Source organism: Carcharhinus amblyrhynchos, chromosome 4 (genome assembly GCF_965287045.1).
Source record: "Carcharhinus amblyrhynchos chromosome 4, sCarAmb.v2.hapA, whole genome shotgun sequence".
In the NCBI taxonomy this organism is placed as follows: domain Eukaryota; kingdom Metazoa; phylum Chordata; class Chondrichthyes; order Carcharhiniformes; family Carcharhinidae; genus Carcharhinus; species Carcharhinus amblyrhynchos.
This window is the reverse complement of record NC_137327.1, coordinates 36,820,103-36,964,281: the sequence shown is the minus strand read 5'-3', so window position 1 is coordinate 36,964,281 and position 144,179 is coordinate 36,820,103. Positions and strand designations below refer to the sequence as shown.

General features: G+C 40.9%; 1 protein-coding gene across 4 annotated transcripts; it reads right to left on the bottom strand.

Moving 5' to 3' along the window:
- Nucleotides 1–82,478: 82,478 nt before the first annotated feature.
- Nucleotides 82,479–143,944, bottom strand: cyld (cylindromatosis (turban tumor syndrome)). Of its 4 annotated transcripts, none has more exons than XM_080186984.1 (18): nt 143,934–143,944; nt 133,211–133,302; nt 132,408–133,055; nt 127,546–127,845; nt 121,069–121,171; nt 117,854–117,949; nt 117,113–117,238; nt 111,788–112,161; nt 110,270–110,435; nt 103,736–103,877; nt 100,911–101,033; nt 100,382–100,473; nt 94,485–94,551; nt 91,970–92,102; nt 90,671–90,779; nt 87,644–87,762; nt 85,624–85,840; nt 82,479–84,105 (listed from the first exon to the last, which is right to left on the bottom strand). In XM_080186984.1, the coding sequence occupies exons 3-18, from the start codon at nt 132,876–132,878 to the stop codon at nt 83,921–83,923; spliced, it is 2,823 nt and encodes a 940-aa protein (XP_080043110.1). In that variant the 5' UTR covers nt 132,879–133,055; nt 133,211–133,302; nt 143,934–143,944; the 3' UTR covers nt 82,479–83,920. The 4 variants fall into 4 exon arrangements, with proteins under 4 accessions (XP_080043110.1, XP_080043109.1, XP_080043111.1 ...); XM_080186983.1 differs by lacking the exon at nt 143,934–143,944 and adding an exon at nt 143,753–143,919; XM_080186985.1 differs by lacking the exons at nt 133,211–133,302; nt 143,934–143,944 and adding an exon at nt 143,753–143,919.
- Nucleotides 143,945–144,179: the final 235 nt, after the last annotated feature.

Genomic DNA, 144,179 nt, shown 5'->3' with positions numbered 1-144,179 from the left:
TCCAGCGTTCAGACGGTTGCTGGAGACTAGCCATCTGCTCAGTCCCAGTCAGATGATGAGTCTCTGCATGCAGTCACCAACTTAGTGCTGGAGATGCGGCAGAAGACGAGGCAGAGATTTGACAGCGACTTAGCAGACCAGAGTGAATGATGGAGGAGTCCATCCACATTCTATCCAAAGTCATGGCTCTGATATGCAAGCACGTCATGGTCACCATGGGAAGCTTGGCGATCACCATGGGGACCTTGGTCCAGCAGGCCTTGCCAGATTTGTGCTTGGCCCTGCATCCTATGGCCACACATCTTGGTGGGCACCATCAAGATATAGACGTGGGGATGAGGCATCATGACCTCTATCCAGGTGCACTATCTCCTGCAGGAGTCGGATCGAGTGCCCTCAGTCACCCACAGGGAGGATGAACATCATCCTGACAGTCTGTGGGGCATCCACAAAGGACATTCCAAAGATGTGAAGATGCTCGTAGTCCCCACAGCCTGTCACCCCATCCAGCTGCTCTGGCCCCCCAAGGGAGCTCTGCCAGGATTTGGGCCTTGGGCACCTGAGGACATCTGCCAAGGTCATCAAAGACATCAGGACATAGCAGTCAGCAATTTGCCTCCTCCTCTGCTGCACATGTCAGGGCTGCACCCAGGCATTGTGGTAGGGTTAGGAAAGTTAAGACTTTCTGATGTCACTTCTGGTTCATGGGTGTGCAATCACTGTAAAGAAGTTGCACTTTTGTGAATACCTGTGCTGATTAGATAAGTATTTTGGCCAACTGGAGACATCATGATTTTGTACATTGGAATCCTCTAGTGTCAAGAGTCAGCCATCCTCCCACTCAATGATATTTTTGACACTAAGCTGGGTGTGTGCTATGAGGAGGATGCTAACAGGCTGCAGGGTGACGTAGACAGACCGGCTGAGTGGGCAAATGCAAAATAATGTGGATAAATGTGAGGTTATCCACTTTGGTGGCAAAAACAGGAAGGAAGATTATTATCTGAAGGGTGGCAGTTTAGGAAAAGGGGAAGTGCAACGTGACCTGGTGTCACGGTGGAACAGTCGCTGAAGGTTGGAATGCAAGTATACCAGGCAGTGAGGAAAGCTAATGGGACGCTGGCCTTCATAACAAGAGGATTTGAGTAGAGGAGTAAGGATATCTTGTTGCAGTTATACAGGGCCTTGATGAGGCCACACCCTTGAGTATTGTGTGCAGTTTTGGTCTCCAAGTCCAGTCTTGCTATTGAGAGAGTCCAGTGAAGGTTCACCAAACTGATTCCTGGAATGGCAGCACTGACACATGTTGAGAGACTGGATTGATTGGGCTTGTACTCCTGGAATTTAGAAGAATGAGAGGGGGTCTCATAGAAACATATAAAATCCTGATGGGACTGGACAGACTAGATGTGGGAAGAACGTTCCCAAAGTTGGGGAAGTGCAGAATAAAAGTGGGGTTATAGTCTAGAATTAAGGAGTAAGCCATTCAGGACTGAGATGAGGAAGAACTTCTTCATTCAGAGAGTTATGAGCTTGTGGAATTCTGTCCCACAGAAAGCTGTGGGGGCCAGTTCATTAAATATGTTCAAGAGGGAGCTGGGCGTGGCCCTTGTAGCTAAAGGGATCAAGGGGTATGGAGAAAAAGTGGGAGGAGGATAGTGAAAGTGCATGATCAGCCATGATCATATTGAATGGTACAGGCTCAAAGGGCCAAATAGCCTAGTCCTGTACTTATTTTCTACGTTTCTAATCCCACTGTGAGATTAATATTCATGTGATGTCAGCCTCTGTTGAAATAGTCTCTGCACCCTTGTGTGATGTGAAGGTAATGGGATGAATGGGTAAGTGTTTCTAACCCTTCTTATTTGAGGAGCACCATTGAGTAAAGGCAGCTCATCACTGATCTTCCAGCAGCATTTGTATTGCCACCAATTTCCTGAACTCATTTGCAGCAGTGTTTGCATCATTAAAAGGAAGAGAAAACATTTTGTCACCTCACAAGTTTAGTTCAGAGAAGAATTCAATTGCTGTTATTCCTCAGTGTACTCTCAGTTCCTGGAGTGAGTGCATTCACAGGGCACGACGGAATGAAGAGATCATGGCGTGGGGATTCATGAGGCCAGAATGCACAAGCAGGAATGCTGGACTCATTCTCACGGTCAATGATTGGATATTTCCTGAGATGGAAGGGAATGACATTGAGGCCTAGGACAGATGTGGCCATAGGCCCTCATTTAACTTTACTCTTCCTTCCTCCATGGTGTCATCACTTTCAGCAGCCTCCTTTTCTTCCTGGGCTTCCAGATCTTTATCTTCTGAATACCTCTCATCCACCCCCAGTTCGGCCTCTGGCAAGAGATCACCTCTTTGCAATGCCAGAGTATGAAAGGCACAACACACTGCAATGATGCAAAAATCCTATCCGGAATGTATTGCAGAGAGCCACCAGAGTGAGCCAAGTATCCAAAGCACATCTTAGAAGCCCAATGGACTGCTGTGTAAAAGAGTGTGTAAATTTGTGAGCAGTGTTGTACCTCTCCTTGGAAAGACTCTGAGAACTATGCACCAGTGTCATTAGCCAGTGTTTCAGTGAATAGCCCTTATACCCAAGCAGCCATTCCTGCAGATGTACTAGCCCCTCAGATATCTCAGGAACCTGGGAGGGACTCAGGATGTAGAAGTCATGGCAGCTCCCAGGATACAGTGCACAAACATTCAGGATGTGCTTCCGATGATTGCACACCAATGGTACATTGATGGAATGGTAGCCCTTGTGGTTTATAAACATTAGTGGCTGCTGGCAGGGAGCCTATATAACCACTTGGGTGCAGTTTATTACATTCTACACTCTGGTGAAAGCCTGACATAGTGGTGAAGCTGGTGAACCTCGCAACCTGGTTATCCTCATCCAGAGCAAAGCTGACATAATGATGTGCCTTCCTGTAAGAGGCATTTGCGACCTCCTTTGTGCACCAATGTGTTGTGGCTGAGAGATGCCACTCAGGTCCCCTGTTAATGCCTGGAAAGACCCAGACAAGTAGGCTGCCTATGTTGCACTCGCTTCAACATCTGAGTGAACTAAGTTCTGTTTTGTGCACACCATTCATTTTGAAATGAGGCCAACATTCTTCCTCACTGGCAGAACGCAAAATTGGAAGGTGTGAGGACATTTCAGTGAGCAGCTGTTTTAATTAGCATTCATGAGATTTAAATGAATGCAAATGGCTATTAACCCACCATTGGGAGAATTGTAAACTGTTTTAACACCAGTGGGTTTCTGACCTTTTGTCTATAGTTAGATTCACTGTTCCTGCCTGTGATGAATCCTGCCGCACAGCAGGATGGGACATTCTGCCCTAAAAATTAGAACCAGTCCTTTTAGGAGTGCAGGCCTACCCTTCCTCCTAATTCACATGTTCATAAATTAGGAAACACTTAAAGTTTAGTTATTAACTGCAAGTCGGCTTACATTAACACTGCAATGAAATTATTGTGAAAATCCCCAAATCACCACACTCCAGCACCTATTTGGGTACACTGAGGGAGAATCTAGTGTGACCAATGCACCTAACTGGCTCATCTTTGGACTGTGGGAGGAAACCGGAGCACCCGGGGGAATCCCATGCAGACACGGGGAGAATGTGCAAACTCCACACAGGCAGTGACCCAAACCAGGAATTGAACCCAGGTCGCTGGCATTGTCAGGCAGCAGTGCTAACCACCGTGCCACCCTTCTACATTCAAAGGGTGATAGAAATTTGGACCTCACTTCTGTAAAGAGTAATTGATGCTAGATCAATTGTAAATTTTAAAACTGAGATTTATTGATTTTTTGTTAGTCAAAGATACAAAATGATATGGAGCAAAGACTGGCACATGGAGTGAGATTGCAGATCAGCTAGGATCTGACTGAATGGTGCAGAATAGTCTTGAGGGGCTGAATAACTTATGCCAGTTCCTATGGGTTGAACTTTACAGGCCCCTGGTGGCAGGTGGATTAGCAGGTGGGGAAATAGTAAGATGCCATGGCCACCATCTAAGTACCCAGCCCCACCCCTGCTGCATTTGTACCAGTAGTAGGGGAGCAGTCAGTCCACCCTAACACCCTTGGGCCAACTGAAGCCCTTAAATGTCTAATAAATAATGCCAAGCACCTATCCTGGCAGCTTTTCACTACATGGGATGGTGGTGGGCAAAATGTGAGTTCCTTCTTAATGAGCCTGTGAGACCAATGAAATGTCTTCCCTGCAAGGGTCATGGGTGGAGGGGGGGACTGGTAATGTTAAAATGGTGGCACAGGCTCGTTGGGCCAAAGGGCCTATTTCCCGGGCTGTTTTTGTTCTTTGTTCAACCTCCCCCCCACCCTGACCAGTATACCCCAGTAGCTTCACCCCCTGGCTGGCCGCGGCAGAATCCCCAGACCTAACTTTGGTTTTAGCTTCTATGGAGCACGTCTTTTTGCAGGCTACCGTACTGCTTCGAATGGTACTGCTGTGACTAGAGAGGCCGGCAACATTTTGAGTTGTGTCTCGCTGTTACTGAGGGGAAGAAATCCCAGCTTAATGGCTGGTCAGCCGTGGAATGGTTGTGGAGTGAGCCTGTAATCCAGTGGCAGGAGGCTTGTCCCAGATTTTCAATCCCACGTTCCTACATTTCTTCAATTCACTTTTGCAAATGTTCATCTTTCCACTCACCAGACAGAAAAACTGAGGTAGTGACTGTTGTGATTATCAATCTCTGTTACACTGGGCTCAGTTTTAACTCTGTGTAAGTGAATGTGAATCTTCTCCTATACACCAACTCTGACAGTATTAGAGTAGTGAGTTCTCTGAGGTTTCACCTGAAATCCTTTGCTCGAAAGGAGATCTGCTTCATGTCTGCTTTTACTTTAAGGAGCAGTTTTTTTCTGTATAAATGTTTCAGCTGTGAACCAAGGATCTTAACACTTTAAGTAAGCTGTGTGGAAAATTAATTGGTTTGCCATGGGTGTGTATTAATATTTGCGTGAATTTAAATTCACCATGTGGTGAGAAGAATTTGTGGCATTGCTCACAATGTTGAAATATAATTTGAACAGTATTGTAAATAAATGCTGCTTTAAATGTTGAATTAATACTGAATAAATCTGTAGTCCTGATTAAAACTGTATACATTAAACCAACATAACAGATTGAAGGCACTCACCCTCAGACACGTGCATACACGCCAGCTGTATCCTGTTTCTGCTAATATGTTAATATGCTGAGGACTGAATTTCGATAAAAAACATTATTCCAAAACTAAGCTACGTTGTTTACATTTGAAGTAAATCTACCATTTTGACTTGAAGATGCTAAGAAGATACTCAAGCACAGCCTACATAACAGAATGGTTAAACAGTCCACGAGAATTGACAATCAAATTCAACAGAAAATGCCACTGAAAACCAAGCACTTACGAACTTTTTTCCTTTTCTTTAATTGTGAAAAACTGCCACACAAAATGAGAACATTGATAACCCAAGACTTTGGTCATGACATAGATTTATACTTAGACATTTTAAATTTCATTACCAGAGACTCATCCTTAAACTTTGAATTCTGTCTTACTCTGTTGTAAATGTATAAATACATTTAAATCTGTAGCCACCTCTTATTTCTACAGACGTTAACACATGGTACCTCGTCGACAATTCAATTGACCATATCTTTCTGATTCATAATTAATTTTTTTACACACAGAAAGAGCATTGTTTCCAGAAAATAAAGAGAACTTTAAAGCCATGTCCCCCTCTTGACCTCAGAATTTCATACAAGACAGTAACTATTGACTAATTATCTTTGTTTTTATGCAGCATTATACCTCGTGCCCCCTGAGTAGATTGAGGGATTATTTATGGTTGATAATTTTTCACCCGGAAATGATTCTTGTACTGTCATATGACCTGGGGGGGGTCATTCAATGTCATGAGAGTTTCCAATGCTTTACAGAGGCAAAGACGCAAAAGATGAATAACTGACTTTTTAACCTGTTTTCACTAAAACGAAAAGAGACCTCTGTTATAAAATGTGATTGTATGGAGTTGACATTACTTGGGTTAATCATTTTAATAAGCAATCTTGCTCAGTTTCCTCAACAGAGATTATGGAGGAGTGAACATTCTTTACCACTTGTGAAATATCTCAATATTGTACATCTTAGTAGCAATGCAATTTTAAATGTTGCAAGCAAAGGAAACAAATATTCATAATTTTATTCCAAGAGTGTTTTGATGCTTAGTAACATGACAAGTAACTTGTTAAACTCAATAATTAATTCCAGCACACCGTAACTTATAAGGTGGGGTATCTACCCATTCCAGGAAACGTTTACAAAACTTCCCTGTAACAATGGAATAACTGCATAAGAGCCATTAGCTTTTCATTTGTAGGAAACATTATCCTAACTTACCACTGAGCAGATGTCCTTTTATACTCAGCCCCAAAACAACAGCAACTTGCATTTTACATTGCACCTTTAATGCAAGAAAATCTTCTAGAGGCAGAATCAAACAAAAATTGGCACAAATCAACAAAGGAGATATTGGTAGGGGAGGCAAAGAACCTAGCCAAAGAGCTCAATATTAACAATATCCTAAAGGAGGAGGGTGACAGACGGAGAGAAGTTTAGGGAGACAATTCCAGAGTTTGCGAGCTACATAGCTGAAAGTAGGGCTGCCAGCTGTGGGAGGTGGGATGATAGTGGGAGTACAGGAAAGGCATTACGTTGTACAGAAGGCCAGGGTTAGAGGAGTGCAGAGTTCCCTGATGTTGTAGAATTGAGAGAGAATACAAAGATAGGGAGGAATCAGATTGTGAACAGGTTTAAACACAAGGAAGAGAATCTTAAATTTGAGATATTTTGAGCTGGAGTCAGTGTAGGTCAACAAGAACAAAGGTCAGTGTCTTAATGGGATTAATGTTGGTAATAGGTAACGGAATTTTGGATGAGCTCAAAGTTTGAGGGAAAAGGAAGATTGGAGCATTGGAATAGTTGGTCTGGAAGTGACAAGAGCGAGGACAAAGTTTTCAAAAACTAATTGACTGAGGCAGGGTGAATGGAAGCAATGTTACTTAGGTAGAAATAGACAGTCATTGTGATGGAGAGGATATGAGGGTGGGGGTGGGGGGGTGCGCAGTGACGGGATCGGTGCAGAGAAGCTTAGATCAGAATGAAAGAGAACATCAATGTTTTGTATATTTAGATTCAGCCAGAGATAGTCATTGGGGAAATGATAGCAATTCTGGCAGGGGCCATTAAACCAATATCTTTGTTCCTCAATTGGGGGACATTATCGCCCTACCAGATCTAGATACTGGATGAGTAAACTAACAGCATAAAAACAAGTAAACAGCTGAAGAAAGGTGGTATGGAAGTAAAGCTAGGTATCATCAGCCAAGATGTGGAGCCTATGTCATTATCTGATGTTTTTGCGATCCAATTTGCCAGTTTTCATAGTTATTTTTCTGGCGTCAGCTTGCAAATGACCTGATTTATTGAATTCCATTTCACAATTTGCCTTGGTGAGTTTTGAACTCGTAACCTCTGAGTAGTACCACAGTACACATCCTAATTGAATAAACGCATTTTATTATACTGCAGTTACTGTTCTCACAACTGTTTCTGTGAAGTACATTGGGCACTGTTAGGCTGGAGTTATGCTGTTACACGTATTCTGGGAAGCTTAACCACAAAGAAACTTCACAAAGGACTGCTTGATTGCTTCGGGAGAGCTCTCTTCCTCCTCAGAGCAATAACTTCCTATTGTTAGGGAGAACAATCCAATCTCTCGCAACATTGTAAACATTCCATGTAAAGCTAATTGAACTCTGAGGCATTTTTAAAATCCAGCTTTAAACAAAGTTGAACATATACTGCAGTCACAGTGAAATCAAAAGAGGTGTGAGATGTCCTCTTGGGAGAGGTTTCATGTCACTGGTTTTTATGCCCCTTTCATGTCCAAATTATATTGCCACTTTTGTGGTGATGTGAACCCAAGACCACTTAGCTACAGCAATCATCAAAGAGTTAAATGTCATTAAATGCAGTCAGTTTTACAACATTATTCAGCATCTATTCAAATCTCAAACTGTGAGTTAACAAGTCCAAAACCACTTTACTGCAGAACGCAAATAGTCCAAAACATTTAGCTAAATCGTGTTTCCAGAAAATAGTGTGGAAGATCATGCTTTTTCAATTATTTTACTTAACAATAAGATCAACAAAGCAGATTATTCCAAGCATGTCCTTTAGGGAAAAAAAATCACATAGATTTATTCTTGCACATCTGGCATGGGCATATTCAATGTGGGAAATGCAGTTGGAAAACCCTTTGGGCTATAATATATTCACACCAATGTATCACATATTTATAACTGCTGTCATATTTAGTTCATATCCATATGTAATTGCCTTATGCTGTTAGGCTGTTAACAATCTAATATGGTGCACAGATGCACTGCTTTGATGTTGTGGTTTGAGTCTATGTCTGACAAGGCTGAGTATTGACCAGGCTGTGAAGCAGAACAGCTGCCATTAAAACTGTGACTGTAGAACTGTATTTTATTGATTGTCTCTGCAGTGCCTCTTAATATTATTTATTGGAGCAAGCTATCAATGGGAAATGCTTACTACCTCCTCTTATATGTGGTAATTGATGGGAAGTGAGGCATTGTGGCCCCTGCTGACCCCAATGTACTGAAAGTCAGATGGATTGCATGTAACTCAATTATGATTGATATTATCAAATTACACGATGCACAACATATTATATTGGCTCTTTCCAAGGAGATTTATTGACTTTTTTCTCCCATTGATGTCTTTTTTTACAAAAAAAATTACTGTTTAAATGAACCTGTAAATACAAACAATATTGCATGGAACAACAGTTACATGCTTGTTATTAAAATTGTTAGCTGGTAAATTTAATAAACGGATGGTGTAAATGCTTAGTCAACAAATACTGAAGCCATTGATTGCTGATCAAGCTGTTAGAAAGTTAACTTTTTGAAGTAATAATACAATAAAAGCGCCACACAGCACAGGATGGTATAAGTTTATCTAAGATTGTTTTATTTCTTCACAAAATGAAAGTCATCACAGCCAAAATCTGAAAATGAACAGGACAGTATTTCATTGTTAGTATAAGCTGTTATTAAAAATGTCACCTATTCACAGGCCAATGAAGAGTGAGACTTGTAATGAAATTTGGATGAGATCGTTTCCTGCAGTCTTGGCGATAGTTGACAAAGCAAATGTACTTTCTATTTCCAACCAATTAGAATTTTAAAGGAGCTACTGATTAAATATTTTATTTCTAATTGTTCTCAATACATGGGTGACGGTGGCAAAGGAATATTTATTACCCATTCCTGAGCAGTGAAATTTTTTTCTTTGAATTGCTGCAGTCCTTGGGCTGATTGTACTCCCATCGTGGAAGTTGTAGGATTCTGACCCAGCAATAATAAAGGAATAATGTTTATTTGTTAGTGTCACAAGTAGGCTTACATTAACACTGCCATAAAGTTACTGTGAAAATCTCCTAGTCACCACGCTCCAGCACCTGTTTGGATACACTCAGGGAGTATTTAGCATGGCCAGTGCATCTAACCAGCACGTCTTAAGGACTGTGGGAGGAAACTGAGCACTCTGAGGAAACCCACACAGACATGGGGAGCATGTGCAGATTCCACACAGACAGCCATCCAAGCTGGGAATTGAACGTAGGGCCCTGGTGCTGTGAGGCAGCAGTGATAACCACTGTGCCACTGTGATATGTTCAAATCAGGATAGTGTCCAATGTACAGACAGTGGTGTTCCCTTGACATTGTTGATCTTGTTGTTCTTTGTACTAAAGATTATAGATGGAAGAGGAGCTGCTGAATTAAGCTTGGTGAATTGCCACACTGCAGTCTATAAAATAGCATATATGGCAGCCATAGCTAGTACTAGTGGATTGGGTGAATATTAAGCCCAGTGGTAGGGGCATTGATCAAATGAACTGCTCTGTTCAGAATGGTGCTGCATCTCTTAGGTGCTGTGGTGACTGCATCCAACTGGACAAATGGTGATTATGCTATCACACTCTAAGCTTGAACCATTAAATTCTGACAGGCTTTAAGGGATCAGAAAATGAGCCAACTTAGCAAAGTGCCCAGCCTCTGCCCAGCTCTTTTTCCCACATCTTTAGATAAGGCTGGTCCACTTACACTTGAATTAAGTTTGAGGTGAGACAAAGAGCTCATTTGATAACTACTTCCAATAATTTCCTGAAGAAGCCAATGGAGCCATAATTGGAAAGTGAAACTCACCCTGCTTGTTATAGGTAAGACAGATCTGTGCAATTTTCCACATTATCTTGTAGATTCCAATGCTGCACTGGCATAACTGGAAGGGGCATCTAATCCTGGTAGACAGATCTTCAGAACTTAAATAGGATGCTGCCAGAGATGTTGCTCAATCCAATACACTCAACTGCTTCTTAATCTCACATTGAATTAAACAAATTAGTTGGATATTAATCTCTATAATGGTGGGATTGTGCTCAAATGGTGCTATTGCAAAAAACTTGCCATCGGGCATCTATTTCATAGCCAATTAAGTACTTTTTGAAATGTAGTCATTGTTGCAATGAAGGAAACACGTTAGCCAGTATGAACTCAGCATAGTCTCCTACAAAGAGCAATGTGATACTAATCAGATAATCTGTAATGTTGGTTGAAGGATAAATATTGGTTAGGACATGGGGGAAAGATCCCCTGGTCTTTTTTGAAATAGTATTGTTGGACCTTTTACATCCAGTCAGATGGAGCCTCTGTTTAATGTATTTTCTGAAAGGTAAAGGTCGGAATTCTCCAACCTTGCCTGTGGCTGGGATTCTTTGGTTCTGTTGATATGAATGGAGATTTGGCAGTGGGGGCACGGATGACATAATCAGAGAATTCTGGCCAACATCTTTGACAGGACAGCACTCCCTCAGTACTGCACTGGGGTGTCAGCCTTTAATTTTGTACTCAATCAAGGAAGTGGGAGTTGAACCCAGAACCTTGTACACAGTTGAGCCACGCTGTCACTTGCCCAACGCTGCTTTGTCTTATGCTGAGTTCTGCCATTGCTAAGGGAGGGGGTAATCATTCATCCTTCTTTGCTAACTGGATGTGGCAGAGCTATAGATTTACACTCTAATCTGTTGAATGTAAGGACTCTTAGTTCTATGTAAAGCTTAATGTTTTTGCTGTGGCGCATGCAGTCAAACTATGCACAGTGGCAGCAATATGTTGATGTCTCATTCTAAGAATTTGTTGCTATTGCATGCAGTAAAAGAAGAGGCTGGCTAGGGTGAACATTGGACCCTTAGAGGATGAGAAGGGGGACTTAGTGATAGGGGATGGGGATATGGCTGAGGTCTTGAATACCTTTTTTGTTTCGGTCTTCACGGAGGAGGATGTGAATAATTTGCCGGGTGTTAGAGATGGAAAGGTGGTAGGACTGGAGGGTCTCAATGACATTACTGTTACTAGAGAGGCGGTCCTCGACAGACTGGAGGGGGCTGATTGTGGACAAGTCCCCAGGACCGGATGGAATGCATCCGAGGGTTCTGAAAGAAATGGCGGAGGTGATAGTGGATGCCTTGGTGGTTATTTTCCAGACGTCGCTGGATTCCGGGGAAGTGCCGGAAGATTGGAAAACGGCTAATGTTACGCCGTTGTTTAAGAAGGGTGCCAGGCAAAAGGCAGGGAATTATAGGCCGGTTAATTTAACGTCTGTTGTAGGTAAAATGTTAGAATCCGTCATCAAGGAGGAAATAGCAAGGCATCTTGAGGGGAATTGCTTGATAGAGCAGACGCAGCACGGTTTCGTTAAAGGGAAGTCGTGTCTGACAAATTTACTGGAGTTCTATGAGGATGTGTCTAGGGCGGTGGATAGAGGAGAGCCAGTGGATGTGGTCTTTCTTGATTTTCAGAAGGCATTTGACAAGGTACCTCACAAGAGGTTATTGCAGAAGGTCAGGGGACATGGAGTTGGGGGTAGGGTGTTAGCGTGGATAGAGGATTGGTTGTCAAATCGGAGGCAGAGAGTGGGGGTCAATGGGTGCTATGCGGATTGGCGGTTGGTGACTAGTGGAGTGCCCCAGGGGTCGGTGCTGGGGCCTCAGCTATTTAGCATTCACATAGATGATCTGGAGGAGGGAACCGAGTGTATGGTGTCGAAATTTGCTGATGACAACAAGATTGGTGGAACGGCAAATTGTGCAGAGGGTGTGGAGAGTCTACAGAAGGATCTAGATAGGCTGGGCGAATGGGCCAGGAAATGGCAAATGGAATTTAATGTTGGCAAGTGCGAGGTGGTCCACTTTGGTAGGAATAATGGTAGGAAGGATTATTACTTACGTGGCGAAAATCTGCAGCAGGCGATGGTGCAGAGGGACCTCGGGGTCCTTGTGCATGAGTCACAAAAACCCAGCTTGCAGGTGCAGCAGGTGGTCAGGAAGGCGAATGGGATGCTGGCCTTCATAGCGAGGGGGATTGAATATAAAAGTAGGGAGGTCTTGCTGCGGCTATATAGGGCATTGGTGAGGCCGCAGCTGGAGTACTGTGTGCAGTTTTGGGCGCTGTACTTACGCAAGGATATTTTGGCCTTGGAGGGAGTGCAGAGGAGGTTTACTAGGCTGATGCCGGAGTTGAGGGGGTTGAGCTATGAGGAGAGGCTGAATAAACTAGGCTTGTACTCGTTAGAGTTTAGAAGAATGAGGGGAGATCTCATTGAGACGTATAAGATGATGAATGGGATGGATAGGATAGAGGTGGAGAGACTCTTCCTGCTCAGAAAGGACAGTAGGACTAGGGGGCACAGCCTCAAGATAAAGGGGGGGCAGTTTAGAACGGAGTTGAGGAAGAATTTCTTCACTCAAAGGGTGGTGAATCTCTGGAATTCTCTGCCCGTTGAAGTGGTGGAGGCTACCTCGCTAAATATTTTTAAGACGCGGGTTGATGGATTTTTGATAAGAGAGGGGATTAAGGGTTATGGGGAGAGGGCGGGAATGTGGAACTGAGCCACGACAGATCAGCCATGATCTTATTGAATGGCGGGGCAGGCTCGAAGGGCTAGATGGCCTACTCCTGCTCCTATTTCTTATGTTCTTATGTTCTTATGTACACACCTACAGTTTCTATTAAATTACGATAGATCTTCTGGCTTGATTGTGAAGGAGTAATGAAGATCTGACAATCCATGAGCTTAGAGATGTGGTGATATAGAATTCTGCTGCAGCTGATGGTCTGTAATGTCTTATGCATCTCCAGTCTTGCACTGCAAGTCTTGTCCTTAGATTGCATCGTAGCAGTGCCAGACTGTAAAACAGAGGACGTTGTCATTGTGAGGATAATAGTCACTCTTATCAACTCTATTCTGAGCGGATATTTGTGCAACAAATAGGATGGTGAGGATGCAGTCAAGTAGGTTGTACCCTTGTGTTAGTTCCAGCGCCAGAAGATGCAGGCAGAAATGCCCCTCAGGACTTGACAGTTTGATCAGTGATGGTATAACCAAGCCACTTCATGTGGTGAACATTGAAGTTTCCCAAACAAGGCACATTCTGGGTACATTCGTGGTACTTTTTTTTGTGACTTCATATTTTATTGAATTTTCTGCAAACGAGCAATACGACATCCAATTAATTCCACTCATTATACAAAGAAACATCCGATAAGAAATGCATCATCGCATATCACCATTCTTAAGCCAAGGAAATCCCAATGTTTCATAGAATCCCTACAGAAGGAGGCCAATCGGTCCATTGCATTTGCACTGACGACAACCCCAATATAGGCCCTATCCCCGTAACTTCACATAATTACCCCGTTAATCCTTCTAATGTATGCATCCCAGGACATTAAGGGGCAATTTAGCATGGTCAATGCACCTAACTTGAACATCTTTGGACTTTGAGAGAAAACCCACACAGACATGGGGAGAATGTGCAAACTCCATACAGACAGTGATCCAAGCCAGGGACTGAACCCAGGTCACTGGAGCTGTGAGACAGCAACGCTAACCACTATGCCACCATGCCATCCAACACTTCAGAGTGAGTGAAGCACTTTTGTTTAAAGTTTATTTTATTAGTGTCACAAATAGGCTTACATTAACATTACAATGAAGTTACTGTGAAAATCCCCTAGTCGACAAACTTTTGCAACTGTTCGAATACACCGAGGGAGAATTTAACATAGCTAATGCAACTAACCAGCACATTTTTCGAAGGAAACCCACGCAGACATAGGGAGAACTTGCAGACTCCACTCAGCTGGGAATCGGACCCCTGTCCCTGGCACCATTAGGCAACAGTGCTAACCATAGTGCCACCATGCTGCCCATAAGTTCTGTTGTTGCAGTTATGTAAGAAATGAATCAGCCAAGTAACATACAGCAATGTCTCACAAATAGTAATGCAACAATGCCCTGATGACCAGTTTTAGTGATGTTAGGTGAAGAACAAATATTGGTCACACATCTGGGAGAAGTTCCATTCTCTTCTGCTATTCGGAACATGGGAGATTTTACATTTACCTGCGAGGGCAGACAAGGCATCACTTTAACATCTTGTCGGAAAGACATCACTTCAAACAGTGCAACACTCTCTTCGTACAGCACTAATGTGTCAGCCTAGATTATGTGCTCAAGTCCTTGGAACAGAACAACTCCTTTCCTGTGCAAAAATATTTGATATAGTGTAGATTTAAGTGTTATCTGTGTTAATAAAAAAAAACACAGAACATGTGCCATACATTTCCTGTCAATCAGGTTTCTCCATCACACTTTGTGGAGAATTATGTTTAAAAGAAGTATAAAGGAACAAAACCAGTCATTTGGAATGTACAAAGTTACCTACCGATAGAAAATAATAGAAATGACACATAAACCAGAAAATCTATAATTGCTGGCATTACTAATCAAATGTTTTTTTAAAAAGACAGGAGAAATGCAGACTTCTGATGCTCACCCTCCAGGGTGGCACGGTGGCACAGTGGTGAGCACTGCTGCCTCACAGTGCCAGGGACCCAGGTTCAATTCTGGCCCGGGTGACTGTGTAGAGTTTGCACATTCTCCCTGTGTCTGCGTGGGTTTCCTCTGGGTGCTCTGGTTTCCTCTCACAGTCCAAAGGTGTTTAGGTTAGTGTATTGGCCGTGCTAAATTGCCCTTTAATGTTAATGGGGTAAATACATGGGATTATAGAGAAAGGGCGTGGGTGGGATTGTTATTGGTACAGGCTCGATGGGCCAAATAGCCTCCTTCTGCACTGTAGGAATTCTATGAACAGCAGTTAAACTCTAACCTTAGTAAGACTTTGTACTTTTAAAGGGATGTTACTTCATTTTAGGAGAACAATGCTATGCATTATATTGTACACAGTTTCTGTCTTTATAAAACTATATATCATCAAATGGGCTGGCGTAATGGTAACACCAGTGGGCTAGTAATCCAGAGGCCCAGTTCTGGGGACAAGGCACGGGTAGTTTATGCACTTAAAATCCAATTAATAAAATCCAGAATTCAGAGCTAATCTACACAATGGTGACGATGAAACCATCAATGATTGTCATTAGAAACCTATCATGTTCATGAATGTCCTTTAGGGAAGATAATCTGAAATCCTCACCTGATCTGACCTATAATGTGACTCGAGGACTACAACAACGCAGCTGACTCTTAACTGCCCTCTGAAATGCCTAGCAAGACACTCAGTTTAAGGACAAGTTGGAATGAACAACAAATGCTGGACTTGCCATTGACGCCCACATCTGATCAAAGAATTTTTAAAACCCTGTTGTGAACAACACCACATCTGATTATTTTTGATGATTAGATTATTAACACTTCAAATATGCCAAGTATTAGCCAAAGAATTTTACTACAATATTAATGTTTATTTATTAGTGTCACAAGTAGGCTTACGTTAACACTGCAATGAAGTTACAGTGGAAGACTCCAAGTCACCACACTCCAGCGCCTGTTCGGGTACACTGAGAAAGAATTTAGCATGACCAATGCACATAACTAGCACATCTTTTGGATTGTGGGAAGAAACCAGAGCACCCAAAGATATGCAGACATGGGGAGAACATGCAGGCTCCACACAGACAATGACCCAAGGCTGGAATTGAATCTGGTCTTTGGCGCTGTGATGCAGCTGTGCTAACCACTGTGCCACCATTATGATCATGCTTAAATGTTTAACTAACCTGGTCAATGATTGTGTTTCAAACATCTCGTGCTCTGATTTCTGTGGTTTCTCATGCTGTCTTTGTGCGAATGGGTTTTGTGGCAAAAAGAACGACTCTGCCACACTCAACAAAGGGTAGATCTTCTTAAAAGCCATAAAAATCTGTTGCTAATGAGAGAAAAATAAACTCTTTATTCATCAAATTGATCTCAGTTAAGAAGGTTGAAACATGCTCCGCCTCTCAGTTTTAAGCCAATTGTGTGGATTTGTTGTCACCCGTTGAATGTTATCAACTAACTTTTCAGAGAGTTCACACCATTTGCAGCTCATCAGGAAACCACTGCCAAAGATTTCCGTTGATGGAATTCTGATGAGCTGCCTGCCACATTCATGACATGGCTGGTGATATTCAGGAAATTTCACCCTTTCTATCTATGTTGCACAACTAGTCAAATAGACAAAAGTTAAACCGAAGTCTATTGAGGGGGTCACTAATGTTATGGACGAGGGAGGGATGGTAGGTTGGTTTACCTCTTTTTTTCCACCTTTCAACTAACCACAGCAAGATGTGCTTTAAGTTAGAAATATTTTAACCCCTTGAGTGCTGTCACTCTAAAGAATGCACAGGAAAAGTCTTTGTAAGTTTAAAAAAATAACTGTTTATTTCTTAACACCTGAAAATACAAGAAGGGATTAGAAAACATGGAACATGGACTTAGACATTTAAAGCGTCCAGAAAGTGATTTTTACTTTTGTTCTTCAGGATGGAAGTTGGACACTTTGCAGGCCGAAGAATTTCCTTTTGGTTCACTGAAGAAAATGGAGGTTGGAAGTTTTGGGTGACGAATCAGTGGTTTACTCCTTGCACAGCAGGATATAGGTTTTGCTCCAGTTGAGATGAAGTTGAATAGTTGGAGTGAGGACATGCCTGGTTCTGTAAATTAGTAGGTAAAAGGACCTCTGGCTGTTAGTGAATTTGTAGGCAGTGTTCTTTTGCTGGGCAAGCTCTCTTCCCATTGAGACTCTTTGTCTGCCAGACTGACTGACTGACCTCTTGCTCTGAAGATGTGTGTTAAGAAAGGACTTCTTTTCCACAAGCCGGTTTCTGTCAGGTGACCACAGTATCGGTTTTCCCATTGTCCATGAAATGCTCCCTTACAAAGTTAGGGTCGACACACGGTTAGGTTTGAATCTTGGCTATTTACATCTCCTCGTGATAGAAGATTGTGATTGGGTCAAAAATCCTAGAACTCCTTTAACTGCACTGTGGGTTTTGCTATATCACATGGACACCAGTGGTAAAGCTGGTCTAGTCAGTCAACCACATTGTCACAAACAATATACTAAAATGCTTTTACTTCATACCAATTTTGAGGAATTTCATTCTGTTGCCGTTGTGAGTCCATGTGGTCATTGTGCATAAATCTCTGTAGGCATTTAAATAATTATAGCTTTTAAACCCACAAGAGAGAACTGTTGCATTTTTAATGTCTTCTCAGAAGTGTTCCAAAAAGGTCGTTTACAATTTAATGTCCTGTCCAATCTCACATGCTACTTCCAGCCTTGGGCAGTTTCATGATTATTTGCAGACAAGAAGGGAGATCACTTGACTTCCTGGACTCCATCTTGTTATAATATAAATTGTCCATTTTCCATGTTGTTTCTCTAAAAGAAAAGTGTCAAGTTTTCCATAAATTCACAAGCATAACTATGTGGGAGTGACAGGGATAAGTCTATTGAAACATAAGGTGGTCAAAACTGTACCATATATCAGCACATATCTTTCAGAAGAGGAACATAATAACCATTCTTGGCTACGATTTAGAAGGTGGAATATTTTGAGTATAAAATAATCCTCCAGCCAAGACTGAAGAAAATAGACTTCATACAATTCTCCCTAACCAAATATATCTGCAACTTACAGCACCATTTGGACAAGGCAGCATGAACCATTCTGCATAGGAATTTGTTCTATATTTACAGTGAGGAAAGCGCTCAGTTAAACAAAAACATTACAACCACTTAATTATCCTCCTTTACTCAACTTCTTCAGCTGGAAGAGAATGAAACTGCATAAATAGCAGCAACAAATGAAAACGAATTGTACAAGAATATCATCAGAAAAATATAGACTTTCTTTTATATAAGGGGCCCTAATGCATCTTTGAGAAAAGTGTCAAAGTAGTATATGTATAATTATCTACTTTGAAATACAATAACTAATATTTTGTATGCTAATTATTTTCATTTTTTTCAAGGTCTGTGGGCATCACTCCAGGGCCAGCAATTTAATTGTCCATAAAAATTGCTCCTAAGAAGGTGGTGCCGAGCTGCCTCCTTGGTGTAGGTACACCCACAGTGCAGTCAGGGAGGGAGTTCTAGAATTTTGACTCAGCGACAGTGAGGAAATGGCGATATATTTCAAAGTCAGGGTGGTGTGTGGCTTGGAGGGGAACTTGCAGGCAGTGGTGTTCCCATGTATTGTTTGTCCTTCTAATTGGTAAAGGTCACAGGTTTAGAAGATGCTGTCAAAGGAACCTTGAGTTGTTGCAGTACACGTTGTAGATGGTACACACTGCTGCCACTGTGCACCAATGGGAGAGTAAGTGGATGGTGAAGGTGGTGGAGGGGGAGCCAAACAAGCAAACTGTTTTGTCCTGGATTGTGTTGACTTTCTTCATTGTTAGACCTACATTTATCCAAACAAGTGACTTGTGACTTGTAGGTGGTGGGCAGACTTTTGGAAATCAAAAGATGACTTAATCTGCACAAAATTTGCAGCCTCTAATCTGCTGTTGTAATCACAGTATTTATATAGCTAGTCCAATTTAGATTCTGATCAATGGAAGCCCCCAGGATACTGATCGTAAAGGATTCAGTGATGGAAATGCCATTGAATGTCAAGGGATGATGGTTGGATTCTCTCTTATTGGAGATGATCATTATCTGGCACTTGTGTGGCATGAATGTTATTTATCATTTATCAGCCTAAGTCTGAATATTGTTGAAGTCTTGCTGCACGTGGGCACAGGCTGCTTTAGTATCTGAGGAGTAACAAATCATGCTTACCATTGTGCAATCAGCAGCCAACATCCCTACTTCTGACCTTATGATGGAAGGTCATTGATGAAGCAGATGAAGATGGCTGGGCCTCGGACACTAGCCGGAGGAACTGTTACAGTGATGTTTTAAGACTGAGATGATTGACTCCAAAAATCACAATCAACTTCCTTTGTGCCAGGTATGACTCCAACTAGTGAAGAGTTTTCCTCTGACTCCAACTGCGTACAGTTTTGCCAGGGCTCTTTGATGCATCACTCGGTCAAATGCTGCCTTGATGCTGAGGGCAGTCATTCTCACCTCACCTCTGGAGTTCATGTTTCCTCTGAGGCTGGAATGAGGTCAGAAGATGAGTGGCTCTGGCAGAACCCAAACTGAGCATCAGTGAGCAGGTTATTGCTGAGTAAATACCATCTGATAGCATTGTCGACCACCCTATCCATCAACTGATAGGTCTCAGTTTAACTTGTCATTTGAAGGACAGCAGGGACACTTCTCCCAGTCTGTTGCACTGCTCTCATAGTGCAATGGGCCAGGAGACGTCAGCGGAGAGCCTGTAGTGGGACTTGCGACTGGCTTCCAGTTGATTGTGAGTCTCTCAGCAATGTTTTTCAACAAAATTAGCCTCATGTCAGAAATCTGGTCGAGAAGCTGGCCTTCTGAAGTGGCTTAGCAAGCCCTTCAATTGTACCAAACGGCTAGAAAGCACAGATTGCAGTGATTCAAGTAGAAGGCTCAATGTCATCTTCCAGGGACTGATAATTGCCAACCTTGCCAGCTGTACCCATATTCCAAGAATGATCACAAAATAAAATCATTTTCCTTTCCTTCGGATTACTTGTTAATATACTTATGGCTACTGATTTTTGACTTACTGCTTGAGAGTAGAATTATAAAACGTGGTTAGTAATTTGAGAATCAGGAGCTCTGTTTAGTTTAATTTAGCCAGATGATTTATATATGAGTGTATTTGGGCTTATTACAGCTCTATTTACCAAACAGCATTTCGTTTTAGCAGCATTTAGCATTTTGCATTTTTAGAACTTCAAAGCTTATTGTGTCATTGCATGGATATGTTTCTCAGCCCTCTCTGCCAAGTTCAGTGGAATAGTAGTACATCTTAGTGATACAGCTGGTTAGTCAAGATCTCCTTACATGTTAACAGCTGAGTCAGTCATTTCTCCTCTCTCCTCCCTCACCCCACCTCATGCCAACATATATTTTGCTTAATCACTAAATACTTGTTGTGTAGTTGCTTAAGCTACACTTTATGAAAATTCATATCTGAAAGTTATTTTTTTCAAGCCTCAAAAGAAAAAACTGGAATCTCTGAAACTTTGCAATGGACATAAATAATTGAGAGAATCCCTACAGAGCAGAAAGAGACCATTCGGCCATCAAGCCTGCTCTGACGACAATCCCACTCAGGTCCTATCCCCGCAACTCCACGTATTTGTCCTGCTAGTCCCCCTGACTAAGGGGCAATTTAGCATGACCAATTACCTAAAAGAACATAAGGACATAACCTGCACATCTTTGGACTGTGGGAGAAAACCGAAGCACCCGGAGGAAACCACGCAGACATGTTGGGAACATGCAAACCCCACACAGTCACCCAAGGCCAGAATTGAACCTGGGTCCCTGGCATTGTTAGAACAAAGAACAAAGAACAACACAGCACGGGAAACAGGCCCTTCAGCCCAACGAGCCCGCGCCGCCATTTTAACATTGTGAGTCCCCTCTTCCACCCGTGACCATTGTCTACACTTATGGCACTCCACATTGGAAAGCAGATTGAGGGGAGACTAATTTAGGGACAATTTGTTACACCAATCAGCCTAAGAGCACATCTTTGGGTTGTGGGAGGAAACTGGAGCACCCGGAGAAAACCCACGCAAGCATGGGGAGAATGTGCAAACTCCCACAGACACTGGCCCAAATCCATGTATCTGCGCAGCAAACAGTGATAGTCACTGAACTGTCGTGTTGCCCATCAGCTGGTCCAGTTTAAGCATACACTAACGACATAAAGCACTAGGCTACCCTCGAAACATCCAAGAGCAGCCCTCGCACGACTGTGGCAGCGGTGTTAACCACTGTGCCACTGTATTGCTCTATGATAGCGATAGTTTAGTGAAATCCACTTAAAAACCAGTTTCAATAATTTATAATCCAGAGTAGATTCATGACAGAACCACGTGAGATGCTACTCTGCAAAAACTACAATATGGAGGAGAAAATGCAGAGTTTAGAGATGGTGGGATCTTACATTGGCTAGGCTCCACTTGAAAGAGATTAATGAAAGGGCTTTAGACACATTTAGATGAATAAGTTCCAGGTAGGCACAACAACAGCTCTCTCATCCTTACCCAGGTAACTCTGAGGCAGTAGCATGATAAGACAAAATAAATATGAGGACATGAGAAAGATAAGCAGAGGGCAATGTTCACCAGCAAGTCGAAAATATCACTGACTAGTTAGAAGAAATTTGGATTCGAGTCTAATTAGCATTCAACTACCTTTTTCATTGACGTCTTTTAGACAGTTTGGACAGAAAACACCAACCTCAAACAGCTGCATGCTGATTAGGCAAGGGCTTGTGGTTTTTGGAGGTAATGCTTTCCATTAGCACCCAAAGAACGACAAGTTGCATTGAATCACACCTTGAAATTGTGATAAACCATCCCTTTATCCAGACTGTAATCGGCACTCATTTGGGTGGCAATGAAAGTTTGCCTGTCACAATATTACCTAACTTTAAATCAATTAAAGTATCAGTCAGCTGCCCCCATGAATTATGCAATTGGTTATTCAAATTACCAGTGTTGTTACCCAGAAGGCAAGTAAAGGCAGTCGGTTAGAAGAGGTGTGGTATTTCTCAGGAACAGGCCAATCTTAGCCTTTTCTGAAATTTGGTTATTTGCATAGAAGTGAATAATTTGAATAAACGACAGCATCAACCCAATAATTGTCTTTAAAGAAAGGAACATAATTAAAAACAAGCCAGAGCGACACAATCTACAAATGATCTACACTATTCAAAAATATTGACTGCATAAAAATGCATGCATGGCATAAGAAAGTCAGAGATAGATTCTACACAATTATAACTTTGCTGCTACTATCACACAGCACAAATCTTCGCCATAGTGCTGTTATACATCGCTAAATACCTTTTCTATTAATGCACTGTAAGACATTTGTTCATGAATGTTATCCTACCTGAATGTGCAAGATATTCTACAGGACATTAAAAGCAACATGTGATCTGGTGGAGAAAAGTATTTCTCACAGTTTCTGGATCACATGATCAAATGCTACCAAGAGTCCATTAGAGGGGCAATTATTTTTCTCAAATTGCATCACAATATTAAAAGCACTCTGTGCTCATTGGGATCTCTGAAATTTTGTGCATTGATGCCCGTGGCAGACAGCTTGAATGGCTCCTGTACCTGAAAATACCATAACAGGAGGAGGATTTTGTCTTGAGTTGCTCCTTATTGTTTTATACACAAAAAATAAATTTGTAACTGGTCTTTTTAGTTATTTCATCAAACATCAGTGAAACCACATCATCCCAGCCCATATAAAAAGATGAAAAATGATTCCTTCTTTAGTATTCAGTGACTTCATTTGAGTTGTGTCTTTTAACAGGAGGGTAGTAGAGCACTTGTCCATGGAAGGTAATGAGGTCTAGCTCTGAAGTACTACTAGATTAGAATGAAATACGAACCCTATTACACTATGTTGCAGCAATTATTATCAGTAAGCTGCAATATAAATATGCAAATTATTTTGCCTGAACTTTAACATTTTCTGTAGAGGCTATTCATCTCTTTAAAGTATTACTTAAATCAGTCAAGAGGATTCATACATCATTGCCTGCCATTTTGGGAACAAATATTAATCAATTTTCACATTGCATTGGTGCTGAGGAGCTGTAATCTGCTCCGTGCTATAGTGACACAGCTAAAACTATGGTAGTGAGCCAGTCCCAGAAATCATGCAGTATTACAGGGGGACATATTTAATGGAGTTCCCAACACATCAGGGAAGCTCAAGATAACAATCATGCAGGCAGCATTATTATTCATCATACAGTATCACAATAAAATTATTGTAAGAATAATATAATGACCTAAGTAAAATTGATAAGTAATCATTATAAATGAAGGTTGCTTCTGCGGGCATAATGTAATATTTTCCCGGGTTCATCAGTTGTAAAGAAGATTAATGCCTTTAGACTTTCATTTAATCTAAACAAGAAGTATGAGATCTCCAGGTTACCCTGCCAGTAAAGAAGTTTACTTCCAAATCCAAATTAAAGCCACATTCCTGATCAACATGAAAATTGAGTGGCATTAACCACCAGGTGGATCAAGTGCCAGAAATTAGCTTCTGTGGGGAAACCAAAAGAGAGGATAAAATGAAAATGAAAGATGATTCACTGTAATACACAAAATGTACTTGGGGTGGGAGGTGAGCAATGAGACTAGATTCAGCCTTATAGGTTTACAAAGGGGAGTTTTACTCTTCAGCTTCTCTTGTCAGTATGGTTATATTCTTTGTCCATGAAACTGTTCCAATGTGCTGAGTTTTAGCTATGTGTTTGTTGAAGTGCAAATTACATGGCTCAATTAGCCTCCAATATTCAAAACCATGAAGCTAACACATCACATCCTCTTCAATTTCAATCATGAAGCCTTTATTAGGCCCCAAAACACTGATGCATTTTCCTCATGCATTTTAATGAAAATAATAGGCTGAATTTTGTGGTCAGTGTTGAAGTGACAACCCTTGTTACTGACCTTGAAGAAAGCTGGCCAGAAAGATTGTGTAATCTGACCCTGTTTCCCAATTTCCATCTGAATCTGCCGCCGAGTCAAAAGGATCTACATGCATCCAGTAAGATGGGTATCATAAGAACATAAGAAATAGGAGCAGGAGTAGGCCATCTAGCCCTTCGAGCCTGCCCCGCCATTCAATAAGATCATGGCTGATCTGTCGTGGCTCAGTTCCACTTTCCCGCCCTCTCCCCATAACTCTTAATCCCCTCTCTTATCAAAAACCCATCAACCCGCGTCTTAAAAATATTTAGCGAGGCAGCCTCCACCACTTCAACGGGCAGAGAATTCCAGAGATTCACCACCCTTTAAGTGAAGAAGTTCCTCCTCAACTCCGTTCTAAACCGCCCCCCCCCTTTATCTTGAGGCTGTGCCCCCTAGTCTTACTGTCTTTTTTGAGCGGGAAGAGTCTCTCCACCTCTATCCTATCCATCCCATTCATCATCTTATACGTCTCAATGAGATCTCCCCTCATTCTTCTAAACTCTAACGAGTACAAGCCTAGTTTATTCAGCCTCTCCTCATAGCTCAACCCCCTCAACTCCGGTATCAGCCTAGTAAACCTCCTCTGCACTCCCTCCAAGGCCAAAATATCTTTGCGCAGGTGCGGCGCCCAAAACTGCACACAGTACTCCAGCTGCGGCCTCACCAATGCCCTATACAGCTGCAGCAAGACCTCCCTACTTTTATATTCAATCCCCCTCGCTATGAAGGCCAGCATCCCATTCGCCTTCCTGACCACCTGCTGCACCTGCAAGCTGGGTTTTTGCGACTCATGCACAAGGACCCCGAGGTCCCTCTGCACCGTCGCCTGCTGCAGTTTTTCACGACGTAAAGATATCGTCACACAGAATGTACAGAAAAACACTTTGAGGTGTTCTCATACTCAGTAAACCAGAAGCTAAATAATACTGAATCCCTTCACCTTTAAGTCCGATTCTACAGGTAGCTAAATAAACCCATGGAGTCTCTACAGTGCAGAAAGAGACCATTTGGCTCATCAAGTCTGCTCTGACTCTCGAAAAGAGCATTCCACTCAGGCCTAAAGTCCCCCCAATCCCATCCCTGTCACCCCAGCATTTACCATGACTAATCCACTTTGGGGTGACACAGTGGTTAGCACTGCTGCTTCACAGCACCATGAACCCGGGTTCAGTTTCCAGCTTGGGTGACTATCTATACGAAGGCTGCATGTCCTCCCCATGTCTGCGTGGATTTCCTCCCATAGTCCGAAAGACGTGCTGGTTAGGTGTATTGGCCACGCTAAATTCTTCCTCAATGTACCCGAACAGGCACCAGAGTGTGGCGACTGGCGGATTTTCACAGTAAATTCATTGCAGTGTTAATGAAGTGCAAATTACATGGCCCAATTACCCATGTGATACTAATAAATAAACTTAAAAAACTTAAACATAGGATTAAAGTAGAAGCTAACAAAAGATTATTTAATCAATTCTTTGAAAGTTATTTTTAAAATTTGGATTTTTTAACGATAATGGAGAAATTTTACACGCCAGAAATAATGCTTTTTTTTGGGCTAATGGAATTGGTTAGCAGTAATTATGACCTTATTAGGCTGCGAGAAAAAGAGCTACACCTCATTCAACAATGTAATCTTTTCAAGGGTTTTTATGGAGTGGAAGTTCTAATTTGTTCAGTGATTCCTACTTGATTACAGTCTGACAGAACTTCAACAATGCATCCCAGAATCACTGATAATAACCTATAGATTTCCATATTTAGCTGCACATGTCCAGACTCCAGGATTCACCGCCAGTTTCAGAGGAGCAATGATGGCAAAAGTTTTTTTGTCACTGCCCCTGCAAAATTGGGCCCAAAGTTGTTTTCACTGTCCCATTCATTAAGATCATTCAACCCGCAGTGCGACAAAGATGACATGAATTAGAATTGCCACCTTTTGTAACTAGAGAGGGACATTTTGGGATCGGGGAAGCAGATGGGAACTGACTTGAGTTTTAAGGATTTCTTTGTTGCTGATCAAAATTCATCAAAACTTTAACAGATTCAAACAAATACCCCCACACCATCAGGCACTGAATTGAGTAAGAAAAATGAGATTTTAGTTTGTCTGGTTTAAATTTTAGAAACTTCTGCACAATCTACTCAACGAAAAGAAAAACAGACCAACGAGACACAATTTAAGATAGATTTATATCCCAGAAGAACTGACAGCATTGAAAGGTGCTTAAAAAGACTTCAGACTATCTAAATAGTGCTGGATGGAGTTGAGTAGGCTCCAGGGCAGCTGAACACATAATCCCATTTATTACGAGCAGTCTGGTAATAATTATTACATCAGGCATATCCCAGTCATACCTTCCTTTGGCAGTAAACCTTGCCATGTTTAGACAGATGCAGCTTATGGAGTTTTGATTATCAGAGCCACATCATCCAGATGCAGCCAATTGATCATTTTATAACAGTAATGCTACTCACTCTGTCAAAGGGAGGACACTTTCATGTTTATGCCACCATTTATTTCACAAAGTCAAGAACATTTTGTTGAAAGAAAGTCAGGAATATTTCAAGAGTAGGTTTTGAATAATCTCATTTAGAGTGAAGATAGCTATAACGTCACAATTCTTGATGAATTACATGCACATCTGACACTCGGAAACAATTATCTGCAAGCTATGTTCCAAAAAGCAGATTCCAAACATTGTCACGGCAAAGACATTTCATACCTCAATTTCTGAACTGGGCACCTTGTATTGGAAGAAATATTGGAGAAACACTGGGGTGAATTTAATGCACCCCCCAGCTCCATGGTGGTGTACTTACAGGCAGAGGCCACATAAAATGAAACAGGTGGTTAGCCCACCGCCTTCCCGCCCACCCCACGCTGTTTCCCATGTTATGGTGGGTAGGTAAGACATCAGCCTGTCCACCCACTCTTAGGCTTATTTTGAGGCCCTTAATTTTCCGACTCAGTTAAGCCAGTCAATCATGCAGCTGAGGAAGGCGGAATGAAGGAGGCCAGCCAGCCTTCAAACTTTGCAACTTGTAGAGTACATGGCTGGTAAGGAAAGTGTTATCTTATTTTGAGAGTTCCCCATTCCAATCAGGAGTACTCCCTCTCAAGATCATACTCCCCTTTCGTGCCTCTTTGTAGCCTCTAAAACTCTTCTCCTGCCCACTCCACTCCCAAGGGACTCTAGCCCTCCCTGAGCAAAAATTCCAAATGTACCTAAATCTGTATCTGTAATAAATCTTCGGAGGCAGAAGTCACTTCACAAAAATCCCTTTATTTACAATTCTAACAGCTGTACACAGAGTACTATCAGTCAGTTTGGGAGTGCCAGAGGAACTGACACTCCTGGTTAAATACAAGGCAAAGACTCCCTGATTGCCCCATCAATTAATCCTTAATCAGGGCGTTCATATTCCAATAGGCCACTCAATGGCCTGATTGAAGTCATTACAGTATCTATGTTCTAGAACATAGAACATAGAAAAACTACTGTACAAACAGGCCCTTTGGCCCACAAGTTGCACTGAACATGTCCCTACCTACTAGACTTACCTATAACCCTCTATCTTACTAAGTCCCATGTACTTATCCAGAAGTCTCTTAAAAGACCCTATCGAATCCGCCTCTACCACCACTTTCAGCAGCCAATTCCATGCACCCACCACCATCTGAGTGAAAAACTTATCCCTGACATCTCCTCTGTACCTACTCCCCAGCACCCTAAACCTGTGTCCTCTTGTGGCAGCCATTCCAGCCCTGGGAAAAAGCCTCTGAGAATCCACTCGATCAATACCTCTCAACATCTTATACACCTTTATCAGGTCATCTCTCATCCTTCGTCTCTCTAAGGAGAAAAGACCAAGCTCTCTCAACCTATCCTCATAAGGCACGCCACCTAATCCAGGCAACGCCCTTGTAAATCTCCTCTGCACCCTTTCTATGGCTTCCACATCCTTCCTGTAATGAGGCAACCAGAACTGAGCACAGTACGCCAAGTGGGGTCTGACCAGGGTCCTATATAGCTGCAACATTATCTCCCGACTCCTAAACTCAATTCCTCAATTGATGAAGGCCAGTACACCATATGCCTTCTTAACCACATCCTCTACCTGCGAAGCTGATTTGAGCATTCGATGAACCCGGACCCCAAGATCCTTCTGATTTTCCACACTGCCAAGAGTCTTACCATTGATATTGTATTCTGTCATCCTATTTGACCTGCCAAAATGAATCACCACACACTTACCAGTGTTGAAGTCCATGTGCCACTTCTTTGCCCAGTCTTGCATCCTATCAATGTCTCACTGCAACTTTTGACATCCCTCCACACTATCCACAACACCTCCAACCTTTGTGTCATCAGCAAACTTACCAACCCACCCCTCCACTTCCTCATCCAGAGATGGTGGGCCCCTTCCTATAAACCTCTCCTCACTATTGAACTTTAAGGAGGAATTTGCTCATGAAAATAGAAATCTTGGGTAATTTTGACTTTATAGTGTAAATGGGTGACAGAAAATCAGCAGCTCATTTTACATCTCTCCTCATTATAATTTCCAATTCATAGAATCCCTACAGTGCAGAAGGAGGCCATTCAGCCCATCATGTCTGCAACACCTCTACAAAAGAGCATCTTATGTGCTGCAGCCCTCACCTAGAGTTTCAACCCAGGAATTTCCGACATGGACGTAAATGCCACCAGCGGACCAAACTGACATGACAAAATGACTTAAGTAAAGGTAGTAAGTAGTCAGTTATAGTGTAACAATGCAAGATTCAGAGACAGCCTTTCATACATATAATGAGAGTAGTGTCACAATGTTTCAACTTTAAAGTTGTAAATTTCCCCTGGATGCTCTTTAAATTCATACAACTCTCACCAACTTTTACAGTTACATTATAGAAAGCATCTTATCCAAATGTATCACAGCTTGGTATGGCTCCTGTTCTGACCAAGACTACAAGGAACTGCAAAATGTTGTGAATATAGCCCAGTCCATCACCACAAACCAGCCTCCCATCCATTGACTCTGCCTACACTTCCCGCTGCCTTGGAAAAGCAGCCAGCATAATTAAGGACCCCACACATCCCGGACATATTCCCTTCCGCCTTCTTCCGTTGAGAAAAAGATACAAAAGTCTGAGGTCACGTACAAACAGACTCAAGAACAACTTCTTCCCTGCTGCCATCAGACTTTTGAATGGACTTACCTTGCATTAAGTTGATCTTTCTCTACTCCCTAGCTATGACTGTAACACTACATTCTGCACTCTCTCCTTTCTTTTTCTATGGATGGTATGCTTTGACTGCATAGCGTGCTAGAAATAATACTTTTCACTGTATACTAATATGTGCGACAATAATATATCAAATCAGTTTGTAAGTGTTGCCGGGATAGTCAGTTCTGATCAAGGATTGGAAATTGTAGGCTGGCAACTTCCTATATGTGGCACGAGTAGAACAGATCATTGCTTGCTGCTTGCACTGCTCCAAGATAAAGAAACAATTTGAAATGATACGTTTAATATAACTGTGACTACAGAAAGGAAAAGCATACAATTGTATTTTGATGTTGAGCATTTGATATTTATTTCCCTGATGGTCTATTGAAAAACTGAAAAGATGGTATCTGAATAATTTCTGTACATCTTCATGTGGAAACTCATCCCTTCACACTGTTTCCATTGCCCCTCCACCCCTTCCCAACCTCCACCCCACCATCAAGAAAAAAATCAAAGGTATTTTTGGGAATCAGGATTAGAATAATACTCAAAGCACCTTAGTATTGGATGATATTTGGGTGTAAAAACTGGAATCGTAGATCAGCCCCACTGGTGAAATATATTTATTGTTGTACATAACTAACAATCAGAGATAGATACATTGCCGCTCTCCAAAAATCCATCCATCGGCCATCTTGATGTTAAAAAATGCTAACAGAATAAAGGAGAATGGGTAGTCAAACTAAATGGATCCTCTGCTGGGCCACTGAAACAACTGATAAAGGAGGTATTTTTGTCCTTGATGGATGCCCTTTACAGAGAGTTTGAGGGAGAGGATTCTGCCTCAAACCCATTTTAGTGTGTGTCCTTCTTTGATTCCTTTTCCTCCTCAATGGCAGGCTGCTTATAAGCAACATGATAATGGCGATAGCTCACTTCCTGTCCCAACCATCAGCTTCCTGCTCACTGCATAATGCCCCACCCAGATCCTTCCTCAATGTATGACAGAAGTAAAGACTGACTCCAGAATGTACTTCATGGATACAGCCCAATCAGCCCATCACCCAATGCTTCTCGTCATACAAGTGACCAATTCTCATCCTAGTCCCTTACATTCTGCCATCATCCCACTTATCAATTATAAAAGAACTTATGCATTATTTCAATAGTAGCTTGTGACAAAGAATTTCACATTCTAACCATCCACGGCATACAGAATTTTGTTCTAAAAAATTCAGGGCTGCATTTCCCATTTCTGAAACTAAATTCCCCACTGATCAGTAGCAGGAAATCACGCCCAATTTTGTGCTCAGAAACTCTTTAATAATTCATAGCTGAGTATTTTTCTGAATGACATGGCAGATTGGGGGCTAATTTGTCCACCCTCCGCTACCTAATGGGGTTGAAGGCCTGGATACTGTATTTAAATACCACCTCAGCTCAAACATCTGACTTCCTCCAACCCAGCTGTCTTCATGAGACAAGATTCAATATGGCTGCACACAAGAAGATGAAGAAAGCTGCACGCAGGTTTTGCCATGACTCCCTTGAGGCTTTAATCAAACCACACCTGATGAAGGAGCAGCGCTCCGAATGTTTGTGATTCCAAATAAACCTGTTGGATTTAACCTGGTGTTGAGAGACTTCTTACTGCGCCCACCCCAGTCCTACGCCGGCATCTCCACATCATAATCAAAGGAGTGTGCAAACCCCAGGTATGGATCCAGGAACACATCAGCCCAGGAGGCAATAGCAGAGTGGCACAACATGGCTGGTAACTGCCCTACAACTGCAATCCTGTGGATAAATTATCTCAACGGCTCCACCAGCTTAAGTTAGTCTTCAGCCTCCTCCAACATCAAACTCCTGTCATGGCATCATGCACTGCACTCAAAGGGCTCCGCGGTTCAGGGATCTCACACAGTATTAGCAGGGCCCATGTTAATGCTGATTGTATTACAAATTCTTCCACATCACCACCATCTCATCTAACATGCTGCACAAACTCCATCCTCTGCATTTTCTGGGAGAGATTCAGCGCACACAGGAGGTGTGCATAATTACCTCTGCTCCATCAATTCTCATCACATCCCATAACTTTGTCTTCATGCAGGCCAAGCCTGCCCACAACAGGAGGGAGAGATCTCATTTGGAGGGAAGATTGGCCAACATCACAGAGCTCACCAAATCTGAGGAGGAATGGCAAGGGAGGATGGACATTGCTCCTGTGGTGAAGGCAAGATTGGTCTCTCCTAATAATCTAGGACGGATGAGCTGTCCATAAGTTGATCACATCTTAATATTCACAGTGAGTGACATGCAATGTTGTATTCTGCATGCTCTTGAACTAAATCTGTCTTCTCTTTCTTACAGGCACCAATAGGTCTATGCATGTTCAGAAGTGCATGTTCTGAGGGCCAATATAAGCCCCAACTCACTTCAGATGAGGAGCAAAGCTGAGAAAATCCATCACTGCGTTCACCCACACCCTCCACCAGCAGAAAGGCGTACACTTCGGTAAGACATAGCTCTAGTCTAAGTCACAGTCACAGCCTGAGGCAGTGGCAGTCCAGGTCTTTTGGAGCTCAGAGCACTGCGAGAAATCAGGCACCCACTCAATCTGAATCAGATGACAAGCTTCTGTGAGTGAGCACTGACACAATGCTAGGGATGCAACAACAGGTGACGGAACATCAGGCCGAGACGTGACAGTCACTCAGAGGATTAGAGTGAATGATGGAGGAGTCTGTCTGTATTTTGTCTGATGTCATGCCTCTAACATGCAAGTGCCTTGGGGTGAGTGACCATGGAAAGGGCCTTGGACAGTTTAGTCCACCAGACTTCCGGATTTGCACCAAGATGAGTAAATCATAGCTATGGGCATCAGTGGGATGCATCAGTGGCTAGGCTAGAGGTAGTGAGGCACCTTGACTTCTCTCCAGGTGTTTCTCCTCCTCAAGAAGTAAGGGAGGGGCCCTCAGGAAGGAGGAGAATCAGGTCCTAGAGCCTCCACACAGTACATCCGGTTGCTTGAATCCCCTGTGACCCCATTGACTCCAGCTGGTCAAGCCGGGGCCCTCCTGAGCCACCAGGGAACACCCTCCCAAGGTCACAGCAAGATCCACACTTAGGATGTCAGCAATTGAGTGTGAACCCTATTGTAAGGGCCTTTGTCACCTCCTTGATGCATTTATGTATGGTGGCCTGATGGATGTTGCAAATTACCTCTGTGGATTCCTGGAATAATCCAAAGACAAGGAAATTGAGTGTGATGGTGACCTTTAGGGATACTAGCAAGGAATGTCCTCCCCGTTCATGGGGTGTTAGATCCTCCTGCAGAGCGTGACAGATGCAATCCACCAGATCTCTGAACAAGTACTGACATACATGGCATTGTCTCTCATTCATATGAGATTCTCCATTGGTAGACTCTTGATAAAGTGAGTCACCTCTGTGGTATGCGTTTAACCTCTTCATCCTCTGCTTCTTGCTGGGACTCCCCTGGTTCTTGGACCTCAGGCGAGATCTCCTCTCGAATATCCGCTTAGCAGCGTCTGTCCTTTCTTCTCCTCCATTCGATGAGTACCCTCAAGAAGGCAGCATTGAGTCCAGGCTCCATTATTGCTTCCTCCTCTCTGTGGACTGACGGATATAAAAGGTTAATGGGGAAAAATAGTGAAGCATCCCCTTGCAAACAAAAAGCCGCTGTCATAGCCTTGAACTGTGTCTTCGCTAATGGCCTGATCCCTGACACAGTCTTGGAGCTGAGGTACAAATTCAGGGTTGGGTAACCAAGATACCAAAGTTGAAACTTAACATTTCAATCCCACAGAGGTTGGAAAAGGTTTGGATACATTAATAAGATGTGCCATCTTACCAAACTCCCTCTCTCCCTCTTCCCCCACCCCCCCCAACCCCTCAACTCCCCCAACCCCAACTTTGCCCATTGTACTCTGTGTCTCCATCTCTTTTCCCCCCACCTCCTCCCCAGTGGAATGTTCCTCTTTTGAGGTAGGATGTTGCAGTGGGTGTGAAAAGCAGCGATGAAGCTGCCGATGGAAAATTATTAGCAACTTAGAAAAAAATGCCAAGGGTTGGGTACCACCACATCATGCTGGCAGAACCTGGTCTACCAGCAATGTAGGGGGCTGAATTGGTGAGAAAACTGGTCTAGATCATGATTGTTTTTTCAGTGCAACTTCAGACTCGAATCTCCCCACTCTGTGCAATGCAGAGGTCTCAATCGTGAATATCATTAAAGGACTTGGTGCGGGGGCTCCTATTCATGCCGGAGTCTGACAGTTCTGGAACTCTGTGCACAAGCAATGATCCCGAGCTGGCAGTCTCCCCTTTTGCTGGTCAGCTCGATCGCTGGCCAGCCTGGGACCCCTACACTGCTGCCCTTCCTGACACCACCTTGGCCCGATTGTGGCCCCCACGACAATTCCCAGGCCAGCCCCGACCCCCCCCCCCGCCCCATCACAGAGCACCCCTATCTCCAAGCCCCACCATTTCCCCAGTGCTGTTGATCTCCCCACCCTTCCATGACAGCAGGCATCCCCTGCCCCCGCTGAAACACCAGCAGACCAACCCTCCCGGAAGTAGACCTCCCCCTCAGCAGAACATCCCCACTCTGCCCTGATTGCCGGCCTCTTTCCAGCCCAGACCGATCCCCAAGCAGAGTGGCAGTGGGCTTCCCCCATCCTCACCAATTGCCCCAAGCCCCACCCCTTGGCACTGCCCAATGCCTGCTGGGCAGTAACAAGGTGCCCCCGGCCATGAGCTCTTTGCTCCTTGGGTAGTGTGAGGGGGCACAGGCTGGCACTGCCAGGGTGCCCATGCCCGGGGGCACCACTCCCCCTGCTGACTGCAACCTGCAGGCTCAAGGGAGTCTCCCACTAGTTCCCCAAATGTGGGGAGCTATTCCGAACCCCGTCGGAGGGAAATACTCCTGGTGGGGTGGAAGATGTTATCGGGCCTGGCAAGTTCCGTGCCTGGCCTGACAATGACATTTAAAATAGACTAAAAGTATATTTAAAACAGATTAAAATCACTTACCTTTCTTCCTGCTGGCTTCCATCGCAGGCTCGACTGCACCTGTTCTCTGGCTCTGGGAGACACACATGCATTCTGAATCCCGCAAAATAGCCAACGTGCGCATTTCCCAACCCAGCTCGCCAAAAATTTGTGGGTTGTAATGGGAAAATCTCCCTCTGTAAATTTTTAAAGATCGAGGCGTCATTTTTAAAGGCTGCCTGGCACACAATGTAAAGATAGAATACCCCCTGCACTCATGGCATGGTATTGTATGCAAATTGGGTTCCTGCCATTGATCAGCAGAAACCCAGCGCTCCAGCCAGCAGGTTTCTGATCTTTGGCCTCTCTCTGAATTTTCTGGCCTATCCAACATGCAACAGGCTGCAGGCTGCCAGGCAAAATTCTCTTTATCTGATTATCTTAAACGTGTGTTCCATTATTACTGCCTCTCCGATCTGGGGAAGCAATCACCACCACGTAACTTCAGAACTTTTCATGAGCATGAAGGCCTCCATTAGATCTTCCTTTAAACATCACAGCTGTACTGAGGGAGATAAAAGATAAATGTTCTAATTCCTCATTATTTAAAACCACTGAAATTATTCTTAAGTCAAAGTGAGTCTAACCTGATTTTTTTTCTATAACACCTACATCTTCCAATAAATGCACAAATTTAACTTTATCTCTTTATATTTGTATTCTATGTTGCCGGTTTCAAAATCAAGGACTCAGATTGCCTTTCAAAATTTAAAGTTTAAAGTTTATTTATTAGGCTGTCACAAGTAGGCATACATTAGCATTACAATGAAGTTACTGTGAAAATCCCCCAGTTGCACACTCCAGCACCTGTTTGGGTACACTGAGGGAGAATTTAGCATGGCCAATGCACCTAACCAGCAGGTCTTTCAGATTCTGGGAGAAACCAGAGCACTCAGAGAGAACCCATGCACACAGCCTGCAGACTCCGCAAACTCAGTGACCTAAGCTGGGAATCGACTCAGGACCGTGGCACTGTGAGGCAGCAATACTAACCACTGTGCCACCATGCCACCCAAGGACAGTGTGGTTAAAAACAAAAATAGAATTTAGAAAATTAATTAAGTCAAAGTGTATAGAGCGCTGTGTATATTTGTAGAAAGCACATATTTATAAGGCACAGTAAATTGTACAGATGCGAGCTGGGGAGGAAACCAGAGCGCCTGGAGGAAACCCATGCACATAACATGCAGACTCCATCCAAGCCGGGAGTGGAACATGGATCCCTGGTGCTGTGAGGCAGCAGTGCTAACCACTGGCATGGCCTTATTCATACTGCCACATCTCATGACCTATCTATCTAACTTAGCTTCTCTTGCCTTTATACTTCATTTAAAAGAACAAAGAACAAAAAACAAAAATCAGCCCTTCGGCCCAACGAGCCCGCGCCACCATCTCAACACCACCAGTCCACCTCTCTACCCACGACCCCTGTCTAATGTTTTATGGCCATCCAGATTGAGGGAAACTGATTTAGGGACAATTTATTCCTGCCAATCAGCCTAACAGCACATCTTTGGGGTGTGGGAGGAAACCGGAGCACCCGGAGAAAACCCACACAAGCACGGAGAGAATGCGTAAACTCCCACAGACACCGGCCCAAATGCATGTGTCTGCACAGCAATCAGCGATAGTCACTGAGCTGTCGTCTTGCCCAGTATCTTGTCCAGTTTAGGCACACACTAACGACATGAAGCACTAGGCCAATCTCGAACAACCAAGAGCAGCCCCAGTACAACCCATCGCGTGTATGCCCCTCGTCGGACACAAGGTGGACCGACTTAAAACCTGTGAATGAAAAGAGGAAAAACATTATTATCATACTATACCCATTTACATCACCAGGGATGCCCCAATGCTAATGACCCTTATTTAAAAGGATCTCCTATATCCACCCATCTCCAGCTCAGTCATGTGCCTGTCTAAGTTACTCTTAAAGGACCCTAGTGTGTTTGCCTCCACCACCTTACTTGACAGAGCATTCCATACCCCCACTACCCTCTGTGTGAAAAACCTCCCTCTAATATCTGTGTTGTACCTCTCCCCCCTCACCTTAAGTCCATGGCCCCTTGTCCTACGTGTCTCTATCATAGGAAATAGCTTACCTCTGTTTACTCTATCCATACCCGTCATAATCTTATATACCTCTATTAGATCCCCCCTCAGTCGGCGTTTTCCAAGGGAAAAGAGCCCCAATTTCTTCAATCTTTCCTCATACCCCAGTCCTTCCATACCAGGCAACATCCTGGTAAACCTCCTCTGCACTCTCTCCAGAGTTTCCACGTCCTTCCGGTAGTAAGGCGACCAGAACTGGACGCAGTACTCCAAGTGCGGCCTAACCAACGTTCTGTACAACTGCAACATTAGACTCCAGCTCTTATATTCTATACCCCTTCCTATAAAGGCTAACATACCATAGGCTTTCTTCACCACACTCTCCACTTGCACTGCCACCTTCAAAGACTTGTGCACTTGCACCCCCAGGTCTCGCTGCGATTCTATACTCCTTACGGGCTTACCCTTTATCATATAACTTCCCCCTACATTATTCCGGCCAAAATGCATCACCTCACATTTATCCGGATTAAACTCCATTTGCCATGTATCTGCCCAATCAACCAGCCTATCAATATCCCGCTGTATTGCCAGACACTGCTCCTCACTGCCTGCCAATCTAGCCATCTTGGTGTCATCAGCAAATTTGCTGATCACACCACCTACTCCCTCTTCCAAATCATTTATATACACTACGAAGAGAAGAGGTCCCAGTGCTGAGCCCTGCGGCACACCACTAGTGACAGACCTCCAGCTAGAAAAAGACCCCTCCACTACTACTCTCTGACTCCTCTTTGCAAGCCAGTTCTCTACCCATCTAGATACCTGACCACATATCCCATGAGCTTTAATCTTCTGTACCAACCTACCATGAGGGACTTTGTCAAACGCCTTACTGAAATCCATATAGACGACATCAACGGCTCGTCTTTCATCAACCGTTTTTGTCACCTCCTCAAAGAATTCTACCAGATTCGCACTTGTGCAAAAGAAGCCATGTATACTTATGATGGACGAGTGGACAACTTTTGTTTTGAGTTCATCCAGTTTTACCACAGCAATTAAATCTAGAATGATCACGGATGTTAATTGTTCCCAATGAGGGAACTTCTTTGGGTCTGGCGTTAATACAGAAAAAAGTGCATATTATTTTTTAAGAACCGCACAATTAACATAAATCCCTGAAGATCAGATTAAATGACCAGAGGGTCAATATCAACTTTGGTACTAAATGTCAGATTATTTTGACCAGCAACACAGTGAATGATTTTCTTCCTGCCATTTTGGTTCTGCCTAGCTTGAATGTGCCATAAAAAACATACTCAATGCTAAATATTGATTTTTAATCTACCAGTTTAAAACCAAACAAAGTTTTTTTTAAATTAGGGACTTTTTAGAAGCATAGATCTTGTGACTTAGGCTCACAACAAAGATTTGCAACCCAATTTGCTCCATTTTACTCTCTGCATTGAAATCTACTGAGATGGAGATACCACATCTGCGAGGACAGTGGCCTCAAGGGATATGAGTGAGTCACATATCCTGGCCCCATTAGCTAGATGTCAGGGCAATCACCTGGGATTCCCAGACATGAACTCATCAAACCACAATTGGAATATGCTAAACCCAATCACTGGAACAATGAGACGTTGGCTGAGAGAGAGGATTCCCAGACATGAACTGATTATGTTACAAGAGGGAATGTTCTAGTCATGACCAAGTTTGAATCACTGGTTGATGGTCAACTGACAGTCCACCCTTTGTATGATTAAACTTCTGATTTCTCTGTGGTGGGAGAGCAAGCAGCTGGAACACTGAAAGAGAAAACCTGAGTGGGTCCCTTCATCCTCTCTCTCTCTGGCTCACCTTGCAAATGTTGAATTCTGGTTGCTGACTGTGACCACCCAGGGATGCCCCTGCTGCAGATGGAGACTTCTTAAAAGAATACAACCCAGCACTATGGTCTCCAGAAGAACAGACAAATCAGCCATTAACTCCTTTTAATCAGAAGCATTGGGATCACCAAAGGAAAGCCACAAGACCCACCGATTTCAGCCTGAAGCCAGCCAAATCGCCAAACTACAGACCATATACCCTTTTATTCCTCTTGACTCCAGATTGACAAATTTATCCCTCTCTCTGTAATCTGTTGGTCTGCATGGATGCACAAACATTGAACTCAGAATAGAGTGTAAGTGTATGTGAAAGTCAAAATGTGTTTTAGTTCACTTAGATAGATTTAAGTATAATAAATCAGACAGCACAGTGGTTAGCATTGATGCCTCACAGTGCCAGATACCCGGGTTCAATTCCAGTCTTGAGTGACTGTGTGGAGTTTGCACATTCTCTCCATGTCTACATGGGATTCCTCTGGGTGCTCTGATTTCGTCCCACTGTTATACAGGTTAGGTTGATTAGCAATGTTAAGTTGCCTCTTAGTGTCCCAAGATGTAGCAAAATTAGTGGGGTAAATATGTGGGGTTACAGGGATAGGGTCTGGGTGGGTTGATCTGTCAGAGAGCCAGTGCAGACACAATGGGCTGAATGGCCTCCTTCTGCACTGCAGGGATTCTATGAAAGCTAACCTCTTTCTTTGTTAAATTCAAGATAACCTGTTCAAATGGTTCTTTTATGTGGTGGAGCAAACCCTCATATTGCCAATGGTGCCACCGTCTCTCACCTTCCCCATTGCCCCTCCATGCCACCCTGTTTTCTGTCCCGGTCATGGGACTCCTGCCACTTGCATTAAATCCAGCCCAATGACAGTGCTCAAATTTATCAGATTGCAAAAGCTGCCATCAATATTGCCAATAAATATAATCTATATTGTTGTGTGAAGAAATGATAATAATGACCCGTGTCATGTATAGGGTCAATAATGATGGCATCTTTGAACAATATGAAGCTTTAATTTATGCTTTAAAATCACAGAATTCCCTTCATGGGGCTTCATCTCACCTCAGCTCAAGTCAGTGCAACATATTACAACAAACCACTGGCTGCTAACAATACAATAAAATATTTCAGTGGGAAAATAATACATGCACAAATTTATAATTCACAAGAAAAGATACACATTTTATTCTATGTATAAGATGGCATGCAGTTTTATGCTAACATTTGAGAGGGCAGAAATGCAAAATATAGACATATTTAAATCCATTTTCAAAACTGTTATCACCAATACCAGGAGATTTCTGTACACATTCTTATCACTAACTGGTTGCTCGCCTTTTGGTTCTGCCCAACTGTCTCAGCAATTCATGCAATCTTAGTTGATCAACTGCTCACCTCGATAATCACTGACCAGAATCCAACATCAAATATCAGATCAGCCCCTGATTTTCCAAAATGTCAGCATCAGTGTTCCTCCACAGCTGGTTCCCAATTTTAATTGCTTAACTGAACAAGCAGTGAAGACAACTATTCTAAGCTGGCAGAGACTTTTTTGTTTACACCACAGTTTAACTTGGCTGTCTGACTGGCCAAGAACCACGCAACTTCCCAATCTGTAGTTGTCCTTGTGGAGCCTGGATGAACAGGCCCAAGAACAGCCTGACAGTCGATCTCTTTTTCCGCTAGTCTCAGGCAGTGGTCTCCAAACCTTGTGATTTTTTTATCACTCCTGGTCACAATGGCTAAGAGTCAGAAGGGGAAAGAAACAGGGAAATAAGAATACTAACCTGAATGGGTCTTGTATACTTTAAAATGGGACACCAGTAAAACAGGGAAATTAGAATACTGGTCTGAACTGATCTTGTATACTTTAAAATGGAACACCAGTAAAACATACAAATGAGAATACTAGCCTGAATGGGTCTTGTATACTTTAAATTAGAACACCAGTAAAAAAGGAGATTAGAATACTAGCCTGAAATTCTTGTCTACTTTAAAATAGAACACCAATAAACAGGGAAATAAGAATACTGGTCCTAACTGTTTCCTGTCATCTGGCTAGCCTAAAAATTATATTGTATTATAATCCTGAAGATCTGGCAGTGACAAAATCTGTGACCTTACTTCTGGAACAGCAAATGAGTCCATAACTCCCACAGCTACTCACCTGTCAAGGACAGGCCCAGAGTTAAAAATCAGGTGGGTTTGTTTCCAAAACAAAGGCTTATCTCTGCTGGATCCTAAGTGCAGTTCAATCCTACAGTCTTAGTGTAATCTAGAGACTTGATCACACTTCACAAGTGTAGTGTGGTGGTATCCACAGTTGACATCACACACAGTAGTGCAAAAGATCCTACTGTCATCTATGAAGAGTGAAACAACAAGAAAACTGCCTGAATCATTAAATGGAAGATAAGTTTCTTGGACAACATCTTTTTGACTGTCAGGAAACTGCACCACACAGAAATATTGCACCTTTAAAATATTGCTCCTTATGTAAATCCCTTATACAATGGAAAGACTGTAACATTTTCAATCATTTACAGCACATCCTTTTCAGTTTGATGACACACGTTGCTAATAATACTGATCTCTAATTTCTCACAGTATGCACTACGTCTGTGTTCACGCCATGCGAGGAGCTCTGTAACAAGTTTCAATGCTATTAAGCTGAATGAGTTATGACAGCTGTAACCCAAGAGGGATCAGAGACAGAATAAAAACAGTCTGCATCACAGACAAATGATGATAAAGTGATCCGTTTAATCAACCGTCAAAGAAAATTGACAAAGGGCAAAATCCTTTGGAACGAACAATATGGTCTGATCTAATGAGACGGATTGAAAATGAACATCTCAATGAAAATCATTTTTTTTAAATGTAAAGGTCTATGTTTCAGCTGTGAGTCATGCAGGGGTGGTTCAAGATGCACCTTTTTTTATTTGAACGTCCCAATTAATTAGATCTGATATAAGATCTTATTTTCATCTTGAAATAGAGATTGAAATGATACCTAGTTGCCCTGAAAGAGCTATAGCAGAAATACTTCATACAAAATGCACTCTATCGAGGTAAATTCATAGAATACTCACAGTGCAGAAGGAGGCCATTTAGACCATTCAGTCTGCACCAACAGCAATCCTACCTCGGCCCTATCCCCTTAACTCCACAAATTTACCCCGCTAATCCCTCTAACCTATGCATCCCCGGACATTAAGGGGCAATTTAGATGGCCAATGCACCTAATCCTAATCTTTGAACTGTGGGAGGAAATCAGAGCACTTGGAGGAAACCTACACAGACACAGGGAGAATGTGCAAACTCCACACAGACAGTGACCCAGGTTGGGAATTGAACCCAGGTCCCTGGAGCTGTGAGGCAGCAGTGCTAACCACTGTGCTACCGTGCTGCCCCAAATTATAGCCATTTCTGTTTTCAGTGGTAGATCTAGGGCAGTACTAATAAGTTAACTTTCATGAACAAGTCACTGTCTCTGACAACATCCCATGTACTAACACAAGAAACTGGTTATCGCTGCATAGGTTTTCCAGGTGGGAAAGGGAAGCAAATCTCCCCAGTCGTGGGATGTGTGGTTTTCAACACAGGTAGAAAGCAGGGGGCAGGAAGAAGGTACATGCAGCCGAACAGCAGAAGATCAGATGGATTTACTTTTTAATGGTCTATGATGCAAAAAGATGCAGACAGATTTGAAATACAGAAAAACAAAAGTTAGGAGAATAAAACAGTTGCAATTGCTGTAAGTCTTAAATGAAGGCAGAAAATGTTAAAAACATGCAGTTGGTCTAGCAGCATCTGGAAGACTTAAGACAAGTTAAAGATTTGGTTCATGACCTTTCAACAGAACTGAATTCAATATATGGATTCAAATCGAGTCCACGATAAATATAAGGATATGGCTGCTGAGTGAAATCGTTCAGTTAGGCGACACTGAGCCTGCCGATACTTCAGTAAAACATCCTTTCAGTTCACAGCCATATTCAACTGTACAATGTCTCCTAAACTGCTTTGCATAAATTTCTAACATTTAAATTATAAAATAAATGTTGGGCAGAATTTTAGAGAATTTGGCAGAGTGTCAGTTCTGGTTAGAAAATGGACATGGAACTGATCCACGGATCAGTTTCCTCTCCAGATCCACTGGCCAGTTTCCTCTCAGATCCACTGGCCAGTTTCCCCTCAGATCCACTAGCCAGTTTCCGCTCAGATCCAGTGGCCAGTTTCCTCTTCAGCTGCACTGGTCAGTTTCCCCACCACAGGAAACTTTAGCTGTCCAATAAATAGTTAGCTTACACGAACATTAGCTTCCAAATGAAAGAGTCAGCATGGTCTGCCCTGACAGTCTGGTGAGGCAGAGAGTCTTAGAGCTGGGATCCAGCTCCACTGAGATTGGGGTGTGCATTTAGAGGGCACTGGTTAAAAAATTAATCTCCCCACCACAGAGATATCAGTGGCCTTCCCCTGCTGCACCACCATACCTGCAGCGTACCAGGTAGACAACCTTGGCGTACACAGTACATAAACTTGCAACTCGGCAACGTTGCCTACCTGATACACTGCAGGAAAGGATGTCCTAAGGCTTGGCACATTGAGGAGACCATGTAGACGTTATGACAACGGATAAATGAACACTGCTCGACAATCACCAGGCAATCCTGGGCACATGGATTTGTGACCTGCCTGTAACTGTTCTGATCGAGGGAAGCAGCATGAAAATTGGGAATATCCACCTCATCCCAGTGATTGGAATATGGGGCTAGCAGATTCCATACTACTCTCCTCAATGCTGCCTGTGGCCTCCATGCTCAGTAGGGCTGCCCAGCAGAGTTATTCAGAATCCAAATGGTCCAGCCAGCTTTCCCTTCGTAAAGGTAGAGTTCTTAAAGGGAACTGCATTGAAAAAAGTTGCTGCACTTTAAAACATCAGAAAGTTCAACAAGAAGACAGAGAGAGAGTCCCAAAGTGACAAAGTGATAGAGGTGGACATGAGACAGATGTCACAGTACTGGGTAGAGAGGGCTGGGAGACCCTTCAGGGTCACACTGGTGAAGTGGGAACAGATAGTCAGGGAAGTCAATTCCTGATTGTGTAACTGGCCTGCTGAAGATATGCATTAGGGGCATGGGCTAATCTGGAGGTTCTCTTCAGTATGCAGTAGAAATGGTCTGAAATGGTTATGGTGTGCTGAGCTCTGCACAGCAGAGAAGTTTGAACCTGCAGGAAGACCAAAGCACCGAGTGCACATTGTCTGTAAACCTGTTCAATGAAAAGGAGGAAGAAATGAAAGTGATAAAGCTTGGAGCGGGACTTCCCACACCAGTCCCTGCCACCACTGTCTGCCCATGCTCCATTATAAACTGTCTGCATAAAATCCCTGGAATAGAGAAAAGATCAAGTCCCTGCGACGGAGAGTGAAGATGTGAACTTGCATCAATAGTGTAAAAACAAAGAATGCTGCAAGTCAGCCTTATGTAGCTGATCATATTCCATTCACTGCTGGAAGCAAGTCAATGTGACTGAGTGTTATATATCATGTGGGTGCGATGTGATATTTAATCATATTACCAGTTACCTGGGAAATCCTCATCTCCAAAGGCCAGAGATAATGAAATGCCATGGGTGCCCAGCATGGTAGCACTGTGGTTAGCACTACTGCCTTACAGTGCCAGGGACTTGGGTTCGATTCTGGCCTTGGGTGACTATCTGTGCGAAGTTTGCACATTCTCCGAGTCTGTGTGCGTTTCTTCCGGGTTCTCCAGTTTCCTCCCCACAATGCAAAGATGTGTGGGTTAGGTTGATTGGCCATGCTAAATTACCCTATAGGGATTCTATGATTTTACTTCCTTATTCTCTGCAGTTGTGGAGGACCGTCTATGGTTTAAGCTCTCTTCACAAAGGTGAATTTATGTATCATTCCTGACTTGCTAATGCCATTTACTTGCACTATGTTTAGAGGTAACAAAGGTTTCACCAGCAATGAGACTGATACAGGGATCATGGTAGACAGTGCTGTACAGGGGAAAATAGGATATGCGGTCGGAAACTCATTCTCAAGATCAGATATGGTCATCCAGATTGCGGACAGTCTACTTCAGCATCAAGTAGTTGTCATGGAGATGGACAGAGTCAGCATCGAGTCAACAGAGGTTATAATATAATGTGGATTTTGCACCCACTCCTCTCAGAACACATCTTAGATTTAATTATTGGGACCATTGCCTTCATGTCACTCCCACAATGCCTCACAGTCAGTTGATTTGATTTGATTGATTTATTATTGTCACATGTATTAACATACAATGAAAAGTATCGTTTCTGGTGTGCTATACAGACAAAGCGTGCTGCTCATAGAGAAGTAAATGAGAGAATGCAGAATGTAGTGTTACAATTATAGCTAGGGTGTAGAGAAAGATCAACTTAGTGCAAGATAAGTCCATTCAAAAGTCTGACAGCAGCAGGGAAGAAGCTGTTCATGAGTTGGTTGGTATATGACTCAGACTTTTGTATCTTTTTCCCGACGGAAGGGGATGTTAGAAAGAATGTCAGGCGTGCGTGGGGTCTTTAATTATCCTGGCTGCTTAGCCGAGGCAGGGGGAAGTGTAGACAGAGTCAATGGATGGGAAGCTGGTTTGTGTGATGGTTTGGGCTACATTCATGACCTTTTGTAGTTTCTTGTGGTCTTGGGCAGAGCAGGAGCCATACCAAGCTGTGATACAACCAGAAACATTGCTTTGCATGGTGTACATGTAAAAGTTGGTGAGAGTCGTAGCTGACATGCCAAATTTACTTAGTCTTCTGAGGAAGTAGAGGCGTTGGTGGGCTTTCTTAACTATAGTGTCAGCATGGGGGGACCAGGACAGGTAGCTGGTGATCTGGACACTAAAAACTTAAAGCTCTCGACTCTTTCTGCATCATCCCAATTGATGTAGACCGGAGCATGTTCTCCTTTACGCTTCCTGAAGTCGATGACAGTCTCCTTCGTTTCGTAGACATTGAGGGAGAGATTATTGTTGCTGCACCAGTTCACCAGATTCTCTATCTCATTTCTGTACTCTGTCTCGTCATTGTTTGAGATTCAACTCACTACGGTGGTGTTGTCAGCAAACTTGAAAATCGAATTGGAGGGGAATTTGGCTGCACAGTCATAGGTTTATAAGGAGTATAGTAGGGGGCAGAGAACACAGCCTTGTGGGACAGCGGTGTTGAGGATGATCGTGGAGGAGGTGTTGTTGCCTATCCTTACTGACTGTGGTCTGTGAATTAGGATGTTCAGGATCCAGTCGCAGAGGGAGGAGCCAAGGCCAAGGCCCGGAGTTTGGAATTAGTTTCATGGGAATAATGGTGTTGAAGGCTGAACTGCAGTAAATAAATAGGAGTCTGACATAGGTGTCCTTGTTACATAGATGTTCCAGGGTTGAGTGCAGGGGCAGGGAGATGGTGTCTGATTTTTCACATTACTTTAGTCTTTTTTCTCTTCATTTGGCACAGAAAGAGATGGGATGCACTTGGTCCTCCTGTCTTTACCATTTCAGTCATGATGATGTGTGACATTGAGAAATGGATAGAGATAAGGGAGGGAGGATAGAAAAGAACAGGAAAAAATAAAGCAGGAAGATTTCTTACAAACTTAAAACAAAACATTTGAATTTATCTTTTATCCAAAACCTTATTTATCTTTAAACTCATAGAAGTAATAATCAACAGAACAATGATAACTATTATTCTCCAAAACATCAATCATAAATTAAAACCCAATGAGTTAGTGTTGCAGGTTGCATGCTTTGAGAGGTATTTTTTCTGCCATGGTCTAACTTTGCAATTATATTGGATGAAGAAATCAGTAATCCATCTTGTCTGACCTTAAGTTCTTCAATACCCCTCCTCTAGTGATACCACTAAGACCAAACATTCTGAGGAGTCTCAACAGAGAAATTCAGTCATTCTTTTGAAAATGAATTCTTTTTCTTAATTATGATCATATTGTAAGTTAATGTAAAATGTATTTTTCATGTAGCTTTAGTCTTTCTTTTCTTCATTTCAAGCAGTGTGCTGTCAGGAAGACCTTTAATTTGCTGGCTTTGTGTTGTGTTGATCAAAGTGACCTTTGCTTAAGAGCAGACACAAATCAATTTACTCTTGCACAACATTTGACAGATAGCAGTGCAACATCTAATAAATGACAAGCAAGCACCAGCTATGAGAGAATATAACTGCCAGCTGTTTTTCACACCAGCAATTTTCAGACAATGTGGTGGTGTTCCAACTAGGATGTATTTGCTCAACTAATAATGCAGTCAGTAATAGTAAGTTTTTTGCACAAAAAAAGACATCTCATTTCACAGTCAATAATATTTGAGAATCTCTCCCTGTTGATGGAAGAAGAATCCGACAGAGTATTACAGGCAAAAAAATCCTCCAAAATTGCCATCTCTTTTGAGACAAAGGAAAGAAATTTGGTCAAGGGAATTCAGCTTTTAAAAAATTTCCTTTCCAATGATGTTATTCACAGTGATTGTGTAGCTACTGGAGTGATATGGTGAGAGTTCTGATGAGGTGTTCTTTTGATGGGTTCATGATAAGTTAAAGCTGATCAGAAAGTTGTGTGGTAGCGCACTGGTTGGCACTGCTGTTTCACAGCACCAGGGACCTGAGTTCAATTTCTGACTTGGGTCACTGTCTGTGTGGAGTCTGCACATTCTCCCCATGTCTGCGCGAGCTTCCTTCAGGTGCTCTGGTCTCCTCCCACAGTCCAAAAGACATGCTGGTTAGGTGCATTGAACTATGTTAAACTCTCCCTCAGTGCACCCGGACAGGTGCCAGAGTGTGGCAACTAGGGGATTTCCACAGTAACTTCATTGCAGTGTTAATGTAAACCTACTTGTGACACTAATAAATGATTTTATTTAGTTCAATGGACATTGTAAAAATGCTGTAGTTCTTGGTTTGATTTGACTTGATTTATTATTGTCACATTTATTGGGATATAGTGATAAGTATAGTTTCTAGCATGCTATACAGACAAAAACAAACCAAGAACATAGGGGAGAATGAAAGGACAGGGTGCAGAATATAATATTGCAGTTACAAATAGGGTGAAAAGAAAGATCAACTTAATATATGGTAGGTCCATTCAAAGGTCTGATAGCAGCAGGGAAGAAGTTGATCTTGAGTCGGTCGGTTTGTGACCTCAGACTTTTGTATCTCTTTCCCGAGTGAAAAAGGCTAAAGAGAATATGCCAGATGTGCCTGGGGTCGATGATTATGTTGGCTGCTTTTCCATGGCAATGGGAAGTGTAGACGGAGTGGTGGGAGGTTGATTTGCGTGATGGACTGGATTACGTTCACAACGCTTTGTAGTTTCTTGCTGTCTTGGTCACAGCAGGAGTCATACTAAGCTGTGGTACATCCAGAAAGTATACTTTCTATGGTGCATCTTAAAAGTTGGTGAGAGTCATAGCAGACATGCCGAATTTGTACCTGTATACATGTGTATATATATTACTTACATATTTACATATTATTTACATAGATTTTAATATATGTAGCTTTTAACTCCCATACTTAAGAATACTTGTGGAAGGGAAAGTAATCATGTAGGCTGCTTTGTCCTGGATGATGTCGAGTTTCTTACAAATTATTAGAGTGGCACTCATCTAAGCAAGTAGAGAGTATTCTATCACACTCCTGACTTGTGCCTTGTGGATTTGTGGACAGGCTTTAGGGAGTCATGAGTTGAGTTATTTGCTGTAGGATTCCTAGTCTTTGATCTGCTCTTGTAGCCACAGTATTTATATGGTCAGTCCAGTTCAGTTTCTAGTCAGTGGTAACCTCCAGATTGTTCTTGTAGAGGATTTAGTGATGCTAATGCCATTGAATGTCAAAGGGCAATGCCTAGATCCTCTCTTGTTGGAGATGGTGTTTGCCTGGCACTTGTGTGGAGCAAATGTTACTTACCATTTGTCAGTCTAAGCTTGGATATTCTTCTGGTCTTGCTGCATTTGAACGTGGACTTCTTTGGTGTTTTAGGAATTCTAAATGGTGCAGAATATTGTGCACATCCCCACTTCTGACTTTTTGATGGAAGGAAGATTGCTGATGAAGTAGCTGAAGAAGGTTAGGCCGAGGATACTACTGTGAGGAACTCCTGCAATGATGCCTTGGAGCTGAGATGATTGATTTCCAATCACTATAACCATCTTTCTTTGTGCTGGGTATGACTTCTTTGTGCTGGTATGGGACAAGGACAAATGGATGAATTCCTGCTCTTTGTAATCCATCTCTCCCCCATCCCCACATCAGTTATCAGTTGGTAATTGCTGCTCTGCACTTTTTGAGCACGTTAAACATTGAACCTGCTAAGATCAGAAGCTGGTCATGAAAAAATGTCTAAGAATTGTTCACTGCAATTTAAATGCTAGTATTGATTAATATTAAAAATACTCGCATTGTAATTTTTAAATATATTGAATCGCTCATTATCAGCTTCTTTCACTTTCTAATTGGATATTAATTTTCAATCCCACCAGTTTGCCTGAAACAGGGGGAAGGGGCTGGGAAATACTTCAATAACTGCCAGCTTGTGACTGTCATTGCGGATCTCCTACTGTTACAGCTGAATGGCCAGTGGTACCCGGAGTTGGCTGGTAGGCCCATTTGTAATGGAGCCTGACATCAAAGAACAAAGAACAAAGAACAACCCAGCACGGGAAACAGGCCCTTTGGCCCAACGAGCCTGCGCCGCCGCATCATCCTACACCTATTCTACCCTGTGTGTCTACGAATGGAACCCCTAACTTAGCCAGATTCAGGGAAGAATAGTGTCAATTTGGTAAACCAATCAGCCTAAGAGCACATCTTTGGGGTGTGGGAGGAAACCGGAGCGCCCGGAGGAAACCCACGCAACCACAGGGAGAATGCGCAAACTCCCACAGACACAGGCCCAAATCCATGTATCTGCACAGCTAGCAGTGCTAGTCACCGAGCTGTTGCGGCGCCCGTCTACCAGTCCAGGATCAAGCACACACACCGACACGAAGTACTAGGCCACTCCCGGAACCTCCAAGAGCAGCCCACGCACGACCCACCGTGTGCATACCCCTCGTTTGACAACAAGGTGGACCTCCACCTGCGGAATAAAAAGACAAAAACGTTAACATACAAGTCTGCATTTCCGGTGTCTCCCGAGGCTCTGACCTTATTTAATACCCCCTACTATAACCCTCCATCCTCGTTTCGCTCATGTGTCTATCTATCTGCGCAAGGATATTTTGGCCCTGGAGGGAGTGCAGAGGAGGTTTACTAGGCTGATACCGGAGTTGAGGGGATTGAGCTATGAGGAGAGGCTGAATAAACTAGGCTTGTACTCGTTAGAGTTTAGAAGAATGAGGGGAGATCTCATTGAGACGTATAAAATGATGAATGGGATGGATAGGATAGAGGTGGAGAGACTCTTCCCGCTCAAAAAAGACAGTAGGACTAGGGGGCACAGCCTCAAGATAAAGGGGAGGCGGTTTAGAACGGAGTTGAGGAGGAACTTCTTCACTCAAAGGGTGGTGAATCTCTGGAATTCTCTGCCCGTTGAAGTGGTGGAGGCTGCCTCGCTAAATATTTTTAAGAAGCGGGTTGATGGGTTCTTGATAAGAGAGGGGATTAAGGGTTATGGGGAGAGGGCGGGAAAGTGGAACTGAGCCACGACAGATCAGCCATGATTTTATTGAATGGCGGGGCAGGCTCGAAGGGCGAGATGGCCTACTCCTGCTCCTATTTCTTATGTTCTTATGTTCTTAAGTAAACCTTAAACGAGTCCAACGTTCCTGCCTCCACCACCCTACTCGGTAGCGCGTTCCATACCCCCACGACCCTCTGCGTGAAGAACCTTCCTCTCACATCCTAATTATACCTCTCCCCCCTCACCCTTAGATCATGACCTCTCGTAATTGTACCCAGTCTAGGGAGCAGTGTCTCACTGTTGACTCTATCTATTCCCTTCAGTATCTTATATACCTCTATCATGTCCCCCCTCAATCTCCGTCTTTCCAAGGAGAAAAGTCCCAGTTTCTCCAACCTTTCCTCATAACTCAGTCCCTCCATGCCAGGCAACATCCTGGTAAACCTCCTCTGCACCCTCTCCAGAGTCTCTACGTCCTTCCGGTAGTAAGGTGACCAGAACTGGACGCAGTATTCCAAATGCGGTCTAACCAACATTCTGTACAACTGAAGCATTAGACGGCAGCTCTTATACTCTATACCCCTTCCTATAAAGGCTAGCATTCCATAAGCTTTCCTCACAACCTTCTCCACTTGTGTCGCAACCTTTATGGACTTGTGAACCTGCACTCCCAGGTCCCTCTGTATTTCTATACTCCTAATCGGTCTACCTTTTATCACGTAGCTCCTCTCTGCATTATTCCTTCCAAAATGCATCACCTCGCATTTGTCAGGATTAAATTCCATCTGCCACCTATCTGCCCAATGTACCAACCTATCTATATCCTGATGTATCACCTGACATTCCACTTCAGTATCCGCCAACCCTGCCATCTTGGTGTCATCCGCAAACTTGCTGGTCACACCACGTACGCTCTCCTCCAAGTCGTTTATGTATACTACAAAGAGGAGAGGTCCCAGTACTGAGCCCTGCGGCACACCACTGGTCACTGGCCTCCAGCTCGAAAAGGTCCCCTCAACAGCTACCCTCTGTCTCCTATTGCCCAGCCAGTTCTCAATCCACCTAGCTACCTGACCTCGTATCCCATGCGCCTTAACCTTTTCTATCCTTTAATATCAGATGGATCCCAATTGCCAGTTTGGGCGTGATCTGCCCATTATGTGTGCACTGCACACTCCCTATAACAACCAGGTGACTAACAGCCGCAGGAAACCAGGGCGATGACTTCCTCTTTCGTTTAATGGGTGGCGGTGGGACGATCATGTGTGGGAGGGAGGGGGGATTAGAAAGAGCAGGAATGCATCCATCTGGCCCCAGAAAACCATTTGGATTCCTGCCCTACCCAGAAATAACATCATCTTATCCTTCCAATTTTGCAGTCAACTAGAATTTCTGAACACAGTCTTTTGTTCTGATAAATGAGACCTAGTCCTCAAAATCGACAGGGTTCCACCAGTACCAACAGTCATCCACTTCTCATAATCTGCCAGCTCACCACCTCGGAACAAACCACCCCTGGAATCAGTTACAAATGAATATGTGGTACTGCAGACAGTTGCAATGGATTCTCCTCAAGCTACACTGGTCAGATGAAAATAAATGCTCGCTTGAATAACCCAAAGGGTCTTGATTTAACTTTATTTCTCTGACAGCTGGTGATCTGGCTCAGATTAACACCCCATGTGAAAGAACCCTGAGCTGAGTGAAAGACACATTTTAAGATTAATTTTCCTATTGTAGAACATGGGATTATCCATTGACCTCTTTCCAACCAAAGGGAACTCATTTGGACACTCAGTTTCGCCAAGTTTCACTAGCACCCTACGGAGCCCAGCATTCATTTGACTCAAATGTAAACTGTTGGGTTCCCTCAGTATGGGTCACCAGTTTTAACTTGACACTCCATGCATCCAGGGATTTTTAAGATTTACAAGCATCCTCCTATGGTGATAGAGTCTTGCATTTTTGACATTTCCATTTGCATGTTGAACTAGGTCAATTAATTTGATTTTTTAAAATATAGTCGCGATGAAGATTGTTGAAGCAAAAACTTTTGCATCCAACTTGCAGATATCATATACCATTCTATCTGTGCAAAAGGAAAATTAAATCATCAAAGTTTTTTTTCTCTCACCAATGTAGGTCAGCAGCCCGTCTTCAACCATCTGTAATTTAAAAAAAACTATTGAATAATTTCCCAATACAAAGTTTAAACCGATTGTTATGGCACAATGTCTTGTTGCCTCCTTTTAAGTCTGTAAACCTATAACTTGTTTAAAATACCCTGCTCAGCAAGGTTATTTTATCATATACTAGTAGGCATATTAAGTAAAAATAATTACTCAGTGATATCTGATATTGCAGCAGACAATGATGAATTACTTATGCAGCTACTGGTCTTCTCATTCGCTATAATCAGTTGATAAATATGTTTATTCAGGGTTGCTCCGGCCTCATCCATTAGAAATATTGTTTTTCTAAACATTACATTGATTTAATTTAACACTAATCAATTTAAAATGGTTCTGACAATTAACAAAGCTTCAAATATGACCTTAAAGCAATAAGATTCATTAACTATGATTAGGATTAAACTTTTCCTAATGGGACCATTTTTCTTCTGAGGGCATTTTTTGCAGGGCTACTGTTGGTCAGTCAAAACCTAATCAATTATCATAAATTATACATGCTCAACTTGATTACCCAGTACTCACTAATTTGTGTAATTAATAGCCTTTTTACAACAGAAACAATTTATTCATAACTCTCTGGAACTCCAGCCTGCATACATATCTTCTGTCTTTGTATTGCGGGAGCAGGGTCATCTGTTTGGTATGTAATATCATAATCAATGGTGCCAAACATGCATGCTAATGAATCCCTGAATTAAATGAACCAGTTATAATTAAAATCAACATTCTGTCAACCCCCCTTGTCCTATTATTCATGACAATCCACAGGTTCAAAAGGCAGCGCTAATTAACAATTCATATGTTAGCTTATGGCTGATAATGTAGCACAGTGACTGTTAACAGCTGCTATGCAGGGCCATTCTGGTACAGGAGGAAGTCCACTTTTAACCTCTTTGGTCTAATTGAGGTGCCTCTGTTTATGATTAGAATATGATAAACTATTCAATAAAGATTTCATTTGCCTCTAGGATACAGTTGAAAAATTTCTGATGACAGTTCTTTTTTCCAGCTTTGGAATCCTGAAAATTCTACACAAAATATTAATTAACTGTCTAAATATAAGAATTCCTATTGTCAGTATTAGCAGACAGGCACTCAATGTGTCTGAATGACCTTTCAATCGCTATTTTGATATAAACAGTAACTAATTTACTTCAAATGGATTCAAGAGTTGACTTGAACACAGGAATCCCATGCAAACACCTTAGGTATTTACCTGCTAGCCAATTGCCAATGGTAGTTTTTAGGTTTAGAATCTTCATAAATGGTTAACCAAAATACCAATTAAGGTTGATTTAGGCAATAGCCAATTAATTCCAGCCACTGCCTGCATTAAGTTAATTAGAACATAAAACTTCTGTTTGCTTATTTGAAATCAATGTTGCTTTAAAAATAGAGTTATAACTTAATGGCACAGTCATATGATACTCAAAACAAACAGTGGTTTGGAGTTTTAAATTAAAATGCCTTAATGGAGGAAAGGTTAGGAAAGCTTATCAAACTTTAAATATTCTGATCATTGTCAGGTAAAGGAGGCTCATTTTTCATGCACCCTAAGCAACTTTTTCAAAAAAAAAGCAGATGATTTTGCAATCTATGGAAACGATGATAAGAAGGAAAAGTGAGTAAGTATCTATACTACACTCTCATTGTTGTGTGCAATTATCATTTACTTGCAAAATGCAAACTGAAGCCAAATCTGCAACACAAACAAAGCGACAACTTTGTCTGCTTTGGGTAGGATTACTTTTCAAAATAAAACAATGCTAAAACTTTTGCCGAGCTTTGTGTTGTTTTCAAGTTGAATGTTCACCCTTTCCATCTTGTTAGTGATCAGTAAAGATCTCCAAAATACATTGATGATGGCAACGTACCTGAGTTTTCAATCCCATTCCATAAAAAAAATAAATTGTCAATGTTGTATCTCAACAAGAAGCATATATGGACACACTCTCTTCCAGGACATACTCTCTTCCCAGATATACTCTCTTCCATCTTCTTCCTTCAGGAAAAAGGCTGAGGACATGTATTTTTTCTCTCTGTCTCAGAAGCAATGACTTTAACAGAATATTTTGATGTCAAGGTTTTCTGAAAGTGTGGAGTTTTGCAGAATTTCCCGATCTGCAGATCTTGCACTCACTCTTACCAAACTTTACAGATGCACCATAGAAAGCAATCTTTCTGGTTGTATCACAGCTTGGTATAGCTCCGGCTCTGCCCAAGACCGCAAGAAACTACAAAAGCTCATGAATGTAGTCCAATCCATCACACAACCCAACCTCCCATCCATTGACTCTGCCTAAACTTCCCGTTGCCTCGGCAAAACAGCCAGCATAATTAAGGATCCCAAGCACCCCAGACATTCTCTCTTCCACCTTCTTTCAACAGGAAAAAGATACAAAAATTGAGGACACGTACCAACCGACTCAAGAACAGCTTCTTTCCTGCTGCCGTCAGACTTGAATGGACCTACTTCGCATTAAGTTGATCTTTCTCTACACCCTAGCTATGACTGTAACACTACATTCTGCGCTCTCTCCTTTTCTTCTCTATGACTGGTATGCTTTGTCTGTAAGAAGTTTCACAATACCAGGTCTTTAACCTGGTGTTGTGAGACTTCTTACAGTGTTTACCCCAGTCCAACGTTGGCATCTCCACATCATGCTTTGTCTGTACAGTGCTTAAGAAACAATATTTTTCATTGTACACCAATACATGTGACAATAATAAATCAAATAAAATATGGGCTAAATTATAAATTAAACAGGAAGGTATTGATCAGGAGCAGTATGAGCTCACAGAAATATCTTCAGTATCAAATCCATTCATTCCTACATGTTAGAAAAGATACGCACATCTGTACAGCGGCATGTCATCTTGATAAGAGTAGATCTTTGAGGAAATTCAAAAGAGATCTGGTTTATCCCAAAATCCTGACATTAATTTGTACTTTTGATATATGTTAAGTTTGACCTTTAAAAAAATTCAAGCCTCGAGTTATATTGGTATCAGTTAAAACATAAACAGGGCATCTGTCCAAGCTGAATCTAAGGGCAGAGTGTGCATCCTGACAATGCAAACCCATAGATTTTTCCTTATTTGGTAGGCCAATTTACCATGTTAAAATGCCAATTTATGGTGACTCGGTACAAATCATTTTTAAAGCAGTGTCATTTCTAATTCACCAAACCATTGCACATATTTCTCATAAAATGGACCATATTAAAACAAGGCACAATCTGCAACCTGTCAATGAGATATTTCAAGGACACATTCTATTGCAAAGTGTGTCAAATTGGGTACAATGTTTTACCATGCTGTAAATAGTGCAGTGTGAATCTTTCCGCTATTTAAAATTGATCATTTATTGAGTTATTTATCTAACCAGCAATTTTCACAATCATGGTCAATTTGACACAAATCATTCTTTGTGCAGAAGAAAATTAATCCACTTATTTATTGAATTCTGTCCCTGCAGAAAGTTGTGAAGAGTTTGGGACACAATGGTCGAGTAAACTGTTACCTGCTGGGTGCATTAATAGTTTCACCAACACTTGTTTACTTTAACTTGTTCGCACTAAATTAAGATCTTACCTAAAAAGAGAATTCCCAGCCTAAGAAATCTACCATTTCACACAAAGCCACATATTGCAGTAATAACATTAACAAACTGTGAGTCCCATGTGAGGCAAGTGCGTTTAGATGTCTTACATGTATCTTACTCCTACTGTTTTCAAATGTTTATTTTAAAAAGGATGCATCTGGATACTTGTGTGGATGTTTTTCAGCTGTGCTGGTTAACTAAGAATTAAATTCTGATTTAACATGTTTATAGTTATGGTCTTTGGCTTTGTCACAAATAATATTTTGGTTTGGAACTTTTCAATTCCTCACTTGCAAACCTCCAAATCATATCTCCTTCAGCACTTTCCCTTCCTGCCTGCTAAATTACCCTTGATCTTGAGTCCCAGTTGTCTTAGCATTACAATACTTGAGAGGATGGAGTGAACAGTCTGGCCCTACATGGCTTTTAATTCTTCTTTGTTCCCAGTCTTCAGGAAGCATGTTGGAGCATCCAGACGCAACAATTGCCCCCTGCTCCTGTGAAGGTATTCTGCTGTATCTGCTGCCACCTCTCCAACGAGCGTAGATCAGATCAACAACAGAGCATGACAAGAAGTCAGTGTTTGTGCACTCAGTCCAAACAGTATACCTATCACCACTTCATTTTTCTTGCAATGAGAATTGAGGACATCCATAACTTGTTAACAGATCAAAAAGTGATTCCTAGCACCATGTTTATCACTCTTTCCAAGCCTACAATTTGGTGCTGAGGATTTGATTTCAAAAATTCAATGCTGCATTCCAAGAGTGGTGTCAATAGCACTTTCCAGTTCATCACTAGCACTTGTCTAGACTTGGGACCTTACACCTGCTTATTCAACATGTGCATGAATGTAATTTGAAGCACATGCATACAAACTTTTATGGAAGGATGTATGCATCTTCTCATATATCCTTTGTAATCCAAATGCCTTTTGTTCACTATATTTTTCACAATTATTTTGTCTTTTGCCACTCACATTGAATGGTGTACGTAAAAGAAAATTAGCTGTTGGGTTAACTAAATTAAAGTTTAAAGTGACCCATTAGGTTAGTTACACTGCCAGCTTTGAGCCAGTGATAAAGCAGTTTTGGATAAAATAAGTTAGGGATTGGGTTGAGGGATCAAGCTTTAGGCCACATTATGGCAAGAGTGTGAGTTCACTTCCTGCACACTCACATCGCTCCAATTTCCGAACATCTGGAAAATTTTTATGCTGACATTTTTTAATGTATCTAGTGTTAACAGAGCCAACCATATCTCTTTTTTAGAACTGAAACCTAACCAGCAGTCCAAGTCTGCTGAATTGAGCTCGATGCAAGTTTCCATAATTTGCAATATTGTTACCCTGGGACAAAAGCAATGCAAAATGTGTGGGTGTTAATGTGTGGGTGAAAACCCTGTGTTGTACTTTGCAAGTACTGGCCCTAAATCTTTGATAAATCTCCTCGCACTTCTATCTTTCATTTACATCATTGTGTTAATAATAATCTGGTCTTCAAGTCATGTGTTCATCTGGGTACAACCTTACAAAATATGTCAACATGCAGTCTATATCTTACATTTTCTACCCATGTAACATAATTGAAAAATTCTTTAGAATTCAACAAACATTATAAAACAATCAAAATAATTTCTGCAGAGTACACGGATTGGTGGCATAACTGATGTACTTGAACTAATTTTCATTCTTGTTGTTACAAGACAACACATCGGGGACAGCAAACAAAGGCTCTAATTTTTCTCTCTCTATTGTGGTTTCATTCCATGTTACTGGCTCAGTGACCTAGAACAGAGACATGTGAAAATAACAGCCATAGTTTCTTATTTCATCAATAGTACTGTGCATAATAAATGTAGAAAAATGAAGGTAAAACCACTGACACATTTCCAGAAGGACAATAAAGGTAATTGTAATGCTCCAGTAATCCATTAGTGAATGATATACGGCACGACTCAGACACAATGGAACCCCCAGCAAATTGCAAGGCAGTGCACTCCACAACTATTCATATATATTTTTCTTGTGAAATAATTTATTGTAAATAATTAGAAAACACAGTCATCAAGGAATCTGTGACTTAATCCCAGTGGTTCACACAGGCTACAATAGCATGCTGGGGTTCATGACAACATCAGAATAACTCAAGGTAGCCTAACAATGCTATCAACTGTTACAGATAAAGTAAATCAAGAATAACATGTTTTTGCATCTACAAAGTGCCTTTTCACATGAGTGCAAAGCACGGATAATTTGTTTTGGAATGCAGTGACTATCGTTATGTAGGCAATTCTGTAAATCCTTCACGTTCAGCTTAGGTATGAGGCAAGAATAATGAGCCAACACTTGAAGAAATTACACCTCAACCATTTCCTCTTTGCTCACTGTTTCTGTAACCATGTTGTAAAAATGCAGGCGAACACGGCACATCTCTTCAGCATCTGAAGTAACCTTTAGATGATTACTTCTCGTTTATTCACTGTTACCTTCTTTGAATTTTTACCCTTTGCTTGGTGCGAGGAGCTCTTCAGCTCTTAGCATGCATTGAAATGGAAGAGATTTGTAAATGTTGCTGTCAGATTAAAGAAGTGTTGTGATCTGTTCTCAGGCTTGCTCCAGCCTGATAATGACTTTGGGAACAGAATGCTGAAACAGTTCCAATGAGTGCATGTGAAGACATTCCCTGAAGGAGAACAGAACTGAGAACAGAACACAACCGAAGACATTTCCTGTGAAAAATTTCAAGAAATTTCTCATGTGAGAGGGAGACCAGACACTGCCTGGTATCAAAAGTTCATCTCTCCTCCCTCCCACCTCAATGCCTCAAACTCACTCCATTATCTAGAGAAAATCCTTTTAGGTAAAGTATTCCCTGATCAGTGTGAGAAAGTTAATGACTAGCTGAAAAGTATTTGTTGACACAGCAGCTGGCTGATAACACTTTTTTTTAACATCTTTATGCCACAGCATATGCCAGCTACTCAAAGCATGTGAGAATTTAACCAGGACTGATAATGCACCAGCAGATGGGCTGAAGCATTGTTATTTGCACTCAAGCTTTAAACCCTTGAGGGATCACCCAATAAAAATCAAAGCATATGGACCATTACAGGCTCATTTATGTTTGCAGCAAGCACCTCTCTCTACAGTTTTAATAAACTGCAACACCTTTCTATCGAATGACATGCATGGTAACATGACCCCTTGAAAAATATCGTCTCCGCTATCAAGAGATCTGGCAAGTCTCAAAACATTACACTTGCAACACACATTACTTCTGGCTCCTAAAGTGATGCTGTTGGATTTTTATCACATGCACAGCAAACAGAAGCTAGTTATAGATCCTGCAGACACTGTCAGCTCTCGATAGAGTTTGTGTTGGCTTTTACATTCCAGTCTGATATTACACACATTTCGTACAGAGCAGTGAAGCCACGATTTTAGTTAGCAGGATCACTTTTTAAGTGACAGGTATTGGATGTGTTGAAATCTGCATTAAAATAAGCAGCGGCTTGCTACTGAGATACAACTCATTAGCTGGAATTAGAAAGATTATGTGGTGATCGAGTGTCTGCTGCAGTTTCACCGCAGTCTAGCAGAATTAGCTTCCACTGAATCCTGTTACAGATAGCCGGCAAATGAGAACATTTTTAATATGTTACAAACAACAAAATTAAAAATGCTGGAGGATACGGAGATACCACATAAATCAAGTGACAGCTGAGAAGTGTTTTAAAATAAACTTAAGCATGCACAGAAACAGCTTTCATTTTGGCAAACATTATTTATTCATGGGGTCGTTATAATAAGACTCATTTCGCAAATGTACTATGATGTTTCACAGACCTAAACTATTCATTTAACGTGAAGTTTGAAACTACAACAATAACTGCAGACATGTTATAGGTGTTGATTTTCAGTCCAAAATGGGCGGCACGGTGGCACAGTGGTTAGCAATGCTACCTCACAGCCCCAGGGACCTGGGTTCAATTCCCAGCTTGGGTCACTGTCTGTGTGGAGTTTCCACATTCTCCCCGTGTCTGCAAGGATCTCCACTGGGTTCTCCGGTTTCCTCCCACAGTCTGAAAGACGTGCTGGTTAGGTGCGTTGACCCGAACAGGTGCCCGAGTGTGGCGACTGGGGGAGTCTCACAGTAACTTCATTGCAGTGTAAATGTAAACCTACTTGTGACGAATAAATAAACTTTAAATGCATGTTGTCGCTGGGTCAAAATCCCAGAACTCCCTCCCTAACAGCACTGTGGGTGTACCTACACCACATCAACTGGTGAGTGGTTCAAAAGGCAGCTCACCACTTCCTTCAAAAATGTTGGTCTTGCTAGCAACACCCACATCTCCATATCAGTAACAAAACAAGAATCAACGTCCTGCATGTTACCATTGACCAGAAACTGAACTGGCATAGTTATATGAATACTATGGCTACAAGAGTAAGTCAGAGGTTGGGAGTTATAGAACATAGAACCCTACAGTGCAGAAACAGGCCCTTCGGCCCATCGAGTCTGCACCAATCACAATTCCACCCAGGCCCTATCCCCATATCCCTACACATTTATCCACTAATCCCTCTAACCTACACATCCCAGGATACTAAGGGACAATTTTAGCATGGCCAATCAACCTAACCAGCACATCTTTGGACTGTGGGAGGAAACCGGAGCACCGGAAGGAAACCCACACAGACACGAGGAGAATGTGCAAACTCCACACAGACAGTAACCCTAGCCAGGAATTGAGCCAGGTCCACGGAGCTGTGAAGCAGCAGTGTTAACCACTGTGCTACCGTGCTGCCCATGTTGTGCACAAAGTAGCTCACTTTCTGACTCCCCAAAGCTTTCCACCATCTATAAGGCACAAGTCAGGAGTATAATGGAATGCACTCCGCTTGCCTGGATGAGTGTAGCTCCAACAACACTCTAGAAACCATTCAGGCAAACCAGCCCACCTGATTGGCACACCATCCAAAACCTTCAACATCCATCCACTTCACCACTGTCGCCCAATTGTAGCAGTGTGGACCATCTCCAAGATGCATTGCAATAACTCACTAAAGGTTCCTATTGACAGCACCTTTCAAACTCTTGACAAACTGACAGAGGCAGCAGATACCCCTGCAGGTTCCCCTCCACGTCATTTGCCGTCCTAGCTTGATGACTTGAAACTATAATCGTTATTCCTTCATGGTCACTGGGTCAAAATCTGGAACTTTCTCCTTAACAGTACTGTAGATGCATCGACACTACATGGAGTACAGTAGTTCAAGAAGGTGGCTCCTCACCATCTCCTCAGGGGCAATTAGGGATGGGCAATATAAAAGCTGGCCTAGCCAGTGATGCTCACATCCCATGAAAGACTTTTTTTAATGTGGCATAGTGAACAGCCTATGAGGGCAAAGCAACTAGGGAGGTCAAGCCAAGTTGAATGGCTAGGCTTATAAATATGCACTGGCCTAAGGCTCCATCAAAACAGCCCAACCAGAGTCAGCAGAAAGCAGTTGGAACTGTTAAAATTTGGTGGCAAGAGGCTGCAAGGGAACGGGGGGCAGGAGGTGAGGGGTGGGATACAGATGGCGCTTCTCCTTACCCACAATAAATAAAATTATTTACCTATCTGGATCACATCCAATACAGGAACCACATCCCAACAGATTTATCTTCGTAAAATGCGCAGTGGATTTCCTGATGAGGTACAACCTAATGGCTGGAGGTTGAAAGATTATTTTGTTGGGGGGGTGGTGAACATGGGTACAGGTGTGCGTGTTACATGTCGGGAGAACATCATTCCCAGAATGTGAAGCAATTTTCCCAGGGAGGGCCTGCTGGGTGAGATGGAGGAAACCTGCACATTGCCCAGTTTACTGGTGGTTGAGATCACTACTGAGGCCTGAGGGGAGCAGCTTTAAATTTTGAATTGAGAGGCACAGAGAACACAGACCGTCTGGGACATGTCAGGGTGAGTGGCTGTGAATGCAGTGGGGAGCTGTGAGTGCTAATAGATGCATTGAACGGATCAGCCAGTCAGATTCTTGAACAGAAAAGGCTGTCATTCTATGCCCAACTGCTCTGTGGCTTTAGGAAATGTGTTTTGCAAGTTCCTGGACTGCAGCTGCCATGATTTCTACATCCTGCAGGAGTCACAGGTGCTGCAGGATGTATGAATAGTTGCTGGGTGATATCGGTGGAGGTGGCTCCTGGATTACACATAGCTGCATTGAACTGCCCAGCTGCAGGGATGGTTCCTGAGCTATAAGGACCAAGGAGGCAAGGACTGATATCAGTCATCCTTCATCAGCCTCCTTGTCGTGGTGGCACAGTGGTTAGCACTGCTGCCTCAGTGCCAGGGATCCGGTTTGATTCCTGGCTTGGGTCACTGCCCATGGGGAGTCTGCACGTTCTCCCCTTGTTTCTGTGGGTTTCTTCCAGGTGCTCTGGTTTCTTCCTACAGCCTGAAAGATGTGCTAGTTAGGTGCACTGGCCATGCTAAGTTCTCTCTCGGTGTACCTAAACAGGAGCCGGAGTGTGGTGATTTGCAGATTTTCACAGTAACTTCATTGCAATGTTAATGTAAGCCTACTTGTGACACTAATAAATAAACTTCAAAACTGACTACCCCAGCCTTTTCACGGTACACTTGCATTCTAGATAAGGAAACTAGCTGAGATACAGCTGACATCCTGTACCATCAGCGACAGAGCGGTGCTATGCTGCAGAGAGATCATACTCACAAAATCGTACCGTAAAGATGATATACCAACATCAGTGTCTCATTGGTAGAACAAATCCAGCAGAGTAGTGACAGAGTGGAGCACAGTCCAAAGATGTGCAAGTTATGCTATGCTAAGATGCCACTTGGTATCCAGAGATGTGTAGATTGAGTGGATTAGCCACAGTAAATGTGTGGAGTTGCGTGGATAGGGCGGAGTGGCATAGGTAAGATACTCATTTGGAGAGTTGGTGCAGACACAATGGGCTGAATGGCCTCCTTCTGCACCGTAAGGATTCTATGCGAGGGAATTGCCCTGGGAGTCCTCAACATCAACATCGTTCACCACAGGTCAAGCATGGACAAGGAAACCTCCTGCTGAGTATCACGTCCTGTCTCCCCTTAGCTGATGAAGCAGTGCTCCTCCCTGTTGAACACCGCGTGGAGGAAGCACTGAAGGTGGAAAGGGCGCAGAACATAGCCTGAGTGGGGACTCTGATGTCCATCATCAAGAGTGGCTCAGTTACACGAGTACTGACTGAGCTAGTCAAGTCCTAAAGGACATAATTGCTAGACTGGGTCTACGACTCTATGATTGGGTCTATGATAGGTAGTGAAGGAACCAACAAGAGGAAAAAAACATACTTAACCTCATCCTCACCAATCTACTGATGGCAGATACATCTTATCGGTGGGAGTGATTACTCGATAGTCCTTATGGAGACAAAAGGCGGGATTGTTCGGTTGCGCCTAGGCCAAGACTGGAAATTACTGCCAAAGGTCAAGCGACCTTTAAATGGTCCATCAAATTTTCCATCCCATATGATAGTACTGACATTTGTAGTCACCTCCATCTCAGCCCTCTTAGTGTCTCCAAGTCTATTTCTCCAGCCAGGTGTCAGGAACGACATCACTTGCCTCGAGCAACTACCTCAATTAATGCCTCAAGATGGGCATCTGAGAACCTATCTGCCACCCTGGGTCTTTGTTTGTGCTCATACTAGCCCACTATTGTATCCTCAGCCAATGACAAGCCTAATAATGGCTGCCCCTAAGGACTCTCGGATCCCATCTATAGGTTGCTCTCAGCACTGCTAATTTGGCCAGGAATACGTGTGGTTCCTATCAGGCCCCATTTGCATTTTAGACAGGCATCTGAAACCCAGAAACAATCTGGGTGTTGGGTTGCTGAATCAAGATGGAAAATCACAGCCCTAAGCATCTGTTCTGTTTAATAAAAGCAAAATGTTAAGGGCACTGGAATAAAAAACAATACGTGTTGGAAAAGTTCAGCAAGCTGGGCACGACATCAGTGCTAGAGAAGAGTCATACTGAATGATCAAAATGTTTCTCTGCAACTTTCTCGACAGCCTGGCAAAATTGACTGCCATTGACCTCTGTTACAGCAAACAAGCAAATGAGAGTATTTTAAATGCAGCACACAATGCTTTTGAACAGGACAAAGAACGTTGGAAGGTTTAAAGTGACCATATAAATTAGGCGGCCGCTGTAAGTTGCTTCAAAACGAATATAAGCAAGCACAGCTTTGGCTCAGGTATCAGTCACATCCCATTTACAGAAACACCTTCCTGGTTGAGTACAGGATCCAATGTGCTTCTGGAGGAAAGTTATCAGCAGAATGGGCCCCAAAATATCACTTGGCCCTTTCTAGTCCTCAGGCATAGAATTCAATCTCCACTTTGTTTTAAAAAAGGTGTGGCAGCAGGAAGGAAGTTCCTAATCTCTGAGAATAAAGTTGACCTTTTCACTCTGTGGGTTTGATTTGATTTATTATCATATGTATTAGCATAGTGTAGGAGAAAGTGCAGAATGTAGTCTTTCAGTCATGTCTAAGGTGTAAAGAAAGATCAGCTTAATGCAAGATGGGTCCATTCCAAAGTCTGATGGCAGCAGGGAAGAAGCTGTTGAGTCAGTTGGTACCTGACCTCAGACTTTTGTATCTTTTTCCTGAGGGGAGAAGGTGGGAGAGAGAATGTCTGGGGTGTGTGGGATCCTTGATTATTCTGGCTGCTTTTCCGAGACAGCAGGAAGTGTTGACAGAGTCAATGGGTGAGAGGCTGGTTTGTGTGATGGATTGGGCTACATTCATGATCTTTTATAGCTTCTTGTGGTCTTGGGCAGAGTAGGAGCCACACCAAGCTGTAATACCAACCAGAAAGAATGCTTTCTATGGTGCATCTGTAAATGTTGGTGAGAATGGGTACAAGATCCGTAGATTGGGAAACTCTGCAAAACTCCACACTTTTAGAAAACCTTGACATCAAAATATTCTATTTAAGCCCTTCTGAAACAGAGAGCAAAATTTTTATTAAAAAGGAACAAATGGCAATTTAGTTGATTAAATTTAAGTCATTTAGAATAACGTAAAAATGATTTAAATCATTATTTTGAACATCTGAAATTCAGATAAGAGGCAAAATGGTGCCTGACAACTTCTTGGAACACACTTTGGGTGATGGATGTAAACCTGATGATCAGATTGCACACCTTCCCCGCAGTGAAATAGCTCAGTGTATTACAAGGTATGACTCCTCGCACACAGAAAATGCAACACCAACTCCAAAAGTAAGAGGTAATTAAGATGAATTTCAAATGGAGTATGCACCCTATCTACTGAATGTAATGCATAGTTACAGGGAAACTCAGAAACAAAGCATACAATTAGATAATAGCTCCAATGCTCAAAAGCCTTGCTTTACTACCAATCACAGTTTAAAATTTTCAAATAACTGAACCTCACATGCTTTTTGGTGGAAGACAGTTTGATATTTCCATGATCTTTTGACTGAAGAAGTTCTTTTGACATTATTCCTGAATTTGAATTCAAAAACATGCCCCATTGTTCTGGATACATCCAGACGAAGTAGTTCTTCTCTATCTATCTTATGAGACCTTTCAATTATCTTAAAACAACTCAACTAGATCAGCCCTTAATCCTCTGTATTCAAGGGAATACAAACCTAATCTCTCCAACCCACCTTCATAATTTAAGCCTTTTAGCCCTGGTATCATTCTGGTGAATCTATGCTACACCCCTACCAAGGCTAATATGTCTTTGGTGCCCAGAACTGAATACAGTCAAACCAAAGCACTACACAATGACAACAAACTTCCATCTCTTTGTATTCCAGTATCAAAATAAAATTCAACATTTTGTTAGCTTTTTTAATTGTTACCTATCCACGAGGCAATAGTGATTTCTGGTCTTGGACCCCTTGATCTCTCTGTTCATTCATGCTTTTTGTATTCAACCAAATACTTTTTTAAAAAAAACTATGGATGAACAGCAGATGATGTTTATCAGTTAGTAGTTCTGTCCAGTTTACAGTGGTCAATTCATGCCTCAAAAATTAACCCTACTTAATATGCAAAAGCTCTGTTCGACTACCCTTCTTCCTCTCAAACCCCAAATCAAATTCTATCACAGTGCAGTCACTGTTCACTAGGTACTCTTTTACTGTTGGATCATTCAGGCTAATTGCACTTTATTGAGTCAAAGAATTCTTGTTTTATTTCAAGAGAAATTGTCCCGAATGCAAACAAGAAATGTGTTGCTTTGAAGACTTCAGACGTTCTGCTTCTCTCAATCTGTGTCAAAATTAAATTCTCCCATCATAAGCATTCTGTTTCTGTGACAAGCTTTTCTGATCTCCATGTTTTTGTACCCACTTCTTTTGTTGCTATCTGGAGTTGGTATGGCTCCTGTTCTGCCCAAGACTAAGGAACTACAAAATGTTGTGAATGTAGCCCAATCCATCATGCAAACCAGCCTCCCATCCATTGACCCTGTCTACACTTCCCACTGCAAAGCAACCAGAATAATTAAGGACCCCACACACCCCAGATATTCTCTCTTCCACTTTCTTCCGTCAGGAAATAGATACAAAAGTTTGAGGTCACGTACCGACTCAAGAACAGCTTCTTCCCTGCTGCTGTCAGACTTTTGAATGGACCTACCTCGCATTAAGTTGATTTTTCTCTACACCCTAGCTATGACTGTAACACTACATTCTGCACTGTCTCGTTTCCTTCTCTATGATCGGTATGCTTTGTCTGTATAGCCCGCAAGAAACGATACTTTTCACTGTATGTTAATACATGTGACAATAATAAATCAAATACTATAAAGAAATCCCAAAGTCTTAGTCCTTTCCATTCCTCAATCCATTCTGTTTCCACTACTTGCCCATCCTTACCAACATCCCCACTTTCTCATGTTGCAATAGTATCTTTCATCAATATTGTAATGTTCCCTTTTCCAATGTCCCTGACCCTTCTAAAGGCCTTGTGACTTGAAATATTTGTCTCCCAAACGTGCCTATCTGGCAACCAGATCTGGGTAGTGGCCAAGGTGTTTTACCCATTAACAGCTGAATTTGTATTTTTAATTCATTTATTTATTTTGTCACGTCCATAAAACTTCCAATTTGTCAATAGACTCTCTGTGGCCCTTATGCCTTGATGTTTTTAAGCCACATTTTAACTTGTTACATTCCTTGTTTTTTTAAATCTGGTATGCTGCATTTTAATATTGCCTATTCTAAACCTGAAGTATTTACATTTTAATACTGATGGCCTGGGTTTCATTCTCATTCTTTTTTTCAGTCTTTAGACTATTTTTGTTTTTCCCCTTGCCCAAGTCCTAATTTATTTCTTTATTGGTTTAATTCCTACAGACCTTTTTATCCTTTCATTGAATAGATACATTTTGAAGCTATCAAGTGGCGTATCTGGAGATGAGGGGGTTAAACTATGAAGAGAGACTAAATAGACTGGGTCTGTACTCGTTGGAGTTTAGAAGGATGAGGGGGGATCTTATAGAGACGTATAAGATAATGAACGGAATGAATAGGGTAGAGGTAGAGAGATTCTTCCCGCTCAGAAAGGACAGCAGGACTAGAGGGCACAGCCTTAAGATAAGGTGGGGGGAGCAGTTTAGAACTGAGTTGAGGAGGAACTTCTTCACTCAAAGGGTGGTGAATCTCTGGAATTCTCTGCCCGTTGAAGTGGTGGAGGCTGCCTCGCTAAATATATTTAAGTCATGGGTAGATAGGTTTTTACAGTAAAAAGTCTGACAACACCAGGTCAGACTTTTTACTGTGTTTACGCCAGTCCAACGCCGGCATACCCACATCATAGATAGGTTTTTGACAGACAAGGGAATTAAGGGTTATGGGGAGAAAGCGGGAAAATGGAACTGATCCACTTCACATCAGCCATGATCTTATTGAATGGCGGGGCAGGCTCGAAGAGCTAGATGGCCTACTCCTGCTCCTATTTCTTATGTTCTTATGTATTTATTTTGATCTTTTGGAAAGAGTCAGTTACTAGCAAACAATGATAAATGCCACCAATCTGGCATTTCTTATGCTTCCAAAAATGCGCATGTTAGGTGGATTAGCCATGCTAAATTGCCACTTAGTGTCAGGGGGACTAGCTGGGTTAAATGCATGGGGTTATGGGGATAGGGCCTGGGTGGGATTGTGGTTAGTGTGGAGTTGATGGGCCGAATGGCCTCCTTCTGCACTGTAGGATTCTATGATTCTATATTAATGGGGATAAGTGAGCGATCCAAAGGCATAATTGAAAAGACTTTCAGCTTCATTTGCTCTAAAAGATATAAGGGTCCAGCAGGGTATACAATTAATATTAATTAGTACAGTGGTTCATGGACTGGTATCACAAGTTCAAACCCAATTGAATGGTTTGAGAATTTGAATTAAGGTTGCAAAATCTGGAAACAAGCTAATGCTATTAGATTGCTGTCAAAACTCAACTGATTCATTAATGCCCCTTACAACCTATGAATGGCAGAGCAGGATCAAGAGGTTACATGGCTTACTCTGGCTACTTTTTCATGTACTGGACATGTAGGTCTTGTGACCAAGCTGCTCTATTCTAATAATATTTCTGATAAACTGCAGTTCCCAATTCAGAAACAAAAAGGTAGTTTTCATGACACACACATTTGTTTTCAAAATAAATATGTGGTTGGATTCCATCTGTACTTTTACACATTGCAAAAGTAAATACACACTTGTCTTGGAAGATTTTGATATGCTTTCTTACCCCAACAATGGTATTAAAATATCACTTTCCTATCATCACATTGTTTTAAAAATGTTTAATCCAACGCAGTTTGAACAATTTAAGGAAATTCTACCCAACCTCACAAGAGAATTTGAAGGATTAGCAGATTGCAAAAATGTTCACTCAAACATAGACACACCTGATGCTTCTGATGAATTATTTACATTCCCAAGCTTCCTTTCTTAATTCAGAAATCTGAGTGCTCTGCATTAGTAGTATGTGAATAAACTATCTCTCCAAACATCTACCACTATTCTGTTCCTTAATCAGATAAATTGCTCATATATCCATTACATAGAAAGCGAGCCACAGAAAGGAAATTAGTTTTATCTTCCTCGAGTAACTCAACTTAAGTTACCAAGTAACAATTGAATATGTTTCAGCAAAATAACTCACATCTTATCCCATTATTGCCATGTTCTAATTACTGGATTTCAGGAATATTACAAAAATATTTGGAACAATTTATTGATGGATATAGGTTGGATATATAAATCTGATCATTTAAGAATAACTTGTAAATATCTTACTTAAAAAAAAGCATCACTAGAGATACATAACAATTTTGGGCAGCATGGTGGCACAGTAGTGAGCATTGCTGTCTCACAGCGCCAGGGACCAGGGTTCAATTCCAGCTTTGGGTCACTGTCTGTGTGGAATTTGTACATTCTCCCAGTGTCTGCGTGGGTTTCTTCCAGTGCTCTGGTTTCCTCCCACAGTCCAAAGATGTGAGAGTTAGGATGAATGGCCATGTTAAATTTACCCTAGTGTCAGGGGGATTAGCAGGGTAAAAATGAGGGGCTATAGGAATAGGGCCTGGTTGGAATTGTGGTCGGTGCAGACTTGATGGGCCTAATGGCCTCCTTCTGCACTGTAGCTTTTATGATCAGAGTAAGTACAGTTATCAGCCATCACTTCAAGCAGTTCTGTTTTGGGACTTTTGAAAATTCAGTCACTTTTAAATCATAGTATCCTTTAAAGCACTTGTGGTGAAACACATGGTCTGCTCGTCTTTGCTTCTGTCAAGACGAGAATGTGCAAATTGTTGCATTTAAGTTAACTCCAATATTTTAAATCTTCATGCATAAACAATTTGGTGCATTATCTGTTGCAAGTGAACTGGAACAATGTCATTTCTTTTCTAGAAGACACAATTTGGCAAGTGTGAACAATGCATACTTAATTAACTTTTCTATTTGTGATATCAAATGGAACTAGACTTCCTTTCAGTATTGTTCAAATTAAAAACAAGTCGATTTGGGCATACTGATGTAATGCTACCTTTAACATAGTAAAAATGAATGCACTACACCGAGCCAGATAAGGAGAGATCATGGCAGATGATCAAACAAATATATCTAAAGGAGTCCTTTGAGGAAGAGGGAAAGCTAGAGAGGTGGAAAATTTAAGGGAAAGAATTCCAAAGCTTAGGGCCAAGAGTGGCTGACAGCATCATCACCAATGGTGGGTTGTTAAAACTGAAGGATGCACTAGATTAATCATCAGGGAAAACTTTGCATGTTGAAATGCATTCATTTTCCCCACCCAGTCAGCTGATGAGAACAATTCACAAATAATAATTGATACAATTATCATTTTGGATATCATTTTGATATTGTGGAAGTCTGAAATAAATTGGAAAGACTCAAAATGCCAGGCAACTTCTGTGAAGGCAGAAAAGATAGATGAAAGGTCACTAGAATGAAGCATTACCTGTTTCCCTCTCGCAAGAAAGTTGCCTGACCTGATATTTCCAGAGTTTGTATTTTGCAATAATCATTGAGCCACTGGAAAGAGATGAACATTGCTACCAGCAATAGTTTTATGTAGCAAAAAGGCATGTCAGCAAGACTCCTGAGTATTATAACAGGTCTTTCTTTGTCTCGTGAGATGTTGCCTTGTGCCCTTCTAACTTTGCCTCTGGATTTCCTGAGTATTCCATCCTTGCTCCCCTCCCACCCCCCTTCACTTCATCAACATGCCATCCCTCATGTGAAGATATTTTAATTTTCACAAGCAATTTTCACATATCCAGTTCTTCATTCCACCACTCTATTCCTCCATCACCTATACTGTGATGCTGTTTTTCTGACATTCATCCCGTCTTGCATAAATTGAAATTTCCCGTCAATTTTACATGTTTTCATTAAAATGCACAACTTTCTATATGAAGTTGAATGATTTGCAGAGAATGTTTGGAAGGCGGCCACGGGAGATTGACATTTTCACTACACGTGTTACTGACTGTACAGGACTATTATTTATGGTGCATTTTGCACTATTAATATGAACAGTGTAGAGCAGTATCACATTACAGTCCAAACAGATAGAATTTGGAGTAAAGAATACAAATGAACCCCATAAGGAAACAATGCTAGACTCCCTTGATCACTGCTGTGTGCTATAAATCCAGCTCAAATCTCAACACTAGATTTATACCATAGAGGCACAGTGCACGTGCAAAGCCAAAACAGGGTAATTCTAAAGCCAATATGGACTACTACAGTAACCGGATAGCTATTGAAAAACTTAGATTCATTTTCACTTATGAAAGTCAGAATGCTGCAATTCTGCTAATAAAATTAATAGCCTTACCTTCAGGTCAAGCAGAATAAAATGGATTGAAACCAGAGTTATTCCTTCATAGGAATCTAAGATAATGGGGCAAATATGAGATTTGGGCCAAAAATGTCAACGTTAAACGTTGTTAATAGAAGCTGCATAACAGCATTGCACTTAGTTAAATTTTTATTCTTAAACTGAGCCCAGCACTCATTCATTTTGTGCAGCAAGGAACACTGAAGCTCTTTTAGGAAGTTGAAGAACTTTCACTGGCATCAGATAAAAGCACAATTATCCAATCACCTTTTTATAGGCAATATTATTTTACTTTGTCGACCTTGGACCTTATGGCAAGAGCCGCTCAACTTGCTAAATAGGTTTGTTGGATTTGGAGAATGGAAAGGATCAGTTGAGCAGGAGAAAGTAACAATTGCTGTGGAGAGTGAATGAACAAAGATATTTTTGCACGTGATTGGAAAAAGGCAGGAGGACTGGGTAAGGCACATCTTAAGAGGGAAAGGATTTGGAAGAGATGATTTGATTTATTATTGTTGCATGTATTAATATAGAGTGTTTCTTGTATGTGATACAGACAAAGCATACTGCACAGAGAAGGAGAATGTGCAAAATGTAGTAAAAGACAATAGAGTTTTAAAAGCATAGAAAAAAAGATAGAATTAGAGGTTATGCTGGGCACAGCTTGCAAGAAGTTGCCACACTCCGGCGCCAGATTCAGTTTGCTGAAGAGACGTTGAGGGAAGATTTCAAGCAAAATGAGGAAGTGTAAGGAAGAGATATCAATGCTGGATGGCTTCAAATTTGAAAGATATTATGGCAAATAAGATGGAGAGACATGGAAAGAAAGACTTTCCTTTGGGCAGAGCACACATGATGGTAACGGTGGGGAACTGTAGTATTAAAAAGCATTCCAGTCTCCTCAGTTTCCTGAATCATAATGGTGTTTCTGAACTGTACCAGTTGAAGTGATTTGTCACTGAATTAGATCATTCTCTCGTCATGGTGATTGCAAAATTTGAAGTATCGTAGAAGAGCAATGAAACATTAGAATGACAGAGGTTTGATTCTACTGAATGTTAATTACCAAGATAGCAAAATTAGATGATAGACTGTTGCTTATGTTATATATTTAGTATGGTAAATGACTGCAGATACTGAAAAGGATACAATGATATCCTTAATTAATTAAGCCAGTGACAAGTTATAATAAGTACTTAGATACTAAATTAATGTCTGATGTTTCAAAATCATGCCCGATTTACGTACATACCTCATTAATTCAAAACTCTTATGATATGCAGCTTTAAGAGTGATGTAGTGGTTTATTAAAGAGAAATACTTTATGTTCAAGATGAACTAATCACAGCTGTAAGAGCCAGAGAGTGAAATATATGTATTGAATGGATTCTATTGCATTGAAAAATAGATTTTGTGCTAATGAGAATGGAGACAGATATAACACTGTTTAAAGGGTTAAAAGCAAAACTGGCCTGCAAAAAGAAACTGGGTCACAATTAAGCAATAATCTTTCTTTTCTCTTTTAGTGATGCAAATGCAGAGCGGCACAGTGGTTAGCACTGCTGCCTCACAGCGCCAGGGACCTGGGTTTGATTCCCAGCTTGGGTCACTGTCTATGCGGAGTCTGCACTTACTCCCAGTGAGCAGGTTTCCCCCGGGTGCTCCAGTTTCCACCCACAGTCCAAAAGACATATTGGTTAGGTGCATTGGTCGTGCTAAATTCTCCCTCAGTGTACCCGAACAGGTGCCAGAAAGTGGCAACGAGGGGATTTTCGCAGCAACCTCATTGCAGTGTTAATGTAAGCCTACTTGTGTCACAAATGCATTCCCTGTTCTTACTTCACATTCAAACGAAGCCACATAAAATCAAAAGTAAAAAAAACAGGAATTACATGGATAGAAAGTTGAACCAATACTTTCATGATTAGAGTATCTGAGCTTGACTACTATTAGACCAAAGAATCCAGAATTCATCTTGTGCTAGATTTTATGCTCCTCAATATCCTTCGCAAACTACAAAAAAGTTAAAGCATAGGACAAAATTAGAGCAATGTGGTCATACAATCCCACCCCAGACCTTATGCAGCATGGAAAATAAGAAGCTGGATTTTCCCTACGAGGTGTTGTGACCCCAGGATCTGGACCAGATTGATGGGGAATGAGAATCAGTTCTCTCTAACTGGCAGGGGATCCCAGACCCTTGTCATATTCCTCTTGTGTGATAGGGGAATTCAGGGATTCTTCCTGTGTCCTTAGCTCTTTCAAGTGCAAGTAGTGTGTCCAACTGCAGCTCTTGGTAGATTGCTTGATGGCTCTGGAGCTGCAAATGGATTCATTTTGAGAGTCATGGGTAGCACAAAAAGTGAGTTGGTCACACTTCAGATAAAAATTACTGAGGATAGATAGAGAATGAGTGACCACCAGACAGAGGAAGAGTAGGAAGGCACTGCAGAGGTGGGCATCTCCCTCCAGATATACCATTTTGGGGGAGATGGCTTACCCAGGCAGCAGCCAAGTTCATAGCACCGTGGCTGGCTCTGCTGCGCAGGAGGGCAAAAATAGTGTAGTAAGAAGTCTCACAACACCAGGTTAAAGTTCAACAGTTTATTTGGTAGCAAAAGCCACTAGCTTTCGGAGTGCTGCTCCTGCGTCAGGTGAGTGGGGAGTTCTGATCACAAACAGGGCATATAAAGACGCACACAGTTTACAGAATACTGATTACAATGCGAGTCTTTGCCACTGAAGTGTTCCCCAACAGGAAGAAAACACTCTTGCCTGGTGATTGTCGAGCAGTGTTTATTCATCCGTTGTCATAGTGTCTGCATGGTTTCTCCAACGTACCATGCCTCAGGACGTCCTTTCCTGCAGTGTATCAGGTAGACAACGTTGGCCGAGTTGCAAGTGTATGTACTGTGTACCTGGTGGATGTTCTCACATGAGATGAAGGCATCTGTGTCAATGATCCGACACATCTTGCAGAGGTTGCTATGGCAGGGTTGTGTGGTGTCGTGATCATTGTTCTGTTAGCTGTAATGCCACTTGCCTGACGAAGGAGCAGCGAGCGCTCCGAAAGTTGGCTGAGTTGCAAGAGCATGTGCTGTGTACCTGGTGGATGGTGTTCTCACATGAGACAATGTCATCTGTGTCGATGATCCAGCATGTCTTGCAGAGGTTGCTGTGGCAGGGTTGTGTGGTGTTGTGGTCACTGTTCTCCTGAAGGCTAGGTATCTTGCTGCGAACAACGGTCTTTGAGGTTGTGCAGTTGTTTGAAAGCAAGAATGGAGTTGTGGGGACAGCCCTGGTGAGATGTTCGTCTTCATCAATGATATGTCTCACAACAAGAAGTCTCAACACCAGATTAAAGTCCAACCAGTTTATTTGCTAGTAATGCCACAAGCTTTCGGAAACGGTGTTCCTTTGTCAGGTGTGTGGATCAGAGAAGGGCATATAACGACAGTTTACAGAATACTGACTAGAATGCAAGTCTGCTATTCAACTCTTAAAAGATGCAGACAATGTGAGTGGAGATAGCATTAGCATAGATTAAAGAGATGTGTATTGTCTCCAAACAGGATAGCAAGTGAGATTTTACAAGCCCAGGCAAGTCATGGCGGTTACAGGTAGTGTGACATGAACCCAAGATCCCAGTTGAGACCTTCCTCGTGTGTGCGGAACTTGGCTATCAGTCTCTGCTCTGACTCTGCGCTGTCGTGTTGTGAAGGCTGCCTTGGAGAACGCTTACCCGAAGATCAGAGACCGGATGCCCGTGACCGCTGAAGTGTTCGCCAACAGGAAGGGAACAGTCTTGCCTAGTGATTGTCGAGCAATGTTCATTCATCCGTTGTCGTAGGGGCTATCTTTTAGAGTAGGGGTCTCCAAACTACGGCCCACAGGCCACATCCAGCCCACAGTGGGCCGCATCCAGCTAGGAAGTTGGAGACCACTGTTTTAGAGGTTTGTAAAATAATGAGTATAGATAAGGTAGATAGTCAACATCTTTTCCCAAAGGTAGGGGAGTCTCAAAACTAGAAGGCATAGGTTTAAAGTCAATGGACAGAGATACAAAAGGGCCTGGAGGGGCAATTTTTTCACTCAAAGCGTGGTGAGTGCCTGGAATGAGTTGCCAGAGGTAGTAATAAAGGCGGGTACAATTTTGTCTTTTAAAAAGCATTTAATTACATGGGTATAAAGGGATAGAGGCCAAATACAGGCAGTTGGGACTAGTTTAGTGCTAAAAACTGGGTAACATAGACAAGTTGGGCCAAAGGGCCTGTTTCCATGCTAAAAATCTCTACGACTCTAAGACGGCTGAGTTCAAGCCCAAGGGCATCTCAGAACTGTAAAACATAGTTTTTAAAAGGACAAGAGGGCCAAACTGCAACTGAGGGAACTACTCTGCTTGGATTGGAGATAAGGTCATCTTGGGGTGAAAGGCTTGTGGGCAGTCACTCTGCAGCCAAAAAAGTGCAGGTGAGCCTTCGAAGTCAACCCAGATCAGGGCCTGAAATATGTAAATTTTCTGTCCACCACTGACATGCAGGGAACAAATCCATTTCTCCTGAGAAATTCCCTGGTAGTGGAACTGTCCTGACCCAGCTCCCAAATGACAATCCCACCTGGCCTGGGAAAATTCTGCCCAAGGAACCAGTCACATATGCATGGAGCCTCTGCTTTAACATAGTATGAAGGATCTGGACTGGCACATTCAGGTGTGGCCGCATGTGCCTGAAATTGTGGAAGGTGCATGATCATCATTGAATTCAATGGTCTACTGCACCACAAGAATGCCAAGATTGGTCAACAATATGCAGGGAATGCATTATTCACTTCTGAAATGTGTTAGGAAGTGGGGCTTTAAAAGAGCCACTCAACAGGTTGCTGCTAAGGAAATGGAAAGAAAAAGCCATAGTCACTTCAGCTATTATTTCCAATCCATGACACCTTAGGGAGAGTGAAGCAGATGCACAAGGCAAAAGTCATCCAGATTAGCCTTGGCAGTTCCACGATTTGTGGTGCTGGTGCAGAGGATTCTCTACGAGAGGCACTGAGGTGATGAATTCCTGATTCCCTGTTGGTTATCTGCTTGTTCTAGATGGCTCTCCCATGCAAAAATCATCGAATGGTTATAGTATAGAAGGCTGTCATTTCACTCATCGCTCACTTTTCACATTTCACCCGCTCACTTTAAGAACTCAGCTAGTTCCAACTCCCCACCTTTTTTTTTTAAGAACCCTACAAACATTTTCTTGTCTGATAATTATTCGTTAGGATCCTTTTGAAAGCCACAACTGATCTGCCTCCACCACATTCTCAGGCAGTGCATTTGAGATCCTAACCATGCTCTGCATAAAAACAGGTTTTCATACTGCCTTCGACTCTTTAGCCAATCATCTTAATCACTTCTCTGGTTCTCAGCTGTTCTGGGATGGGAACAATTCTCCCCCAATTGACTTGGTACATTATTTTGAACACCTCAATCAAATCTTCTCATACTCTCTTCCCCAAGAATAGCCAGCTTTCCCAATCTAACCACGTAACTGAAGTCTCTCATTGCTGGGACCATTTAGATCATTCATTGCATTCCCTCCAAAACTGTCACATGCCTCATAAGATATGTGTTTCCAATCAGACATAATACTCCAGCCAAGGCTAAATCTGTTTTTATGAAGGTTTGATATAGGCTATATTCCATGCCTCTATCTATAAAGCACAGTTGATCAGCATGGCACAGACAAGTCTGGAGTGTTACTGCATGAATGATGGAAGTATGCTGCACCGAACCCTGTAAGAGAGGTATGTGGTGTGGTGGGTGAGATTTGATAGTATTTCTATATGGTTTCAAACTGAGGACCCTTATCTATAGAAACTATGATGTGATGTCACCCTGACCACTTCAGTGAAGTTGGTAAACATTTTGCAGCACTGTTATCAGGTTTGTGCAATTGTACCTTGGAACTGACTATCTCCAGCACCTAATCCCATTTCCTTTGGAGGGTCAATCTCAAAGGCTTCCTGCACCAGACCAGAAACATGACAGTCTTCTTGGTTCTCATCCTGAATTGAAACTATAAATCGCTATTTCTTTGTTATTGCATCAAAACCCTAAATTCCCTGACTCCATGCAGGTATATTTATATTACATAGACTGCAGCGGTTCAAGGACCACCACTGCCTTCTCAAGGGCAATTAGGGATGGCTTTGTCAGCAAAGCTTATATCCCAAGAATGAATATACAAGTACTTCCAGGGTGGTATTACTAAATCGGGGAGACGAACCGTTCTTCAATTGTGCCACAGCTTGCATGTAAATAGCAAAATTTGATTATCCAGCAGCTTGCATGCTCCCTTTTATAGGGACAACACCTTTAAAAAGAGAAAGTTAAAAAGTTAAAAGTTTATTTATTAGTCACAAGTAAGGTTTACATTAACATTGCAATGAAATTACTGTGAAATTCCCCCAAGGTGCCTGGAACGTGACACTTCACTATGCATAACCTCTGGAGCATGCAAAGGGTACCTGCACAGAAATGGTGTCCAGGGGCTCCAGAGAGGTCACTTATGGACATGTTACGAATCATGGAGATAAGGTGGGTAGACACATTTTGTTACTTACTTCAATTCCACACATGGGAACACCATGAATAGCTGCTCTGGCATCCAAAAACTTGGTGAAATGAATTGCATATCTCTAGATTTGAAACTATTCAATGAATTGACATTTTAACAGCATTAGAAAGCAAATTATCCAAGGAATCTATTCCTAAATGAATTTCATAATTTTCATATCACTGACCACAGCTGTAAACTCATCAGCAGTTAATGCTGACTGTGACATAGCCAAATTGTCTCTGTAACCATTTAATTAAACATAATTACTTAAATAATTGTTGATTCCATGGTTAGTAAACAATTATTTGACTTTACTAATTTGTTAGTGAATTCATTCACTCAGTAGCTTGTGCGGATCTTAATGAGGGTTTGGTACTGTAAACAGTGATAAAATTTGAACTGTTTAGACAACACAAAATTAGATATCATCAACTCCAGACATAAAACAGTAAACCTCAGGTGACTGCTTAATGAAGCAGTTTTAGTGAAGGTTAAGGGTTTGTCTGGTGACTCAAATGAACTCTGTCAACAATCACAGGTGATCTCAAAATATTCTGCGTGTACATGCAAATATTTGATTATATTTAAAAATGTTTAAAGTCAAAAATAAACCAATTTTCGAAAGATGTGATTCAAATAATAGCCTGAAGGTGGAGCCATAATTCAAATCATTACTAAAAGAAAATATATAAAATTTGATTAATTCTTGAAGTACACCACAGTACAAGATATCATTGCACAAGGGAATCAACTCCCTCAACTTGCTGTTCAAATGAAGCTTAATTACAACTTTTTGGATAAGAATTGTTTTGGGAAATGATTGCACTATTTGCAAAGTTCGTTCTCTGAATATATTCTACTGAATTACATATTTTTAAAATAGGCTACTGCATCTTTTAACTGTAAGCATTTTAAGAACATATAAAATGCAAGCAACAAAATACTTTCACATAAAGTGCCAAAATTTCACAAGTTTCTCAGTCATTCAAATATTTTAATTTATTAAAATCCGAACACTTGATACAGAAGGCAATCACACAAGCAAAATAATGAAAAGTATTTTGTTCCAAATAGACTTTGCAATCAGATTGGAACAAGGATCATTTAAAATTATTCAAGTTATCAGAATTCAGTGCTCCTGTCATACTGCTGCAAGACATCAACCATTTAGATGAGGTCTCGAACATCACCCTTTTTCATCGCCCTAAAGTTTTGCACCTTCAAATCACCAAAAGCTACTTAATCCATTCAAAAAAAAGGCTTGAAAACTCAAAAGGAAATGATACCAATTTAAAATAAAATTAACCAGAACTTGAAGCTCAAATCTATTTTAAAAAAACCTATCTTAATTTCTAATGGAAGGAGCAAATCACACTCTTAAACAGCCTAACCCAACTCAAAAACAAAGCAAATAGGTGCATGCTATTACTGTCCTTGGTTAAAAAAATAAACTAGCTATGACTACGTATCACAATGTTAGAATACATCAATGGAGGACTTAAAAGCTAGACATTAGAAAGGAATTCAAAACTAAATGAATTGTTGCAGTAAGATTGAAAAAAATGACAGCATGCATATTGCATATCTGTGCAGTTATCACAGCTACATGTGCATTTATCATATTGGAATATAAATTCACAAAAGCATACCAAATGCACTAAAAAAAATTAGTTACTAGGTTTAATACGAGATGGACCAAGGTACAATATTTATTTCTTTAGGTTGCACAACCAAATAAATAAAAACATAATTAAACAAAGTTCAGCTTCACCTCTTAAAATGTTGCTTCATTTTCCAATTGTGCATCAGTCCTGTGTCATCATTCTGAATCTAGCTATTTAAAAACAAATGCAAGGACTGAATGCACTGTAAGGCCAACTACACTGTGTTACCAATCTTGCACCAAGATTGGAAGGTGCAAAATCAATTCACAGCCAGCAACACCTGATTTATACCAACTGACTGGAATCGCTCATGCACAGAGCCCTGCGCATGTTCTCAAAAAAAAACTATCAATTCTAAAGTACCTATGAGATCACTACTTTTAAATGCAGACTGGCACCACACTGGAATTACACACTGCGGTGTCAAGGCCAAGTGATGCGAGAAAGTCTCTCCATGGTCTCTCATAGAACAGCACTAGGATTGGGACCAGGTTCCAATTAGCCTGTCACTTCTGAGCTACTGCAAAAAGATTACTTCACAATGATATAGAACTCAACAATGCTCCAGGTTGCATTGTGCTTCCATCAAGTAAACCAAAAACAAAAATTGTATTCTGTTTTTATTTGTACCCCTCGGTGAAACAAATTAATACCAAGGAATGAAACATTTTAGCCATTCATTACCCAATCTCAATAGCAGACACCTCTGGTCAGATAAAGGATGACCCAATGCAAACTTCTTACTTCATCTAAAATACTGCAAGCCACTCCCTAATGGATTGGTCAGCTTACCTTTCCCCCAATTACCAACCACCCACTTAACATGGCTTTTGAGTGTGGTTACTAATTTGTGGCTTGTACCCACACTGAAGGGAGTTATAAACTTTAATACAGGACTAATCAGACAACAGTTAAAGGAATTTCTAATGTGAAAGGACAAATGTGCTAACCGTCATACACCCAATTTTCATGAAGAACTGACAAGAAATCGGGCAGATGGAAAATGCAAAGTGAAAGCTACTGATTCAAAAATTTTAAATTTAAACAAACTATTTCCCAGTTGTGCAATAGTTACATACCAAACAAAATTATACCCCATTTTGGAACTTGCTACCAGAATTATTGTAATAGATCAATTGACTGAAAAGGTAAAAGGTGGTGGTCTATCATACTTTGGAAAATCACTATAGAAAACACACAAAAAAGGTAAAAACAAATAACAGAAGTGAATAGGACATGGGGAGGGAAGGAGGATATGAAACATAAGGTTTGTTTCCCTTCCTACTTCTCTGTTGCCTCCAGTGCACAATCAGCTTCAATTTGGCAAGTGGAAGAGTAGGAGATAGATTTCTGGCAGGATTTGCAGCTTCCACTGGTTTTGCAATAGAAGCAGACTGGCCCTAAAAATAGCACTGCCTTCTGGCAGAGCCAGGGAAAGAGCCTATCTTACTCCAAGGTGCATTTGCTAGAAGTGGAAAGGCTGCCCACCCGCAAGCAGGGGCAGCTAACTAAATTAAAGGCCTGTTGCCAGAGGGCAGTTAAAAAGATCCCTGCAGGGGGTTGGGGCTAGGGGCTAGTTTTTCGGCCTGAAGGTGGCCTCCAATAGGGCAGTAGTGGAGAGCGTCATTGACTGAGGGCTGCGATCCCATTAGGCTGAGAGATCCGAGAGGCCACAGGCTGACTTGTGATGAGGTACCCTCAACCCCGCCCAACCCCACAATGGTGGCCCAGCTGCAAACACCTTTTTTATATTTGGAAGTGTTGACATGTACAAAGATGAGCAGGGTAGGTGGATTGGCCATGTTAAACTGCCTCTTAGTGTTAGGGACACTAGTTAGGGTACGGAGTTGTGGGGATAGAGCCTCAGTGGGATTGTGATCAGCGCAGGCCTCATGGGCCGAATGGCCTCCTTCTGCACTGTAGGGACTCTATGACTTTCAGGTGAGACATTAAACTGAGGTCACATCTACCTGCTCCAGTGGATGCAAAAGGTTCTATGGCACTACTTCAAAGAAGAGTCATCTCTGGTGTCTTGGCCAATATTTTCCACTCAATCAACATCACAAAAAGAGACTATCTGGTCATTATTACATTGTTGTTTGTGGGAGCTTGCTACGTGCACAATTGGCCATCGTGTTCGACAAGTGACTACACTTCAAAAGTACTTCATTAACTGCAAAGCAGTTTTGAGATATCAGGTGACTATGAAAAGCACCAAATAATTCAAGACTTTCTTTTGCTTCATTTCAAATATTTAAAGAGAGGTCGTCTCCATTTTGGGGCACCTTCTTCCTCACCAAACTGCCACGGCATCCTGAGTTCTGAAAAAGAGTCACTTAACTCAAAACATTAACTGTGTTTCTCTATCCACTGATACTGCCAGATCTGCTGGGTTTTTGCAACACCTTCTATTTTAATTCTATAGTATCAGTTTTCAAGTGGAAAGGCCTCCTAATGGTCCTCCTGCTTCAAAAGCCTGTCCAGCATTCTTCATTGGACAGCAGTTCACCCTCTGGCCATTAATTGGTCAATTTGGGGAAACCAACAATGAGTCAGTAACTGTTTGCTAGACAATATGGGCTTCCAATTTCCATTTGATTGATGGTGGGGTTCAAAAGCCTATAAGGAAAATCTTGCCCCTGATTTTCAACATATTCATGCTCTATCTTCTCATGGTTGCAGGGATGCACTCCACACACAAAAAAGGTAATGCTGAATCAGAATACTAATCAAACCAATGTGCAACAGTCTTGTTAGGAAAACTCTAAGCCAAAGAAATGCCCAGTGCCCATTCTCCTTGCAGCAGAAATAAATGTCATTATCTTTCTTCATGCATAGCAGCTCAATCTGTAACTAAATTTAGAATTACTGAACTCCAAATTTGAAGGCTATGGTGTAACCCATGTCTTACAGAACATGTTAAAAGCTAGAGGTACTTAACCGAAATAAAAAAGTATTGGAAATACTCCAAGGGTCCAGTAGCCTTCATGGAGAGAGAAACTGAGCTAAGGCTTCAGGTTGATTGATGGTTTATCAGGTGCTCCAAATTGCTACAAGAGAATACTTTGGTATTTTGCCGATTCCAGTTATTTCTTTTCAAGTACCATATCAATATACAGTATTCTGATAAAAATACAATTATACATGCTTACCAACAACCAATCGAAGATCTTTTAGACTGATAAAGACCCCATGCATATAATACTAAACTTTGAGATGTAGCTCAGACTGAATACAAATTGATTTTCAAAATTAATGGGATCATAGTACAATGATGAAGCTATTCATATATACATATGTATTTAAATTTACTTTTCAAACTCTCCCTCTTAGGATGGTATGTGGCAGAGTCCAAGTACGAATGCAATCCATTAACTGGGTGCCAGAAAAGGTTGTGTACATTCTGCTCAGCTGTATTTTCTCTTACTACTTCAGAGAAGTAGCTTCCCTTTGATCAACATCTCCTTCAGATACAGATTCCTTTGTGCAAGAATAAATAAGGAGAGAATTGCTTCCCAAAGTGCATATTTTGCAATGATAAAAACTTAAAAGATAAAGAACAGTTCTCCGATCTCTGCATTTTACTGTTTTACCCGATGCAAGGATCTGACCGGTTAGTCTTATCACAAATGAATAGAAAGATACAAACACTAAAAATATACTTAAACTCAAGTGTTGCTCTAATTCTCATTAACAAATGTTTTTTCTTCGAGGTTCAAAAGGAGAAAAATTAGAACTTTCCAAGACCAAGCCCTATTCCAGTGTAACCAAGATTCTGGAAAATTACAATGTTTATATGTGCACGAAAATATCATATGTTTACAGTAGAATGGAAAACATCATCAAGAAATAGACTAATAGCGATTGACTGCAAAGAACTGGGAGTCATGGAAAGTTGCACCAGCAGATGGAGGCTGACAATAAAAATAACTTAATTTGTTTGAATGCAGGATCGCTACTGAGCAACATGTGCCAAATAGTTAACGGGTGAGTTAGGAGTATGCATGTTGCAATTAGTCAACACTATTCCAATGCTGTGTAAGTTAATAAAACAATTTTCAATGATAAATCTGTTAAAGCTATAAAGGTATAGAATTCTTTAAAGCAGTACCAACACACTTTTTCAAAGTTAAATGAAGAAAAATTCATTATTTACACATGAATTAATTTTGGAACAGGCCTTAAAGAGATCTACACTTACAGTAAATTACTGAACACAATACTAGATATATTCTACAGTGCAAAACATGTTACAGCAATACTTTCACTTTATTTTCTGCAATTTAGACATTAAGTGTAATAAATTAGCATTTGGGGCTGTCTCTTTAAATACTAAAGGGATCACACCAGTCTATTTGTACAAACTCATAGTTGGGCTCTGGTACATGCACATGTATGCATCACATAGCAGTCTTCGTGCAAAGCCTTGGATACTTTTAGGATCCAATCCATGTAGTTCCTCTGGTGACATTTTTAAATATTTTCCTACCTCAGGACACTCAGTCACCTGAGGGATGTTGTAGCCATTCTGTCCACCTACAAATCGAAACAAAAAAGTTTTTAATTTTCACGCTTTTTGTATAAATCATAATCTTTGAATATGCAGATTATGCGGAGCATAATTTAACATATTAAGAATAATCTTAGTTCTGGTATTATAAAAAATGAACACAATAAATTAGTTCAGCTTAAATTTCATTCAGCAACCTTTCTGCTTACTAATAAAAAAATGCATCTGTATGACTGTATATTTGGAAACACCTACATTTAGGGAAGATTTAAAACCAGCTGGAATTACCCTCAGTCAACAATTTGACTTGGATACTATTAGAATTGTTGTAGCTGTGAATGCAGGGGCCCAGGGATGGAGAATATTTGGCTGCTACAATGTATTTTTTTTTAGTGAGAAATTCACAGAATCAGTTCGCAATACCCAAATCTATGTAACCCTGAATCGATCGAACGTTAGATGAAAAGACAAGCAAATGCTTTTATTGAGGTAGCGTGTTTTCATTTAAGCACATACATCTGGTGATGTGCAGTTTTTAAAAAATTCTTTCATGGGAACTGAGCATCACTGGTAGGCCAGCATCTGTTGCCCATCCTTCACTGGCCTTGAACTGAATGGCTTGCTCGGCCACCTCAGAGGGCTGTTAAGAGTCAGCCACATTGCTGGGTATCTGGAGTTGCATGTATGCAGAACGGGTAAGGAAGATTTCCTTCCTTAAAAGGACATTAGTGGACCATATGGTTCTTTATGACAATCAATAACATCTTAGAAGTGCTTCTTTGGCTGTGAAGGTTTGAAACATCCTGAAGATTTGAGATTTGAATGGTGCCATATAAATGTACAGCCTCTTTCAAGGTGGCAAAGGAAAACTTAACTAAAATGTAATTTTTAAGCCAAACTTAAGCGACAAACTCATTATATTCCAAAGCATTCAGCTTTGCATACATGCATACAAAGTACGTATATCAAATGTCCTGCAATATACTAAAAGCATTTGAATTCCTTACAACATTCATAGAAATAAAAGTTTAGACAACTATAATTTGAGTCCTGCAGGAGTTTGCTGCAGATTCAGGAACATTAAGACAACAGCATCCTGTGTTTCAGTTGTGATGAAATGCAAACTTTTCCTGCATTTACAGTATTGTCTTAGAGACAAGTTGCCACCATGCAGTATATGCACATGGCTTTCTGCAACTCAATGCATATTATAATGTACTTCAGGATGTTCAAACTCATCCCAGTATTGGCAGAGAAACTTCAACTACAAGATTTAACTAATTTTTAGCTTTCCTGTGCAACTAAATTTAAAGTGCTCATTAAATATAACGCAACATAACTAAACCAAAGATATAAAAATAGAACAAAACTCATTTGTAGATACTAGTTATCACAAATAAAACTTTGGTGTTACATTGCCTGTTATTATTTGCAACACAAAGTATCACTGGATACAAATTCTAGTTTCCAATGCAGTGACAACACAAAGAGCACAAAACAGTGAAGACACAAAAGAAATATAGGTCATGAAAACTGTACGGTACCATCTCGATCTGCCATGCTGTCGAAAAACAACCAGGCGGAGTCATCTGGGCCATATTTGACAAAAGCCACGTAGTGACTAGTCTCTATACAGAGCACAGCAAACAGCTTCATCGTCTGTCTGGGCACACAACACTGCCTCCAGGCATAGTCAGCCATCTGTTCTGGTAGAGTTACTTTTCTCTGCTTATGTCCTTGTCTCTTAGGATGTAGATGTACCTGGAACAAAGAACTGCATCAATGCAAACTTAAAGGCACCATTATAATCTTCTGCAAGGTAGAGAGTCTGAGCAGCCAAAAGTTCAAATACTCCTTTTTGTCCAAATTATATGGGTATCACCGCCAAGGCTGGATTTAATGCCCAACTTTTCTCTTAAAGAAGGGACAGATGTGTGGTTCACCAGGCCACTTCAGAGGGCATTAAAAGTCAATTACATTGGTGTGAAAGACTGAATTAGAGGTAGGCCAAAACCAGGTAAGTTTCCTTCCCTAACATTAGTGAATCAATTAAATGTTCGTAACAATTTTATAAATTAGTATTCATTGTTATGCTAGTACTTTCAAGTTTGAAGAGAAGAGAGTTGAAAGCAGCCACGTTCCATAGAATGGTTCCAGTGTAGGAGGTAGCACATCATGCCCCTGCCAACTCTCTGCCTACTGTCCAGTCTTTTACCCATATTCGTGCACATTTTCTCTCCAATTATCCAATCTCTTTCAAAAGCCATAATTGAATATGCCACCACCACTTTCAGACAGTGCATTCCAGAACCCAACTACTCAAAGTAAAAATATTTTTTGTCAATTTATATTGTGTGGATAATTGAATTATAATCCAATGCAATTTAAATGTAATAACACCGCCAACTGATTAAACAAAATTTCCTTTTGATTACTTTGAATAAGTGTCCTGAAATGGTCAGGATTTACATATAACATGTTGTATTTAATACCTGTCACTCTTCTCAAATCAACAGAAACAAGCACAATAAATCACAAATCATTGGAAGGAGCACAATGGGTAAGAGCATTCCCACTGGCTATGTTCTCCCCATCCTTACTGTTGATAAAAATCCCTACACGTAAAGAACAGCTTCATCAAAGTGAGAAACTCTAAAACATACTGTCACTTTCTAAAACAGCTCTGTAGCAGAAGTGTATGACATAGTTTAGTATTGTAAAAGAAGTTGATTTACATGCCAATCTTAGACAATTAAATGTTATTCTAGAGCAAATCAATGATCAGTCAAGACTTCAGGCTATCATTCACTGAATATTAATGGGGCCAATGGCTGTACCCTGCTAAATGCAATTATTCTGGATTTGTAATGTGTCCAGTTATCTATAATACTCAACCCAACTGGTGACATTTTCATTAATTAATGATGTTCATTAATTAATGGTATTAATTCAAATTAAGAGAGCATAGTCAAAATAAGTCACAGTAAATAACTAAATTCTGCACATTTCACTACAGAGGAAAGGTTGAGAGGTGATATGACTGCATAATGTCTAGTTAATGCAGACAAGTTATTACAGGTTGTCCAGAACTGTAGAACCAAAGGGTACAGCCTGCACTCAAAGGAGGGGGTGAATTCAGAAATGTTTCAATGAACAAGTGGTCAATCAATAGAAGAGGTTTGCTAGGAAGGTGTTAGAAGCAGTTAGTACTACTTCAAATGCAAATTAGATTTTTTTCTAAAAATAACATTTTGCACATGGGGAATTTCAGACACGTGGTAAGTGTAATAGTAAAGCTTGGGAGGAACTGCTGACATTGCAGCTATCACTCCAGTGTCTGTCAAAATGGTAAAATATAAAAATGTCAACAAAATGGATCTTGGCTTACTTTGTCTTGCAATTTCTATGAAGAATGCAAAACAAAATTATCAGCTTGAACACAATCAATGCCATTTCTTCAAGGGGAAAGTGAACATTTAATTGATAACCAATGTCTATTCTGCTTAGCATGGAAACTCACATTTTGTAATGGCATCTCTATAATCCACAAAGAAAAATACATACTTGGGTAGTACAAGTTTTGCAGAACTGCTTGATTTTCCCAGCAGTTATATCAATGTCCTCATAACATTCTTTGCACTCATAAAGGGCAAGACCTCCACAGATACGACAGTCTCTGGGTGCTACAAATAAAAAGACAAAATTAAAGCTAGTTGCATTATATTTTGAACTGTTCTGCTATGTTACACTTAAGAGTTTGAATATTTCAGTACTTTTCAAAATAATTTGCCACAAATTTTTATGTCTGCACATTCATTTCTAACGACCACTGGGAAATTTGACTAAGGGATTATCTGTCTATAGCATCTTCCAAGTTTTGAGTCAGTAAGTGAGCAGCCTGTACTATGAATCTGCGCACTCATTACACAAGCAACTTTGGCAATTGGACGGAAATAATATAAAACACTACCCTCACTTAAAGTTCAGTCAATAAATATCCAAGAGGCATATTAATGAATGATGCAGACCAGCTGTCGAGTTCCAGATTAGTTTTGTGTATTGAGTGAACTAATTTCAGCCGGATTGAATGTGAAAGCATTCGAACTTTCTTCAGTGCACCTTGGCAGGGGGAGGGTGTGAAGAAAAGTCAAGAGTATCAAGGGCATTACCCGTTATCGCAAACAACGAACGAGCCACAATTTCTTTCAGTGCAACAAAAAGAAATTCTGTCCTTTACCCAGTGCAAGTAACTACATGTCTCTGGCTCCAATTCCATTAACCTGTCAGGCTAAATCTAGTGACAAGAAAGCTTTGTATTCTATCGGAGCAATCTTCTCCAGCCTCACGTCCGCATACATGTACCTTTGTGTCAGAAGAATGTGAGATTATTTGCCCTGTGTCTTCTACTTCAGTACCAGAGACAGATCATTCAGCTACTTTGGTATTTTCTCCTAAAACTACTTTGTTTCAATATTCTCTGCTATGCCTGTCAAAAGTTTCCTAATAGCCTTAATTGCAGTTTGGTAAGAGTTTTGAGACATTAGCGCATAAGGTATGTGCTAAGAGGTTGCTGTTTTTATGAATAGCTGCCAACAATTTTTAAGTTTACAGATGAAGCTGAGCTACTTTGGAAGCAAATTATGCACCATCTTCCAAAGAGGAAAAAAAGTTAAGTAGGATACTTCTGCTTCATTTCATTTGCTCCAAAACCAGAAGGGATATTGTTGCACTGCAAAAGACTACTGTTTCCATGGAAAATATTTGTCTTAAGTCAACAGCATGGTTATGGACATGCTGATAGTTTTTTCAATTAACTTTTTAAAAATTAATTTATGGGAATGTAGGCATCACGGGCTAGGCCAGCATTCATTGCCCATCCCTAGTTAACTTTCAGAAGATGGTGGTGAGCTCCTTCTTGAGCTGCTGCAGTCCCTGAGGTGTAGGTATACCCACAGTGTTGTTGAGAGGGAATTCCAGTTGAGTGACTTGGAGGGGAACCTCCAGGTGGTAGTGTTTCTAGGTATCTGCTATCCTTGTTCTTCTAGATAGTAGCTGTAATGGGCTTGGAAAGTACTATCTAAGGAACTAATGACACTCTGCATATACAAACTTGGCTACCCAAAGTTGGATTTGTAGCTGATGTGTCACCAATGTGGAGATATAACTGCAATGATGCTGATGTTAGTTGAGGATAAATATTAGTGAGGGCATTGGGCTGACATCTTAAAAATATCTTAATCAAAACAACACAATGTGTACTATTGAAAGTACAGAATTCTAAACACAAGTCAAATTCAACACATTAGCATGATGGATTTGCTGTTTCAGTGGATTAAGTTTGGATGGCAACAGAACATAATGAAAGTAACTATAAGCAGAAATTGACTGTCAAGTTATTTAAATTGAGTTGTGGAAATAGGAATCCCAAGTCAGAAAAATTTGTAATCTACAAAGTAATCAGAAATGATTCTGAGCTTCAGGAATTTTCATCTGCTGAAGAACATGTAAAAAGGAACCACTCTAAGCTGAAATTGGGTTTCTTGCAAAGTGGTACTCCCTCAAGTGGCTGCTAGCTATATTACAGTTGAAACTTTAGTTGTAAGGCAATGAAAAGCCATCTTTGCTTGGTTGTAACTATGTTCATTTTAACATCAATAAGACCGTTAAAACTTGTCAGACAACAAACATCAGATACCAGACTATCTGCAGCCAAACACACGGGGAAAAAAAACATGAAAGAAAGAATTCAGAAGCCGGGGACTGTCATGGATCAGCCAATGTGGGAGGTGAAATCAATCCAAAAATGTTTACGCATTTGTTGCTTAAGGAGGGGATAACTTGTGTGAAATGGAAAGTTTGATAGTAGTAATGGAATAGTGTTGCTCTCAAATGAAAACGTAGGTGGCAGAAACATTAGGATTGAATGTCCCAGTCATTTAGTGAAATCGGCAGCAGAAGAAACTGTACAATATTTACCATACTGTGGTGGAGCTGCTGAATTGGAATTGTTCAACATTGGAGCCTTAACATTAGACATAAAAAGGACCATGAAAACTAAAGTTTGCTTTAATGTGAAGACATGTAACATTCAAAAAGAACGTTACAGACTCAGCATCAAGGTAACAAGGAGGCAAATGGCACTCAAGTTTGTTCAAATGAACATTGGTGTGTACTAAAATAGTGAAAACATCCACTCAATGAGGATAAAACCATACAACCAAGAAATAAAGAAACAAAGCTTTTGTCCCTTTAGAAAGTACAACAGTCTCTCTTTGGAATGACGATTCCAAGTAGCTAAATGTTAAGTTTAAGCACGATAACTCCTTCAGTTAAAAATGTTTGAATGGATGCTTATTCACAACTTAGAACTCTTGAAAGGAGCTGCAGATCTGAGTAAATTACATTGACATGACATAATTAATAGTCTGAGTGACTTTTGAGGAGGAACACTCCAGGAAGGAGCAGAGAAAAAAAAATCAAGCAGGGCAGACAGTTTAATAGGCCAAATAGTCTTCTAGATTTCTGACAACAACACTGAATAAAGCAATTAATTATAAAGACATTTAGAAGTACACTAAAATAGTTACTTACTGTCTTCTAACAAATCTGTGATATCCAATTCCAAAGATGGAAATATCTTATTGAACAACTTGAAATCTTTTCCGAATCGAGGCATCTGAACTATGAGACACGAAGGCGCCTACAAATAAAAATTAGTCAAGCATAGACATTTCAGTTAGCCATATTATTTGTTAAATTCTAAATGAGCTCCAAGCTCAAATGAACTTTCAAAGTTTTATATAATTTACTTGAGAACTTAAAGCACTTTGGTTGTTTTAACAAGACATTATGCAAAGGACTTAAGTAACCAGGTTCTCTCAACATGTCCCATTTCCTCAGTTCATCTTCCACTAAACTTATTTTCTTTCATATAATCATAGGACCTCTATGTGCAGGAGGCTGCCATTCAGCCCAAGTCTGCACTGACCACAATCCCATCCAGTCACTATCCCCATAATCCCATGCATTTACCCTAGCTAGTCCCCCTGACACTAAGGGGCAATTTAGCATGGCCAAACCACCTAACATGCACATCTCTGGACTGAGGGAAAACCGGAGCACCCGGAGTAAACCCACACAGACACAGGGAGAACGTGCAAACTCCACATAGACAGTGACCATAGCCGGAATCAAACCTGGGTCCCTAACGCTATGAGGCAACAGTGCTAACCACTATGCCACCATGCTGCCCTTCTTTGATTCATTTTTAGTAAAGTATTTACGTTTATCGCAGTTTGCAAATAAAAATTAACAAAAGGAATGGTAATAACGCCTTGTCTAAATCAGAAGGGCAAATATCCAATCCAGCTTTTCCTCTATTAAATATTGTATTTTTAACACAGGCTGCTTGATGATTATTTTCACAAGGAAACACAATTATTTATTTATACTGTAAATAAAGTCTTTGTCTTCTAAGATGAGCAGCTCCTTATTTAAATCTGCTTCTTTACTATGAAAGACCCAGAATGGCAATGCCAATTCCCCATTCTATTCATGGTTAGTAGCTCTCTTGAAATCCACTAATTTAACTTCTGTTTCTGGTTGTCTGCATGACACTTTGGTCAGCAATTATGTTACTGACATGGATTTTGTCTAATTTAAATACAGGTCAAGAGTTAAAGAGTATCTTTGTATAGCTAGGCTTTTCCATGTTTGATAAAAGACAGAGGAGATCCAGTATATCCAAATATGACCGTGTAAGTAATGAAATCCAAACATCAAAGCTTTCCAGGTGAATCAAGAAGATGAACACTTTAACTTCCATGCATCTGAAAGCACAACTAAAATGTAGTTGTGCAGCTCCGAGAAATTCATTTAAATACCACATACCTCAGCAAATTTAAGATCACTGGTAATAAAGGACCATTCAAGTAACTGCTGAATTGTTGGAACACCAACATTTTCATTTTTATCCATGAATATTTGGTAAAAGAAACAATCTTGTACTTTTTGTCCAGCTGATCTGTGTTGAAATAAATTTTAAAAATGAATTCCACATAAAATTTGCCCACCCAACGGTGAAGTCAGTAAATATGGCACTGAGAAATACAAACTGAGATGATTGCTGGTCCCAACCCCAGTCCCTGCTGTGCTTGCAGCTCAAATGCGGCAGAAGTACACAAACTGTATTAGTATCCCTGCATAACATGGACAGCTAGAGAGACTCAGTTTTCAAATGAAGTCTTTCCTCCTGCTCCCTGCAGAATGAGGTACTATTTCAGGACAAGGTGAAAAAAGATGGTGAGGAAATCCAAATATTTTCATGCCATACTAACTTTAGAGCCAGGTTTTTGGCAAGGTAATATGGTAATCAAGAGACAGAGCAGGCAGGATTGTGACAGGTTTGTAGGTTTTAGTTAAAAAAGGACAAGGAATGATGAAATGCGCTGATTAGGTCATGGGTACTGTCTCTTCCCAAAAGTTCAGTTTTCTCAGGATGTGAGAAACTCTGGCTAAGTCTCTGTTTTTTTTTGCCCATTCTTAGTTACCCAGAGACAATAGTGTAGGCTGTTTATAAATTTCCCCAGTTCTTCTACTGATGGGGCACCTAACCTAATAAGTGTAGAATTCCAGGATTCTGTCTGGCAATAATAAAGGGATCATGATTATATGCCCAAGTGGGGATGTGTGACCTGGAGGAGAACTTGCATACAGCAGAATTAGGGATAAAAACAGGATTTGGGCCATTTAACACTATGTCTCCATTCCATCATTCAATAAGATCATGGTTGATCTACCACTTAACTCCATATGCCTACTTTTGCCCCACTGGTTAATAAAAATAATCTATCAATCTCAGCTTTAAGATTTACAATTGATCTAGTGTCAATTGCCACACGTGGAAGGGAGTTTTAACTTTTCTTATTTCTCACCTGAAAGGCTGGCCTCCACTTTTCTGACCATGTTCTCTGGTTCTAGACTCAACTAGCATAAATAATTTTCCCCACTCTATAAATCTTAACTTTCCAAATTCCCAAGAATACAAACCAATTCTTTTAACCATTCCTCGTAGCTTAATCCTTGGAGTCCAGGTATCATTTTATTAGATCTACAATGTTCTAGACAAGAGTCATCGATCTGAAACATTAACTCTGTTTCTCTCTCCACAGATTTCAACAGATTTGCTAAGCATTTCCAGCATTTTCTGTTTTTTATTGCCGTAAGTAGATGATGTGCACATCCAACAAAATGCTTTGTGTATTAGAAAGTCTATTACAAAGTTGGTATTCAATGTCAAGAAGGATTCCGGCTCAAGTTTGGAACAGGACTTACAAGAGCATGCAGCCTATCTTTCTCTGGATTGACGTGATGGCCAACTCCATCAGTGCACTCAAGTCTCCACTGCATCACAAGTAATTTCTACCAAAGGTTTGAATGCTGAAGTGGAAGCTCAGACTGGCTCCCTTCCTGCCATGCAAGTTCAGATCGTTGCCATCAGGACTATGGATATCAATGATCAAAGGGGCTTGCAGTGCATTACAGTAGTCCAGCAATTTATTTTTAACAGATTACTAGGGTTGCTGAGAGTTGCAGTAATTCAACTGAACATGGGATAACAGCACCTGTGCTCCCACCTCGGCCATTCCACCTAACTGTAGGCTGTCAACAAATCTGCTGCTACCCTTGCCTAGATATTGCAGTCTGCAGCCAGGCCTTCAATGCTCAGAGCTGTAAAAGGTTATCCCCAAAGTCTGTGGTCTCCTCCAATGAAATCCTGCAAACTGTTACCCACCATATTGTAGCCACCTACTTAAGAGCAATAAGACTGGTAAAGGCACAGAGAAGATGGGCACAAGGAATGCAGGAAAGTGAACAGTAAATTTGCATGCAATTTCATTCATAAATTTGGTTTGGAATGTTTACTTTGTAGTGGTGTATACTTTTTCAATGTGACCACGATGTTGGCGTGATGTTAGACAAATTAATCTCTACCTACTGCGTCAGAAGTAAATGGTCACATGATACCTTTCAAAGAACAGCAAATTTGGGCCAGCAATCATCTCTCAATTATCACTAAAACAGATTAATTGGTCATACAATTTATTTGTCATGTACCAACTGGCTGCCACAATTCTCTTTAGCTATAATTGGACATTTTCAGGAAATAAAAACACTATATACATGCAAATTTTTTGTTCTTTTCAAGATTGACACACAAAACTGGACAGGAAGTTCTCAACCATGAAACCACTGTCTTGACAATGTAACTAATTAAATCACGGACTGGGGTTTTCCATTTCTATTTTCATCAACCCAAAATTTTTAAAATCACGTTGCAAACACTGGCCTCCAATATGATTTGTAATGCAAAGTCTTCAGTTGGCCCTGATAAAGATGTGCTTACCTGATTTTCAACAAAGGTTCAACCTTTAATATATGATGAAACAGTATGTTGAGAAATTCTTCAGGATCTATAAAATTGGAAATTTTGGTCACGTAGACAAATAAAGAAATGCCCAAAGATCTGTCTTATTAGCATTATAGAACGTTCTTTAAAATTTAAAAAATATTTGATAAAGTCATTCTCGATCTACTCAAGATATAAACATGTGGAAATGTTGATACCCAGTGTTTACTATTTACATTTAAATCTTGCATTTCAAAACGATCACCACTTAAAAGGCCTGAATCTTCCGAGCAGCAGCAATGCTGCACGCATGGCTGCCGTATGCAAAGGTTTTCCCAATCTGACACTGCTGTGTTTCTTCGGGAATCTTCCAATTCAGACTGTCACAGAAATGTGCAACCCTGGGGAACTCCTTAGGAGCAGAGAAGGATCGGGGGAAAGATACTTGCTGCCACATTCTGCCTGGTAAATTTAGTCCAGTCTTTTGAGTATGAGGTGGTTGATGGATGGGTGGGTAGATGGATTGCTATCAGGTCTGTGGTGAGTTGAGTCTGATTGGTGATGGTGAGGGTCCATGAAAATCCAGTTGTGGAGTTACCCAGGTGTTAGACAAGGATTTGATCTGTCAAACATTTCCTCGATAGTTACTCAGGCAAGTACTGTAAATCAAAATTTGGAATAATATGTTCATGAAAACTTCTCAAACTACCATAGAATTCCTACAGTGCAGAAGGAGGTCATTCAGTCCATCTCTGCAACAGTATCTCACCCAGGACCACCCCATGCCCTTTTCTCTTAAACCCGCATATTTACCACGGCCAATCCACCAAATACCTAATCTGCACATCTTTAGACCGTAGCAGAAACTGGAGCACACGGAGGAAATCCACTCAGACACAGGGAGAATATGCAAACTCTATGAAGTTGCCGAAGGCTGGAATCAAACCTGGATCCTTGGCACTGAGGCAGCAGTGGTAACCACTTTGCTGCCATTACATCTCAGGCATAAATTATAACGGATCCCTCTTGGGCTGGGTGGGGCAGTCTGCAGGCTTCCAAGGCTTTTGTTTAAATTAAAAATTGATTCTTAGATAATTTTTTTTTAAATTTGACAAGTCTCAGCCAACAACTTCTGATCAAGCTCATAACACAAAACTGAAAATTAACTGATTCAAAAGCAAATATTCTGATAGAGGCTAAAACACAATGTGGAGGGCAAATCATTGAAACTTTACTGTACGCCAGGCTATAAGGACGTAAAGTGATCATAAATGAGCCTGGTACAAAACATTGTTTCAACAAAGTCCAAAAAACATTGGGGTGCAATGCTTTATCTAGTAAGCTTGGATCTTATTTGTCTCTCTTGAGGGGACTATGAATTGATGCAATTGAAATTTGAATTTGGTTTTCGGAGCAAGCAAAGAATGGATTCAGGTTTGACCAGTCCACTCTGAGCATTGACATTGTAACTTCAAAGTAAAAAAAAAGTCGTAAACAACATATATAGGAAGTCTTTTCAAAGATATGGACCATTAAATTGCAGAACGACCTGTAAAATGTTACTTAACTTCATTATCATAAGATATAGGGGTAAGAGTTGGCCATTCAAGCTTGCTCTGCAATTCAATAAGACCATGGCTAATCACATAGTGGCCTCAACTCCACTTTCCTCACTGCCCCCATAATCCTTAACTCCTTTTTCAATTAAAAGCTTAACTCCATCTTGAATTTATGTTATGACCCATCCTCCATTGCTCTTCACAAAAAAAAAAGAGAACTCCAAAGTCTCAAGGCTCTCTGACAAAAGAAATTTCTCACCCCATCTTAAATGGGAGACACCTTATTTTTAGTACTAGATAACTCCATGAGGGGAAACAACCTTCCAGCATCTATCATGTCAAGACTCCTCACGTGTTTCAATAAGGTCACCTTTCATTCTTCTAAATTCCAAGGAGCATAAAGGTGATTTTAACTTTCCAAATATTGATTGGAACCTTTACAGGTCGAATACTTCAGATGGGGCAGTTTTTGTACAGTGTGAGCAGGAGGGTTTCCTGACACAATATGTGGATAGGCTGACAAGAAGTGGGGCCACATTGAACTCGGTAATGAACCACGCCAAGTGTTAGATTTATTTGTGGGCGAGAACTTTGGAGAGTGACCACAATTCGGTTTCTTTCATTATTGCAATGGAGAGGGATAGGGCCATGCAGCAGGGCAAGGTTTATAATTGGGGGAGGGGTAATTACGACGCAATTAGGCAAGAATTAGGGAGCATAAGATGGGAACAGAAACTGTCAAGGGAAGGCACAAATGAAAAGTGGAACTTGTTCAAGAAATTTGTACTGCACGTCCCCAATAGGTATGCCCCTGTCAGGCAGGGAAGAAATAGCTGAATGAGGGAATCATGGTTCACAAAAGAAGTTGAATGTCTTGTCAAGGGGAAAAAGGAAGCGTACATAAGGATGAGAAAACAAGGTTCAGTTAGGTCTCTTGAGGGTTACAAGGAAGCAAGGAATGAGCTAAAAAAAAGGGCTTAGGAGAGCTAGGAGGCGGCATGAAAAGTCCTTGGCGGGTCAGATCAAGGAAAACCCCAAGGCTTTTTACTCTTTTGAGAAATATAAGAATGGCCAGGGTGAGGTTAGGGCTGGTCAAGAATTGTGGTGGGAACTTGTGCATGGAGTCAGAAGAGATAGGAGAGACGACAAATGAATACTTTTCTTCAGTGTTCACCAAGGAGAGGGGCTGTGTTTTTGAGGGTGAGAGTGTGATACATATTGTGATAGGCTGGAGGAGGTAGATGTTCGAGGGAAGATGTATTAGCAATTTTGAAAAACCTGAGGGATGTTAAGTCCCCTGGGCCAGATGGGATACACTCTAGGATTCTTTGGGAAGCAAGGGATGAGATTGCAGAGCTTTTAGCTTTGATCTTTGGGTCCTCACTGTCCACGGGGATAGTGCCAGAGGACTGGAGAGTGGTGAATGTTGTTCCTCTGCTCAGGAGAGGAAATAGGAATGACCCTGGGAATTATAGGCTGGTTAGTCTTACTTCGGTGGTCAGTAAGTTAATGGAAAAAGGTCCTGAGGGATAGGATTTATGACCATTTGGAAAGATGCAGCTTAATCTGGGATAGTCAGCACAGATTCGTGAAGGGTCAGTCTTGCTTCACAAATTTGATTGAATTCTTTGAGGAGGTAACTAAGTGTGTAGATGAAGGTAGAGCAGTTGATGTCATATATATGGATTTTAATAAGGCATTTCATAAGATTCCCCATGGTAAGCTCATGAAGTAAGGAGGTGTAGGATAGAGGGAAATTTGGCCAATTGGATAAGTAACTGGCTCTCTCATAGAAGACACAGGGTGGTGGTGGATGGAAAATTTTCAGGCTGGAGACCAGTTACCAGCAGTGTACCACAGGGATCAGTGCTGATTCTTTCGCTAAGATGTTGAGGGGGATAGATAGAGTGGACGTTCAGAGACTATTTCCTCAGGTGGATGTAGCTGTTAATAGGGGGCATAACTATAAAGTTCATGGTGGGAGATATAGGAGGGATGTCTGAGGTAGGTTCTTCCCCGGAGAGTGGTTGAGGTGTGGAATGGACTGCCTGCTGTGATAGTGGAGTGGGACACTTTAGGAACTTTGAAGCGATTACTGGATAGACACATGGAGCACACCAGAATGATAGGGAGTGGGATAGCTTGATCTTGGTTTCAGACAAGGCTCGGCACAACAGAGAGCCAAAGCCCTGTGCTGTTCTATGATCTATAAGCCCAAATTGCTCAATCTTTCCTCATAACACAACACCTTTATCCCAGGAGTCAGCCTCGTCAACCTTATTTAAGTTGCTTCAAATGAAAGTATACTCTTCTTTAAATAATGTAATCAAAAAAAGTGTACACAAGAGTTCCAGGTCTTGACTCCATAATGCCCAATACAGCTGCAGCAAGTCTGCCCTACTTTATATTCCATCCTCCATGCAATGTCAACATTCCATTTGCTTTCCTAATTACCTGTTGCAGTTACATGCCAGCTTTGTGGTTCATCTATGAGGACAACCAGATCCCTACGTACTGATACATGTTGCAGTCTTTCTCCAATTAGCATACAAACATTCAAATTAGGAGCAGGAGCTATTTGGCCCATCGAGCCTGTTCCATCATTCACTAAGATCATGGCTAATCGGATTGTGGTCTCACCTCCACGTTCCACCTGTCCCCCAATAACCACAGTCAATCTACTTCTGCCTTCAAAACATTCAATGACCTTGCCTCCACCAAGGAAGAGTGCTCCAAATACTCACGACCCTCAAGAGAAAAAAAACTTCTCATCACTGCTTTAAATGAGACACTCCTTAAAATTATATTCCCTAGTTCTATTCTCTCCCACAAGGGGAAACATCCTGTCAGCATCCATGCCATCATGTCCCCTCAGAATTTAACACGTCTCAATATGATCACCTCTCATACTTCTAAATTCCAATGGATACTGACCTAGCCTGTCTGACCTTATAAGATAACCCCCCCATCCCAAGTGTCAGTCAAGTGATTATACGTTAGACTTCATCTGCCAAACGTTTGCCCGCTCATTAGACTATTGATGTCCCTTTGCAGACTCCTTGTGATCTCTTCACAACTAACTTTCCTACTTACCTTTGTGCTATCAGTCAATTTAGCAACCATTAGTATAGATCATAAATACTTGAGTTGAGTCCCAGCACTCCTCCCTGTTACACATCACCAGCCTGAAAATGCAGTAATTTTTTTTTTGTGGCACCTCACTGAATGACTTTTAGAAACCAAAATACACCGGATTCACTGACTCCCATTTATCCACCCTATTTGTCACAAGAACGCTAATAAAATAGTCAAACACGCTTTTCTCTTTTCCAAACCACAACACTCTTCTTTAATCAGCCAATTAAGACTTCAGGTTTATCTACATGGAGTCTGGTAGTCAATAGGAAAGTATCTATAGAATCCAAGATGGCCAAAGCACTGAAATAGCCCAATTAACCAATCAAATTTGCATCACTTCTATTATAAAACTACAACTCTTGCAATGGCAGGAAAAGCTTATAGTTTGTCCAACCATTTCATTGTCGCTTGAAATTAGGTGTCTCAGCAACAGATCTCAGTAGACAATTGGAATAACGTGATATGTTCTGTGGTCTGGAACTCATGGCATCATTTGCACTTTAGATAATCCTCATTTTTCACTTATGAAGCAGGTGGTCACATCATCCACACCCTGTGCAGATTGCTTTCAGCACCTGTCACTATCTTCGAAGAGACTGAAGGCAGGACCTCTACTATTGAGTCAGTTATGAGTTGTTGGATTTATGCAGCTTATTCCTAAGATGCCCTCCATCCAGGCAGTAGGTTGAAAACAGCAATGTGAATATCAGCTGGCTGTTTCCAAGGATGCCCACCAAATTGAGGAGTTGACGATAATCTATTTGTGGTCTTCCTGTGTGTGCTAGCTCATTGAGAACTTGCCAATTAATGGTACCAAGCCAGCCACTGAATGCCTGAAAGTGGCTTCCTGATCTGAAAAGATTGGAAATGTGTCAATCTAGGACCAACAACTAATAAAAGCAGTTGAATACTCCACATTGAAGATCTATCTAGGCCAGAAGTGAGATCTTGTGAAGTGAATCAAAAAGCATTATATGAATGCTAAGTGCTTTCAGCTGAAATTCTTCTTTCCACATTTCAAACTAAAATGCTAATTTATTTGAGCAGGGTTAATGCTGTCACTAAATAGTAGAAAAGGGCATCTTTTCAGAAAATGTATACATCACTGTCAAATGTATGGTTATACTGAATGACTGTTTAGGGAACTTTTATGCAAACATACAACCTGCAAACACTAAAATGCAAAAGCTAACATACCTTTCTCTTCCGAAGTAAACCCTGAAGCTGCCTCAACCTTTTCAAGAATTCTTCGAAGTTTCATTATTTTAGTAGCACATACATACCCGTGACTAAAAGGAGAAAAAGGAATATTTTTTCTGTAACAATTAGAGAGAGCGGCACACAGTGCAATAAATAAAACAACCTCAATAAAAACAAAATAGTTTTGTTTAATCTAAACATACATAAATCCTAGACAATTTTCAGCAATGAAAAACTTAATAAAAAGTCTTTCATATTCCTCAAAAATCAAGGGTGCAAATTCTAAGTCAACGAATGAGTGACAAAGTTTAATTGATACTCCAATATCTAGATAGGTACACCTGATCATACAAAACATTCACAAGTTAACAATATCTAAAATTTACACTTAATTCTACATCAGTCCTGGATTTTGCTTTTTCCAACAGTCAATTATATTTTAGCTCAAATTATATCTGAAGTGCAAAATAATAAAATTGTTATAATTATGGGTTTAAGATCATGGATTACAAGAAAATATACTTACTTTCTCAAAGGATTGACTATTTCTGTTCTTAACAAATCTTGGGTTTCAGTATAAAATTCAACATCATCCTTTTCTTTAGGCCTAAGCAACACAGTATCCAACACAGAGCTAAAAGCGAACATACTGCAAAGAAAACGTTAAATAACTAATGATGCAAATGTATATTTTCTTAACAATGGATAGAAATACGATATATTAAGTTGGGGAACCAACAAGGGTACAGTCAATTTTGAACTAGCCTGTCTTATCTGACTTCTGACACAGGGACTGGGCGAGATCCAGGCAGTGCAGCATGCCCCCCATAGCTCAGTGTCAAAGATCACTCCCCCTTTTCTATGGCACCACCAAAAGGTCCAAAGAAATTTAAAGGTCCTTTACAGGGAAGTGTCTATGGTAAGTGGATAGGATTTGGGGGGAGTGCAATGATCTGGGTCTGTACAGTAGGTATCCAGAAGTTAGAAGTGGTTTTAATCCTTTTAACTTTTCTGGTTATTTATTGGTGTAACCCGGTCTGAACTATCAGAAGTTTCTGATTTAAATAGCATTTTCAGATGGTCCCCAATACAGGGCAATTGCCTAGTGACAGTTTGTACTTCTGGTCAATTGCCATGTTATCCTTACTTGGTAACCTCCAAAAGGGATTTCCCATCATCGACACATCCCATTAGTATGACACTGGGGAGCTCAGAAGATACAGCCCGATGAATTTTACATTTAGATTGAAAGTGATTTAGTTATTTAGAGATTAGAAAAAAGAAAAGTAGGGCTGCACACAGTGGCAAATACTGCTAATCACTGTGGGGGGGGAGGGGGTGGTGGAGGCAGTGAGATTGGTGGGCCTGGATAAGATGCTGAGACTTGATGGGCCAAATGGCTTCCTTCTGCACTACAGGGATTCTATGATTCTATGAAATATGAGTTCTTAGCAGAGACAGGAAAAATTAAAATCTGGAATAAGAAAATGACAAAGACATTAAACAAATATCTTGTATCTGACTTAATTGTGGAAAACAAAAAAACTTTGCTAACAATGAGAAATCACAGGATCTAGTGAAAATTAGGAACTTAATGTTATTAGTGACAAATTTAATGAACTCAATGGTCTACATTCTAAGGTTTCAAAGAGGGGAAGGCGATGGCCTAGTAGCATAATTGCTAGGCTATTAATCCAGAAACTGAGCTCAGATTCTAGGGACCTGGGTTTGAATCCCACATTGGCAGATGATGGAATCTGAATTCAATAGAAAATGTCTGGAAATAAAATCTACTGATGTCGATTGTCAGAAAAACCTATTTGGTTCACTAATGTCCTTTAGGGAAGGAAATCTGCTCTCCTTACCTGGCCTGGCTTACATGTGACTCTAGAGCCACAACAATGTGGTGACTCTAAAATGCTCTCCAGGGACAACTAGGGATGGGCAATAAATGCTGATCCACCAGCGATGCCCATGTTGCACAAATGAAAAAAAAATGTTAGAGATACTGGATGCATTATTCTCGAATTCCAGCATTCTGTGGATTCTCAATTCCCACGGATTGGGAAGAAGCAAACATAACCCAATTATTCAAGAAAAGTGCAAGATAAAACATGAACTGTAGGATAAGCTAGTTCAGCCCAACATCAGTTGTAGGGAAAATGTTAGAATACATTATTAGGGATGTGGAAATGGGACACTTGGAAAATCATACTATGAATCAGCAAAGTTCACACGGATTAACGAACGGGAATTGATGTTTGACAAATCTATTCAACTTTTTTTTTGATTTGAGCAAGGGAAAAAAGAAATTAATGAATGTCTTGTATTTGATGCCACAGAAGAGTTTTTATCCAAAATCCTTTGACCCTTTTTTGTGGAATATATTAACAAACACTGAGGATTGGTGAACAAACAGAAAACAGTGTAGGAATAAATGGGTCATTTTTGTGTTGGCAGATTGTGTCTGGCAGGGTACTGCAAAGATCAGTGCTTGGCCCTCAGCTATTTACAATCATTTGAAGATTGCAAAATGAGAAAGCAAGTTGTAAGGTGGTCACAGAGGCTACAAAGGGAATAAGGGCAGGTTAATGAATGGGAAGATGGAACACAATGAGGCAAACTGTTAAGTTATCCACTTTGGAAGGAAAAATAGAAAAGTAGAATTATTCTTTTAAATATTGAGACTAGGAAACATTGGCACTGGGACCTAGGTCTCCTTATACGTGACTTACAGAAAATGAACATGCAGGTACAGAAAGTAATTTGAAAAGCAAATAGCCTTTATTACAAAAGGATTGGAGTGCAAGAGTAAAGAAATCTTACTGCAATTGCAAAAGGTTGGTGAGATCTTACCTACAACACTTCGTCCATTTTTGATCTTCTCACCCAAGGAAAGCTATACTTATCTTGAAGGAGTGCAATAAAGCTTCACTAATTTCTGAGATTACCCAAGAGGATCCATTCATGCATCAGCCAACTAATGTACAATAATCTCTGCCCCCTTCCCCATCCATTACATGATCCTCATTAGTTAGTTATCCATCCAGTACTGAGATTGGAACAGAGAGATTGGGAGAAAGTGTGTCGACAGGTGCTAAAACCTCATATTTGACCATACAGTTTCAGAACCAGAAGCTAGGGGAGCTAACAATGTGGTTGATGCTTAACTACCTTTTGGAAAAAGGCCTAGCGAGACACTCCAACTATATTCGTGAAAACAGCTTACAAGTACCATCCCAAAAGCAATTAGGGATGAGCAATAAATACTGGCCTAGTAGCAAATAAATGAAAAATTCAGATTTAAGCTCACAACCATCACAGTGCTCTAAGATTGGGATATGCACTTACCAGAATAAAGTGGAGTCCAAATAACAGGAATTGTAATGCCCTTGAATACCCTTTTTCTTTCCAACCATTATAGCAAGGCCTTCCTTCTCCATCTTGGGAGGTGTGTTTTCTTTAACCACTTCGCTTCGATATCCTCCAAATGCTAAAACAAAAGTGAACGGTCAGCAATTTCTCCACACTCCACCATTAACTAAGAAATATTAAGTAACGACTTGTTGGTTTTGAAAATCATCTCAATACATGGTTACTCATGACAGCCCAAATTCTGCAGTAGTAATGACAATAAAACTTTGAGATGCTCACTGTTCTTATTCTAAGATAGACTGCAACTTCTGCAATCTTCATATGCATAATTAAACACAGAAATCCAGACGTTGCTGTTGGTAATTCCTCACTCCTGCAGAACATGTTGACGGCTTCACAGATAGAAATCGTCAGAAATCACTGAATTTGTCATGGACTTCCTACTTTTTAATAGGCTATTCTCAAAAGATTCCTGGAGGACTGGGAACACGAAGCTTTGTTGGCTAGGGTGCAACTGCTTTTAAAATGGTGCATTAAGTCAGAATTACTGCTGCGTAATCTTTCTGGACAATAGAAGCTAATTTTATATTTGTGAAGTGTCCAAATTCTATAGATTTTTTGCAATATTTTTAAAGATATTTCAGCTTTTACCTGCAATTCCATGTGTATGTCCAAGTCTATATTACACATTCTGTAAAATAATTACAAGTGAATAATTGAACCTGTTTGCAACTTTCTTGATTGGCTGCTTAGCCTGCTAGATGACCTCACTGTCACTGGTACTGGAATAAAGTTAATGTTGGGCATATGAAAACTCACACCAAAGTTTGTTAATCTTTTTAAGGTAAGTTTCTTTGAATTCAATAAAGAGTATGTCATTTTGTTGCTGACAGCAAAACCCAGACCATTGAATTATGTTACCTCTACTATATAAAGAGTATGTTACCTGCTCACAAACAATATCTATTCAAAAAATTCAACAATTTGGCCTAGAAATCAGTAAAATAAATGGTATTTGTTCTCATTAGGATTAAAAATCACTAACAATTTGGAGATAGATTTTTAAAATACTTCTTGGCATAATGTTATTAACATTAAAGTAAAAGACTTCTACTGGTGTAGTAACAACAAGCCTCAGATACAGCAGGTTACCTTTCTTTTAAATGAGTTATTTGCTAACAAGACCAGTGTGATATATTAACAAGATTACAAATTGCAGAAGAGAAGGGACTTGGAGAGAGGCAAAACCAAATTTAGACTTTAAAGGCCTTCAGGCTAAACAAGGACAAGCTTAAAAAAAAAAAGGTGTAAATTCTCACCATCTTGACCTTGGCAGGAAGAGTTGGGATCCAGAACAGGGCAACTAATTTGTTTTTGTAGTCGGTTGAATTGTGGCACATTAGTTGCACTGTTAAAAATCCATTCAGAGAGTTTGTCTTTACCTGATACTAAATGCACACCACATTCCCTCCTCACGAGCACACTTAACTTGTCCGAGTTCAGGCAGCTTGGATTCAGGTCAAGTTGTAAACTACAGTTTTCCAGCACAATAAGCCTCCTATTTGTCTTCTTTGAAGACATTTGTTTATAGGATTATTTAAACTCAGTGGTAAGAATTCCTATCTCCAGGGACAGACAATCCTTTCAAGTTTCACAGATCAACTAAACTGATTGAACAATCAGTCGTGTTCTGAAATGCTGCAGACTTCCCTGGTGGAAGTATCAGAACATAATCTGAATTTCCATTGCATGGAAAGTTTTCCCAAAGCCTACTCAAACTAATTTTAAAAAATCCATTCAAACCCATGATACTATTAGTTGGTAATCAGACATCTGGCAAATACTGATTTTGAGCCTTCAGTGTACAGCAAATGCAAAGGTGTACTGCTAGACCTCTACCACTTGGAAGGACAAGGGTAGCAAATGCATGGGAACACCAACTGAAGTTTCCCTCCAAGCCACACACTATTCTGATTTGGAACTATAGTGCTATTTCTTCACTGCCACTGGGTCAAAACAGCACTGTGGACGTACCAAGCGATCTGCACAAGTTTAAGAAGCTGGCTCATCAGCATCTTCCTGAACTGCTGAAATAACTACATGTTCAAATCCCCATTCAACGTGCATCATAATTTTGCTCCGTCAGTGACTATCACAGCTTTTAATGTTGAATTGCTGCCATATGGATGCTACCACAAATAGCAACATTGCTAGCCAAATTCATAAATGAAATCATGTCACGTTGCATATAAAAGTCATGTAATCAACCACTTGCATTCCCTGAGTGTCCGTTTTCAGTATGGCTTTTCCTGTACTAGTGTTCCTGCACAGCACTACTCCAGTGGCCTGATGGAAGGCTGCTGACTTTGAGCTGACAGAAAACACCCTTGGGGAGGACAATCTCAAGCAGCTATGAGCCTAGAAGGCTTGACTGCATATTGCTCCATCTCAGCACAAGTGGAAGCAGTCTAGACTAGCTGACCAAAAGCAACATAAAGACCTAGGCAAAGTATCATGTTCAGGTTCAGAGGATGATTCAAAAAGAGCAGAAACATGCTCCATGCAGCCTCTATCACTCCCCCAAGATAGTAGCTTAACAATTCTAATCATCTACTGGGAGACACACTGCCATGATTCCTATATGCCTCTTTGCACACTGTAATCCACAACTATGAGAGCAGCAGGCTGAGCTTGCATGACAGAATTCTGAGCTTCTACTGCAACACTCAGACATTGGGCGGTTTTTACTGCAGCATTGTCAGGACTTCCAACACAAATAGGTCTGTAAGTATATTAGGAGTTGACCACTACTTCTATGCTGCAAAGGATAGGCTCCAAGCCCTGTGCAAAGTCCTGTTCCAAGTTGCTGCTGGGCCTCTCCATGCTGTTCAACTTTAACACAGTAAGAAGTCTCACAACACCAGGTTAAAAGTCCAACAGGTTTATTTGGTAATAAACGCCTCTAGCTTTCCGAACACTGTTCCTTCATCAGGTGAGTGGAGAGTTCTGATCACAACAGGGCATATAAAGGCACAGAGTTTACAGAATACTGATTAGAATGCGAGTTTTTACAGCTAATCTGCTATTCAAGTCTTAAAGGTGCAGACAATGTGAGTGGAGATAACATTAAGCATAGGTTAAAGGGATGTGTATTGTCTCCAGACAGGACAGTAAGTGAGATGTTGCAAGTTCAGGCAAGTCATGGGGATTACAGAAAGTGTGACATGAACCCAAGATCTCGATTGAGGCCATCCTCACATGCGGAGCTTGCCTATCAGTCTCTGCTCAGCGACTCTGCGCTGTCGTATATCATAAAGGCCGCCTGGGAGAATGTTTACCCGAAGATCAGAGACCGAATGCCTGTGACCATTGAAGTGTTCGCCAACAGGAAGGGAACAGTCTTGCCTGGTGATTGTCGAGCGGTGTTTATTCATGCGTTGTCGTAGCGTCTGCATGGTTTCCCCAATGTACCATGCCTCGGGACATCCTTTCCTGCAGCATATCAGGTAGACAACGTTGGTCGAGTTGCAAGAGTATGTGCTGTGTACCTGGTGGATGGTGTTCTCACGTGAGATGATGGCATCCGTGTCGATGATCCGGCATGTCTTGCAGAGGTTGCTGTGACAGGGTTGTGTGGTGTTGTGGTCACTGTTCTCCTAAAGCTGGGCAATTTGCTGCAGACAACGGTCTGTTTGAGGTTGTGCAGTTGTTTGAAAGCAGGCAGCAGGGGTGTGGGGATGGCCCTGGCGAGATGTTCGTCTTCATCAACGACATGTTGAAGATTCCAGAGAAGATTATGTTGCTTGCAGTTCTGCAGTCCTTTGTGTCATCTAAATGGTGTCGCTATCATGATTCAATAGTGGTGACGAGCGTAACCTGCAAGACGTGGGGGGGTGGGAAGCAGTGTTAAGTGTATGAGGGTGTAGTAAAGCATCTGAATGCTAGCTTTTGAGCCCTGATTAATAAAGATTGTTGCTAGAAGAGTGATAAGGGCGTGATGATTTGAGCAGTGATAGAAGCTCCCAGTGTAGTGGTAGAATATGGCATTTAAAGATGCATTTTAAAGGTCATTGTGCATCTTATGGCACTGTATCCAAGTCCTGGGGCTAAACTACTGTCAATGGTCTCCACATCAATCAGCTTTCACTGCCTTTTGAATGCATCTCTGTAGAACTTCTTTCCCTTTTGCAGATTCAAGCATCTCTCCTCCTTTTTACCTCAAATCTCCTGTGCAGTGTCAGAAAACCTCGGAACCTGCCCTCTTTCCCGTTGTGTCATTCCTCAGTCTTTCCCAGCTCAGATTCTTTTTAATCAAGGCTCCCAGCACCTGCTTCACCTACATCTGCTCTACCCACAGTGTATTTCTACTTTAAGCAATGCAAGCTAGCTTTCAGAGTTAGGAGGTACTCATAATTTTGCTGTGTCCTGCCACTGAACAGCATGGTTAATGCTAGCTGGGCACTAAACATCCAAATAAGTAGATGGCACAAACTTGGCAGGCTGCCTACACTGCAATCAGAGACTTTTAATTGCGCACCAAAATTCCAACATTTGCTCTCAGGGAGGGGTGGAGGTTGGTGTGCAGCGGCTACTCAATTTAGTCCTCTAATAATTTTGAGAAAACAAACAAACACTCAAGAAAAAAGAAGAGCTTAAGTTAAAACAAAATTATTTTTTGTTAAATAAATGAAAATGTTATTTTAAAGATGCAGAGTTTCTATTTAAAAATATACTTGAATGCTCATCTATAAACTGCTATATACACATTTATTAACAGTTCACATGATTTGTTCATTCATCTGCAAACATTGTATAAGATCATGGAGATCCAAAACTGAAACATTGCATATATGTATGACAAACATAATTTGAAACGTACAAGATTTATATCTGAACGATGCTCACTGCTTTCATAAATAATTTATTAAAAATGTTGTAGGTGTGAAACTATTCCTCCATAATTGGCTCCAATGGTGCATGCACACAATTAATTTTCTCCATTGAAACAGATACACGCAAACAAAACACGAGTGAAACACTATCTCTAAATTGTACAATCAAAACCCCCTTCTCCCCTGCTAGGTTTGAATTCCAAGGGATTAGCAACCCAGAGGATTTTTTTTGTGTAAACGTCTGGCCAATGGCTTGTAATAATTTATTTCTAATATCGGAGTGGGAGCATAGTCCCAATTCTTCAAATTTCTCCGTAACACACACACCTTACACGGAGGTCAGTAAAGCATAAATTTCTGGCCCGGTTTGATTTGGATTTGTATTTTTACATAGTTTTCAATGACAAAAAAGTTATTGGAAAGTTTTTTAAACACATCTCATTTTTTGATTCACTGCAATTTTTCTGCCTAGCTTAAAGGCTAACCTGCTCATCATCATTCTCTTGACTCTTAAATACTTCTTACATAACTCAGCAGTTTCGCCATGTTAATTTATTCTTTTTATTTTGCTCAACTGATTGTTAATCAACTTCCCTCTAAATTGATACAGTGTGAGCAAAAAGAGGAAACATGTATTTTCTACTTTACTCGAGTTAAAAATTTAATCTACACAACTGATTCACATGGCAAGCAGCTCTGTTGAAAATACAAGTAAGCCAGAAGATTGACCAAAACAGCAACTGAGAGGATTGGACTAGATGACATGATATAAAGGATATTTAAAAAGACACTGCTGCAAAAAGCTGCAGCACGCTTTGGTGCAGAGGGACGAGTTGCAAAAACCCAGTCTGCAGGTGCAGTGGGTGATCAAGAAGGCGAATGGAATGTTGGCCTTTACAGCGAAGGGGATAGAATATAAAAGTAGGGAGGTTTTGCTGCAACTGTACAGGGTACTGGTGAGGCCACAGCTGGAGAACTGTGTGCAGTTTTGGTCACTGCACTTGCGGAAGGATATTTTGGCCTTGGAGGGAATGCAGAGGAGGTTCACTAGGCTGATACCGGAGATGAGGGGGTTGGACTATGAAGAGAGACTAAATAGACTAGGTCTGTACTCGTTGGAGTTTAGAAGGATGAGGGGAGATCTTATAGAGACGTCTAAGATAATGAAGGGGATGGATAGGGTAGAAGTAGAGAGATTCTTCCCGCTTAGAAAGGATAGCAGGACTAGAGGACACAGCCTCAAGATAAGGGGGGAGCAGTTTAGATCAGAGTTGAGGAGGAACTTCTTCACTCAAAGGATGGTGAATCTCTGGAATTCTCTACCCGTTGAAGTGGTGGAGGCAACCTCGCTAAATATATTTAAGTCACGGGTAGATAAGTTTCTGATAGACAGGGGAATTAAGGGTTATGGGGAGAAAGCGGGAAAGTGGAACTGATCCACTTCAGATCAGCCATGATCTTACTGAATGGCGGGGCAGGCTCGAAGGGCTAGATGGCCTACTCCTGCTCCTATTTCTTATGTTCTTATGACACCTCTATTGGAAGCTGCATTAATCACACATTAATGCAACTTCTGTAATTAAGCAGAACGAAAAGAGCAAGTTGTATTTTAAATTACCAATTGAATTGCATCTTTCAATTTGATTGGAGTGATGAGGTAACGATACAAATCTTGAATCAGGCCGGCAGCTTTTAAGTTTTACAAATAAAGCCTTCTTCGATGCACATATAAAGTAACGCATTCCTTTGAAAGTACCATCTGTACAGCCTGCACTTTCTTCTTCCTGAAAAAAAAAAGCAAGAATATGGAACTATCATTTTAAACCCAAAAACCAAGCAACAACCTCAGTACTCTTCCAATCATGAGATCATACTTTATAATTTTTACAGATGTCTAACTGATCTCTCAAACTGAGGGAACTGTGCCAGAGTGGTCCACTGATAATTACATGCATCCCTCAAAGAAAAGCTTGAGTTCAAGTCCCACTCCAGGGTTGAGCACAAAATATGGTTGACACTTCAGTACTGTAGTGCATTGTCCGTTCCGTCTTTTGGCTATAACATTGAACTGAGATAGAAGTCAGATCTGAAAGTTGCAAGTTTGAAGATCCTATGGCATTAACAGCGGAGAGCCGCTCCTCAGTTCCTGACCAATATTTGTCTCTCAACCGACAAATAGTGACAAATGATCTGGATATTATCACATTACTGTTCAAGGGATTTTGCTGTACTTAAATTGGCTACTATGTTTCCCATATGTGAAAGAACCAATGACTCATCCTCATTTGTTTAATGTGACTTATTTAACTGAATGTTTGTTATTTAGAGACATATCCTACACTATGTTTTACTAGCTAATGTCTACACAAATCCTAAATGTGCAATCAAGAGATATATGGCCCAGAATAAGGCATTCAGTACAGAAAAAGAAACCTGTTATAAATGGTTTATTTTTTGAAGCCAAAGACACTTCCCCAAACTCCTCAAAACAAAAATAATAAACCTGGTGTGCCAGGAGTGTAAAATGCAAACTTCCTATCAGAGAAATGAGAACAAAAAAAAAGTAATTCTGGACAGTCTATTGATGTACAGAAAAGAGACAAAGGAATCAGATGCCAGGGTTTTAGATATTAAGAGGGTCAGCTTTACAAGGCTGTGGTAGGTGCAGGTGTGAGATGAATGCAGGATTTTAGTCAGAAAACACATATGTCCACTTCCCCCATGTCTGGCTCACAAATAGTCCTGTAAAGCCACTTACATTCTCTCCAGAATGGTCATTGCCACCTTTCAGTTGGCAGGTTTCCCAGAGTCTTGAAAATTCAACACTGTTGAACATGCAAAGCAATTTATATCAAAGGGTTGGCAGCCACATTAAAATATTTAACTTGACAAAATGCCTCCAAAAAGCAGAATGTTTGCTCAGCCCTCACCCCCACCTCCACTAAGTGTAGGGTCTGGTTTTGGATATTTAAAACATTAATACTGACTCAATCCTAACACAACCAGAAGAATTGTTATACCCAAAAATGGATAAGTGTGTCACTTTATGGCAAGGGGGAAAGCCAAGTTAGAATTAGAATCTGTTATTTAAGGGAAAATCAAATTTTGCATTTAGCCTTGTATTCATTCTACTTACAAGTTCAAGTCCAGCTATTTGTTCGTTGACACCAAGGGGTTGACCAATCCACCGAATTACTCCATAGAGAGGAGGGTTTTCCTTCACTTGCACCAATGATCCCACTTCCAAACTGGGTTGTTCTTTCGCTGACACTCCAATTAGTTCTGCATCCTGATTTGCACTGGCATTCACATCCATCATTACTGACTGGACAGACAAGGAAAGGGTATGGCCAATGCTTCCATTAACGCTAGGTTTCTTGGTGAGGTTAAAGGGCAATGAATGGAATTTGTTTTCACTTGGAAGGGAAGCTTGAAATGAGGATGTGCTGGGTGGTGACTGGCTCAACTTAGAGTGTTCATCTACTAGCGATTTAGCTGTATCTTCACTTCCTGCAAATATATAATACATAGCCAATTTAATACTTCCAGGAAAAAAATATCTATATAAATAGTAACAGCAATATTGTAAAATCATCAGGTTTTTAACATTAGTCAATAGAAATGTTATCAAGAAATAAATGTATAGAAATATACAGAAATAAAGAATAAGAATTGTCACGTTGCATATAGAAGTCATGTAATCAACCACTTGCAAGAATAAGCAAGGAGGCCACACTTAGGCCCATCACACCTGTTTGCCCTCTGCAAGAGCAACTAGACTAATTCCACTCTCCTGCCTTTCCCTGTAGCCTTGAAAATCTTCCTCTTCAGATAATTTCCAATTCCCTTTTGAAAGTCACAACTGAATCTGCCCCAACCACATACTCAAGCAGGGCATTCCTGATCTTAACCGCTCAGTAAAAACATTTTTCCTTATATCATGCAGATAATTGAATTATTGTCAATTTTAATGTAAAACCACTTCTAATTGCCTGCATAAATTTCCTTTCATTTACGAAGAATGACTGCCCCAAGGTGGTCAGGATTTATACGCAGTATGTTAATAATTGTCTTCAGTCTTTTCAAATCGATAGCAAGATATGTACAGCAAAACAGTGCAAGAGAGTTCCCAGTGGTCAGGTTACACTCACATGAAAGAATGGTGGGCAATGAAATTTTTCAGATGGCAAAAATATTTGTCTCAAGTACCCCAGAGGTCACTGTAAGGATCCTTGCTCTTCCTGAGAGATTAATAACTTAGACCTTTGTGTACCAGCCACAATTTAAATATTTGAGGATGATATAAACTTGGAAGCATTGTGAATGACGAGAAAGATAGTGTAGAACTTCAAACAGACAGACAGGTTGATGGAACGGGCAAACAATTGGTAGATTAGGGAATTTCATATCGTGGCTCATTTTGGTAGAAAATGCTGAAAGTATAAAACAAAGGGCACATTTCTAAAGCAGGAACAGGAGCAGAGGGACCTGGGTGTATCTATACATAAGTCTTTGAAGGTGTCAGGACAGACTGAGAGTGTGGTGTCATGTCCCAGTATATTCTGACCTTGACTATTTTCTTCATTAAAAAAACTGACTACTAAAGGTTACCAGAAGCTGGGCACCCAAGAATCATCTAACCTCTGTTGCGGATTGAAATCAATCCCTTGTCTCAAGAGTGAACAAAAGGAACTTTGTAGACTGATACTGTGTCAATCCCTTTCCTGAAATTAATTCAAAAGGGGATTATTGATTGAATGGGTTTTTCAAAAACAAAGACGCTAGCTTTACAAACTCTCAAGGTATGAAATCCAAAACATGATGTAAAGTGAAGTTAACCTCCCAACACACTTGGAAAAGAACTTCGAACATGCACCAGTCACACAATCGGCAGCCATACCTTGTTTGCTTTTAAAAGCAGCTGCAGCTGCTCCAGAGACAGCGTTCCATCAGGATGCCATTAAACCAGCTGCAAGTCATCCAAAGTAATGAACAGAAATACCTTGAATGCACAAGAAAGACACCCACCCCTTCTTTCCAATTTAGAGTTTACCTGAGAACCAATCTCCTGGAAATTTGATTATAAGAAGCCTTGCAGATTACTGAGAATCCACCATCTTACAGGACATTCACTTCAACTAAAACATTAAATCATCCAAGGAACAACAGGCCTGCCATACTCAAATTGTAGTTATATTGCTTAGCTCTCACCTGCATCACATCTTAGTGCGGAGAATCAAGTGAGTGAGGCATCACGTGTAAAGTTCCAGAACAAATGTGATCATAATCACCTTTAAAACTCTCAAAATGCTTGCTGCTTGCAATTATCTAATTGGGACAATCACTCAAGAACAAGAAAATACACACCCACCTTTTTACATACAAATATATTGATCAAGGGCAGTAAAAAGGAATAAATTCTGTCCATGACATTGGTTAATAAAAGCATAGATCACTCTTTGATTTATTAATGGAAGCACAGAGTACAAAAGCAAGGGTGCTATGTTAAACATGTAGAACCTTAGCTTTGGCCTCAACAGGAGTATGGTGTTTAGTTCTGGATATGTGCAGTTCTGGCACCACGCTTTAGGAAAAATACAGAAGCATTAGAGAAAGTTCAAGAAGATTCATGAAAATGGTTCTAAGGATGAGGAACATTTAGTTACAGACAGATTTGACAGCTTGGGATGGACTGCTTTCCTCGAGAGATATACAAAATCATGAATAGTCTGGACAGACTACATAGGGAAAAATTGCTTTCATTGGTAGAAGGATGAGGAACAAGGTGGTCTAGATTTTAGGTAATTGGCAAAAGAAACAGTGGTGCCATGAGGGAAAATCTTTTTCACCTCGGGGGGGGGGGGGGGGGGGGGGGGGAGTGTCAGATATAGAATGCAAAGCCTGAATGTGACGGAGGCAGGTTCAGTCAAGGTGTCTAGAGGAAACCAGTTTATCATCTCAAAAACAAGAATGTGCAAGGTTATGGGAAAAAAACTGGGTAGTGGTACTAGGTAAACTACTCCTTTGGTGAGCCACTGCAGACGCACTGGCCAAATAATCTTTCTGCAGTAACCATTTTGTGAATATCCCCAAGCTGATGGGTGGATAATTGTCTCTGCAGGGGGTACTAGTCAAAAAATACCCTTCTGACTCTGGGAGATCCAAATAGAAATGTGGGGTAGCTTTCCCCTTTCTCTTTGTGGACAGTCTTATTTTTATTTTCCACCGAGTAGCTATCCTGACAGTAGGGCTGAAACTGAACCAAATGTTGCACATATAACTATCTACTGTGTTAACATACATATTGTTTACTTACTTACCTTTTGTTTTAAATTAGAGTAACAGCAGTAATCTGGATAAGGCAAAGGAAAATTACTGTGGGTGGGTGGGCCAGCTTGTTACTATTTAATGCTTGTACCAATTCTATGTTTATCCAAACTCCTGTTGGAGGTAGCTAAATTGATAATCAAATGGAACAGAATGGCTTATATTTATTCAGAGTATAAATATTAAAATACAAAAACAATCATAAAACTAAAAGATACTTAGTTGACTAACATTTAGTAAATTGAGCAGCATCAAAAGGTTAAATCAAGAAAATAAATTTCCACATCAACCAAGGCAAATTTACAAGTTTTAACGATGAGAAGTACATTACAAGTACTAACTGTGAGTAGTACGTTTTCTAAAATGATAATGGGAAATAGCTATTTACAAAGTATGAAATAGCAATTAAAGATTGGACATAAAGTGAAATTGTACAGATTTAAACATCACTATTCAAAAGGTACCAAAGTACTTCAGATACAGTTAATTAGTTGAAAATGGATTAACTCTTGTCAGCAACTGCCGGAAAAGGTTGAATATCAGAAATAATAAAAAAAAACTTTGCTTAATCACAAAGATTACCAAATAATGCAACATGCAGCGGGCATACTAATGATAATGATATTGCCTTCAATCTATATGCCTAATGTATACCCCAAGAAATTCTTCAAAAATATGAAATTGCTTACAAATATCAAACTTACAAGCAACCTGATGAGCTTTCCTCAAGAAAGCACGTCTAATTTCCAATCTCTAAAGCAAACTTCAATTAATAAATCAATATTGAATACATGAGGAAAAGAACAGCAAAAGAATATTAAACACATTACAAATTCCAACCTGAGACTAGCTATGCCTGGCAAATAATTATATTTTAAAGGGACAGGAAGTGAGCTTTTAATAACATAATTGCTTAAAAACTAATTTATTTGAGATTGTATAAAGAGCATGAAAATCTTCAAATTTCATACCTTAAACTATTGTCTGTAATTATTATTTTGACTTAATTGAAATCAAGTCTAAAAAGTGCATGCTAATAAACGTTAGATCCGTGTCATCATCTTTGGAGTTTACACATTTTCCTTGTGTCTGCACGAGTTTCCTCTCAGCACTCTGGTTTCTTCCCACAATCCACAGATATGCTGGTTAGGTTGATGAGTTATTCTCAATTGCCCCTTAGTATCAGGTAGATTAGCAGGGTAAATACATGGGTTGGATTGTCGTCGGTGCAGGCTCGATGGGCTGAATGGCCTCTTTCCACACTGTAGGGGTTCCACTCTTCTAACTTCAATATGAGATTTTAACATTGTCAATTAGCTGGACATCAAGGAATATGGAGTTATTGCAGGAATGTGGCACTAAGGTAAATGATCACCCATGACCAAAGTGAATGGTGAAGCAGATTTGACAAGCTGAATGACCTAGTCCCGTCTCAAAAGAATGCAGATTCACAACAATCAAAGATATTGCCACTCTGTTGTGTTTTAAGAGCAGCAATTTTAACATTTCAGTTAAACTTTGATTGTTAAGAATTTAAAATCATTTTCTCTTTTTAAATGTGGACTCCAAGAATTCAGAATTTTTTCTTCAATACGAAGTTTCTTCACTAGGAGTCAATGACTAATAAATTAGCAATTCACGATTTTAATTCTGCTAAACTATTGATTAATATTTAATATCAAGTGTATCTGACCAAATTTGCTTTGACTTTCAACATTTTCCAAATGAAATTGTGGCATTTCTTGTTTCTTATTGTACAATTCAGTGATCTTTAGCCTCTGAAGTATCCATCCAATTGTACTAATTCAGAAATAAAAGATAAATGGAACTTACTTTTATAACCACGAATATATTAGAATGCTAAATTATTTTAGCTACATTGTGTTTTCCTCCAAATGCTGCTACAAAATCTTTGCAAAGCCAAAATCAATTCTAAAATGTCAAACCTTCAAAGTAAAGAGGGACAACAGCACACTTATTTGATGAATAACTGCTGTATCAAAGTTGGTTTGTCAAAGTAGTATCAGTTGAAATAAGAAATTGCAATCAAAAATCACAAAATATAACAGTAATGATGTAGTGACCTGCATTATTTCAAAATACAAATGATATCTGCTGATTCCAAGTTCATTACCTTCATCAATATACCATGTACTTTTTGATTTTGTTTGTGCATCAATAGATGCGCCATTCAATGTACACCGCAATTCAGATCGGCTTCTATTATGTCCTGGAGACTTTCCTGATTGCGGTGCCAGTCCTGTTAATGACAAAATTCAGCAAGGTATTAAAAGATCAAAGGAATCTTATTTAGAGTACCATGTGGATCAATTAGTAAAATTGCTTTTGATTTTACTGATCATTCCACCCGTTATTGCAAAAAACACTGAAGAGCTAATTATTAAACACAAGAATGAAGATACATTATCATTTTATGGAATTGCTAAATTTAGAAAAAGGTGTCACAGATTATATGTTAAACATCAAGACAATGTCTTACACAACTGCAATCAGCTATAATCATCTGTCATCAGCACCAGGAGGCAAATATTGCTCATTTTGATATACCAATTCAATAAGGTTTCTGGAATATAAAAATTCTAAAGATTTATTGACTTTTTAAAAAAAAGTACAAATGCAGTTACTCTAAACAATCACACCTGTGTACTTTATAAAATCTAACAGCAGGTATTAAAAAATATTTGCATTGTCAAATTTATGCAAATATCATAGTGTCACAAGAAACTTATACAGAGGGAATGTTATAAATAAAATGTAGCAATCCATTTAGGGCACATCAGTCTTTGCTCTATAGGCCAATATTTGATGAATAAAGTAGCCTCACAATGTGGAACAGAAAAGAACACTGCCCTACCTTTATTCTTTGATCTGCTGCTCACATTTGAAGAGATCTTTTCATTAATGCCTCTTGATGCAAAGCTTTGTTTTAATGGTCGTGATTCTGGAGTGTCTGCAATGTTTGTACAGAGCCCAATTAGCCAAGTGCCTTCATCACAGGCTCACATTTTTTGTTTAATAACACAATTTCTCAGACAAGTGGGTACATTGTTTATACATCTCAGAACATGACACTGCTGCCGAGGCGATGACAAGATCGCTTGTTCCCCTTGCAGGCATAAAACACTCATACACTTTACCTGCTGAAATCAGAAGGAACCTCATTCCAACAAACCCAATCAAGCTCAAAATTTTAGGTTGTTTCAAACTACATAAAATATGGTGGAGAGGTGGGTAGACGAGGACATATTTTGATATTTACACCTCAATGGAAGCAGGGGTGTCTGAATGACATCCAAGGTGTGGCCTATCCTATCTTTTGCAAACCCAAATCCAGCTAGCCTAACTGGCATTACGTGGAAGGTGCCGTGTTCAGGGTTTTGAGAGGATCTGACATATTCTAACGCAGTGAAAGCAGAAGAACTTTGATCTCTGAGGAAAATGTTTTGCTAGTACCAGGTAGAGACCATCTGGGAAGAGGGTTTGTGTTTCCTTCAAATGCATGTGAGGAAGGCAACCATCTTTCCTTTTTCCCCAACTCAAATATGGCCAGCAAAAACAAATCTTATCGGAAAACAGTATGAATGAGCCTGGCAACCACAGCTTACTCAGTATGAATGTCCACAAATTTAACAAGAATTCCAACAAGATCATCCATTGTTGCCATGGTTGGAAAGTTTGGAAGTCCCTGGTTGCCTACGCCACTCAATGGCATTTAGATGATGGCAATCCATTTATTTTCTGGCTGGTTGCTATTTGAAACTAAATCTCATACATGCATTTTGAATACTGCTTCCCAGAAACTAGCAAAACATTATTATAGAGATGAATCTAGTAGTTAAAAACTACAAAATTTGTCCAAAGTTCAGGTGAAATTTCCAAACTCAAACCCCAAATGCCTTTAACTGGGTGAGTGGGAGTTTTCTCAGGTACTTGCATAACAATTACATATTTTAACATTTTTGTCTTGCGTCAAGTTGAGGAATTGGAAACGGGAACTTTTTTTTTAGGAGCACACAATTTCAACAGCCGATGTAAAACCAGCTCTCGACTCAGTCCTGAGCTCAAAAGTACACTATCCTATACACTGTAATACTTTCCAATTACCCACACTAGACATCTTATCAGCACCAATTAAGTTCGGAAATTATTTCCCCCACCCCCCGACGAGAGTGGTGCAACTTTTTAAACTTCATGTCATGTGTTATTTTTAAGACGTTACACACAGATCTTAGCAACAAAGGGAAATTGCAACAGCAAATAGCATGATGACATTTCAATAATTTGATTTATGTTACATGTTCCAAACTGAAAACATTACTTTATCAGTGATTGTGAAATTTGGAAGTCTTTCTATTAAACTTTGAACGGAATGGAATTTTAGTTACTTCGAATTTGTTTGCAATTAGTGTATTTAATTTAACAGATGGTTGCTATTTACTACATTTTTGAAATTTGGCCCAATGGACAAACATTGTAGACGCAGGACATTTGGTGATACAAAAATGTGTATGGAATATTATGGTTCATGCGTATTAGTAAACCTACATTGAAAAAGTATATTTTCCTTAGAAATAGCTTAGGCAATATGCAAGAGGTAAAGGATACATTTCTAGTTCCACGTATTACACTCATACACGAGGCATGACGGAAATTGTTAAATTGCCATTCTATTTGAAATTCTTTTGGACATCCACAGTCTCAACTACACACAAGGTTACATATTAACAACACACAGGTTGAGCAGTGTTTTGAGCAGAGCAACACCATAGGAACAAAAGTGGCCCATTCAGCCCCACAAACCAGTTCTATTAATTTATTAGATCACTGCTAACCAACATCTTCAATCCAGTTAAGCTTCTTTTCCCCTTACATTCTCAGCCTTTTGGCTAAGATTGTGCATCAGATCAAGCCCAAGGTAGGATACAACGCCTTATTTTGTCAGCTTGGATTTTGTTTGTCTCTCTTGTGGACTCATGAATTGGATTCAATGGGATTTTGAATTTGGCTTTTGAAGCAAGCAAGAAATCGATTTGGGTTTTGCCAGTCCATTCTGAACACTGGCTTTGCAACTTTAAGAACAGGGTAAAAAAAATTTTTTAATCTCACTTAATGAAAATCTATTAATCTTAGCACTAACATTTCGACATGACCTAGCCACAGAGAGTTCCAGATTTCCAAAATTTGTGTAACGTACTTCATCACATGAGCGACCCAGTTCTAACTTTAAGATTGTCCCACCAGATGGTTTGTGTCCATCTCCCCAACCAAATTGTTTAATTGTCTTAAACGACTTAATGGTGTCACCTCTCAAATTTTGGGAGAAAAGAATAGTTTACAAAGGCATCAACATCATTATTGTGTTTTTCTTTTCTGTTTAGAACATCTTTCTGAGGAAATATTTCATCTAAACATTTTCTAATACATACATGAAAGTTCCCGTCTTCAGAGATCAATTTGCATCATCTACTAAACAGTTTGGCTTGGAATATTGTACTGGCTTATATTGCGGGGTAAAGATAGAGCTCTGTGACATCACAAAGAACATAACAGTAAACACTAATGCTCCAGCAACAATAATTTTAATATGTGCAAGCAACCATAATTCATGGTGTGAACCAACTGCATGTAAACACACAGATTGGGTGCAATTTAATGCTCCCCACCCCCCTCAAGGGGAGTTCAGAGATGGGAGAGTGCGTATGGGGACTCCCTGCCTCCTCTGGTCAAGCTCAGGACAGGAAGGTGCATTACTTGCCTGGAGCCAACTGAGACACTTAGCCACTAAGGGCCTCATCTCACCACAGCTGGTATTCAACCAGCACCAGGCAGGTTCTTACTACCTGAGAAGACTGTCCAGAAAGTCCTGTGGCCGGGGGGGCGGGGCTGTGCCCAATTGAGGGACCCAGCATTGGGAAGCCCCGCCACCCCATGAAAGCCATCCCCCTTGCACTTGTTCGATCTTCTCTACAAGCCTCATTAATTTAAAAACATTTAGAATCTAAATTAAATGCAAGGAATTTCCAGGAGAATTAGCTTTTTTAAACTTTGGAAAAGCAGAAGTACATGTACCTAGTATTACATCTTCTATCCACAGAAGGGAGACTTTTCCTTGTGGAATATTGTACAGTACTTTTCCTTCCCACGTGCCATCCCAATCACCCAAGACGTTGTCCTAAAAACAGAAATTTTAATAGTTCAGTCATTAATATTTATAGTAAGCATTTTGTACTGCTCAAGGGATAAAAGCAATGCCCTAGAGTACGCATTTTATGAATGAATACATAGTACATAGACATGAAGTTATTTTGTACTCATAGCTTTTAAGTATTTCTTTCCTCCTCCACCTGGACACTCTCTTGGATTCATTCCATTCTTTGTGTTCTCTCAGCACTGCACTGCAGCAATTTGTTACACTCCCTTCCCAGTCTACTACAGATAACGGTGGGAGTAAGGATTGTGAGGGAAGAAAGAGAAGTGTTGATTGACTGGGTGCCTCATGGCTCAGTACTGGATTCAATTGTTTTCAATTTACATGAATTCAAATTCAGCAACTCAATGCAAAGTAGTTAGATTTGCTGATCACATTAAATTGGGAGAACGTTTAGAAAATATACAATATGTTGGACAAATCATTTAAGTAGGCAGAACAATGAGATAAAATTTAATACACAAGCGCAAAATGCAAAGGAAGGAAAAACGAGTGACACAGAATGGTGCTGATATAACAAAGAAAGTCATCAAACAGGCCCAGAAATCTTAGATTGACAATGAATAAGTCTAATTGATGAAAAGCAGCAAATCTAACAATAGGATGTTAATTGCACTGCTAAAACATTTGAATTCAAGCCAGAATGCAGTCAAACTTTATAGCACACTGGCTACAGTTCTTGGAGCGCTGCTGGGATAGTTTCCTTGAACAGTGTGTGTTGGAGCCGACGAGGGAGTGAGCTATCTTAGATCTGGTGTTATGTAATGATGCAGGTAGAATTAGGGACCTTGTTGTGAGGGATCCTCTTGGGAAGAGTGATCATTGTATGGTGGAGTTTCTGATGCAGATGGGGGAGGAGAAAGTAGGATCCCGGACCTGTGTCCTTTGAACAGAGGGGAGTACGATAGGATGAGAGAGGAATTAGCAAATGTAGATTGGGGGCGCGGATTGGTTGGTAGGTCTGCTGAGGAACAGTGGAGGATCTTTAAGGAGATCTTTCTTGGTGCTCAGCAGAAATTTATTCCGATGGTAAAGAAGGATCGTAGGAGAAGAGATAATCAGCCGTGGATAACGAAGGAGATAAAGGAGAGTATTAAATTAAAAGCTGATGCATTTAGGAGTGGCTAAAAGTAGTGGGCGAGAAGAGGATTGGGAGAGGTTTAAATATCAACAAAGAATGATGAAGAAATTGATAAAGAAAGGAAGGATAGACTATGAATCTAGGCTAGCGCTAAATATAAAAAAGGATAGTAAGAGCATGAGTCTCAAAAACCCAGCTTGCAGGTGCAGCAGGTGGTCAGGAAGGCGAATGGGATGCTGGCCTTCATAGCGAGGGGGATTGAATATAAAAGTAGGGAGGTCTTGCTGCAGCTGTATAGGGCATTGGTGAGGCCGCAGCTGGAGTACTGTGTGCAGTTTTGGGCGCTGCACCTGCGCAAGGATATTTTGGCCCTGGAGGGAGTGCAGAGGAGGTTTACTAGGCTGATACCGGAGTTGAGGGGATTGAGCTATGAGGAGAGGCTGAATAAACTAGGCTTGTACTCGTTAGAGTTTAGAAGAATGAGGGGAGATCTCATTGAGACGTATAAGATGATGAATGGGATGGATAGGACAGAGGTGGAGAGACTCTTCCCGCTCAAAAAAGACAGTAGGACTAGGGGGCACAGCCTCAAGATAAAGGGGAGGCGGTTTAGAACGGAGTTGAGGAGGAACTTCTTCACTCAAAGGGTGGTGAATCTCTGGAATTCTCTGCCCGTTGAAGTGGTGGAGGCTGCCTCGCTAAATATTTTTAAGAAGCGGGTTGATGGGTTCTTGATAAGAGAGGGGATTAAGGGTTATGGGGAGAGGGCGGGAAAGTGGAACTGAGCCACAACAGATCAGCCATGATCTTATTGAATGGCGGGGCAGGCTCGAAGGGCTAGATGGCCTACTCCTGCTCCTATTTCTTATGTTCTTATGTTCTTATGTATAAAATATATAAAAAGGAGGAGGCTGGCTAGGGTGAATGTTGGACCCTTAGAGGATGAGAGGGGGGATTTAGTGGCGAGGGATGAGGAAATGGCTGAGAGCTTGAATAACTTTTTTGCTTCGGTCTTCACGGAGGAGGACACGAATAGTTTGCCGGGTGTTAACGATGGAAAGATGGTAGGAGTGGAGGGCCTGAATGAGATCATTGTTACTAGAGAGGCAGTGCTCGACAGACTAGAGGGACTGATGGTGGACAAGTCCCCAGGACCGGATGGAATGCATCCAAGGGTTGTGAAGGAAATGGCAGAGGTGATAGTGGATGCCTTGGTGATTATTTTCCAAACCTTGCTGGATTCCGGGGAAGTGCCGGAAGATTGGAAAACGGCTAATGTTACGCCGCTGTTTAAAAAGGGTAGCAGGCAAAAGGCAGGGAATTATAGGCCGGTTAGTTTTACATCTGTCGTAGGAAAAATGCTTGAATCCGTAATCAAAGAGGAAATAGCGAGGCATCTTGAGAAAAATTGTTTGATAGAGCAGACGCAGCACGGATTCGTAAAGGGGAAGTCGTGTCTGACGAATTTATTGGAATTCTATGAGGATGTGTCTAGTGCGGTGGATAGAGGGGAACCGGTGGATGTGGTGTTTCTCGATTTTCAGAAGGCATTTGATAAGGTGCCGCACAAAAGGTTGTTACAGAAGGTTAGGGGGCATGGAGTTGGGGGTAAGGGGTTAGCATGGATAGGGGATTGGCTGTCAAATAGGAGGCAGAGAGTGGAGGTCAATGGGTGCTATTCAGATTGGCGGTTGGTGACTAGTGGAGTGCCCCAGGGATCGGCGCTGGGGCCTCAGCTATTTACCATTTATATAGATGATCTGGAGGAGGGAGCCGAGTGTAAGGTGTCGAAATTTGCTGATGACACAAAGATAAGTGGAACAGCAAATTGTGCGGAGGGTGTGGAAAGTCTGCAGAGGGATCTAGATAGGCTGAGCGAGTGGGCGAGGACCTGGCAGATGGAATACAATGTTGGCAAATGTGAGGTTATCCAATTTGGCAGGAATAATAGTAGGAAGGACTACTACTTACAGGGTGAAAAACTGCAGCATGCGACAGTGCAGAGGGACCTGGGGGTCCTTGTGCACGAGTCGCAAAAACCCAGCCTACAGGTGCAGCAGGTGGTCAGGAAGGCAAATGGGATGCTGGCCTTCATAGCGAGGGGGATTGAATATAAAAGTAGGGAGGTCTTGCTGCAACTGTACAGGGCACTGGTGAGGCCGCAGCTGGAGTACTGTGTGCAGCTTTGGTCGCCGCACTTGCGCAAGGATATTTTGGCCTTGGAGGGAGTGCAGAGGAGGTTCACTAGGCTGATACCGGAGTTGAGGGGGTTGAGCTATGAGGAGAGGCTGAAAAGACTGGGCTTGTACTCGTTAGAGTTTAGAAGGATGAGGGGGGATCTTATTGAGACGTATAAGTTGATGAAAGGGATGGATAGGGTAGAGGTGGAGAGGTTCTTCCTGCTCAGAAAGGACAGCAGGACTAGAGGGCACAGCCTCAAGATAAGGGGGGGCAGTTTAGAACAGAGTTGAGGAGGAACTTCTTCACTCAAAGAGTGGTGAATCTCTGGAATTCTCTGCCCGTTGAGTGGTGAATAGCACCCATTGACCTCCACTCTCTGCCTCCTATTTGACAGCCAATCCCCTATCCATGCTAACCCCTTACCCCCAACTCCATGCCCCCTAACCTTCTGTAACAACCTTTTGTGCGGCACCTTATCAAATGCCTTCTGAAAATCGAGAAACACCACATCCACCGGTTCCCCTCTATCCACCGCACTAGACACATCCTCATAGAATTCCAATAAATTCGTCAGACACGACTTCCCCTTTACGAATCCGTGCTGCGTCTGCTCTATCAAACAATTTTTCTCAAGATATTTAAGACGCGGGTAGATAGGTTTTTGGTAGGCAAGGGAATTAAGGGTTATGGGGAGAAAGTGGGAAAATGGAACTGAGCCACTTCAGATCAGCCGTGATCTTACTGAATGGCGGGGCAGGCTCGAAGGGCTAGATGGCCTACTCCTGCTCCTATTTCTTATGTTCTTATGTAGACCACACCCTGAATGTTGCATCTAATTCTGGTCTCCAAGAAAGCATTAAACACTGAAGACAGCACAGTCGAAAGGCTTAACGCTGGTGCTAGAGATCTGTATTGTCATGAGGCACCACAAGAGACTTGGCTTTTTGATTTTTGAAAGGAGGTAAGATTGTTGAAACAGTTAGAAAAGTGGACTATTACATTAAACTAGAGTAGCAGAACAAGGGCAGGCTCAACCTAATAACTGTTAAAATTAGGATCAGAAAATTCTTCAAACAAGCAGAAAATCTTGTAGTAGACAAGGATTTCAGGTGGAATAGTGGAGGCAAAAATTCCTAAAGTCATGTAAGAAACAATTAGCTGTCAACGTTGCAGTGGGGGTTGGGGGTTTGGGGGGGGGGGGCGGCACCAATTTAAAATCTTTCAGGATGCTTGATCCAGTAATTAAAACTTCTACTAGTCAAATCAGTTAGCAGTTTGAAAATCCAATTCTCAAATGCATAATCTTACCTTACATCTAAAAATGAGATGCCAACAGGAACGCAAACGTTGATTGCACCGATTTGTCTTTATTCCCCTCAAGATGAAGGGCTTGGGTTTACACCCAAGATTCTCTACACTAACAAATTTCCATTTGTGTTTACACCATGAGAACAGTAAACTATAGGGATTAAATACTGTCGCAATGAAAGAGAAGCAAGGATTGAATACAAAGTTTTCCATACACCCGGATCACCCAAAGGGAGGAAAGTTAAAGCTTTATTAGAAATTAGCATCTATCTGCCTTAGGGGCACAATGTGAGAAGAAATGTATGCTTATTAAAGGAAAACTTACCTCATTAGAATTTTATTTTGAGAAAAATTATTACACATCTTCTCTCAAGAAGCTTGAACACAAGTTGTCAAACTACAGGATAGCTCTTACCTTTCAAAGATTTATTCAAAACAAATTTATTCTTGAGCCAACAGCCCTCTAGTCCACACCCAAGTGCTTTGTATGAGCTTACCCAATAAACACTGGCAGGGTTTCAAGTTGAATAGTGGAGACATCACAATGATTCTATCCTTAGCTGATGTTTATACATCCAAGTATTCTAACAAGGGTTCATTTTGCTGCTAAGAGGAGCAGCAAACCAGACTTTTCGTTCCTCTATTTCATGGTGCATGGGACGCTGAAGCCATTTCTATTGTTCTGTAATGACAGTGGTTGAGGCCTGCTCAACTCTGGAAAAAGGAACAAGGCCTAGGTCCTTCGCTGTTTGTAAAGCTTGGACAGATCATTTATCCTTGGGGATCAAAGTCAGCAACACTTTTGCTTCTTAGTCATACGGGTCGACATAATCAAGGAGTTTAAACTACACAAGGGCTATTATATTTTCTTGCCTGAAACAAAGCTTACCAAACAAAAATCAAAGGAGGAGGAAGAGCGAGAGAATGTAAACCATCTCTCATCTATAAAACAGTGAATGATTTACTATGTTGGATTCTTTCTTCTACCCCATAACCCCCTCTCCTTTTGAGCATTCCTCCAGTTTTATTTTCCTATCCAAAACAGTCCTTTTAGATCGAGATGTTGGTAAATATAAACAAGAACATGGCATAACTGCAACCCAACTGCTAAGTTGGTGGGGGAAAAAAGAGATAGAAATTGTAAAAATTAATAAACCTTTGCTTTGGTCAACATCTACTGTTTTTTTTTTAAGTGCTTTTGCAAAAGCAATGAGTGGCATCTCACAGACCCAAGTTATAAGATTGTGGACTGAAGCCTCATGCCAGATACTGGAGCACATTTACGTTGATAATTTAGAGCAATAAGAACTGGGGTGATGGCAATTGCAAGGGTTTCCTTAAGTAGATGCAGTAGATCCCATGACCTTATTCAAAGAGAAAGAGAATACTCCTGGTTTCCTATACAACATTTATCCTTTCATCAACATGATTTAAAAAGCAGCTTGCCATTTATCTTAGTGTTGCTCACGAGACCTAGCACATAAACTGACTGCTCATTTTCCTACAATAAAACAAAGGCAACGTTTTAAGATGTACTTAATTGACTGTTAAGATCCTGAGGTACGAAAAGCATTAAACAAATGCAATTTCTTCATTTGTTACTCTTAGGATATGATTCTCTGCATCATTAGGCTCAACATTTTCAGAAAGACAAATTAGTTTTATGCTAACCCCCAGAGACAGACTACAACTAACTACAAATATGGCAGCAAAAGATGTTCCACACCAGAGAATAAAATCATAAGCACTTACAAAGAAATCTTCTCACCATGTCAACACCTAAAAAATAGCCATAGTCTTCTTTTCCTGACAGTAGACCACAGAATACGACTGTTCCAAACACTAGTTCATTGTCAATATATGTAGACACTCTCGAGTTAATTTCTATGGCAGACTTATCACTGTACAGAAACATTTCAGTGTTGCCAGGTGGGAGTTCAGTATCGTCTTCCTCTTCAACAAGCTCCAGTTTGTCAAAAGGAACAAAAACTCCACAATCAACTTCACAGCTAAAGAGCTGTTTTCCTTTGTAGGAGCCATCTGTATAGCCTTGACCCCTGCCTTCTTCCTGTTAAATCAGAGACATTAACATATTAATAAAATAGGCTCAAATAATTAAACTGCAGAATAAAGATATAACACAAAGTAAATATCTGGTTATCCATATATAAACCACAAATGATTACTGTAATAAAAAATACAATAGCCTACAATCAAAAAGACTAGTGAAAACAGTTGTTTGATTTGTAAATGTCACATTGTGATTTTTTAAAAAATAAACAGTAAGAATTTGGGAATATGTTTAAATGCTACATTCCAAACCAAAGTGACTTATCACAGGATTAAAAAATCATCAACAGATAAGAGGCATTGATAATGCATGTTAAAGCTAAATGTGAGTTTGTGGAATGTCACAGTTTAGACTAATTCTAATGTGGTCAACCATTTCACCCCAGGATGGCCCCCAATCCTTTTGCAATCAGCAGGAGAGGCTCATCAGTGACAAGAAGGTTATTTGAAGACCTAAAACTTTTAATAATCACTTTTGTAGTCCTTGCTGTTTTATTCACTCATGTATTTAGTCAGCAGAGTTCTCCCAGTTACTATATTTGGCATTTGAACTATGGAATGTTTAAATATATAGATATAAATGTTTAAACACATAGATATGTAAAATGTTTAAATATATAGGTATAAATTATTTCAATAAAGATTTCAGAAGGAAAATTATGAAGTGCGAGAAAACAAATAAGAAATAATTCCTGAATTTCAAAACTATTTTTTTTGAGAAAACTGGTCCAGAGACTGCAAATGAACTAAAGATAAATATAAAATTATTGCTTTGGAAACAAGCAAGCAAGCAGAGTAAAAAATATGCACACATGAACCTTGCCCATCAGGAAAGGGATCTGGGTGTTGTGTGTTAAAAACTGTTCAAACCATTAGCTGGCTTCAGTGAAAACAAACAAGGTGTGTTGCAGTAACAGAGGAACAGAATACAAATGAAGGTGAAAACAGGTTTATATTCTGATTAGCTTTTCACTGTGCACCGTGTCACCACAACATAGGAAGGACATTGTTGAAAAGGGTACAAGTTAACACAGACAGGATAGCAGGTCTCAGTATTTTGAGGAAAAAAACTAAGGAAGTTTGTCTTAGACTCACTGCAAATAAAGAAACTTCACAGTTTCCTGGGGATTTATAAGGTTTTCACCTGGTTTATTAGGAATGTTACTTCTTGTGGCATTGCACTTAGGAAGGGAAATCTGTTGTGTTGAATAATTTTATCTTGAGCTTTCCAAAGGACGTAGTGACAGAATATCCTTAAACACCGGACCACAGAAACTGTTACTAAAGTAACAATTAAAAACAGCAAAATAGCTTGGAGAATGTAATTTATAGATTTTCTTCTGATACCAGACAAACACAACAGGAAAACTGAACCTACTCAAACCTCACGCACCATAGCGGAGAAGAACAAATAGAAACTGGTGAAGAATGAAGCAACAATAAATTAACAAATTATAGAAGACCAGCCAGTTCTGAATCAAAAAATTATAACAGCAGCAGGAACCAACAAATGAAAGATAATTGCAGGCTGATGTAATGAGAGCAATGGGCTTGCATCTGACAAACATCATTTAATATAGATAATTTTAGTATTAGGTAGTGCCAATGCCAAGCATTTAAACAAACAAGACTGCAACTTTAAGGCTTTTAAGTCAGAGAAGGACTTGGATGTTTCAGTACATGTACCTTTGAAGGGTTGTGAGATTTTGCAAAAGCAGGTTTGCCAGAATGATTAAAATACTGAGCAAAAAACATTGCCGTATTCGCACAAGACCTTCGTTGGTCCTCATTTAGGAGTAAACCACAAGAAACAGGGGTAGGTCATACAGCCCACCGATCCTGCGCCACCATTTAACTGCTAATCTGATTGTAGTCTTAACTCTACTTTTCTGCCAACCACCGCACCACCCCCCCCCCCCCCAAAAAACCTGTCTCTTCAGTCCCCACCATCTCTTCACCCTCCCCAGCAGCAGCCCCCCACTGTCTCTGCACCCTACCACTTCCCCCCTCACCTAATCTATTGGACTTTGCATAATTTAGGGAATTTTGGAAGATTACAAAAATATGCATCTATAATCTTAAACACAATAGTTGCAGAAATAATGTAGATAGTTTTGATCCATTTACAGCTGATTCAGAAAATTTGAAAGATGTACAGAGGAGGACCACTAGATTGACACTTGGTTTAAAGATTCATAATAAGAGCAAAAAAATTGATCTTTTTGCCCTAAAAACATAAACTCACAAGGTCTTTAAAATAATGAAAGCATATGTGGATAAGTTATCTAAATTAGATAGACAAGGAGGACCAGCAAACAAGATTATACCTTCCACAAGCATAGAAGTAGATCAGGCATCTTCATTTAATTATTGACCTTTGGAAGTAGCAACCAACAAGTGTAGATTCATTGCAAACAGTAAAAAAGGGAACTTGGTGAGTTCCTGACTGGGCTGACAGAAGGTTGAGGAATGTTTCTTTGTCACAAGGTATAGATAATTACGTTTTTTCCCCTGACAGTAAAGCCGTTTACACAAAATAAAAGCTTCTAATAGCAGCTAATAGGGCATTCAGCTTGTTCAGGCATTAGGCAATGTCTGTCCGTGCATAATGCGAAGAGAGTTAAACGCAAAAGCAATCATAGACTTTCAACTGATGGTTTACTATCTATCATCACTGGAAGTAATGTTAGAGAACCCACAATGCAATTGTCTGAAATAGGCATATTTTGACCTACAGGAACAGTGTGTTGAGACTTCTACATTTCTCTAGCATGTGATTTCCACTGCACCAACCTATATTTAAGTACTTATAGTCTGAGGCAATGACAGAGTCTGAGTATAATCACCACATGAAAAGCCTGACAATCAATATTCCAGGCAAATCAAACCACAGATGTTTCCTGATCTGCTGAGTATTTTCAGCACTTTCTGTTTGTAGTTGGTATTGGAACATAGTCTTCCCAAGTTTATTTATTCCCCACTTCCTTTTATCTTTTTCCACTGCAGACCATGGTAATACTTTGTAATACAATAACCGTTTTCTGGCTAAGATAGTGGCATCAGTAAATTCTACACTTCTACCTGACAACAGCTGACTATATAGCTCTGATTCACTATGTTAAACCACAACAGAGTATGAAACAGAAATTGAAAACACGCCTCAGACCAGAATGCTCTTATTGATATAAAGTACCGTGTTTTATGTTGCCAAGAAATGTTTGATTGTCAGTAAGTTTTAAGCTTCTAAATGAGAAGATAATAATGAAAAGTTTAAAGTGGAAAAATAACATTATTTTGTAATAGTGAGAGATTTTAGTACCTGCTGAAATAAAAATTCATGCAGACCAGAATCATATTCTAAAAATACTTAAAACTTAATACTTAAGAATTTTCTCAAGTCCATTTTATTATGCAAGTGATAAGAATATGTAGCATATCAGAATTATGTTGTCTTATGCTTTATCAAAACCACTTTGTATTTGTCAACTTGTGGAACTTTCCAGATCAGAAAGGTTCACTTAGCTATCCCAATTTCCTGCAATATCAGTAGGTGCACTCTTAATTGGATTCCCACTGTTAATCTTATGGTTTACCCATCTCAATTTCCTATGACACACCATCTTATCCAGAATTTTTCTTTTAAAATCTATCAACTGCCTGCCTCGTTCCTCCCACAGCAGTTGCAACTGAAATTTAACAATGTCAAATATAAGGTGTGAATAAAAATTGAAAGAGAAAAAAAAAGGGTGGTGGGGCAGAAAGGGTGAGTGGAGGCAGGAAGTTTGAGGTCTCCTACCTATCACCATACATCCTGGGGGGTGCAAAGTCATCAAAAATTACATGGAAGGCTAACAGTGAAATAAGTGACAGAGAATTGGGGGGGGGGGTGCGTGGGGCAAGTACAGAGGCTGAGTAGGTAGTGCAAAATTAAAACAAAAAGGGGGCGGAGGGGAGTTGGTAAGATTAGCCAAGTAGCAAAACAGTGGAAAGTAAGAGAGTGGGTATAGGAGCTAGATGGGAAATACAAGGGATGGAGGGAATAGGAAGGCACCCCCTGAGGGTTGGAAGCCACATTATCCCCGTAGCCCCCACCAGAAAAGCAGCCTTTCACAGGTTGCTTTGTCCACGAGGCCATGCCATCTGCACATACCATCCAAAAGGGGGAAACAAGTAAAAGTAAACAAACTAGGGATTTAAAAGAAACATTAAAAGACAGGATTCAGAACCTGTGATAAAGTGCCAGTTGTGACAAGAGAAATTGCATTCTCCAACGTCCCTTGTGAAAAATCATGGAAGGTCCATTAATAATTTTCAATCTCTGATCAGGATCTGCTCTTACGGATAAAGACCAATGTATATTCTAGGGCTCCACGAATAAGGGACAAAAATGCAAAATAATTATGAAGGCAGTAAAATGACCGGATTTAAGCTTTGCAGCCTTTAATTATTCAACATCAAAATTAGCTGGGAAAGACAAAGTTTCTACATCCCTCTCCTTTTTTATTTCACCATAATTGACCTTATTACATTCAAGAAACAGAAAAGGATTTGAACACTTACCAACAATTCCACTCCAAAACACAATTCTGACAGCAACTTGCTCTGTAGCAACGATCCCTTGAATCGTACAATACCCGGCACTTTCTCGTCACCAGACCTCAGCTGAACTTTAACCTTAGAATCATAATCAATCTGGAGTGCTTTCTGCAGTTTTGGCTTATTTTTGGACAGAATATGCCTCTCATCACAGGTTGAAACAGCTAAAAGCAGTTCAGCTACCCTTCCCTCAATTTCTTGCAAATCTTTTTCTTCAACAAGCATGATAGTGTATGGCTGTTCTAAGCACTGCATGGTAACAAACCCTCTTTTATTCTTGTTAGAATAACCTCGATCATGAAGCATTAGCATGCGGCCTTTTACTAGTCTTAAAGATATTTGAGTATGTTTATCAATTGCATTACAATCCTGAGCAACCAAATAATATTTGGGTTCATCCCAAAGTGTCACATTAGACTTCTCTTTGTTCCACATAGCAGAATTCAAAGTGATGCAAGTTTTCAGTAAGTGTGTTGATTGTATCCCAAAGTCAACGTGTTATTATGATTCTAAGGACCACAAAGGATGTACACTCTCCATTCTGCTGAACACATTATATAGATTCTGTAGCAGAAAGATAAATTCTTCAAGTGAAAGACATTCACTGGACAGCTGGAAAAGGAAAAAGAATATATTAAAATACTAATTATTCCAACATTTTTTGATTTTTCTCTAATTCCCACACAAAATACAAGGAGAATGTGCATCATATATACATGAATTATTCAGCAAAAGGTATAATTGCAAATGTTTTAATGTGAACTTACAGGCATTCTAGCACAGCGGTTATGTTACAGAACTAGCAATCCATAGGATTGGACTAATGGTCCTGATGCGGGTCCAAATTCTACCATGGCAGCTGGAGGAATTTAAATTCAGCAAGTCAGTCATTTGTATGAAATTGCACAAAAATGTTGAATAAGAATAAAACCAAATGGATTACTTGATATTGACCTAGGTACTGAAAATAACAAAGGTGTAACCAGTTCAGTCAACCCTACAAATCATTAGTTACTAACATCTGGAAACTCGTGACAAAATTGGGGCAGCTGTCCCATAAGCTCATCAGGCAATAGTCCAAAGGTCACGCTCACAAAATCAAATCTTTCAGCCAAAAGCCACACTCCTCCATTATCATGACTGGATATGTCTGTCTCACTGGCAGACTTACCAAAAATGGGAGCACAATAGTATGCAATTGGGAGGCAGTGGCTGCAACAGCCCTGTTGACTCCAGATTCCATGATGTCTCGTGGCGTCAGATTAAACATGGGCAAGGAAATCACCAGCTAATTACCACCTACCACTCTCCTTCAGATAATGAATCAATGTCCCTCCATGTTGAGCATTACGTCAGATGAATACTGACGGTAGCAAGGGCACAGAACGTGGGTGGACAACTTCAATGTCTATCACCAAGTTATCATTCAGTCCCTCAACTGATCAAGTTATGAAGGATGTAGCTAGCAGATTGAGCCTGCAGCAGCTGGTAAATAAACCAGGAGGAAAAAATTTACTTGACCTTGCCCTCACCCTGCTGCTACTGCATCTATAACAGTGTCAGCAGGAGTGACCGTAGCGTAGTCCATGTGGAGACGCCTCCTTGTGATATATGGCACTCGCTCTGTGCTAAATGGGGGTAGATTCAGGACAGATCAAGCAGCTCAAAACTAGACACACAGAAGACACAACTGGTCTTGTGAATTCAATTACAATCTGTGACGGGTGGTCCAGCATATCCCTCATTCTACTACCACCATCAAATCAGGTGACCAACCTTGGGTCAGTGAGAAATGTAGAACAGCATACCAGGAACAGCACCAGGCACATCTAAAAATGAGGTGCCAACCTGGTGAAGCAACATGGGACTAAATGTATGGTAAATAGTGGATGCACAATGTTATATGCAGAGCTAAGCAGTCCAACAGATCAGAACAAAGCTCTGCAGTTCTGCCACACCAGTATGGAAGCTTGTGGACCATTAAATAATTAACAGAAAAAGTCTCTATGAAAAAGCCCATTCTCATTGACAGCACAGGCCAGCATTTGAGTGCAAAAGACAAGGAGTTTGCAACCATCTTCAGCTGGAAGTTGCCAAACAGATGATCCACCTTGGTATCTCCTAATGTTCCCTGCATCAGAAGCACCAGTCTTCAGCCAATTCAATTACTTCATGTCATCAAAATAGCTGGGCACTCTGGATGCAAATGATATGGGTCTAAACAACATCCAAATGCAATATTGAAGATGTGCTCCAGAGCTGGAAATGCTTCTTGCCAAGCTGTTCCAGTATAGCTACAATGCAGCAGTCACCGACAATGCAAAAATTTTTTTAGCTCTATTGTTTTGTGATGAGGATAAATCTGGCCACATCAGTCTACTCTCAATCATTAACAAACTGATAGAAGGGATCATTACAATAGATTTCTAGACTTTAATGGCATCAAGGGAGATATGGGGAGAGTGCTCAAGATAGAGGTTCAGCTGTGATCACATTGAATGGCCGAGCAGGCTTAAATGGCCTACTCCTATTCTCTATGTTTTTATGTTTCTACAAAGCTATCAAACAGCATTTGCTTGACAATATTCAGTTCCGGTCCTGCAAGGGCCATTTGGCTCCAAACCAGAAAATACAGCCTGTGTCCAAATATGCACAAAAGAGCTGAGGGGAGATGAGAGTGACTACCCTTGAGATCACTACAGCATATGGCCAAGTGTTGTTTCAAAATGGTGTAGTAAAATTGAAGTGAATGGGAATTGGGGGAATATAATTCTCCACTGGCTGAAGTCATACGTGGCACAAACAAAGGTTGTGGTTGTTGGAGGCCAATCACTTCAATCATTGCAGGAGCTCCTCAAGGCAGTGCCCAGGTCCAAACCATCTTCAGCTGCTTTATCAATGACCATTGCTCCATCATGAAAGTTAAAAGAGGAGATACTTGCACAATGCTCAATTCCACTCACAATTCTTCAAATAATGAAGCAACAAGACCTGGACAATTATCAGGTTTGGGTAATAGCAATTGGAATAAAGCAGTCCACCACCTCAAAAGTTCATTTGTTTATGCACCATCACACCACATCTGTAGCATCTCCCACTTACAAGATGCAATGCAGCAAATCCAAAAGGCTCCTTCGGGAGCACCTTCCAAATCCATGACCACCACCATCTGGAGGATCAAGGACAATAAATAGATGCATGGAAACACCATGACCTGAAAGTTTCCTGCCAATTACACAATGTCCTGACTTGCAAGCATATCACTGCCATTCCTTTATCATCACTGAGTCAAAAATCATAAAACCCCCAACTCAAAAGCACTGTGGCAGTAACCACAAACACAAGAGCTGCAGTCATTCAAGCAGATAGTTCACTATCACCTTCTCAAGCTTAATTGGGGATAGGCAATAAATGCTTACCTTCCAAGTTAAAAGAACATCCCGTGAACAAATTCCCATGGACAATTCCATTTGAAAACGTCAGACGTACCTACCCAAGTAGGATTCACCACCTTAAGTTTTCAAAATGTATATAATCAAGCCATAGAATTTTTAAAAAATAATATAACACCTAGGAGATAATTTGCCTTTCTCAGGGTCAAATTTTCACTGTAAATGTTTAGATCAGAAGAAAACAGTTTTCATTACCAATCCAGCTTAACTGCATAAAACCAGTTGAAGGCAGCCCTGTTTTCCATTCTGCCATTAAAACTGAACAAAAACAGCTCCCAGTTCACTAACAACAGTTCTCTGAAATCAAATTCTCAGGGGCAAAGTTTAAGCTCAAGTCTCACAGCCATATCAAGCTTTTCAATGTTCACAAGTTTAATGTATTCAGTTAAAAAATGAGCTGAAAACATGGTTTAGAGGTGGTATTTTGAACTATTGTTGAAGTGAACTGATGTTTCTGCCTGGTTGAATGAGTGTTTATGAAGAGCTCTGAAGCAGAACTCCAATATGGTTGTAGTCAGTCAACCACTCAAGTCTAAACCATGCTAAATAACTACCTGTTTATAATGCTGGTCATGCTGCAGACTTAGCAGTGAGAACACACACACCCTGGTGTTAGAAATTCAAATACAGAATTATTATGGCACAGAAGGCCATCTGGCCCATCGTGTCTATACTAGCTCTCCAATGAGTAACTCACCTAGTTCTATTCTCCTGTCTTCTCCCCATAATCCTGCAAATTTTCTCTTTTCATATATTAGTCTAATTCCCTTTTGAATGCTTCAATTGAACCTGCCTCCACCACACTCAGACAGAGCATTCCAGCCCTAATTACTCTCTGCATGAAAAAAATTTCCTTATCTCACCAATGCTTCTTTTACTAATCACTAAATCTGTGGACTCTTGGTTGTGATCCTTTTTAGGAATACAAACAGTCTCGCCCTAACAAATATATCCAGACACCTCATGATTTTAAATACCTCTAAAAATCTACTCTCAGCTTTCTTTTCTCCCAACTTCTCCAATCTATCTTAATTAATTACATTCTTCATCCCAGGGGCCATTCTCTTGAATCTTCTCAGCACTCTCTCCAGTGCCTTCACACCGTTCCTAACTTGTGGAATCCAGAATTGGACACCGTATTCCAGTTGAGGCCAAACTAGTCACTTATACAAGTTCAGCATAACCTCCTTACTCTTGTACTCCATGTCCCTATTAACAAAATATAATACTCTATGTTTTAAGCACCCTCCAAATTTGTTCTCCAAATTCAATGACTTTTGCAGATACACCCACATCTCTCTGATCCCTCCTGGCTTTAGAGCTGTAGCCACACGTATTTTATACTTTTATAGAGTAAGGCCCATTAAGGACCAATGTGACGATTTGTGTGTAGAGCCAGAAAATGTAGGTGATGTTTTAAAGGGATACTTTGCATTTTGTGTTCACTATAGAGAAGGATGATGTAGAAATAGAAATTAGGGAAGGGCATTGTGGTTTACTTGAACAACTTAATACTGAGTGGGAGAAGATATTAACATTTTAATGGGCCTAAGAGTGGATAAATCCCCAGACCCAGATGAGCGGTATCCCAGGCTGCTATGGGAGGAGCTTGCAATAGCTCTGACAATTTTCAAATATTTTCTGGCCACAGGAGAGGTACCAGAAGACTTGGGGACACTGATATGGTATCATTATTCAAGAGAAGTTGGGGAAAAAGCCAGGAAATTATAGGCAAGTGAGTCTAGTTTCAATGGTACGAAAGCTATTGGAAAAAATTCTGAGGGACGGAATTAATCTCCACTTGGGAAGGCAAGGACTGGGAGAACATATACAAATTTGAATGTTTCGAGGAGGTGACTAGGTGTATAGATGAGGATAGTGCAGTTGATAGAGGCTACATGGACTACAATATGGCTTTTAACATCCCCAATGAGTGGCTGATGAAGAAGTTAGGAGCCCATGGGATCCAGGCAATTTGGTAAACTGAATCCAAAAATGGCTTAGTGGTAGATGACAAATGGTGATGGTCGAAGGTTGTTTTTGCGACTGGAAGTCTGTGTTCAGTGGTGTTTTGAAGGGATCAGTGCTTGACCCTTTGTTGTTCATAGTGTAGATTAACAACCTGGATGTATATATAGACAGGATAAGTTCAGGGATGACACAAAAATTGGTGGTGTGGTAAAAAGTGAGGAGCTGAGCCTTAGATTTCAGGACAATATAGATGGGCTGGTTAGATGGGCAGAAAAGTAGCAACTGGAACCCAAAAAATGAGAATGCATTTTGAGAGAACTAACAAAGGAATAACAATGAATGGTCGGATCCCAGGAAGTACAGAGAATCAGAGGGACCTTGGTGTACATCTTCATAGATCTCTGAAGACAGCAGGACTGGTAATAAAGTAGTTAAGACATATGGGATGCACTGAATATAAGAGCAGGAGAGTTATGGTGGAGCAGGCCATAGCTGGAGTACTGTGCACAGTTCTGGTTGTTGCATTGAGAAAAAAGTGAATGCACCAAAGAGGGTATATAGGAGATTCACCAGAAAGTCACCTGGACTGGAGTGTTTCAGCTATCAAGAGAGACCAGATAGCTGGGATTGTTTTCCTTGGTGCAGAGAAAGGGAACACAAACCTGATTGAGGTGTATAGAATTATGAGGGGCATAGATAGGAAGGAACTTTTCCCCTTAGCAGATGGATCAATAACGAGGGGAAGTTAAGGGGTAGGATTATAGGGGATGTGAGGAAAAACCTTTACATCCAGAGTGTGGTGGGAATCTGGAACTCTCTGCCTAAAGGGATGATAGAGGCAGGAACCCTCTTAACATTTAAGTATTTAGATTAAGCAAGTGAAATGCCACAGCATAAGGGCCAAGTGCTGGAAAATAGGATTAAAATTGTTGGGGAATCAAATCAGAAACTCCATGGTAGATTATGAAGTTAGCCAAGATCCCAACTGCTTTTGAATTTGGCTTTGGTGTGAGTATAAGGTGATTTCTCCAAGTGTGATTCTATTCACCCACAATAAAGTTTTTATTAAAACAATAACTACAAAAAGGATGAGTACAACCTCTACCAATTGAAATACTTAAAACATGACAAGGTGTAATTCTTAACTGCTGGCTACCTCTTAGTTCCAATTTAAGCAATATTCCCCACAGTTGTAAACTCCTCTTCAGAATCGGTGAGCAAAAAGCACACAGGCTAATGCGAGTTGGCTCGAGCCTTACCACTCTGGACTGAGATACAGAAGACATCCGTCTTCTCACTCAGACAGCAGCCTCCAGAAAAAGACCTGTCTTCACACAGCAGAACTCTAAAAAAAAGAGGGGGAGAAGAACACTCTTGCCTTTTGCAGACATCTGGAGAGAGAGAACTATTTTCTAGCAGGTCCCAGACTTAAAATTTCCAAAGAGAAACAGCTGCAGCTGCTCCGTTCAAATTTGAACAGCAACTGCCTGCTCGCCTCTGAGCCTAGTTCCACCCATTCACATGACTCTTCCCTTGTCAATCAACCTAATTAAACACTATTCTGAAACCGGAGGGAAAAATAACAAAACTGCATTAACTCCAATTAAAACAAATCACACGAACAATTAGGAGCGATTCTTCTTCTGCATGGTCAGCATGTGGGTTGCCAGCTGTGGGCAATCACCACCATAATCAGAGCTCAAGTATAAAACAGTCCCCTCACAGCAAATGTGATAAATACTTTTCTTAAAGGCACAATATCACCATAGACTTGATGGGTGATTGACATCCAGCGTGAACATGATGGGCCTATTTCTATGCCAAAAGACGCTACAATTCTAACCTCATCGCTAGCTGTCCGCCCACGCCACCAACTTGTCTATGCTTTTGAAGTTTTGCACTATCCTCCTCAGTTAATAATGCTTCCAAGTTTTGTATCATCCATGAACTTTTAAATACACCCTGCACACAAAGAACCAGATCATTAATATATACTATCAGGAAAGGCAAGGGTTCCCACACTGAATCCACTGAACCTATTACAAACCTTCCTGCAGCCTGAAAAACGTCCACTAACTATTGATGTTTCCTGTCACTCAGCCAATTCTGTATCTACGTTGCTACTGCCCTTTTATTCCATGAACTCTAAATTTGCTCACAGGACTGTGTGTATCTTAGTATCAAATGCTCTCACCTATCCTTGTCACTCAAAAAACTCAAGCAAGTTAGTTAAACATGATTTTTCCTATCTTTCGTTAATTAACTTATATTTATCTGTGTCATTATTAACTTTGTCCCAAATTTTTTTTCTAAAACTTTCCTCCACCACTGAAGTCAAACTGACTGGCCCCTGTGCTTGTTAGGATTATCCTTATATCTTTTTTTGAACAAGGGTACAACATTTGCAATTTTTCAGTCCTCCAGCACTATCCCAGAGCCTGAACAAGACTGAAGAATACGGCCAGTGCCTCTGCAATTTCCTCTTTCGTTTCCCACAGTAAGTATCCTTGGGTGCATTACATCTGGTCCCAATGCCTTGTCAACTTAAGTACAGATAAGCAGTCCAATACTGGCTTCTTTTCAATTTTGAACCCTGCTAGTGTCTGTATGACATTCTTCTTGTTTATTATGGCCTGAGTATCTTTTCTTTTTCCTTGGCAAAGACAGGTGCAAATCAATAATTTGGTATCTCAGCTACATCCTCTGCCTCCTCTTTTTGGTTGCTCCTCATCTCTATGCCTCCCTTCGTTATTTATTTGTCTATAGATGACTTTGGAATTCCCTTTAATGTCAGTTGCCAGTCTCTTTTCATACTGCCTCTTTGCTGCTTCACCTCCCTTCTAAAACTTTTATATTCAGCTTGGTTCACAATTGTAGTTTCTACTCGACCACGCATAAACATACTTTTTTCATCTTTATCATAATTTCTATCTACTTCATCACCCAAGGAACTCTGCATTTGTTTGCCATACCTTTCCCTTTTGAGGGAATAAATCTTGATAATGTTTAGATAATTAAAATCCAACATTATAAGTTTTTGCACCTCTCTGCCGTTTCCGTGCAAATTTGTTCTACGTCCTTCCCACTAGTGAGCTTTGGACTACACTGAGCAACGTAACTGCACTTTTCTGTGCCTTAGATCTAGCCAAATAGATTATGTCTCTGATCCCTCTGGGACATCCTCCTTCCAAACCATTGCAATACTCTCCTCAATAAGTACCACTACCACCTTCTCCTTTTCTTCATTTCTTATATTTCCCTAACACCTTGTATCCAGGAACACAACACTCCTGCACCTGAGCACCCTATTGGAACATTCAACCAAACTTCTGACTGCTTGTTTTATAAAAATCTTATTTCTATCAAAGTCATTGCCAGATGTCAATATGCATACAATTACATGTATTAGTTGAGAAAATACTGCAGTACGAACATGTCCAAATCTTCAAGCCTGATGGCTGATTTCCAAATTTCAAAGTACTCACTTCAGGAAAATTACTCTGCTCTTCAATTAAATCCACTTCCCAATATAAGACCATAATCAAGATGTTCCACAGTAAAGAAAATGTCTACTTCCAAAGAAAAATGCAACAGCAATAAAGAATCAAAACTAATCAGATAGCTGTGCGTGCTTTGATCAAAAGGCAATGCAACACAGTACATCGTTTGTATTCCATCATAGCACTGCTGCCTCATGTTCTGCATGGGTTTCCTCTGGGTAGTCAGGTTTCCTCCCACGGTTCAACGACGTGCAGGTTAGGTGGATTGGTTATGCTAAATTGACCCTTGGTGTCCAAAGATGTGTAGGATAGGTGGATTAGCCATGGTAAATGCACAGGGTTTTCGGGACAAGGCTGAAGGGAGGGGCTGGTTGGGATGCTCTTTAGGAGAACTAGTGCAGAGTCGAGGGACTGATTGGCCTCCTTCTGCACTGTAGTGATTCTATGCTTCCTGAAGCAGGTCAAAAAACAGGAGCTGACCCACAACCATAAAAAGCTGAACATGTTTACTAGACTGGTTAGTACACATTGACATATTACCTTAAATTCAACTGAATTTGTATTATTCTTATATGGGTGGACATCGCTGACTGGGTCAGCATTTGCTGTCCATCCCTAACTGCCTTTGGTAAGCCATCTTCACCCACTGGGGTCCATACGATGTAGGTACATCCACAGTGCTGTTAGGAGTGCCACAGTGGTTAGCACTGCTGCCTTACAGTTCCAGGGACCTGGATTTGATTTCCAGTTTGGGTCACTGTCTGTGCAGAGTCTGCATGTTCTTCTTGTGTCTCTGGTTTCCTCCCACAGTCCAAAGACATGTGAGTTAGGTGCACTGGCCACACTAAATTGTCCACAGTGTCCCAGGATGCGTAGGTTAGAAGGTTAGAATGTGAAGGTTGTGGGGATAGGGCCTAGATGGGATTGCTGTCAGTGCAGACTCGATAAGTCAAATGGCCTCCTTTTGCACTATAGGGATTCTATGATTAGGAAGGGTGTTCCAGGATTTTAACCCTGTGACAGTGAAGCAATGGCAATATAGTTCCAAATCAAGATGGTGTGTGGCTTAGACAGGCATTTGTATATGGTGTTCCCGTGCATTTGCTGCCCGTGTTCTTCGGGGTGATTTGGAAGAAGCTGTCAAAGGAGCCTTGATGGGGTGCTGCACAGTACTCTATCAACTGTGCATTAATGGTCAAAGGTGTATCAGACTGCAATGACTGTACCTGAAAAATTTGTCCCTCAAAATTAAAACATCCTCTGCTTGGAGAAAGAACTGCCTTTTCCCCAATGGCTCAATAGGTAAATACACCATGTGCTACAGTACTGGATCATCCAAAGTTGTAAACTGTAAGGTGTAAACCAAGTCTGGTCCGTGCAATAAATCTAGCATGTCAGGAGAGCACAAAAATGGCTTCAGTATCCCCAAACTGAAGATGGGAGAAGATCAGGCAGATTTATTCACTCCTGATTTCTGTCTAAGGTTATCTTTTGCATCACGATACCATCAGCCACAGAGTCTAAAGCAAAACCTAACAACCAAGGGTGATCGCAATACAGCACAAAGGTAACCAACATCTCTGGGGATTGGGGATGGAAAGAAAGAAGCTGGGCAAAGGGAGAGAAGCTAATGGAGTGTGGGGCGGGGGTGGGGTGGTGGTGGTGGTGGAAAGAGAGATCATAGAATTTCAGAAGTACAGAAGGAGGTTATTCGGTCCATCGAGTCTGCACCAATCACAATCCCACCCAGGTCCTATTCGCTTAACCCCACACATTTACCCTACTAATCCCCTGACACTAGGGTCAATTTAGCATGGCCAATCCACCTAACCCGCACAGCGTTGGACTGTGGGAGGAAACCGGAGCACCCGGAAGAAACCCACGTAGACACGGGGAGAATATGCAAACTCCACAGACAGTGACTTGAGGCTGGAATTGAAAACAGGTCCCTGGAGCTGTGAGGCAGCAGTACTAACCACTGCACCACCCAATAAATTTCACCGACTGCCATGATAGGCTTTGAACCAATGCCCCCAGATTTTCCCAGGCCTCTGAAGATGGGAGAAGGGGATGAGGGGGAAGACAAGATGGGAGAAGGGGATGAGGGGGAAGACAAGATGGGAGAAGGGGATGAGGGGGAAGACAAGATGGGAGAAGGGGATGAGGGGGAAGACAAGATGGGAGAAGGGGATGAGGGGGAAGACAAGATGGGAGAAGGGGATGAGGGGGAAGACAAGATGGGAGAAGGGGATGAGGGGGAAGACAAGATGGGAGAAGGGGATGAGGGGGAAGGGGTGGGATGCTGGTGGTGGGTGGCCTCTTCCCTTCACCCAGAACATCACACACACACACAAACATCCTCAGTCGAGTTCTCACTTTCACTTACAGTGTCGGGGCACCTCCGCTCTGTCTCTCAGGACCCTGTAAATAAACAGCCGACAGAATCCCAGACGGTGGACTGAAAACAATCAAAAAAAAACAACAATCCCAAAAAAAAAGCAGAGCCCGGACCCGCTGTAAATAAAGGAATATTCCCAGGCGGATGTCAGCGCGCGCGACAACCTAACCTGCGCTCGCGCCAAATCCCGCCTCCAGCCGGCCCCGGCACGTCTCCCTATTGGCCGCGACCCCGGAGGACGCTGCCCAATCGGAAAAGGCGCTGGCAGAATCCGGCTTCGTGAATGGGTAAGCGGTGCCGTCAATCAGTGATCTCAGAGCGCTTCCGCTATCAGGTTTGGTGGAGCGGGTGCAGACTGGTCTCGTTGTGCGCGTGCGCGCTTGATTTGGTGGGCCCGGGGGAATGGTGGTGAGAG

What these genes read in the sequence shown, in the direction of transcription:
- cyld (XM_080186984.1), bottom strand. Translation starts at nt 132,878, where the DNA reads ATGTGGAACAAAGAGAAGTCTAATGTGACACTTTGGGATGAACCCAAA. An exon ending in GTTTTGGAGTGGAATTGTTG is followed by an intron (nt 127,846 to 132,407) that starts GTAAGTGTTCAA and finishes CTGATTTAACAG; the next exon opens with GAAGAAGGCAGGGGTCAAGG. An exon ending in GAACCTTTGTTGAAAATCAG is followed by an intron (nt 92,103 to 94,484) that starts GTAAGCACATCT and finishes ATTTCAACACAG; the next exon opens with ATCAGCTGGACAAAAAGTAC.